This window comes from Dipodomys spectabilis, unplaced genomic scaffold, assembly GCF_019054845.1.
Source record: "Dipodomys spectabilis isolate Male_0828 unplaced genomic scaffold, ASM1905484v1 ptg000380l, whole genome shotgun sequence".
Taxonomy (NCBI): domain Eukaryota; kingdom Metazoa; phylum Chordata; class Mammalia; order Rodentia; family Heteromyidae; genus Dipodomys; species Dipodomys spectabilis.
The window spans coordinates 844500-987266 of NW_024871057.1; the positions used below are offsets into that span (position 1 = coordinate 844500).

The 142767-nt window shown below is 47.5% G+C and overlaps 1 protein-coding gene across 3 annotated transcripts; it reads left to right on the forward strand.

The window, feature by feature from the left end:
- The first annotated feature begins 26134 nt into the window (after positions 1–26134).
- Gfra2 (GDNF family receptor alpha 2) lies at positions 26135–101409 on the forward strand. Of its 3 annotated transcripts, none has more exons than XM_042667230.1 (10): positions 26135–26207; positions 26643–27259; positions 32331–32645; positions 38072–38155; positions 60886–61240; positions 92190–92299; positions 92989–93129; positions 95197–95369; positions 99108–99161; positions 99999–101409. In XM_042667230.1, exons 2-10 carry the CDS (start codon positions 27220–27222, stop codon positions 100119–100121), a joined length of 1395 nt encoding a protein of 464 aa, XP_042523164.1. In that variant the 5' UTR covers positions 26135–26207; positions 26643–27219; the 3' UTR covers positions 100122–101409. The 3 variants fall into 3 exon arrangements, with proteins under 3 accessions (XP_042523164.1, XP_042523165.1, XP_042523166.1); XM_042667231.1 differs by lacking the exon at positions 26135–26207 and adding an exon at positions 26474–26581 and having other exon boundaries at positions 26963–27259; XM_042667232.1 differs by lacking the exon at positions 26135–26207 and having other exon boundaries at positions 26474–27259; positions 32372–32645.
- Positions 101410–142767: the final 41358 nt, after the last annotated feature.

A 142767-nucleotide genomic window follows, 5' to 3' on the forward strand; every position in this document is an offset into this window, starting at 1 on the left:
CCTGGCTGGCTTCGAACAGTGATCCTCAGATCTCAGCCTCCTAAATAGCTAGGAGTACAAGTGTGAGCCACCAGTGCCCAGTTGCCGTGGTTTCATTGTGGCAGAGCTCATTGCCCCTCCCTCCACATGTTTCTATTGCTAGTGTCAACAAGCCTGCACTTTCAAAAGCTTGACACTTAAAATTATGTTCAGTATATAGTACCTTGATAATGAAAATAAATTACTGTTAGTGGTTTATGCATTTACTATGGTCTTTTTGGACATTTAGAGTGTACTCCTTATGGAAACGATTTACTGTAAAATAGTATGTCACATTCAGCTGGCATAGCTTATACAGCTCATATTCAGACTGCATCAGGAAGCCACAGGGAGAGACTGACATGTCTGGGCAGGGTTGTAGAAGCTCCTTCTAAGATGTTCTTACAGTGAGGAAATTACTGAACAACTCATCCCAGTGTGGGGAAATGACACATCTCTGTCATTACAAACTCTTCAAGATTCCCAACATCTTGACTCCAGGTGAGGATCCTGCCATGCTGAAGTCTGTAATAAATACAGGTGCCAAGAAAAGGTAGGGGTGGGCCACACCGCCTAGCCACTGTGTGTGTGTGTGTGTGTGTGTGTGTGTGTGTGTGTGTGATCAGACAGGGAGACGGCCTGTCCAGGAATCTATGCTGGACAGAGGGTTCCCATGGGATTGGAATCTGGCTTTCCATCCAGCCTCAAAGACTTTCTTGATCTTGAGTTCCAGAATGTAATGAAGGAAGTGCAGCACTGTTTGTCCCTCTGCCCTGGGAATTACACCGTGACCATGCTCTGAGGATTGAGGACCATCAACTTGACCTAGAAGAATGTTGCATTGGACTGGGTGCTGTTTTGGGGGAAGGGGGCGTGTCGATGGAGCACATTGCTCTCAACTTCCATGAGAAGGTAAATTTTTGTTTAAATAACACAAACATAATGGAACTGTCCAAACTACATGATTTCAGCAATGAAATTTGTGGAACCTAACTCATGGTTCTTTTAGTTTTATAACAGTGTAAAAATAATACATTTTTCATCAAGCTAGAAATAAAAACAATAATAAAAACCTAACATTTATTGTGTGTTGATTATGTGCCAGAAACTATACTAGGTACTTTGCATCTCATTTAATTCGCACAAACATCCTGTGCACTGCATCCTATTATCATCCTCATTTTGCCAAGAAAAACAATGAGAAAGTTGGTATAACTCAACTGGCAGAGATGCTCCGATTGTTTCTCCATGCGGAGAGAGCTTTGTTAGGCATCTGAGAAAGCAGTCGCCCTCTTCCTCAGAAACATGCCATTCCTAAGTCCATAAAGGCAAGCAAGATGGGGCTAGTGAATACAACTACTCCTGTATTTGTCAGCTTTTCATTACTATAATGAAATGTCTGAGGCAAGCCACTTAGGAAGAAGAGAGGTTTATTTAGTTCATAGTTTTGTAGGTTCAAAGTTCAAGATCTGGTTGTTCTGCTGTTTGGGCTTCCTGTAAGGTTGGTGGTTAGTGTCACAGAGTGGCTATATGAAGAGGCCAGATCTCATACCAGGAAGCAGGGAGAAGAGATGAGGTCAGGCCTTTCCTTTTTTTATAATCATCCTTTTTGACAACTTCCAAGGGGTCACATGAATCTACCTTTCAAGGATAAAGCCCCAATGGCCTAGGTCCTACCTCCCAATAGCATCACCCTGAGAACCAAGTCTTTAAGGCATAGGCCCTTGTGGCACACTCAAACTGTATCCAAACTGTAGCCAAACTGTCCTAACCCCATTCCCGAGTACTGCAGTAGTGAGTCTTTCCTGTTAGGACAGCTATTTTCTTTTCCATTCCCTTTGTCTCTGAAAAGGCCTCTCACCTTTTCAAGAACATGAGTAGGAATGTGATGTATGGAGCTGATGCTCAGGAGTGAAATAATTTGTCACGTCTTAGTCCATTTCCTTTTGTTTTCATGGACTCAAGGTGAAAAGAGGTCATTTTGGCTCACAGTTCTGGAGATTGGAAGTCCAAGAGATGACGTCCACATCTTTTCAGTTTTGATGGAGGTCTCATGTTGCTTCAACTCATGGTGGAAAGTAGGAGGGTGAGTGGTGTTCCTGATAAAAGAAGAGACTGAATGCCTGTGATATCTAGGCTACACTTGCATGAAAGGCACTAATCCATTCCTAAGGGCACCATCCATTTGACCTGAACACCTCCCTTTCAGTCCCAACTCAGAACACAGCACAAAGGAAATTAAATTTCAATATGTGTTTTGAGGGTACAAACTTCAACTATAGATAGGCTTACTCTGGGGTCTGAACATCCCCCCATTGTTCCAGGAGGTGAGAGGGAGATGGGGGAATGTGGAGGGCAGATATCTGAAAGCTAGATTGGGAGTCTGGGTTTCTTCTTCCTCATATACAGAGCCGTCAATACTCAAAGATGCCTTGTGGATCTTTCTACAGTCCTCCCTAAGATTCCATCAATCCCAAGATCCTGTCTGCTTGAAGCTCCCTTTCCAGAGGGGCACCCCCTGCCCCCACCAAGGTTCCATACTTCAGACTCCAGTCTCAGGTAGTTTTCCTTCTTATGTTTGCTGATTGTTGGCTACATGGGGTCTTTGCTATCAGGGTTATGTGGGGCGTGTTGAGTTGAATGTAATGTGTGGAGATTGGAAGTTGGGATACTGCAGGAGGTAGCTTTCACATGTTTACAAACCTACCCAGATTTGCCTGGCTTGGCCTTGTAGATAGAGAAAGAAGGGGAGGAGGGACCACTTCCCCATTCTATGAGCTTGGGAAAGTCATTCCATTTCTTTTACCCAAAGAGGAGACAATTGTGCTATAGAAAGTTGTTGTGGGGCTGGGAAGGTGGTTCAGTGGTAGAGCGCTTGCCTTGCATGCCTGAGGCCCTGGGTTCGATTCCTCTGCACCACATAAGCAAAAAGAAAAAAGCCGGAAGTGGCACTGTGGCTCAAGTGGTAGAGCGCTAGCCTTGGGCTGAAGAGCTGAGGGACAGCGTCCAGGCCCAGAGTTCAGGCCCCACAACCGGACACCCCCACCCCCCAAAAAAAAGACAGTTGTTGTGGAAATGAGACATGAGTCATGCAAAATACTTCCTTAGCTGGGAACATCTGGCAGAACTTGAGCCAGTTATTTCTTAGCGTGGGGCCTCAGTTTCCTCCCATGTAGAATTAGCAGACAGGTCTGATGGTATTTGAGTTGCTTCTAGTTTTCATATTGCTTTTGTCACCACAAGGCCTGGATTAAATGCTTTCCTTCCAAAAACCAACCCCGTAAGACTCAGCTTGAAATGCCAAGAGCTGGTTTTCCCAGGCGCCTATACGGCCAGGAGGCTGCACATGTGTGAATGGAGGGTAAGTCTTCGGCAGCTTAATGCAGGGTTAGGAGAGGCAGAAGGGAAAGAAAGAGGCAGCATACCTCAAGAGGTAGGTAGGGTGACCTTGAAGTTGGAGCCTGGTTGTCAGCCCAGAAATGATGGGTTAGGGAGGGGCTCTGGTTTGAGGCTCTTCTCAACTTTAATTACTATAATTCTGAGAAGACTCAAGTCTAAGTCTTTAGAATGCCTGCTTGAGGACTGTGTCTTTGCAGCAACTACAGACAAGGACATTAGCACACTGGCAGTCAATGCTCCGTCAACTCACCATGCCGGGAGTGCCATGCTGACAGATGGAGGTGTGTTTCCCACGTGGGTCAGAGCCTGCCCAAGCACCCTGCCCAGTCGGGTTCCTATTTCTCTGTGATCTTATGGTTGCTTAGCCACAGTGGCAATTACAGAGCTATGAAGATGTCTATTACTCTGGGCGTGGAGGAGGTGGGTGGTGGGAGAAAAGGTAGAGCAGTTCTGAAAGAGACAAAATGAAGGCCGGGTGGCGAAGATCTGAGACGTTGGCTTTGGGCATTTTTGTGCTAGATTACTTCAGTGTTAGATGTCCTCTGAAGTCTGTGTGTGTGTGTGTGTGTGTGTGTGTGTGTGTGTGTGTGTGTGTGTGTTTATAAAGGAAAGTGAGAGGGGGCAGGACCAGCTGGCAGGGCTTGGAGACACTTGGCTTCCACTTAAGGTGCTTATCCACACACCAGGCTCTAAGAGCTGGTCTCTTCCCTGACTTGGAATGATTATTCAGTAATTTCAATGTTGATTCTTGGCACAACTCCAAAACAGATGACTGAAACTGATGATTTGTGAGTTCTTGGAAAAGAAAGGTGATTGTGAAACCCAGCATGAGTTCACTTAGAACAAAGCAGATCAACCCAGGCCTTTTCCTCCTCTTGATACCCATTGATTGGCAAATCACTGTATCAGGAACTTCTGCTCTGCAGGGGCTGTTAGAGCACTTGTACATAAGACTTAGGGATCACAGGGTCGCCTTATGGAACATCCTACCCTTAGGTTTTTATTTTGGGCCTACGTGGGAGCAGAGAGGAAGACTAGGGAATGGGTCCCATCCTTACATTGTGTATTGTCTTGGATGGCTGTGGCTGAGATCTGTAGGCAGAGAGGAGCAATGTGCTCTGTGAGGAAGCCTCTAGGGTGAGAAGGGGAGTCAGCCCAGGACCAGGCCTCCAGGACCATTAATGAGGGCACTGCTGGAACCCACAGTAACCCAGGGCTAGCTTTGGGGAAAAGTGACACACTTCTGATTAGAGGTAAACTATGTGAGTCCTGGGAAGACTTAAAGTCCTCCTTCCTACCTTAGAGAGACCTCCCCTACCCCAAATTGAAGAGAAATATGTGGTAAGACCCATCAGCAAAGCTCACCTCTAGGTTTCTGCTTTCTTTGTAGCTAGCAGCCAGTCACCCTTAAGGAAAGCAGAGGTTTCAGTAAACATGTATGCCTTTAGGGATTCGTGAGAGTATATAGAGATAAGACAATTCTTGAGTGGGAACTCAAGATTTGGTTATGAGATGAAGTATGATACTTTTGTACTTCGAGGCTAGTGATTTGTTGTTGTTGTTGGTGTTGTGTGCTGGTGCTGGGGCTTAAACTCAGGGCCTCAGACTCTTGCATGGCTGTTTCATTCAGGGCTAGCTTTCTTTCACTTGAGCCACACCTCCACTCGTCAACATTGTGCTGGTTCATTAGAGATAGGAGTCTCATGGACTTTTCTGCCTAGCCTGGCTTTGAGCCAAAAAGATCAGATCTCAGCCTCCTGAGTAGTTAGGATTACAGGTGTGAGCCACCAGTACCTAGATGGCTGATGGTTCTTACCTAGCTATTTGAGTTGGTCCATCTGTGAGCAGGCTATGTGAAATTGCTCCTTGCAGCCATGTGAAAAAAAAAAGAAGTCCAGCTGGCTGCACACTTGTGTAGACAGAGAGCTGCTGAGTAATTTTCCCTAAAAAGGGATTGCTTGCACCTCAACTTGCAATCTGCTCCATCAAGAAGGACCCCTCTGCCCTAAACCATGGCCCTTGGTCAGTTCTAATCCTGTTCAGTTCAGTGATTTTGACTATGACGTGCATGAAGACACAGAGAGCCGGCTTATTAAATTTTTTAGATGACAGTTAGGAGGGATAATTGCAGTCCAGAGAGATGGTTGAGAGGTCTGATACATCCTGATAAGATGAAATGATGCCTGAAATAAACAAGAGGAAATTTAACAGAGACCAGTATTAAGCCTTATATTTAGGTAATAAAAATGAATGATGTAGGTACAATATGGAGGAAGAAAGACTTGGGAGAATTTCAAATTAAAACCCTACAGCCCAGTCATTTTGACTATAGACCTCCTGAAGGGGGCAGCAGAGAGTGCGCTGTAAATGACATGGAGTCTGAACAGGAGTCATCATCAGGCAGGCTCCAGATGGGTGAGTGGGGACGGGGTTGTGGCATACGTGTGCTAAGATGGCCCAGAACTACAGACACACGCTGTGCCATGTTATTTTCTGGTTTTTATACCACAGTATATTGCTACAAATGGTAATGGTTTGGGGAACCTGTTCAAAGGGTTTATGAGGTTGTGTTATACTATTTGTTACAACTTCCTGTGAATCTATATATTTTTAAAAGTTTGATAAAGAGCTGGGCGCTGGTGGTTCATGCCTGTAATCCTAGCTACTCAGGAGGCTGAGATCTGATGATCGAGGTTCAAAGCCAGCCCCAGGGGGGCTGGGAAGGTGGCTCAGTGGTAGCGTGCTTGCCTTGCATGCCTGAGGCCCTGGGTTAGATTCAGCATCACATAAGCAAAAAAGAAAAAGCCAGAAGTGGCACTGTGGCTCAAATGGTAGAGCGCTAGCCTTGAGCTGAAGAGCTGAGGGACAGCGCCCAGGCCCAGAGTTCAAGGCCCAGAGTTCAAGGCCCATGACCGACCAAAAAAAAAAGAAGTGAAAAATGATAAAGAAGTGAAAACTATTGATAAAGAAGTGAAACTATGCAACAGGTGCTGGGATGGTTGCAGAATTCTGTTAACTTCTTGGAAAAAAAAATCTACCTATAGGACAGCCTGGAGTTGAGGATGACATTTGTCTGCAGGAGGAGCCCAAGATCTGGAGCATTTGAATAGCTTGTGACAAGAGATCTAGGTCATTGGGAAAATGCAAGAGGGAGACAAGGGCTCTCTCCTAAACTGACCACAAATGTGGCAGATGGAGGAAGAACCCAGGGCCCTCTGTACTCTTGGGCTTGTGAATTGGTTAGTGGTTTCTAAGGAAAGGTGCTTTGGGATTGAAATGTGGGATTGATCCAGCTTGAAGAAAACCTTCTCAGAATTCTTTAAGTGCTGATAGAGCCAGTTTTAGGGTCTCCTGGCTCATGAATCCCAGTTATAGTCTTGGCCTCTGTGTGGCTAGGTGAGGGTCAGTCAGAAGAGAAAGTTGTTCATGCTTTTGATCTGGAGGAGGCAGGAGGTGGGAAATGAAGAGGGGCCCTGCCAGTCAAGCCTTCACTGGCCTCTAAACGGGAGGCTGTCCTAGCCTGCTGTGTTTTGGCCCAGCCAGATGTAGTCTGCTTTCTGAGAGATGTTCTCTTCTTTTCCTGGGCCCTGGAGGAATCCGCCATCAGACTATTTCTAAACCCAGTGCAATTGAAAAATGGATTTTTTTTCTTTTGGAGAAAAAAAGAAGTTTCAAGTTACATCCACAGGTGGTAGAGAAGTAGCCCTTCCCCAGATGTCCTGATGATGTCAAGGAGTCTTCCTCTTTTCTCAGCATCACTTGATTGCATAGGAAAGGGGCTACTTTTGGTTGCTCCAGCCCTGGGCTGAGGATCTGAGCCTCACTCACACCTCAGAGCACCTCTCATCTCCTTCCTGGAGCCTTCACTGACTGCTCATGCCACAGAGTCCCTAAGGCCCCAGGCTCTGCAGCTGACACCCCTTCCATGCCATTCATCTGTAACATGCCCTCAGTCTACTCCAGTGATGGCATTCTCTTCTGCCTGGGCTGCTGCCCCTCGGTCCTGCTAAGACTAGGTCTAAGTGACAGGGTCATTAACAAGTGTCTGTGGGTGGTTCTTTGTCACGACCACCTCGACCAGCAAGGAAGACGCAACACCGAGCTCTTCTCTCCGCAGTTTATTCAGGACCTTTTAACAATCTTCTGACCTCAGACCCTGGGGAGAATCCCCCACAGCCTTAAGTACTCGCTGGGTAGCCAACCCTGATACGCCACGTGAGAGCCATCAATAGGTCCAGGTGCGCGGAAGCAAGCACAGATTCTATGCCTTAGCCATATAAGGAGTTGTTTACCACAGAGAGCACTCGCCATCGGGAAGGCAGAGGGCGGAGGCCGGCGCCATCTTCCAGGTGCGGCTGCACGCAACTCTCTACAGTTCTTTCTTTCTTTTTTTTTTGTCCATCATGGGGCTTGAACTCTGGGCCTGGGCACTCTCCCTAAGCTCTTCAGTTCAAGGCAAGTGCTCTACCACTTGAGTCACAGCACCACTTCTGGTTTTCTGGTGGTTATTTGAAGATAAGAGTCTCACAGACTTTCCTGCCTGGGTTGGCTTTCAACCATGATTCTCAGATCTTAGCCCCCTGAGTAGCTAGGATTACAGGTGTGAGCCACAGGTGCCCGGCCTGTGGGTGGTTCTTCTACTGTGTGGATGGAAATTTATTCACAGGCAAAGGATGGCTTCTTCTGTGTCTGTAGTACCCATCTGTTTGGTAAGGCAAACAGAACCCAAAGTTTATAGTTCTCAACCTTGTAGACTAGAGACTTAAGGTTATGAAGGCAGAGATTTAAAGCCTTAGGTGTTCACTTCGAATCTTAGAGATCTGGTTGCCAGTGACTCAGTAGTCAGTGTCCAATAGAGTCTTGGCTCCCAACAGCAGCTAACGTTGGCATCAGCGTGTTGACTAGGCTTACAGCTCCTGATCTTTGGCTGTCAGGGCTTTTAGCACTTAACAGTAGCTGTTAGCTATTTGCTGTAGTTTTTGGGGTGGTTATAGGAGACCCATGGGTCCAAATACGTGATGACTCTTTGGAACTCTTCTAGTGACTGAAAGTCACAGTCTCCTGACCTTGCCTCCTTACTGCATTTGTCTTTGAAATCTGATGTCTTTTCTGTCTTGATGCCTTCTGGGTACTTCCACTGATCCTTGTCATTTTATATACCACAGTTTTTGTCCCTGGATGTTCTCCTGACATTGTCATCTGAACTTATCACTGCTGTCATGTCTGCTGGTGCTCTAATGCCACTACTACCTCTGCCACTGCCTCTGCCCTGAGTGTGCTTCTTTATTACCAGCTCAGCCTATGATAAAGATCACAAGTTCAAGACTACTCAAAAAAAAGCTTTTACTGGGGGAGTCTCATGCTACAATACCAAGGAGATCACACAGAAGAGAGTCTCCCAATAAATTCCAAAAGTGTATGAAGTGATGTGCTGATATAGTAAAAAAAAAAAAAAAAAAAAAAAAGGCGTGTCTTGCAAATAGGGATGATTGCAGTGAAAGCCAATCACAAGCTTTGTATGAGGCGCAATCACAATACAACTACTCATGTAAATTGAGGATCCAGGATCATAATCTGAACCGAAGACTACTATTGAATCAAGGGAAAATGGTCAACTCTTGGCTTGGGTGAAAAATAGATGCAAGGTCATCTGAAGCTTTTCTTGCTCAGAGTGCGCCTTTCCAAGGTTGGTATGGGCTGTCTGGAATAGTCGTGACTGGAGTATATCTTTAGATGTACCTGTAGTGATTGCAGCTGCAGATGAGTCCTCAAAGTGATGGTAAAATATCCAAAATAGCTGGGCTGCATGAGCATAGTCCAACCTGTTGCTGGTAAAGAATCTGCTTGGCTGAGAGTTTGCTGCCAAAGGCAGTTGGATGTAAGAAAAGAGTCGATCCAGTATCATGAAAAGGTCTGAATGGCTTGCTCCAGGAGGTTTTGCTCATTCACAGAAAAAGACATTCACAATAAGGTATTTACCAAAAAAAGACTCAAGGAAAGCCCAGTACAAAGCTAACATTCTCAACAGCTTTTTGTTATTGTTGTTGTTGTTGGTCATGGAGCTTGAACTCTGGTTCTGGATGCTGTCCCTGAGCTCTTTTGCTTTGAGCCACAGTGCCACTTCCTGTTTTCTGGTGGTTAATTAGAGATAGGAGTCTCACTGATTTTCCTGCCTGGGCTGGCTTTGAACCAGGATCCTTGGATCTCAGCCTCCTAAGTAGCTGGGATTACAACTACCAGTGCCTGGCTCACCATCTCTTAAAGTACTTAACAGCATTTAACAGTGTTGATTAGTATCTAGCCCTAGCCCCAGATAGAAAATTGGGTCCCTCTCTCTCTCTCCCTCCATAACTCCTGTGATAACTTCATTCCCCGCTCCCTCAATCCCAACTGGGACTTGCCATGTTCTTGCTGCCTGAAGACCCAATTATTTTACATCTTTATCACATCAAGGAACTGGAAGGTGAGTTATTGTTTATGATCCCTCCTGGTAGCAAATGCTCAGGAGTGTGTCAAGGCAGGGGGAAGAAAGACATTAGGGGATTATGTGGAGCTAAGCCGTTAATTGGGTGAAGAAGAGGGAAGGAAGCTGACCACATCCAAGCTTGACTACTGGTATGGAGGGAGTAGAGGTAGGCTGTGCATTGCAGGTCACATCGGTTCCCATAGTCCAGCAAGTGTATGGACGGTGTTGAAGGTATATTTAGGTTTGAAGTACCTGTGTTCAAGAAGAAGAAGAAGGTACGGTATTTTCATAATAAATTTTTTTTTAAAAAAACAAAAGAATAATAATAATAATAACAACAACAACAGACAAACAACAAAAGCAAGGCAGCGGTGATACAGATGTGGAGAGGGTGTTGCAGAAAATAGACTGGTAAGAAACCAAGTAACACTGGTAGAAGTAGGAGAACTTGGACCCAGATAAGTTCACAGTTGAAATTTTGGGCCGCGAGCAGAAGGGTTATAGGGCTTTCTTAGGGTCGTGCAGGGGGCAGGTGGCAAGGGCTGTGCTAGTTGCTGGTAGGTGGGTATATTGAGCTGGCACAGCGGGAACAAGGGTGTGATGCAGAAGTTTCTGGAGAGGGGAAGCTTGTTTACAAAAACAGAAACAGCTGGTTATCCTTCCTGTGTCTGGGCATGCTGACATGCTGACCTTGGCTTGTTTGGTGTAGTTTTTTCCTGTTCAAGGGTAGAAGCACAAATCCTCCCTGTTGAGCTGAGATGTTGAGAAACCATGGCTCATTTATTCTGCAGTTTATTTCTGGGGATGTGTCGGGGGCTGATTAAGCAGGGTTAACAAATGTAGTCCAGTTGTGCCAAGGAGTTAGGAACGGTAGCAGCTGTAGGCTCGTGGCACCAGACTCTACCTACTGGTGCAAGATGCTTCTGAAGGACTGGTGCTATGTATTGTTCTGTTGGCCCCCACTTCCCCTTCCCCATCCATCTCTGACATTGCTGGGCTTCTCAAGGAAGTCACTGCTGTGCTTCTGTTCTTAGGCCAAAAGGGTCCAAAACTCCAGAGCTATTAGTGGCCAGACAGACATATCAGCATGTAAATAACCAACCCAGGCATGAAGCAGGGGCCATGGTAAGGCTAGAAGGAACTGAAGTGCAGGCCTCAGCTGACATTATTTGGGAACAATTGTTCAAAAGCTTGGTGTCTGCTGACAGGACCTGTATTCCTCTCCTTCCTGACTTCAGAAGTGGTGTCTCAGGGTCCAGGTCCTCGGGAAGCCCCGTCTCTAATTCAAGGACAAAGAACCTAGAGAGCATCCAGCATCCCTGTGTCATGCTGGACGGTAGCTGACCTTTCTTGTTCTTCCTTCCTTCATCTGCTAAATGGGCCTAATGACACCCCTCTGCACTTTGGAAGCATCACCCTGAGGGTATGCTGTATTTTTAAAATTCATATCCTGCTTCATTCCACAATGCATTAGAAGTAGCTTCTAAAAATACTGGAGATAGAAAGAGATAAAAATAAATACTATATGAAATCATCTAGCAATTGTACTCTAAGCACGTTTTCCGTATCGCTACTCTCCTAAAGGTGTGGAAGTGATAATAGATAAATCTTCAAACTCATTTTCAATTTAACCTTGACCTTCTGGATCTGGTACAGGAAATTCAGACCCTGAAGGTGGCCATTTGTGGGACCCCCCCATCCTAGGACCCCTGTGGAGATTTGGGTGTGTGAATGAAAGTTAGTCCTGATGCTAGCTGCTCTGAAAAGCAATTGCCCTGATTGCTCAGACACAGAGGGGGGAAAAAATAAGTCCTGTGTCTTTTCTACAGGGCTCACAAGAAAGCTTGGGAGTGAAAGCCACATACCAGGATTAGCTTGACTTGAGAAAGTTGACTGATTCCTTTCTCCTTTGAATCTCTGTGAGATGGACATCAAGCCACTTCCTCCTTCTCTGCCACAGCAATGCTGGAGGGATCTGATAAGAAAAATCTCCAACACAAGAAATTGTCAGTGTTATACAGTGCTACTTGGAAGTAGTTTCAAAAACAATGTGGCCATTAGGACTTGGGAGCAATTACAAGCACGAAGGTTTGCCTTAAATATTCCAACAGAGTTTTCCCAGAATCTTGGCAGAACTGGGCCGCCAGCACCACAAATGAGCCCTTCCCATGGAGAATGCCCATCATGTTCAGAGCATGTAAGGCTTATGTGCCCAGCACTGAGGTTAGGATTGTGGCATGAGAGTTTATATGGGCTGAGTTATATACCTCATATTCACCTGTCAATCTCAGAACCTTAGAAATGTGGCTGATGATATTTGGAGATAACATCCTTAAAGAAGTGATGAAGTGAGAATGAAGCCAGTCAAGTGGGCCTTAATTCAATGTGACTGAAGTCCTTAAAACGACAAGGAATTTGAACACATGAAGAGACATGAATGCACATACACAGAAAAAAATGATCACGTGAAGGCATGGAAAAAGTGGTTCTCTCAGGAGAACCAACTACTCTATACCTTGAAAGTGGACTTCAGCTTCCCGACTGTGAGAACATACAGAAAGCTGTGAGTTATTCCTTTGCTCCTTTAAAACCTACTTAGAACCAGTTGCAGGGTTAGGTAGGGCCAGGAGAGTTGAGGATGAACGGGAAGGACATGGTTACTACTCTTAGTCCTGTTAACATCCAATGGGAGCAGCTGTCTTTGAGATGTGAAGATGGGATCAATACTCTAAAAAAAAAAATAGTACAGAACTTCAGATGTGTGGACAGGACACCAGATAACTGAATATTAAATTGAATAGCATTGACCTCAAGCGATACAAGCTTAGAGAAAATAAAATTAAGAGAAAGTGAAAGAAGCTGGCAGCTTTGGTGAGGAGGGGACTTAAAGGATCAGTGGATATTAAGATCTGGGGTGCAGGCATGTCAGGAGTCCTGAAAGAAGCGGCTTCATAGAATGTGCCCTCTCTAGGGACATAGTTGTGTGCCATAGGACCAGCCAAAACAGCCCTTCCCTCCTCCTAGCCCCAGGGACCTGCCACCCTTTTCCTCCTGTTCCATAGCTGCTGGGGCTTGTCTGGCCCTTCTGTGGTTATTTGCTGCTATTCCTCCAGGCAGATGGGGACTGCTGGCTGTTCATCAAGTTAGCAATTAACAAGTAATTCATTAGGCGCCTAATGAACAAATTATTAACCTGGCAAGCCATGTCCAGCCGCTGACTGGGGAGAGAAATGGCTATTAATAAGGTCTTGGAGTGGCATCTGTGGTTTAGTGGTTAAGGCACTGGGCAAGGCGACAAGAGATGTGAGTTCTGGACTCTTGGGCCAAGTCTCTTTCCCTCTCTAGGCCTTGCTTGACTGTTCATGTAGTGGGCATGGTAAAATACAATTAGTGGGCAAATTAAGTGCCAGAAACAGTCTATACGAATGCAGGGCATTGTATTATATGAGCTCTAGGGCCCTTTTGTTTTAACTTGCCATGACTATCTGTAAACTATTGTCAAGACCCTGTAAGATCTTCCTAGGGCCATCATCATAATCCCCTCATTGGGAAGTACAGTCTGGGTCAGTGTCTGAGTTTTCTGCACCTGTAGATCCAACCAACTTTGAGTTGGCTTTTGTTTTTTTTGTTTTTGTTGGTCATGGGGCTTGAACTTACAGCCCGGGTACTGTCCCTGAGCTCTTTTGCTCAAGGCTAGCACTTACCACTTTGAGCCACAGCACCATTTCTTGGTTTTCTGGTGGTTCACTGGAGAGAAGAGTCTCATGGACTTTCTTGCTGGGCTGGCTTTGAACCATGATCCTCAGACTTTGACCTTTTGAGTAGCTAGGATTACAGGCATAAACCACCAGTACCCAGCTGAAAATATTTTAAAAAATCTCTATGTCTGTACAGAACATGGGCAGGCTTTTCCTAAGCAACATACAATACAACGACCTTTTTCATAGCGTTTACACTGTATCAGTTACTATAAGTCAGCTAGAGATGATTTTGGTAAAGGAAGGTTGTGCACAGTATATATACCATTTTATACAAGGGACTTGAAAATCCTTGAATTTTTGGTATCTACAGGGGTCCTGGGCCCAATCCCTCACAGATATCAGGGGGCAATTAATTGTACTCACTTACTATGGGAATGTGCAGAGGGCTGCTGGGTGGTGAAAGGAAGATGTATAGAATGAGTCTCTTGCTCTCACGGAGCTCATAATTTGGTTGAGGCTATCAGATGTTTATGCACAGCAACCTAACTAGAGTATAAAGCAACTTATGATAGGAGTGAGAGGTACAGAATTTCACAGGAGAAAGAGAACTGTCAGCTGGGACAAAGGGGAGGGGTCGCACAGAAACACTAGCCTGACTCATTATGGGTTTTTTTTCTGATTATAAACATAACATGTACACTTTTCTCCAAATCTGCTAATAGAGGAAACTGGAAAGAAGAAGATAAGGATGATCTGTAATCTCATCGCCCTCAGATAACTGCTGTTGACTTTTTTCATGTGTGTCTGGGGAGGGTTTTGACAGGCAGAGACAGTGGTGGGCTGTTCTAAGCTATGAGGGAAGGCTCTGGATTGTCAGAAAGATAAGACAGCCAATGGATGCTTTGGGGGACAGACGTGTGGCCTGGGCAGGTTGGGTGGAACAGGAGAGAGACCTAGAACAGAACAAATTGGAGACTGACATAGAGGAGAAAGGGCAGAAATTGGGTGTAGAGATCAGACTGCAGGGATGAGAGATGGGGGAGAAGGGGAGAGACCCAAAGCCCAGCCAGCAAGCCAGATACTCTGCTTTCCAATCACACTTGTGATGTAACGGGACGTATTGATGTCACTGTCCCACTTTGGAGAAATAGTGCAAAAAAACCTCCTCAGAAAAACACAAGCAATTATGAGGTGGTGGCAGAGTTGCCAAAGAGAGCCTGGCAGCAAAGAAAGCCCGGAGGGCTTCTTGGTTGTCTCTAGGGACCATTTCAGGTACATTAGCATGACTCCTCAGAGGGCCATGGGTCTGTCTTGTTCTGGCTCTCAGCCAGCAGGTGTGACTTCCCTTTGGACCTTTGCCTCAGCCCTAGGGGACATCTGATCCGCAGCAATTTTTTGTCATGTCAGAGCAGATAATTTTCAGCTGACAAAACTCATTTATAGAGGATAATTAAAGGACAGCAAAAACATTCCTGTGGGTTCCTGCTTTAAAGATAAGGAAATGGAAGTCGATGGATGTGAAGTGAATGACTTGTCATATGGCTAGTGATAGAATCAGGATGTGAATCCTGATCTTGGGACTGCAGATTGTGTGACCCACTCTATGGCAGAAAGTAGTATAGCTTGGCAGTAAAGTGAAGGGTAGCCATGTATTGAATTTCTTGCTCTAGTATTTTTTTAGTTGAAGAGCATGAAGAACCTTACCTTGCTCTCTACAAACCCATATCACCTGTATCTAAGGCTCCATTAACCCAGCAGGATCCTGTTGGGTTATTGGAGGCTTAGATACAGGTGATATGGGTTCAGCACACAGCCAGTGTTCAAGTAATGTTAGCTATGCTTATTTTTGCATTCAGTGTGTGCTCCCTGGAGTGACAGAAAGAGCTTGAGTCCCAGAAATTGCTTGGCCCCAAGGAAGCCAGACTCAGTGTTCCTAAAGGACTCTCTGATTGGTTAAACCCTAAGTTTTGCAGAGTTTGCTTCTTTGGTCCTTCTGATAGAGACATCGGTGTCACCAGATATTCCACCCGCGTCCCCGTACTTACCAGTCTCAGTATCTAATGGACCTGCTACATGGTAGACCAACAGGCTGCAGGTAACAATGATGTATATCACTCCTGGCCAGCTTACTCTCTTCCTGTCTTGTTCTGGTCTCCCACTAGCAGGCATGAGGAGGCTCTTGTGCCAAGTTCAGCAGCAATAATGATGTTGTGTGAGTCATTCTGTATCTCTGAGTGACTATGTGCAGATGTGTGGCATGAAGAAGAAATGGCATCAAGTCTCTGAGACTTTGCAGCAGCAAACTGAACTTAACCTAGCTTAACTAATATAATACATTTTGATTGGCCCACATCTGATGGTTCACATGAATCCCTTTCACTGTATAGCTCTCCACAGCTTATGACTGAATAGGTTCATACCCCTTATCTCCGTCCATCTTCAGAACACTTACATATCTAGAAATGTTCTTCTGATAACAGAACTAAGCTTATCCCCCCCCCCAAGCTTATGTTTACAAATACCCACACTATTTCTACACCCGTCATTCAGTCAGCCTCTCTCCCACTACACCCTAATTCAGTCAACATAGCTTACAGACCTTGTTGCACTCATTTGCTTGGGTATTTGCCTCCTCCTTCCAAGCTGCGTCTCCTCCACCTTATCTTACCAAAGATAGAGACAATGTCTTGTATGGTTTCTGTTTTGTTTTGTTGTTATTTTCTGTTTTGGCCAGTTGTGGGACTTAAACTCAAGGCCTAGGTGCTGTACCTCAGCCTTTTTGCTCAAAGCTAGCACCCTACCACTTTGGGCTACATCTCCACATCCAGTTTTCCGGTTGTTAATTGGAGATAAAGAGTCTCACAAACTTTCCTGCCCAGGCTGGCTTTTAGCCACGATCCTTAGATCTCAGCCTCCTGAGTAGCTAGAATTACAGGTGTGAGCTATCAATGCCAGGCTGTCTTGTAGGGTTTTATCTTTCAGGGTCTATTTCAGTACCTGGAGTAATAATTATGGCAAATAATTTAATACACTGTTCCTTTGAATACATGAGAAGGGAAGGGCAGAGAAGTAGGGCAGGAAGCTTTGGCTTGAACTCTAAGGAGGCAGGCTGGAATAGGAGCAGCTGGGATGGGGTATGCATCCAGGCCTTCTTTCTGCCATACATCTGGCTGTGTGAATACCCAGCCCCACATGGTGGTGCTATTATGGGTCTCTGTGAAAATGGCTGCCAAGGAGATGATTATCATGCATGTGGCCCTGTAAGTGCTCCCAGCAAACATGACAGAGTGTGTCCCCTTACTGTCTACTCCTGTCTATTCCCTGGGGGGCCATGGGGAGACCCTGTCTCCTTCTCTGGGTCTGAGGCTATGGTGGGTGGAGCACCTGGTGCGGACCGTGTGACAAGAGCTGTGAGTGACAGTTTGTAATGAAAGCCGGGTCCCTTGGGGTTCACTGTGGGCCTTGTGTAGCAGGCATTTGTTTTGGTGAGTTGTCAGAGTCCAACAGGGCTGTTAAGTTTTTCTTGGCACAAGAGGGTCTTCCCACAGACCCCTTCTCTGTCCTCTCTAGGGAGGTGGGAAGGACTCTTATTTAAAGATCTCCAGAGACATCCCCCGGCACCTCTCACAGTGTGGATGGATGCCACACCAGCCAGCCCATTAAGGTGTCATTAGAGGGCTGCAGGGAACTGCTGTCCAGCCAGAGAGCACGGTCTTGGAGGGGAGTCAGGATCTGTGGGACCTGCACTTACATATGGATCAGGGGAACTTTTGTGCTCCCTCCAAGTACCTGGTGTGGCTGTGTGGAGCACTGCATTGGGAAGTCTGAGCTATGTGTGCTTGGAGAGTAGAGGGAGGGGCTGTGAGTGCTGAGGATTCTCCTCCAACCCTTTTCCCCTGGTGCCAGATTTCTCCACTAAGACAGCCATTACCTTGCAATAAGGCTGTGCCTCTCTGTCAACATTTCATCAGAATGCATGTGTCACAGAGGAGTAATAAGAAGGCATCAAAGAGTTCAATAATTGATGGAGATTGATTGCAACAAAGAGACCATGTTGTGCTGGTTCTGGAAGACACAAGGCGCTGGCAACACAAACTAAATAGATTATCACCTCACTTAGGATCTGTTTACCAGGCTGACTTCCAGAGCTGCAGCTGGCTGAGAAGAAGCCGAGTGGTCAGTTTGGTGCAAGGTGAGGGGCTGACTCCTGAGGATGGTTATAGTCCTATTCCATGGTTGGCTCTATTTCTTAAGAGAGTACTAGGACAGGACTCAGGTCTACAGGCTTGCTAAATAGGCATGCTATCACTTCAGCCAGCCCACAACCCTCTTTTTACATTGGTTATGTTTCTGTAGTCTTGTGCCCCAGCACAGGCAGTTATTGCTTGTGAGTCCCGGTGTTAGTGCTGGGGATGTTAGGTTTGTGCTACCATATCTATATCCATATCCATATCCAGCCATTGGTTGAGATGGAGTCTCTTGAACTTTTTGCCTAGGTTGGCCTAGAATAGTGACCCTCTGGTGTCTGCCTTCCAAATAGCTAGAATTACAAACTTTTGAGCTATGGTGCCTGGCTTAGAAACCTGAAGTGCTTAATCCCTGTCTCCACCTAAGTGGGGGCAAGTGCTCTGTCTTCAGGGAAGGGAGACTCTGTACTGGAGGAAGGTCTTGTATTCCCAGTGCTGTTGCTAGCCCTCTAGTGGCTGTCTGGGGGTGGGGGTGGGGGTGGGCAGAACTAAGATGGCTTCCCCACTTTTGCTTCCTTAGACTAAGACATTATTGGGGTCACTGGGCTGGAGTCCAGGTGTAAAGGATTACTTTGTTAACAAGTAAGAACGAGGTGGTCCTTTGTGTCAATCGGGAATTCTAATGAATCCAACTCCCATTAATGTGCTAAATCTTTATAGAATTAGACTTTAAAGTCAAGAGCATAAGCCAATCTAGCTTGAATTAAAAGAATTTAAATGGAGAAAAAATCCCCCAGTCAGATTTATCAATTTTTACTAAAGAAAACAGAACAGGAGAAAGTGAAACATTTACTATATGGGTCACTTAGCCCCCAGAGAATCCAGGAATAGAGGATGAACAGTTGACAGCAGGTCAGGGATCCTGAGCCTGAGTTCCTGTGTTAAAGTTATATGGGGTGAGGGACATCATTAGCGCGTTCATTCATTCATTCATTCATTCATCCAACACTTCCTGAAGACTGCCATAGCAACCTCTAAGGATATGGGCTATGGTGGTGTTGCAGATGTAGGCGTCTGTTTACACAGAGCTTTCAGTCCAGAGAGGGTTACAGACAAAGCCTTTCAACAGAATATGAGGAGTACCAGAGGACTGCTCACAGACGGACCAGGAGACCTCAATCTCCAGGCCTGTGAAAAGGGGATGTTTCACTTTTTCACAGCGCTCCAAGTCACTAGAATATTAGAAGCATGGTGAGATTCACGCTGAAGGCTGGTGTGCGGGATTCGCTGTAGAGTGTGGGCTGCCTAAGAAAACCATCACCATCACCTGCACCTGGATGGCTTCTCCTGGACTGCAAAGCACTGTCTTATGCAGTATCTCATTTGATCCTCCTGATCATTTGTGAGATGGGCAGAGTAGGGAGTTGCCATCCCAGAAGAGGGAGGTTCCCATGGGCCACTGCTGGCAGAGCAGGCAGTGGAACCCAGGCGTGGTACACTGCTGCTGGCTCGTTCTGTGGGATGAATTAGATGGAAGATAAGTCGAGAGATGGGATGGAGTCCAGACAGAATACAGAGATTCTACCATAGCCCCCCCCCCCCCACTGCCCTCTTTCTCTCCTTTCATCTCTCTCTGTGTTTCGATTGGGAAATCCTTTCCATCACTGGGCTGTGGGCACTGTCCTATCCCTCAACAGTACCAAACTCTTGGCAGCAAGCCCAGGACAAAACCAGAACTCAAATCCTAGTCTAGGCCATCTTCTAAAATGCCACACTTGCTGGATGGAGAGTTGTCTCAGAATCCAGGCAACAAGATGACAAGATGCATTTATCCCAATGTAGAGACTCGTTGCCAAGGGGCAGCCTGGAAGACAGCAGAATGCTGAGCTCCCACAGAAGGCACAGAGTCCAGTCTAGCTAGCTCCGGGACAAGCAGGTGCCTCTGGGAATGCTCTGGGGGCCTCCATGGTGAATTGGGCTGTGAGTCAGGGTGCGACGTAAGCACCTTGTATGAACCCAGCTGAAAGAAAGCAGTTATATACCATGTCGTTCCCCAAGTAGCAGGACATCCCAGAGGATCTACAATTGGAGGGACTTCTGGGACATTGTAGATTGCTATTCTTATTGTAAGGGCCAAGAGTATGAGGGCAGGGGCTGGGAAGGTGGCTCAGTGGTAGAGCGCTTACCTTGCATGCCTGAGGCCCTGCGTTCGATTCCTCAGCACCACATGAGCAAAAAGAAAAAAGCCAGAAGTGGTGCTGTGGCTCAAGTGGTAGAGCACTAGCCTTGAGCTGAAGAGCTGAGGGACAGCGCCCAGGCCCAGAGTTCAGGCCCCACGAATGGACCCAAAAAAAAAAAGAGTATGAGGGCAAGTGATAGTCAAAATTCTATAATTGGTGATTCTTTTGGATAAAGTATTTTGCTTCTCTAATCTGTGGAGCAGGAAAGCATGAGCATCTGGAGACAGTAGGGTAAGGAGTGAAAGTTCTGGATGATGGGAGAAGAAGTCTCCAGAATAAAAGGTCAGAGTTGAGAGAGTTGAACCTGGAGATTACAGTGGGCTTATTTGACAAAATTCCATCTTGGGCCCATCTAAGCACATTTGCTTTGAGAGAGATACTACGGCCCCATTTTCTGTCCAAAGTCCCTCCTGGCTCTGGAGATAGAACTGGGCCTTTGAGTGACAGACCATCTCAGACCTAGTGCTGATGCTCCACCTGCCTTGCTAGGCTTGGCTAAATAAAGACAGGGTCCCTGTGGGGAGTCAGTGGGATTGAAAGCTCTCGTAGGGGTGCCAGGCAGCCGGAGCCTCTCAGCGGTTTTGGTAAAAGTACTCACTGCCCCTCTCTCTTGATTCTGCCTTGACCTTGAGTAACCTGAAAGATGACTAGTGCCCAAGAATGGCTCTGGGGTTCCAGGCAGCTGAAGGCTGCCAAGCTGGCACCTGGACAAGGCTAGGTGTGGCCAGTATGGTGCCAATTACAGACAGAATAATATAGTTGGAGCAATTGTGTGGTGAGGCGTTGAGCTAGGGTTTTTGATTCCACAGGAGTTGAGTTAGGTAGGGTCTTAGATGCCATAGCTCACTTTGCCCCCTTGTTGGGCAGTCTGGGATGTCCAGAACAACACCCTTTTCCAGGTTCTCTCTCGTGTCCTTTATTGGAGGAGAAAATAGAGTGGTAGTCCAACTCTGCAAAAGGATATGAGTTTCCTTTTTGTTCTCCTTCTGGAGGGCAGTAGAAGTGCACAGGCCTAGCTATGCAGGGCCTGCTTTGCGGTGTTGACACCACCATTGGTGGTGTCATAGCCTTGGCCTTCTTTAAGTCTGAGCTGGACCATTTAGAAGGGAAGCTAGGTCAGCCACGCCTTCCTCCTGGAGGCCTGGATGTGGAAGGTGCTTTGTGCTTCTGTGAGGTGCCACGTTCCCTTCAGAGGGTATTGATGGCTTCTTAGATCAGCTTCCCATCTAACTTCTTCCTCCTCTTCCTTAAGGAAGTGTGGCAGAGCAGTTTCCTCCCCATCTAATGGGCTACCTTAGAGCTGGGGGGGGGGGCTCTTTTGGATGGGGGGGGAGCTATAGAGAGGTCCCTGGGGCTGAGGGAGAAGCTTAGCAGAGCTGTACTCCCCCCCACAGCACCCCCCCACCCCACCCCGCCTACCTCAAAAGGGGATGATGAAGCACAGAGAACATCGACTGAAATCAATTAGAGAAATCAATGCCCCTGAGTGCAGTGTGCATTTCTCCCTCCTAGCCTGGCCTCACCCACTCTGCTGCATAGTGCGCTGTTCACTCTTTGGGGATTTTAGATGGTTTAGTTAAATCCCCGCTGGTTTCTATTCCCAGACTGGCTCACTCCTTCCTTCTCGGCTAAAACCTGCTGTAAGGGAATGTTGGTGAGGGCTCAGCCTGCCATTAGAGGGAGACAGGATGCTGAAGAGCACCAGCAAGCTTAGGAAAAGATCCAGGGCAGAGCGCAAATCTGAGACCTGCTGCATCAAGCAAACAGAACCTTTTCTAGCCTCTAGACTCGAATTCTGAGGATAACACCAGGTGAGGCATAAAGTATACATAAAATAAGGAGTTTTGATTTTCATGATTTCCTCCCCTTCCTCTGCACTGTTGCTAGACGGGGCAGGGAGAGATGATCTTAGATATTCATAATACAGACATGAACATTTATAGGCCTGGAGAGCTGTTGTCACTTTACTTATATGGAGTCTAGAATGACTAATGTATACCTTGGATCCTGAGTGCCTGAGTTCAAGTCCTAGTTCTGCCTCTTCAAATAGGACCTTTGACAAGTTAAATCATGTTTCTCTCCTGTATTTTCACACTTGTGAAACAGGGCTAGCCCAAAAGGTTATTGTATAACTTCTTGTTGTATTAACTTACTGTATTCACGTCTATTTTGCCAAAGACTTGGTGACATATTTTCTCCAGCGGTAAAGCCTGAAAAGTTAGGACTGGTATATTTATTCTATCTGGTCATTCCTCCTGGAAGGCCATTTCCCTCCCTCTGCCCTGAGTTCAAGCCATCACCAGCATCCTGCTGCTTCCTCTTTACAAAGCAATGCTTCTGACAACCATCTCCTCCTGCCTATGATTGCTGCCATTTCCGTTTGGCCCTCTCAGAACCTCAGGTTGAGACTGTTAGAATCACTTCCCAACTGATCTTCAGTCTCCATCTTTCACACAGCTGTCATATCCATCTTGTTAAAATCATTCTCATCATGTCACTTGCCTGCTCAAATACCTTCAACGGCTCCTAGCAGCCCAAACTCTATGCTAGCGGTGCACGGTCCTTTACTGTGCACCCCAATTAGAACTCTGAACCTCCCTCTGGTCCCCATCCCACCTAGTCCCTTGGTTCCTCCAAACAGCTGGATATTCAAACCTTCCTCACCACCAGCCTTGTCTAGGCATTTTCCTTGCCTGGAAAGTCCTGCGCTCTGCTGAAATCTACTGATGCTTCCCTGTCTAGAGTGAATTCCCACTCTTCAACCTCAGGCAAATCTTCCCTCACATCTAGTACACTGGCCTTTTCTTCCTCATACTGCACCCAAATGTGCCTTTAGTTCCCTCTCTTTTGCTGGGGATGTGACTAACTCATCTATAAATGCTCTCTGCTAGGGACATGCCTGCCCTACTCCCCACAGCCTTTGGCACTGTGCTGGGGACAGAGAAAGCATTCAATTAAGTTTGTGCTGGTTGACTGGTGGTGGATGCCCTGGTTCAGGCTGTTGCCCTGTGGCCCAGGGCACCTTGGTCTGGTCAGCTCTGTGGCTCCCGGTATATCTTAGCTGGGTGGCGAGCTACCTTCTTTCCATTTCTGCTTGATTTTTTAGAAAATCTCTAGGGCAAGGAATCCCTCAGCCTCCTTTCCTCCACCGAAGGGAAGGAAAGGACACGGTCGATCTCTGAGCAGGTGATGATACTGTGCTTCTCTAGGCCTCCTGAGAATCCACTTCACAAGACAAGCGGGACCACAGAGAGGACAGAGAAGAAGGCGTTAAAGAGCTAAGTGTCCTCTTTGTTCGTGTCTCATGCCTGTGCCAACCCTAGTGTGTCTCCCCTTTTCTGTGCAAGGAGGGACTGGCCCTCTGTGTGGCTCATCAGCCCTGGACTACAGGAGCAGCTGCACGGTAATCTTAAAGGCTGGCACAATGATACAGGCACCCAAGGGAATGAGGAAGTGTCCTATAAGCCTAAGGGCTTCTGCTGCCATCTATGGAAAGTCAGTCTCTTCCTTCATGACTTCTCTGGTGGAATCTGCTCCTACCCTGTAGAGAAAGGTCTCTATTTCTCTTGAACATAGACTGTTTTTTCATCTTGGCTTCTAACTTGCCATCTAGGTAAATTCTTATGGCTCCTAGAGGGAAGAGATGAACGACGTTTTGTAAGCCAGGCCTTCCAGCTGCTTTGTGTATGGTATCTTGTATACTATATAAGGTTTTTTTTTTTTCTCTAAACCCTTTATAGATGAGAAAACTGAGGTTCAGAGAGATTAAACTGACCTCATCTAGTACCTCGCTTTCCTCTTCAGATCCTGCCAGCTTCAGAATCTTCACAGCTGGTGCTCAGGACATAATGGTGTCACACATGGAACAATGAATATGTAAACTCAGCTCAGGTGGAGGGCCAAGATTGGCAGGGTGGGAGAGCTTTGTAGCCACAGCAGGAAGAGAAGGTCCAAGGTCAGGGTGCCCCAGTCACAGTGAGCTGGTTTTCCCATGGTCCTTATGATGACTGGGTGGTCCTGAGTCCCTGGATGGTCTCAGCCACTCACCTCCCCTTACCAGAATTCACATTCCGGTCTCCGTGGGAACTCAGTGGGACCAGCCCTAGGTGTCCATGGCTGCTTCAGTGGTTGGGGTGGGGAAGGTGAAGTTTCTTTTTAGCTTTCTTTCTTTCTTTTTTTTTTTTGGGTCCGGTCATGGGGCCTGAACTCTGGGCTTGGGCACGGTCCCTCAGCTCAAGGCTAGCGCTCTACCACTTGAGCCACAGCGCCACTTCCGGCTTTTTTCTTTTTGCTTATGTGGTGCGGTGCTGAGGAATCGAACCCAGGGCCTCGAGCATGCAAGGCAAGCGCTCTACCACTGAGCCAGGAAGGTGAAGTTTCTATGCCTCAGCATTTTCCTTATCCCTAAAAGGAAATTATATATATTAATAACTACAATATATTGATATATTATGTACTATATAAAGAATAAACATAAACATAAATGTACACATATATACATATATATGGAGAAAGAGGGGAGAGGAGAGGGAAAAAGAAAGGGAGAGGGAGGGATGTGTTGAGCAACAATTTTAGAGTATGTAGGATGTCCTTCGTGGAGAATTCAAATGGAGGTAGGCAGTACTTGGACCATCAGAAAGCACCGGAAATAGGGGAGAGAGGGAGAAAGGGGTGTGTATGAGTGCGCCTAATGCCTCGGATTGTTGGTATTGCATTTCATTTTTTTTTAAACCTACATTTGCCTAAGGCCCATTCCTTAAGTTTCAGTTTTTGGAAAGACTTGTCGAAGGTATAGACTTTTCCTGGAGCAAATTCTCCACTCCAGGAGGGGAGGGGGAGGGGCGGGAGCCAAGGCCCCCAGGGCTCACCCCGGGCCAGGGGACAGGCACAGGTCCCTGGGGCCGGGAGAATCCGCCTTCCCGCCTAAATCCATAAGATGGAAGGTGCTCCCTCTAGCTGGCTTTCCCACTGGCGAACATGGCTGGGGTTGAGTGACCCCTCCCTTCAGGCTAAGTCGATTCCTAGCGTTTGCCCCACTCCAGAGATTTGTGATTTAAACACTCGTGTTAGAAGGCGCGCCCCACTACAACCTGGATGCAGCCCAGATGCGGTTTGGGGGCAGCTCCTAAAGTTTATGAGGCTCTGCGCCTGCCCCGCCCCGCACCTTGTGTGCGCGCGGAACTGCGGGCAAGGAATGTGTGCGTGAAAGGCGAGGAACGCGGCAGAGGGTGTGTCCGGAGCGAGTGTGGAATTGGGGTGCCCGGCGTGCGCGGGTGCGCCCCGGGGCTGCGACTCCACCCCTCTCCCCGGTCTTGTCTCGCCAGAACGTGTCAGCAACCTGGGTTCCCCTTCAACCTTTTCCCACCCAGACGCCCCCTTTTCGGTGCTTCCGGGCGTGCATGGTAAATTCCGTGACTGAACCGCACGCGGAGAGGCGGGCCCACCGACAGATGGAACCTTCGCCCCCTTCCCGGCTGGGGGAGGCGGTCCTAGAGCTGCCAGCTGCTAGGGACCATCTCCTCGGGGAGCTCGGCCCGCCTCTGTGCACGTGGGGAGGGGGAGGAGGGTGTGGGGTAACGCTGAACCCCACCCCTGGGTCGATCTTGGGGCGCTTCAGCCTGGATAGGGAGCGGGTACCCGCCCGATCCTCCCCGGACCATCCAGCAGGTTCTCTTGGGGCCTGGGGGAGGTCAGGTAGCCCACACAGCCGTGTTCTCAGGGGTCCCCGGGACGGGGAGACAATCGAGGAAGGGAATTCTCAAGGTCCGTGAGGCTGGGAGTGTGCGGGGCGCAAACGCCTCGCGGATGTGCAGGGAAAGTTCTGGAGCTCCGCGTGGGGAGCACGCGCGGGGCTGGACTGGGGCAGGCAGGCTGCGGGGCATCGGGGCGTCCATGGCACGAACCCGAGACTCTGCTTGGGCTAGCGGGCCGCGGGTGGAGCCCCCGTCCCCCCTCCTGGGCCCGGTCACCAGCTCAGGATTTTCCAAGCGCCCTACCGCCTTGTGCCACCGGATGGCTCTGGCTCCGGGGACCCCCCCACCCCCGCGCCCTCCAGCCTCACCCAGGCCTCCGAGACCCCACGGCTCGGGGACTGAGGCTGGGGGACTCGGAGGACGCACCCCCTCTCCTCGCGGGGAGCCCTGGGTTGGAGCCTCAGCTGGGGGAAGCCGGCCGGTTCTTGGGCAAAGCAGAGCAGGTCAGTCCCGAGAAGGGCAAGGCGGCTGAACCGAGGGAGCCAGGCGGCAGAGCCGTCCCCTTCCCGGCGTCGCCGACGCAGAGCGGCCGCTGCTCCGCCGCGCGCCCCGCCAGCCGCCGGGGGAGCCGCGCGCCGGGCCCGGGGCGGAGAGGAGAGGGGCGCGGGCGCCGAGCCGCGGAGGGGGAGCCGCGGAGGGGGAGGGGGCGGGCGGAGGGAGGAGCAGGGAGAGAGGGAGAAGGGCGGGAGAGAGGAGAGCTGGGGAGAGCGAGAGCAAAGAGCGAGGGAGAGAGAGCGAGGGAGGGAGAGAGCGAGGGAGAGGCTCGCAGAGACGCCGGGGCGCTGGAATTCCATCAGAAAAAGTGAGCGGAGCAAAGGTCAGCGGGGACAGGTGGCGGGTTATATATTTTGGAATCTCTTCTTCCTCTTGGTGTGAAGGAAACGACTCTCGTCTCCCGTCCTCGAGGCTCCCGGCTGGATTCTGCTCCTTGGCGCTCACACCCCACCCCCCTCCCCGTCGGTGGATTTTCTTTGCTATTTGCATTTATTCCGATCCCGCCCCCCCCCTTCCCCGGCCGCTTCCTCGCCGCCGCCACCTCCCCGGTCCCCCTGCCGGGCAGCGCCGGGGAGCCGGACCCGCGGGCACTCGCGCCTTGGCCGGCCTGATCGAGGGGCGGGGGAAGGGCTGACCCCAGGACCGGGCTGCTGGCTTTTCCCAGGCCGCCAGACACCTCGGGGACGCGCGCCTTTGGCTTCAGTGGGCTCGGCTGGCGTCGAGGGGCAGCCCACCGCCCGCCTCCCACCCCACCCCCTCCGCCGCCGGCGACGATCGCGGGACTCCGGAGCTTCACCGGGCGGACTGGCTGGCAGCGATCTCCGCATTGGATTTGGAGCTGATCGTCGCCGCTCGGCGAGATTGCGATTATATCTCTGCTTTCTGAACCTGAGGGAGAGAGACACATCTAGAAAAAAAAAAAAAGCAACCGCCACAAAACAAAACTGGGATTTATCTAACATGATCTTGGCAAACGCCTTCTGCCTCTTCTTCTTTTTAGGTGAGTACCTGCGGGCGGTAAGCCCGGGGGCTGCGCGGGGCCGCGCGTAACGGGGCGCCGGCGAGAAGCCGGGCACGCGGGGGGCTCCGCGGGAGACCACGGAGAGCGCGCGCCGCGGGGCGAGACGGGGGCCCGGGCGCCGGCGAAGCGAGCGGCTCCGGCAGCCCGGACGCGGGCAGAGGGAGTCGTGCCACGGCTGACTGGCTGCGCAGGGGAGCGGGGAGGAGACTGACAACATCCGATCCATCACTCGCTCCCCTGCACACACACACACACACACACACACACACACACACGCCCCTGCGAGACCCCTTAAAAATGGGCTCAATTTGCACCAACTTCAGAAAAATAAATCAGCTCTTGATCTGGAAGAGAGGGGAGATAAATCATGCCAGCCCCCCCCCCCCTCCTTTTCCGATCGGCTCCTTCCAGGAGTCAATCGCCAAGGAGCATCGGGCAGGAGCTTCTGGTTGGACATCTTCTAAGAGCCCTGGCAGCCGCTCCCCCCACCTGCCAATCAACCTCTGGACAATTGTACCCCGATCTCCCCACTCTCTGGAACACTTTGCAAGTTTCTCTCCATCCTTTGCGCTTCCTTCCACCGGATCCTAGGCAGATGGGTGGGCGGGGAAGTGCCAGGGCTGCGGGGGTGGGGGGCGGAAGTTTAAGGCCTCCCCTATCGCACCTTCTGAGGCGGGGGTGGGGGTGGAGGTGAGTAGCTTGGGGAAGGTGAGGGAAAGAGGCTCAAGTTTGCTTTTTTGGGTGAAAAGTGGGGGAGTAAGGCAGGCAGGAAAACAGATCTGAACAAAGACCACTGCTCATTCTGTAAGCCCCCTCCCTCCACGCTCCCGAACCCCTCATCAATTTATTTGCAAGTCCCCCTCCCCCCTTGCCTCCTCTGCGGTGTGAAATCTCAGCTGCTTGAGGGGCAGAGCTCTATAAAGGCAGCAATTTCCTGGTACAGGTGAGGAAAAGTAGGCGTTTGCTAGTCTGTGTGCTGACCAAGAGTTCCAGGCTAGGCTGGCTCCAGGGAGTAGGTGCTCAGAGGAGGGGGCTGGGGAACTGTGCGTATGAGTGAGTGTGTGTGCGTGTGAGTGTGTGTCTGTGTGTAGAGCAGTGCCAGTGCTGTTGCAGCCACTGTGGTTTGCTGGTAGCTAGGGGTGTGCCAAGCTGCCAGGCAGGTGGCACACGCACCCTTTCCTCAGCAGTCAGGCCCTGATGTGGAAGGCAGGGGCTGTCACAGATGTGTGGGGCCTAGAAAGCGGCCAGGTAGGGAATCTGAAGTCAGTGGGAGTCAGTGTTGGCTGCATCCAGGGCCCTTGGCCTGTCTGGCTGTCCTCCTGCCCCTCCCACTCCTGGGCATTCCATCCTAGAGGGTATGGCCCTGCCCTGGGGTGTGGCTTTCCCCACCTTGCCTCCCTCAACCGGTGGCAGCTTCTCTCTGGGGTGTGAGGGACAGAGCCAGGAGGTTGCAAGGGGCTCCGGGTCCTCTATGGAAATCCTGCAACCCCCTAGAAAGTGGCCTCTTATTCTGAAGGGATTGTTATAAAACCTGACCTTTTCTCCTGCTGCCAGTGTGAAAACACAGCTTTCTGGGGCTTAGAATGATCAGGGCCAAGCAGAAAAAGAAAATTGTATTCCAGGCAAAGCAGCCTGCAGCTGAGCTGCACCCTGCCACACAGCCGGGCAGGGCTTCTAGGTTGTGAGTGCTTTCTAGGGGCAGAGGCAGGGTGTGTGTGTGTGTGTGTGTGTGTGTGTGTGTGTGTGTGTGTGTGTGTGTGTGTATGTCTCCCTCTCAAGCCCAGACCCTCATGTTGCAGGCAAGATGTCCCTGGCTGCAGTGGCTGAGGAAGGAGCCAGTGGTCTCTTCTTTCCAAAAGTGGCACTGGGCTCTTGCCTGTGGTGGTTGTATGCGTAAGAGTGTGTGTCTCAGGTGGAAGCAGAGATGCCTACCATTATCTATGACCTGAGGGCTGAGTGGTGCAGGGGGAGGGTCAGTATTAGGAGAGAGGAGATGCTGGCGGCCTTTTGAGTCATACAACCTTTGGCTTCAGTTCCCTGGCCCCTAAGAACACTGGGCTGAGGGCTTAGCTGAGGATACTCAAAGATGCTAGAAGGATGGCACTGGATGGCGCGAAGGAAAGTTTAGCCCAGAGCCCTTTTCATGGCCAGGATCTTGTAGTGGGAATTGGTTGGAGGTGTCTCAGGAGCTCCGGACTTGATAGGTGATGTGGGCTGGACTGTGGTGAAGAGAAGAGTGCTTCCAGGGCAAGTGCCTTGGGATGCCCTTCCCAAGGTTCTGAGTGAAGGGGAGGCCTCTCAAAGACTTCTTTCAGGGAGGGAAAGCCTCTTTTTGTCCAGCTACCCTGACCTCCAGCGTTGGTTTACAGGAATGAGTGCTATGGGACCTGTGAGGTGGGTGGGGGTCTGGTTCCAGGGCCTCCTTCTCAGTGGGCATTCTAGCATGTATTCTGGCTCTTTTTGGGGATCTTGGGTATAAGAGGGTCATCTTCTCAGTCTCCTGTGTCTAGAAGCTGCTTCACCTGTCTGCCTTGGAGATCCAAGCTTCCTTTAATTCGGGGTTGGGAATACCTCTAAGATACCTTCTGACATTTTTTTCTCCCAGGATTCTTGGGAACAGGCTCTGGGTTGCCATGATTCCCCTTTCCTGGCTGGCTTTGACTCTGCACATTGTGAAATCTAATATGAGAACCAGGGAGAGGTGGTAAAAGGCAGGCTGAGTCCTTGGCAGCCGAAATCCCTGTCCCATCATGGGGGACATGTGGCAGGATGGGGAGAAAGCCCTTACTTTTGGCCCAGGGTTGTGTAAGACGATCCCCTGAGACTCTAGGTCCCACCTATATGCAGGACAGGCAGGGTGAATGTCTTCATGGCCCAGTATCCTCACTACAAAGGGCTGAGGATACAGGGGATTAGGCACAGACCCTGCTGGACAGTGCTGTCCTTAGCTCAGTCAGGTGGAATGAAAACCATCTCCTCAGGCCCTGGGACAAAGTCAGTGGAGAGCGCAGGGCTGGCTGGCTGGCTGGCTGGCTGGCTGCAAGGGACCAGCAGGTGCAAGCTGGGGTATGGGGGAGTGTTGGCTCAGCTGCTCTTGGGTAGCCCAGAGGCGCCCGGTCTGGTGCAGGGATGTGCGAATCTGCTGAAACTGGAAAAGAAAGATGCCACCTCAGCTTGTGTGGAGGACATGTCTCCAGCCAGCCAGCAGGTAGCTGGGTAGACTTGGCTGTCTCTGTAGGGATTTTGCTCTGGTCTGGACTTCGTGTGGCCACATCCTTCAGCTCTTCCTGTTCTAGGGAGGAGATGTGGCCAGTGGGAGAAAGACTTGTCTTTTGTCCTGTCCCTTCCTCTGCCTCTTTAAGCTTCAGCCAATTTCTTGCTCTTCTCTGCTGTGTCCTGATGGGGTAGACTTCTTGCCCTGGGTCCTCTGTGGGAGAGGTTTCTTTTCTCTAGGGGTTCTGGGGAGTGACAGACTGACTGTGCACTTCTCTGCCTCTAGGTGTCGCTGTCTCCTTGCTGTAGCTCCCCCCTGACCAGGGCCTCCTAGGGAGAAGGCCGAGATTGGTGGTTCTGGGCAGGTGTGTGTGTGTGTGTGTGTGTGTGTGTGTGTGTGTGTGTGTGTGTGTGTGTGTGTGTGTGTGTGTGTGTGTGTGTGTGTGTGTGTGTGTGTATCCTGCAGTATTCCAAGGAAGGGACCACTGGACTAGGATTTTTTAAAATCATGTTTTGGGGTGGGAGGACATCTCTCTAATCATTCTTGGAAAAGGCAGTTGTGGTTCTGACCATGGTATGAAGCTTTTTTTTGAGGCAGGTTCTGGAGTTAGGGGCTTCTGAAGGACAGGGAGACAGGAAGATGTCCACATCTGGAGGAAACCATTTTGGAAGCTTGACTTTGAGAGGGTCAGGCCAGCCTCTTCCTGTGCTTCACCTGCGAGTCCCCTTCCTGCTCCGTTCTGAGGACACTGGTGGGTGGGCTGATGGGTGTTTGTCCAACGTTTTGGAGCAGTGAGGTAGGGCCTGAAAGGGAAAAGCTCTTTGCCTTTTGTAATTGATTTAGTATTTGGCTTTTGAAAGAGAGACAGAGGGAGAGAGAATTTCAGGGGAGTGTGAGTGTGGGGGCAGAGGAAAGAAAAGGGGAATGAGGAGGGAAGAGAGGAGGAGGAGAGAGGGAGAGAGAGAGAGATCTGTTGAGAACATAGCCCTTGGGAGGCAGTAAGGGAGAGAAGCTGAGAGACAGAGACACCAAGATGGAGTTTCTCACCTGCTTCTCCTAATGTATTTTCTTTTCGAGGGGGTTGGGATAGAACTTGTCCTGGCTGGAGAGGCTTTAGGCCTTTGTCTTGTGTGAAATTGGACTAGCAAGTGTGAAGGATCTGGACCTCAAAGAGGCCTTTCCTCCCTCCTGAGAAGCCCTGGACCACAGACTTAGGCTAGTCTCAGATTGTCCCTTGGGAACATCTAGCTTAGCAGCTCAGAACAAGGAGACTAGGGGCTGGAGGGGATTTCCTGCCTCTGGTGCGACTCTGAGCCATCATCTCCCTTGCTTGGGCCTGGGTTTCCTAGGAGGTGATGTGGAAAGTAGACTCGAGGGTCTGTATAAGGGTCAGACGGGCTCTGAAAATCCAATGACTTTCTGGATTCCACAAAGCCAATAGAGGCTTTGGATGGTCCTCAAGCTAGTTCAGAAGTTGGTGGGTAGAGATCGAATCAAGATTCCTAGTCCCCCCCCGCCCCCCCCAGCTGCACCCACTAGCAGTCCTCCCCAGCTCTGTGCTGGATGGCTGGCGTCTTATCCAGGCTGTAGGCTCCAGCAAGGCCTTCTGGTGGGCATCATGGTGCTGTGTCCCTGGGCCCAGGGCTCGTGCTGGAGGAGGAACAGAGTGCCAAGCATGCAGCCTGAGTTGGCCTCGGGGGGCTGAGCTGTCTGTGCTGTGCCTTGGTGGACAGTGGGTGTGGCCTTTCCTGAAAGGCCCAAGTCCCAGGCCTGCATCTCGGGGGCAGCGACTGTGGTGGCCCTCATTCATGCTTGTCTTCCCTCCCCACCACCCAGACGAAACCCTCCGCTCTTTGGCCAGCCCTTCCTCCCCGCAGGGCCCCGAGCTCCACGGCTGGCGCCCCCCAGTGGACTGTGTCCGGGCCAATGAGCTGTGCGCCGCCGAATCCAACTGCAGTTCCCGCTACCGCACACTTCGACAGTGTCTGGCCGGCCGAGATCGCAACACCATGCTGGCCAACAAGGAGTGCCAGGCCGCCCTGGAGGTCTTGCAGGAGAGCCCGCTGTACGACTGCCGCTGCAAGCGAGGCATGAAGAAGGAGCTACAGTGTCTGCAGATCTACTGGAGTATCCACCTGGGGCTGACGGAGGGTAAGCCCAGGGGAGGGGCAGGTGAGGCGGCCAGGGGCTCAGGATGGAGAACTCCGTCGTGGGGTGACCTGGCCAGGTGCACACAGAGCTTGGATGCCCAGAGAAACCAGCCCCTGCCCCTCTACCAACCATGTCCTCTAGATTGAATGGGATCTGTTCTGCATGTGACTTCCAGATCCCTCTAGAAAGCCTAGGTACCTTCTCTAGACCTCCCGGCAGGATGTAGGCAGCAGATCCCATGTCCCCTGGCAAGCCTGTCTCAACCTGCCCAAACCAGAACCTGATTGCCCCTTTTCCAACAACACCCCTGTGTTCCCTTCCTACTCCAGACTTCTGGGTTTGGGGGATTTGCACGTCCAGCCATTTGGCTGGATGTCTATTTATTAATTCAATAGAGATTGAGAGTGTGCTGTCTGCCGACACAAGCTGGGGCAGCCTCCTCCTTCACAAAGCTATAGGCTTGGTGGGTGTTGCAGGTAAGAGTGGGGGGAGGATTCTGGCATTTGGCAGTGCCAGTGCTATGATTAGAAGGTGCAGGGTTCAAAGGTAGTACCTCAGAAGGGTCTCTAGACATTTGTTATGACATCTCTATGAAGGGGCTGGGGTTTGAACTTGGGGTATTGTGCTTGCTAAGCAGACGCTTACCCCTTGAGCTCTACTTCTAGCCCTTTTGGCTTTAGTTATTTTTCAGACAGAGCCGGCCTTGTGCTGCTATCCTCTGTCTTTATCTCCTTCCTAGCTGGAATTGAGATAGGGTCTTGCTGGGCTGGCCTCAAATCTTGATCCTTCTATCCTCACCTTCCAAGCTCATGAGACAACATCTAAAGGGCCTTACTGAGGAAGCAGCCTCTAGGTTGATACTGAAGGACGAGTCAGCGTTAGAAAAGATAAAAACTAGGGGGAAAGTGGGGAGGTAGAGGAAGGACACAGGTGGAGAGATGGACAGCAGGGAGCCCCCGAGAGTAAAGTGAGCTGGTTATAGTTGTCTTTAGAATGCTTGTGTGGTTCTAGTAGAGACTCATTTATGAGGATCATCCGGAAGCCATGAGTCAGAAGCCACCATTGGGATGAAGAACAGGAGTAATGGTGGCAGGAATGGAATACTGTCAGCAATGAGGAGGAGGGAACAGCACTTTCCAGAAGGTAGAGTCAACAGGTCTTGGTGGCAGGTGGCCTATAAGAGGGTAGGAGAGAGATGATGGAGGACCCCCAGCTTCCTGTCTTGGTATCTGGGTGGTGACGGGGCTGATCAGAAGCCACAATGAAGGCTGTAAGGAGAAGACTGACAGGTTTATTTGAGAGCTCATGTCAGTTACTGGCCAGGGTGGATTTCTGGTATGGGATGAGTGTAGAGAGAGACTTCAGTGTGGGTGTGTTTCAGGAATCACAGCTAAGGAGTGTCTGTGATCACACTGGGAGGGATAGAGACCCGGCTTGGGACCACGACCTGAGAGGATGGGCTGGGGGAAGGCATTCTGCAAGGGCGATGGAGAATGGGGTAAGTCAGGTGGACTAGGGCAATAGGTGTGCAGTGCATCCTTCTTGTGAATAGCTTGCATACTTCAGGTCCAGCAAGAGCAGGACCAGATGCTCAGATACTCTAGGGACGTAGGAACAGGAAGTGTGTATAGTTTGTTAGTAGTATTTCTCCCATCAATAACAGGAATTACTTTATGAAGCAGCCACTTTTCCCTAGCAACCTTGATTCCTGGAGCTCGAAGAGTCGAGGGGGAAAATACTGTCCTAAGGCATGTGTGTTTGGTTTAACACGAGATGAGGAGATGTTCCCTGAGAGCCTACTCCCATGTGCAAGTCCTCATAGCTCTGGCATTCTGAGCGAGACACTTCTGCTTCCTGCTTTCCTCTCCAGAGTCTGCAGGGTCAGTGCAGAGGACGGTGGGCAGCTGTTGTGGCCATGTATGGACAGACAAGGGGACAGAAGAACTGCTGCTGGATCTTTTAGCACAAGCAGCCCTGCTACCTCAGGCAGCTTCTATGGCATGACCAGATCAGCACAAAGGGACAGTGTTGGGAGTCTGGAGAGACAAGGTGCTCGCCATTTTGAGATAGTTGCAGTGATGATGCCTGTGTGCTTAATTGCACACTTAGTGATGGGTTCCAGAGCCCCTTGATGCCTGGGTACCTCTACAAGGTCTGTGGTTTTGAGCCTTGAGATGGCTGGTTTGTTAATTTACTCCTCATGTTAACTGAACACCTACTATGTGCTTGAGAGGAATGCAACCCTGCAGAAACCACAGTCCCCATGGTGGTCACACACAGGGTGAGAGGCATTCCCTTGATCTCTGACCAGATCAGCAGCCAGCTCATCCCCATCCCTTCTTCCCAGGGGCTCTACCTTCTCTTGGGTCTGGGGGGTCAGAGATCTGCCCAGCGTTGGCCGGGGGGTGGGGTGTGGGGGGGAAGCCAGGAGGCCCTTGAATGGCAGGCCCAGTTCTGTGAGTGGCAGGGCTACCTAAGAACTAATTATTACCACTGGGGTGGATTGGTCTCCCTGGAGAGGCTGTAGGTACCTCCTTCCTGCTTCTTAATGACTCATAATAGCCCAGCTGGGCTGGAGCGAGGGGAGGGCAGGACCTGCTGAGAGAGAGGGGGGAGATGTGTGTAGACTGGATTTTCCTTCCATTCTTTATTTCTGGGCTCCATAGGTGGGTGTGACTCACCCAGGCCTCGGCTTTGCCTTCCCCTCCCCTCTGAAGCTGATCCCTTCTGCCAGTGGACAGATCTGGAGTGGCAGGGGGGGAAGAGGTACCAGTGGTGGCAGCCATGTGTGGCCTTTGAAACAGTAGCTACTGATCTCTTGGAATTGGAACCACGAAGGAACTGGACATTGCTTGGGTCCACTCTCCAATTAGTGGGGAAGCCAAGGCGTAGAGAGTGTGCCCAGGACGCACAGCAAGCCAATGGCAGAACCCAGGCTCACGCTCAGGTTCCTGAAGCCGTGTGCTGGTCTCTTCCCACTGCCTTGGGGATGACCCTCTGGCCTGGGGCCTGTTTCCTTCTGTGATTACCCAAGCCCACATTTACAAGAGTGTGATGGCACTGGTGGCTGAGGTTATGGTGCCAGGTTGATATTTGAGGGGCTCTGATTGGTCAACCACAAAGAACAGTCTTGTGCAGTTCCCAAGAATCCTGACATCCTGGATGTAAGGTTTAAGTGGCTACAGAGAAAGCCCATGTAAATGAGTGGAGTTAGAGGGGGCTCCAGGTCCCTGCTTGAGGTTAGTCAGTCACACTCAGGTCTGTCTGTGGTTGTGCTCTATGCAGACCAGAAGGAAGAACCCTGCCCTGGGTATATTGTCCAGCACGCAACAGACCCCTGTCCTGTGGGAAGTGACAGACACCTGTGTTCACCAAAGATTGATAGAGTTTCAAGAATGGCCCTGATTTGGAGAGAGTGTTCTGGGCTCTGGAGAGACCTTCCTGGGTTGCTTCCAGGCCTGGCTTTGCCTGCTGCTCACCAACAGTGTGACATAAAACCAGCGAGGGCAAGTTCCAGGGCACGTTTCTGTGCCCTGGGCCGCTTGTCAGTGCATGGAGGATAATAGTGGAGAGGATGGAATGAGTTAATGTGCCTCAATCACATTCAGGAGTGTGGGCACACAGGGGGCACCATAGAGGTGATTCTTGGCCCCAAATGGCCGGGCCCCACCCTCAGGAATCTCCCAGGAGAGCCAAGTGCTGCTAGATAGAAGGGAGGTAGCTCTTTTAGACTTGGGAAGAAGGGACTGGGCAGAGGCCATGAAGATGAAGGAGGGTGGGTGAGGTCATCAGCCTTTGCAGCAGGCAACTCAAGGTGTGCCCTGGGTGTTGCCCGGCAGCGGGGGTCTCCTCTGAGCTGTAGTGCAAGCCAGAGGCCTTATCACCAGGAGGGGCTGTGCTTCTTTGGCCTTGTGAGTCTCTTCTTCCTGGGGTCTGCTTGGTGCTGCTGAATTGCTCCCTTCTTCTCTCCCTCCCCTCTTTGGGTACCAGTCCTGGGGCTTGAACTCAGTGCCTGAGTGCTGTCCCTGAGCTTTTGTGCTCAAGGGTAGCGCTCTACCACTTAAGCCACAGCTCTCCTTCCAGTTTTTTTGGTGCTTAATTGGAGATAAGTGTCTCCTGGACTTTCCTGCTTGGGCTGGCTTTGAACCATTATTCTCAGATCTCAGCCTCCTGAGTAGCTGGGATTAGAGGCGTGAACCACTGATGCCTGCCTTGGACTGCTTGCTTTCTGAACCAATATAGGTCTAGCTGCATCTCCAGACTTGGCTCTGGGTGGCCTTTTGGGCTGGCTGAAGGCATCTCCTGCTAAGGGCTTTCCTAAGTGCCTCCTGCAGGGGTGGGGGTGAGGGAGAGCAGGGAGGGGGGGCGGAGGGAGGTGCCTTCCTCTAGATGGCCCCATGGAAATTGCCTATGTGAGCTCCCCATGGGCAGGGTGCTTGGCAGCTGCGCAGGGCCCTAGTGGATGGGAAATCAATGTGGGAGGTTGTGGGTCACCCCTGTCTGCCCCACCCCCTCACCACACACACAGTCTGAGTGAGTGTGCATTGATTTCTCCTTCCTGGGCAGGACTCCTGAGGCTGTTTCCTGTCCTGAGAGGCATTGGCGAAGGTTGAGGGATTCCCCAGGAGGCCGTGGTGGTCTCCAGGGCAGCCTGTTGCCATTTATCTCCCATCATTTTCCTCGATTGTCCATTTGTGAACCTCCTAGGCATCCCCAGAGTCCTGGGGAAAGTCTGGGGAGGTGGAGGTGGTCAGGAGGAGAGGGGGGAGCCTGTGAAAGGGAATTGTGTAGAGGAAGCAGAGTTCAGGTCTCTCACTCAGTGACCTTCAGCGCCAGGTTCTTCTGGTGAGGCCATAGGAAACAGGGAATTCTGTCCTCCTGAGGGATTTGGGCAAAGCTCCCATAGGATGGGGACGAGGACACCAAAGTCTAGCTCCAGCTCTGCCATGGAAAGCTCTGTGACCCCTGACATGTGGCTTCTTCTGTCTGGGCCATCTCAGTCTTGTGCAATGAGGGAGTTGCATTGCATGATGGTTGGGGCTGGGGGCAGGGCAGGTGAGGAGGTGTCCTCTGACTTCAGATCCTTTGATTTGTACTTTGCCTTCTGTGGACTCTTGCTCTACCTTCCTGTCCTTTCCAGATACTTTTAGAAATCCTTCCTAGAGGGTTAGTCCTGCAGAAAGGTCACTTAGGAGAACAGGCCATTCTACCTGCTTTAGTTGGGAGAAAAGTAACTTATTTGTCCCTGTGAAATGTTGAACATTTCATCCCTAACTTATCTGTCCAGCACTTTGCACTCTGGGAAAGGCTATCTAGTCTCTTACTTCCTCTGGGGAAGGAACAGGAATGGAGCTTTCTCAGGCCTAGCAAGAGCTGGGAGTGCACTGCCCAAGGTAGCCCGTGTCTGATGCCCATCTCTTTTCCAGGTGAGGAGTTTTATGAAGCTTCACCTTACGAGCCAGTGACCTCACGCCTCTCTGACATCTTCAGGCTTGCCTCCATCTTCTCAGGTAAGTGGCCTTGGCTAGGACTTGCCCTATTCTCTGGTCCTTGTGTTGTGGCCCAGGCAGCTCTGGACTTGGATTCAAACATGGTGGGCATCTGTCGGCTCGGCCCCCCTTTAGCACTGTCCCTTACCATTTCTGAGCCTTGGTTCCCAGACTGTAGACATCTGGCTTTCTTTCCTTCCTTGGTGGACTGGAGTGATGCATTTGAGGATATTTGTCGCGGACAGGTTTTGAATCTGATGTCACTTCCCTCTTCCATCATCCATCTTGCCCTCATTCCACCTTCCTGTTTCCTTGTCTCTTTTGCTTTGGAGTGCTTGTCCTTGGTCAAGTTATTTAGCCTCTCAGCCCCTCAGTTTCCTCAGCTGTGAAATGGGAAGAGTCACAGTACCAACTTTGTTGGATGTTTGTCATGTGTACAAGAGTCAATGGATGGATAATCCAGGACTCTTGAGAGCATTGTGGAAATGAAAATCATTGTTGTTGGCATAGATTAAGCATCCTTTATCCAAAGAAACCCAAGCTAAAGTCCTGGAAAAGTGGCAGTTTCCCATCTGATCTCATGAGGTGGCCACATTACAATGTAGGTGTACTGAAAGTACTGGGGACAAGAGCTGCCCTGAGAATGGTGGGAAGGAATGAGCTCTTCCGGGAGCTGCCGTTTGCCGATGTCAGGACCACAGCCATGGATGTATGTGTGTCTGTACTGGGGTTTGAACTAGGGCCTTGAACTCTCACCCAGATTTTTCATTCATTATTAGCACTCTACCACTTGAGCCATGCTTCCAAATGTTGTCTTTTTGCTGGTTAGGTGAAGATGAGTTTTTTTGATATTTTCTGCCCAGGCTGGCCTCACACCTTAATCCTAGTCCTCCAATTTCAGCTTCCTAAGTACTAGGATTATAGGCTTGAGCCATTGGCACTTGGCTTCAGCCACAGATTTACAGGGTGGGCTGGGAATGTGGCTTAGTGGTAGAGTGCTTGCCTAGCATGCACGAAGCCCTGGGTTCAATTCCTTAGCACCACATAAACAGAAAAAGCTGGAAGTGGTGCGGTAGCTCAAGTGGCAGAGTTTTTAGCCTTGAGCAAAAGAAGCTCAGGGACAGTGCCCAGGCCCTGAGTTCAAGCCCGAGGACTGGCAGACAACAACAACAAATCACAAAAAAAACCAACAAAAAAACCCACCCCAAAACAGATTTACAGGGATTTTTTTTTTTTTATTTTTGGTGGTCAGCTTTGGAATCTTCTACGGCTTTAAACTAGACTATCTCAATAGCAGCAATGGACATGCTTTGGCCTGAGCAATTTTTCCTTGTGGGAAGAACCCACTGTGTCCTGAAGGATCTTTACCATCCTCTGTAGCCTGTACTCAGTAGATACTTAACATGTCCACAAGTCATGACCACCAAAATGTCTCCACACATTACCAAATGTCCCTGGGGTGGGTAGGGGAGCACATTATATATTGCTGGTTGATGGCCACTGTTCCAAACTGTGAACCAAGAAAGTTTCCAGTGAGACCCTAAACCCTTTCAGAGTGAAGAATTCCTCAGTATGATGTTTCTTGACTATTCTTGTTCTGTTAAGAAAGAACATTAACTCTCCCTCACTAGAGAAATTAAATACCAAAGAATAAAAATGTTGTTAATGAGGCTTGAGTTTTGGATTACAACAGACCTACTGTAATAACTCCCCCTCCCCATATGTTTTCAAGGACCTTACTACCCCATTTTGCTTTGCCAAGATGACAGAGATGAGAATGCCCAGTCAGGTGATCAAGGCTAGGGATGTGTGGAGATTAGAGACGGGGCGGTGCATGTGTCCTGGGAACTCCTGACCTCTATGAGAAGAGAGGCCCTGGCCAGTGTGTCATTCAGCTTTCTGTCTTTATAATACACACCTGCGATAATGAGCTCAGAGAGGAGAGGTTTGCTTTGATTCACAATTTTAGACCATGTTTCATCGATCTTGTTGCTTTGGGCCTGTGTGGCACATTACGGTGGGAATGAATGATGATGTGCAACTACTTATCTCAGGGCCAGGAAGTGAAGTAGAGGAAGAGGAAGGGATCTGGTTCCCACAGTCACAATCACCCAGTAATCTAAAGATGTCCCGCTGGGCTTTATCTCTTAAAGTTTCCACCATATCCTAATACTTTTCAAAATAGGTGTCTGCATTTGGCACATGAGCCTTTTGATATCTAAACCGTGGTAGACAGAAAGTAGCAATCTGGACACGGCCTTGGGCTGTGGTGAAAATTGGGGAATAGAATGGAGACACAGAGCCAGTCCGTTATGATGAATCCCCTGCCCTGGGACCTTCCCAGTGGGTGTCCTAGTAGCTACACTGGGCCCAGGGCAGATTTCTATCCTGAGTCTGATAAATCTTGCTCATCTGGTAAGACTAGGCTCGATGGTGGGTTGACATTTTTACATTTCTTGACTACTTTGGAATAAGCAAATTCACATTGGATTGGTAGATTTTAAGACAGTGCCTTGGGGTTCAGATGTAGGATAAGGACAGGGTTGACTCAGGCTTGCTGTGGTGAGGATTCCCTGGGCCCCCACAGATACCCAGGTTTCTTTTATCTTTTGCTCAGAAAGCAGGTGCTGACTACAGTGTGTGTACAGTGGCTGTTAGGTTTATTCTAGTAGATAAATACCTTTGCCTTGCTGTGTAAATGATGAGGCTCCAAGGTCCTGACATTAACTCAGGCCCCTGCTGCTTCCCGGACTCAATGCTTAAGTGTCTTTGTTGCAGAAAATCTTTACATAATGAACTTGACACTCTGTGGGACAAGGATGTTGACAAGACAAATGAGGAAATTACTGGACGTGGAAATCACTGCATCAGCTTCCCTTCCCCTGTGGTCTAGTGATAACTCTGTCATGAATATCTCTGCATCTGTGGGCTCTGGACTACTCCCATCATAAGGGCCAAGCTGCGGAGATGGTGACTGTCCCTCTCCTTGTCCCTGTTGACTCTGAGAGCCTTTCCTCTTCCGGGCCCACAGTCCCCAACTAGAACATCATGTAAGGAGGCTGTGGTACCTCTGAGGGGTCCTGGTACCTCTGCCACTTTGCCATCTGCTGTTTGAGATTTGAGGTCACATTATAAGGGGCCTCTAGGGCATGTGCTGTTCATCTCTCACCTCCTCTCTAGTTGAGGATCTTGGCAAGGCAAGCTTGTCACCTCTTTGCCATGATTCTTACACAGACCTGCTGGCCAGATGCTTGGGAGGGGGGGTGGAGAGGGTCTTTGCCTTCACTTCTCTCTTCCTAGTCCCACCCGAGAGGGTGGGTTCAGGGATGGGTCAGGTAGCTCTAGTCCAAGGCCAAGCAGGGTTAGTGTGGCTGTGTCCTGTGTGTCTCTGGTCCACAGAGACAGGACTCTTGGAAGCATTGGATGTCCTGTACCTAATATAGGAAGACATATCATGGAGAAATAGTGAGAATTGTTCTGTTTCTCGCAATTCTAACTGACCTTGAAAACATGGAGCTGAACATTTAAGGAAGCACCTGATATGTGGGAAGAGTATGGGCCTTGAGTCAGACAGCCCTGAGTTCAAATCCTAGGAGTATATGTTAATCAGATTTCCTGGTTAACAATATGCTGTGGCAATATACTTGACAGAAATAACTTACAAGGAGGAAAGGGTTCTTTTGGCTATGGTTACTTGACTCTGTTGCTTTTGGGCCTATGGCAAAGCAGTAAATCATGGTGGAAATATGTGGCCAAGGGGGACCAAAAGGAATAAGAGACATTATGTCCCCAAAGAGGACAAATCCAAGTCACCTGCTTTCTTCTTCCTAGGCCCTGTCTCCTAAGGATTCCACCACCTTCCAATAGGAGCCACTTTCTTCATCTCAGGGGTCATGACAGGGTGTGTGGTCTTGGGCTTCGCTGTGGCCCTTTTGACCTTGGAGTCAGTGTTCCTGGCTGTCCTCTGCCAGCTTTTTTTGGTGAAGAAGCTCGAGTGAGAATGGATGTCGGCAGTGTGCCTGCTGTACACGGGAGACCAGGTCAGGCTGGGCAGTTAGTTGTTGGCCTCTTGCTGCCTGGTACATGTAGTGGAGGCGGAAGGCCATCTAGGGAACATTCAGTGGCCTAGAAACTGAAGTCAGGTGGCCTACTAGGCCCAGACTTCCAGGATCCTATGCGTAAAGCTGAGGAAGTGGGAGAGGCTGGAATAAGGCATAAATACAGGAGAACTCTGAGCAGAGAGGTTGTCTCAGGATGAAGGATCAAGGAGTGTGGCTTTAGTGTAGGCCTCAGTGGAGACTTCAGGAAGGGGGTGGATATCAGTGTCAGAGTGAAAAGGACTGAGAGGGTGCATAGAGGGGCCTGCAGCACTGTGGCCATGCCTAAGGGACACGGAGATGGGACATGCAGATGGCCTTGGCTGTCATTAGGCCCTGCTTGTGTATTCTAGAGCCAGGGCCTCAGCACCTCCGGCAAGCATTGCATGGGGCACAAAGCAGATTTATACAGAGCTTCTTCTCTTCCCTGCAGGTGGAATTGTAAGCCCATCCCTTCACCTGACAGTAAAGGGAACTGAGACCCAGGGAGAAGGGACAGACCAAGACCTGACCCACCCGTCTTGGTGTCAGTCTGACTGTATATGCCTTAGACAAGTGCTTCATCTCTAAGCTCTAGTTTCCTCATGGGCTGTCAGAAGCACCCATCTTCAGGCTGGGTGTGGAGGCTGTTTGGGAGGTGGAGATCAAGGGATCTTGGTTTGAGGCCAGTCTGTCTGTAAGTTTATGAGATTCCATCTCAATCAGTGGCTTGGCTTAGTGGTGCACGTTGGTTATCCCAGCTACTGGGGCAGCGCCGTAGCTGGGTGCAGTGGTGCATTTGTAATCGCCAGTGATATGGGGAAGCACAAGTAGGAAGATTGCAGCCCAGTCTGTCCTGGGCATAAAAGTGAGAGCCTTTTGGGGTTGATTGTGATGCAGGGCTCACTGCATTTGATTCTGATGCCCTGCATCTTGTCTGTACATTTTTCTAATTTGGGGAGGGGAAGGGAAATAACAAAATGCTGAAATAAGGATATGGGTTGACCCATTGTAACAATGAGATGTACAAGACACTATGTTGAAAACGAACTCTAAAGCTTCAGAGTGGGGGGAGGGATGAGTTGGGGAGGGGGGAGGGAAGGGATGGTAGGGGAAAAACAAAGGAGGGGGTAATAATGTACTCGTTACCTTACTCATGTAACTGTAACTTCTCTGTACAGTATCTTTACAATAAAAAAATAAATTCAAAAAAAAGTAACCAGTGCAATGAGGGACAGGAGTGTGACTCAAGTGTATGGCACCTGCCTAGCAAAGCACATGGCCCTGAACACACACACACACACACACACACACACACACACACACACACACACACGCCCATACATACACAAAAGAAAGGAACATCTTATCTTTTAGAATTTTTGCAGAGTAAATGAAATAATGAGGTTAAGTGCTTGGCCTGGTGCCTGGCATATTGCATAAAAATACGGTAGCTCTTTAAAAATGATCGTGAATGATTTCTCCAAGGTCAGAATGGCAGATGGTGGCAGGGTTGGCCTAGTTGGCATGTGGTAAATGGTTGCATTCCTTTCTGTGACTTGGCAGTACCTTCCACCCTAGAATAATGCTTGAATGGAGTCGACCAGGTGATTCTGAGTGGACGTTGGGACCCTAGGATTTAGTGTGACTCTTAGGCAGTTCTGATCTTCCTGAGCACAGATGGAAGCTAGTGAGAAGCCTGGGCATGGTGGCCTTTTGTGACTTGGAGGTCAAAGATCGGCAGTGTTCAGTTTGTCTGGCCAGCAAGCTTCTGGCCATCTGAAATGGGCGGGCCATCTTGCTCTATCTGGATCCCAAGGAAGACTTGCGGTCCCAGTGGTCTCCTTTTAAGGGGCTACTAGAGAGGAGAGAGCCAACGCTCAAGCCCTACCTCTTGCCGAGCAGGCTGGCAGGTGGCTGCCAAGCACCCCTTCTACTCAGGCAGCTGTCCGGTGTTGGGGCCTGTGTGCACTGTGGTGCTGGTCTCTGGGGGGCTTGGTGTGTTTGTCCTCTGTCTTGTCTGCTTGGCATTGAACCTTGTGTCTATTTCACGTCCACAGAGGCGTCTCAAGTAGAGGACGAGATGTGGATTTTGAGACTGGCTTGGCTTCGTCTTGATCCTTGCTCTTGATTGACCGCAGAGCCTCTCCACTCCTCACAACCAAATCTGTCTCAGCTCTACATAGAGGAGTTACGTGTGCACTGGTGTTTCATGGGGCCGGGCACTCAGGACCACCATGGTTAGGGCTCAGAGACTAGATAGAGTAGATGCCTTGTCGGGGTGTTTGACCTGTTCAGGAAAAGATACCTGAGAAGTCAGGCACGTGCCTGAAGTGCTGTGTGAGCTGGGTGTAGGGATTGGGAGGTATGGAGAGGCAATAGACCATGCTGAGGTGCAGGAAGTACTGGCAGAAAGGATGGAGTTTGGGTTGGGCCTGGGCGGAATGCTGCCATTTTGCTCGTTGTGCTATGGTGACAGCATAGGTCATTATTCTACATTATGTATTATACACTATTACATATTACACAGCACAGGCTGTGTAATACCAGAGGTATATCCTTACTGTCAAGAGGGACACCAGATACCTGATGGCACACCCCCAAAATAGTTGCCAGTGTGGTATATACTCCAAGTGCTGTCCCAAGAGTTTAGGGGAGCAGAGTTTGGGCAAATCATGGAAGCCTTGGAAAAGGAAGAAGTAGGACCTGGGAATGATATTTCTGGTAGCATCTGCTGGTTATGATGAGGTGGTGCCATGTTTCTGAACCCAGTGAGCTCAGGGGACAGTGGATAGTGACTGTTGTGGTGGGTAGAAGGAGTAGCCTCTTTGGCCCAGGTCTTCTTTCTCTGGCTTCTGCTTAAGACTTCTCCATGTCATCTCTGGATGTGGACTGCCTGGTTAGGGGGTTGGGTACCTAGGAAGGAGCTGAGCTATCCTTGGGTAGAGGAGGGACTTATCCTTGGGAACAAGGGTCAGGCCAGCATGAAGACTACCTTGATCATGAAGGGGACTCTGGCTCCTATTTAGCTCTGCTGAGAGCCTCAAAAATCCCCTTTTATCCCTAGCCTGACCCCTCCAGTTCCATGACCACCGAGGCTGGTGTGGGGTTTTGCTCCTCTCCTCCCCATCTTGGCTGAGCAGAGGGATGGAGAGGCTGGGCTTTGCCAGTCCTGGACCTTTGTGAGGCTGCTCTCAGGATTGGGGATACCCTGGGAGATAGGGGAGGAGCAGGCAGCCTCTCTTCCTGCTCCCCTCCCCCTTCATGGTGGCTCAGCCGATAAACTGCTTATCCTCAGGTTGTCTCCCTGAGCTGAATGCAGAAATGTGTTATTTAAATTTCAAAATCACATTCTTCTAACAGCTGTCAGAGACTCTGAGTGTCAAGGAGAATTGGGCTTTAGCTGCAGCTTGTCACCCCTTTGACACCTCCACTCCTTTCAGGGTCTGTTGGCCAAGAGGAGGAGGGGTAGGGGAGAAGACCTTGGGTGTGTGTGTGTGTGTGTGTGTGTGTGTGTGTGTGTGTGTGTGTGTGTGTGTGTAGGGAAGGAAGGAGGGAGGGAACCAGCTTTCTACCAGAAGTGCAGAGCTGGAGAGATCTACATTTCCATTTTCTCTCTCCTGTAAGAGCCCAGGACCAGGGCTCCTGTGGGTAGGTAGAAGGATTTGCTGGCACTGAGGTGTGAGATGTTGGTGACTTCATCTTGGGTTATCTTTGTGCCCCAGGGAAACAACTTGCTATAAAGAAAAGGACCAGCAAGGGAAAGGAGGCAGATGAATGGAGAGAGAAAGGGTGGGAGAATATTATATTCAGTGTACATACAGGGACATGGCACTAGAAAATGGAAGGATGAGCAGAGTTAGGAGGGGTGGGGAGAATGGTGAGAGTCATTGCACTCATAAACTGACATGCTGAGCTGAAACTCTTTGAACACTACTTAAAAATAATAATAATAAAAAAGAACCAGTAGAACACAAACTTAACCCCCACCCCCAAAGAGTTTTCTAATGGTAGATTTTTGGGTGTTTTGGTTGGGATGAGATTTCTTTTCTTGGAGGGGAGTAAAGTTATTTTTGGATACTCTTTAAGTAGCATCATGTAAATGCCACCTGCTTGCTTTTCCTCCTGCATATGACCACGCTCTGCAAGAAGCTGGTACAGAAGGCCCTTCTTGGCTGCCCCTTTCTTGCCTTTACCACAGGATTCTGCATTTCTTCATAGGTTCCTGGCTTAGCCATTTAGCGGACCCACGCTGGTTTTTCCCCATAGAAAGCAAGCAGGGTGTGTGTGACATGAGTTCCTGCTATGCCTGTCCATGGGCTTCTGTAACCCCATGGTGTGTAGAGAAGGGCCCATGGATAAGAGAGGGGTCAGTGTAGTAAGTAGCAGGGGAAGGTTTATGGCTGTGTGTGTGTGTGTGTGTGTGTGTGTGTGTAGATTGGTGCACAGTTGGTGCATGTGCATATATGTGTGAGTATGTGTGCTAGGTATGTGTAGATAGACGGTGGTAAAGAGGCCAATATGTGTGCATGTGTTGTGTCAGTATGTAGGTGGAGTTATGTGTCAATGTGATTGTGAGGTAGTGTGTGTAGACTATTTTTCGTGTGTGGTGTGTCATGTGCATGGTATGAATGTAGCTATGTGGGTATCAGGGTACATGACATGGTGAGCTTCTGTATTGGGGCAGTGTGTTAGTAGTTTGTATTGGGTTAGCAGTGTGTTAGTATGAATGGAGTGAGTGGTATGTGTGATTAATGTGAGTGTAAATGTCTGGAGGGCTGGTGTGTGTGTATAGTGTGTGCTTCGTGTGTATATGTGTGGTGTGTGGGGAAGTGGCTGTGGGTTTGGGTGGCAGCTTTCTGCCTGCAGGTGGATAAAGAAGGAAAGGAAGGGATATGGCAGGAGAGGGTGCATGTGGGTGTCCTGGTGCTCCCTGATCAGAACAGAACCTAAGCCATCATCCCTCAGGGGACAAGCAGTCCCCACAGCTCCATCCTTGTCTTTTTGGGCAATTCTGAGAGAACTGTTAGGAGGTCCCTTTAGCCTGATTCACAAAAATACGGAGTGGAACTGAGCTCTGTGACATCCTGTGAACTCCAGACATCCAGGTCTGGAGGCTGTTTCTACGAGCTGTGGACTCTCAGTGGGAGAATTCCTGAGCACCCTTGTGCCATGCCCTGATGTAGGTGTTGAGAATGTGTTGATGACCAAAACAAAGGTGGCTTTGCTCTTAGGGGGCCAACACTCTTAGCTGGACATGGAGAAATAGAAAACAAGCCAAGCAACAAATTCACAAGAAAAAAAAAAGATTGTGATGAATACCAAGCAGCTACAAAAGTGGGATGATGGGCGAGGAGACTGGGAATGCCTAACTCTGACTCACGGGAGGGGTCTGCCATGAGAGATTCAGGGAATGGCAGAGCTGGAGAGACCCCAGGTAGGGAAAGACCCCAGGTAGAGGGACCCTATGTGGATGTGGGGCTTGGTGGAGGGCTGCTGGCTGTACCTGAGAAGGTGGAGGCTGTGCTATGGATGGGGGAGGGGAGCGTCGGGCAGAGGCAGGAGGGACCTGCTAATGAGCTACGTAGGTCCAGTTAGGAGTTGGGGTTTTACTGAAAAACCATTGGGGCAGCACAGTATGATGTGTGCATTTGAAGATACTCTTGTGCTGTGGGAGAACTGATGGCGGAGAGGTGGGGTGCATTGGCAAGGGTGGAGTAAGGGTAGCTACGAGGCTACTGAACGTGTCTAAGTAAGGAATAGTCAGAAGAGAGGAGGAGATAATGCATGAATTTAGGCTAGATCTTGTGGGTGAGTGGAGAGGAAATGGAGATAGGACTTCTATTTGCTCAGAGTGTGAGCTGGTGTGATGGAACCCTTCCCTTCTGGAAATATTAGGAGGTCTTTGAAAGGTGACTGAATTATGAGGGCAGAACCCTCCTGAACAGGAGTTGTGCCTTGCAGTTATTTCCAGGGAGCGGAGCTCTCCCTTGGCCATTCCTATGCGGACAAGTGAAAAGATGGCTGTCGTCAAACTAGAATGTGAGCCCTCACCAAACACGGCGTCCGTTGGCACCTTGATCTTAGGCTGCTGAGTCTCAGTGCTTTGAGAAATGGGACGTGCATTTCTTGTTTTTTTTTTTTTTTTGTTTTGTTTTATAGTTGTGTTCTAAGATCAGGACTTGAACTTAGTACCTAGTGTCTTTGCCTATTAGCCAGTGCTCTACCAGAGCCAGGACTCCAACCCAGAGAAATGAGTTTCTGTTGGTTATAAGCCACCCGATCGGTGGTATTTTGTTATAGCAGCATGAAACAATAAGACACAATGTAATCAGATTAGAACAAGGGGGTAGGGAGTGTAGAGAGACTGAGGCAGGAGAAAGTGGAAAATGGCCCTTATAAGATATTTGAGGTTTGAGGAGCCTTAGCTGTGCATGCATTTCCCAGTGACGGTTAGCTGCTGCTCAGGGTCAGGGTCAGGGTGGATGGGAGTATACCTTGGCTTTGAGTTGGTGGTTAGTGAGTGTGATGGAGGAAGAGAGGCTGAGCAGTCAGGAGTTTGCCTGGGGGATGGAGGTCGGGGGGTGGAGGGGGGAGGGCATGAGGATCAGGAGGATGGGAGGAAGGCAAGCGATTAGGGTCACAGTCTGGGGGTGCTTGAGAAATTGCTAGAGTAGGAATCCTTCCAGAGAGGAGGCAGAGAGGGGAGGAGAGGAGATGGTGGTCTGAGTTTGGGAGGTTTGACACAGATGCCATTCTATAAGCAGGTTACCTGTGGCCCTGACAGTGGGAACCCCAGGGGTACAAAGGAACCACAAGAGGCAGGAAGGTGGGTGAGCTGGAGGAAGAGAAGGGAGAAGCTTTCTCTGGGCCTGAAGGTTAGTGGTCCATGAGCTATTGAGTGGCCCTTCTTTCAAAATTAGTGTGGTAAGTGACCAAGTCATTGATTTTTACCAAATGCATTGATTTCCCCAGTTTCATTTCTGTGAAAAGTTTTTAGATTTTCACATTGAATGAGTTTTCATGGCTTCTGAAGATTTTTGTGAATGAACTTCAGAACTGTGTTTTAAAACGTGCTTCTTTTTTTTTTTTTTAAATTAAATGTAAGGGTCATGGGTTGAAGGAAACTTTGTATGGTGAGAAAAGTGTATTTCATAATCAAGAAACAAACTCAGTTTATGATTGATGCCTCCAATTTACACCCACTCACTACAAACAAAAAATGCCAAGAGAGACTTGAGTCAATCACGTCACATCAACATGAAATGCTTCAATTTTGGTTTTCAGTTGTTATAAATTCAAAATTAAAGCTGATATGCCATTGTGGGAATCGGTGTGGAATGGCAAAAATTTTAAGTATGAAACCTCTTTAAGTCCCCAAACTATATTTAAATGGAATTAAATGTGTTTGAAAAGGTCCCTTTACCTGGGAAAGGATGAAACTTAAAAATTTAAATGTTAGAATCACAAATTAAGACTAACTTGCTTTTTACAGAATTGGAAAAACAATTTCTGTGTTTAAAAACAGAAAACAAAAACCAAATTCATTCATTTTTTTGTTGTTGTTGATGTTCAGTAAATTTGCTGTTCCTCAGATGACTTTTTTTTGGCAGATTGGCCAGCTCCCCCAAGATCTACCTTCCCCCAGAGTGCTTGGGATGGTTGAGAGGTGAGGGGAAAACTGGAAGTCAAGTGGAGACTGTAAGGGCTTCCAGGGTGGGTCTGAAGAGAGCAGTGGTCTGGATACGCAGAGCGGTAGAGGATGAAGGTTCAAATCCCACCACCTCCCTGGACTTGATTGACAGCCCAAGAGGACTGGGAGGTGAGGTGGTGGGGAGTACTGATCTGGTCATCTCTTGGGGACACTGAGATAGTGGTTTGTACTGCTGCTATGGGGATTGCAGGGGTACAAGGCCCAGTGGTAACAAGGACCTGAGGCCCTGTCTCTTGGGTTTCCTGGATGGAGCACAAGAACCCTGAGACCTTGTTCCCTCTTGCTCATGGAGGAGGAGACAAGGACTTTCCTCTATGGGTCATAGTATGTATAGGCTGGGACACATAGGGTTTGGCCTCTTCCGCTATCAGGATGAGGTGAATGCAGCAGAAATAGAAGGGAGGAGGAGGCTCTGTCTAGCCAGGTAATACACTTTTTATTTTTACTTGTTTTTTAGCCAACCCTTATTGCATCCATGCTTTTGGCTGGAAACTCTGGGAGTCATTGTGTTACTCAGCTCTACATTACTGCCATGAAATGCCCAAGGCAGCTAACAGATAAAGAGAAAGGCTTGTATTTTTGGAAGTTTAAAGCTCAACATCTGTTTGGTTTCTGCTGAGAAGATGGCAGGACATGATGGTGTAAAGCCTGTGTAGGAGTAAACAGTCACATGTTGAATTTGAGCAGAGAGGTCAAACTCAGCCTCTCCTAACAATCCTGTGTGGAGAACTACCCGTGACCTAAAGGCCTAGCACTAGGCTCCGCCTCCTGAGGGTTCTGCCTCCTGAGTGTTCTGCCACTTCTCAGTAGTGCCGCCCTGGGGACCAAGCTCTTGGGCCACATGGGCCCTTGGAGGACATTTAAATGACCCCTAAACTATAGCAGACATTACTTCTCCAGTATCATGTTTCATCTTGATGGTGCCCAGTGTGTAGGCAGTGTGGGTGCTGTCTTCTCATTTTACAGATGAGGCAAACAAGGAGGCTACATAACAACCTGTGCATTCTTGTCCTGCTGGCCTGGGCTCAGCCCTGGGAGTCCTTCACCTCCCAAACCCATCTTCAGCAGGACGCAGAGTGAGCTTCGGGCGAAGGGGAAAATTCCTTATGTTTATTTGACTCTAGTTTCCCGTGTGAGCTCTGGACAGGGAGGAGCTGCTTGTTTGTCATCCTTGACCCCTGGTGGAAGGGAGTAAAAAGCAAAAAATGAGTCTGGAAGCCGGGCGCTGGTGGTTCACGGCTGTAATCCTAGCTACTCAGGAGGCTGAGATCTGAGGATCGCAGTTCAAAGCCAGCCTGGGCAGGAGAGACCATGAGACTCCTATCTCCAATAAACCACCAGAAAACCGGAAGTGGTGCTGTAGCTCAAGTGGTAGAGCGCTCGCCTTGAGCTGAAGAGCTGAGGGACAATGCCCAGGTCCAGAGTTCAAGCCCCACGACCGACAAAAAAAAAAAAAAAATGAGTCTGGGGGTTGTATGACTGTAAGGATGAAGGTGTGGAGGGGATTCTCTCTCTCTCTCTCTCTCTCTCTCACTTCTCTCTCTCCGTACATGTGTATGTGTTTCACCTACCATTTTTTTTTTTTTTTTTTTGTCAGTAGTGGGGGTTGAGCTCAGGGCCTGGGCACTGTCCCTAAACTATTTTGCTCAAGGCTAGCACGCTACCACTTTGAGCCACAGGTCTACTTCTGGTTTTTTGAGTGGTTAATGGAGGTAAGAGTCTCACAGAGACTTTCTGCCCTGGCTGGCTTTGAACTGCGATCTTCAGACCTCAGCCTCCTAAGTAACTAGGAGGAGTACAGGCATGAGCCACTGGCACCCTGCTCTGCCCATCATTTTGTGTCAACTGGTGCCACCATTCTGAGATACCATTCCTTCCCCATCATTCTCCTCTAAATCTCCTTCCTCTCTTCATCTCACTTATCAGTCCTATATATTAGGTTATTTACGCATCTATCACCAGAATTCTTTTCATTAGAATAAAAGAAATCTCTATCTTTCCTGTGTGCAGCTGGATTTGTAGGACCTTGGGACTAGTGTATGAAAATGTTTGTTGTTTTACTGCAATCTTTGATTGACTGCTAACTGCAGGGTTATGGTTGCTGTTTATGGAGTGCTGCCACCGCCTCCACCACTGCCCTTGTGTTTGTGTGTTGTGTTTGCATAGGACGCAAGCGGACTCCTTTGGGTCAGTTATTGGTTGACCTGTGTTTTCCATCATAGGACCAGAGCAGGGGAGGGCCTGCTTGACCTGAAGGCCTCTTGCCCTTCTGCAACTTGCCTTGATATATTGTTTGATGAATAGGTAGGAGAGTCACTGAGTGTAGGAGACAATTAGTTCATTTTTCATGTGAAGAAATGAGACCCAGAGAGGGACAGGAGTCTTACCTGAGGTCTTACATGGCTGGATAGACAGACATAGACTTAGCCAGGTTCTCTGCCTCTGCTGTAGTGACAGACCTGCATAGCCTGGCCCAGGGTACCAAGGTGAACAAGAGGCAGATCTACAGCTGTGTGTCTCGGGGAAGGAGGGAAGTTTCCTGGAAGGGCTTGGAAGTATTCTGGAAGGCTGAGCCTCATTTCCTTCCACAGGGAGATGCCTGTTTGTGGCTGGAAATTCTCTTGATGAGTGGGGGGAGGAGTAAGGGGTAAATGAAACCCTCGAGAAAACATGACAATAGAGGGTCTGCTGGGCGGGCCTGTATATTACGTGCTGTGTTGTGTTGTGCTGTGTTCTGAGTGTGAGTGTGTGTGTGTGTGTGTGTGTGAGTGATTATGGACTACTCAGCCTCAGCAGCTTGAGAATCACAAGGAACCTGTGAAATACAGATGCCTGGGCACCAGCCTCAGACCCTGGACTTGGGATGTCTGTCTGTCTGTCTGTCTGTCTGTCTGGGGGTCTGAGTCACACATGCCCTGAGTTTGAGCACCTCTGCTTTAAGACTGGGTGCATGTATATCGATGGCTTCCAGCATATTTTTGTATCAACTGCTGTGCACTTCTGTTAGTTTGTTTTTGGCATTTTCGTGGTTCTGGGGTTTTAACTCAGCCTTATGCTTGCTAGGCATCTGCTCTACCACTTGGGCCATGTCTCCTGTCCTTTTTGTTTTTGTTATGTTTTGATTAGGGCCTAGCTTTTTGCCTGGGTTGGCCTGGGTTATGATCCTTCTATCCACTCTTCCCATTTCCTAACCAGCTGGCATTACAGACATGTACCACTGTCCTCAGCTTTTCATTGGTTGTAATGATGTCTCTATAATTTTTTATCTGAGCTGGCCTTGAACCTTGAACCTTGATCCTCTTGATCTTGGCTGCTGGTAGTAGCTAGGATTATGGGCATGAGCCACTTTGCCCAGCTAGCAGCGCCTTTTAGTGAATTAGAAAGATTCAGGACTAATGAAGATGTCAAAATTCAGGCCACAACTAGGTAGGTATTGAAATACATAATATATATAAACTGTGAGTCAAACTTAAAAAATTTTCACTTAAGGGCTGGGAAGGTGGCTTAGTCATAGAGTGCTTGCCTTGTATGCATGAGGCCCTGGGTTTGATTCCTCAGCACCACATAAGCAGAAAAAGCCGGAAGTGGTGCTGTGGCTCAAGTGGTAGAGTGCTAGCCTTGAGCTGAAGAGCTGAGGGACAGCGCCCAGGCCCAGAGTTCAGGCTCCCCAACTGACCAAAAAAAAAAAAAAAAAAAACCAAAAAACAAAAAACAAATTAAGAGATTTCAAGGAAAAAAACTTAAATACTAGTACAGCTGGTACTATGAATAGGATCCAAATTACATGGCCATATTTGGGCAATTGAAGTTTACCAAACCCAGCTCTGCATAAATGTAGAACAAACAGGTAGCAAGGGAATATCGGTTGGAAGGGTGCTCACATGGCTGCTGAGCAAGGTGCCCCACTGCCAGAGGCAAAGGTTGGGGCTCGGGCTCGGTTGAGAGCCAGGGGTAAGGCAGATGTGCAAGGGGTGGTGTGGAGCCTGTGGTGCAGAGGCCCTCTTCCCTTCGGCATCTGGCTGCACTGGCCCTTGTGGAGTATGGAGGGGATAAAGAAGCCAAGATGTGTCCCCAGGGGCCGGGGCTGGCAGGCTGAATTTATTGAGCTTTTACAAAGTGCCAAAGCATTATTAAATCCTACCCCCTCTCCAATGGGCAGCTGTTTACCATTTACTCTTTGGCTCATTTCTGCTTCTCCTGCTACAGGCCTGGGGTACCCACCGAGGAAAGGGTTGGGTCCAGGCTTTTGTAGGTCAGCCAGACGCCACATGCATTTCCAGCTTCTAAGTTGTTGTCAGGTCCTGGGGTGGTCTCAGCTCCCTGAGTGGGGAGAGCTGGGGAGCTAAAGGAGTACCTCCTGTTCCAGAATCTTCTGCACATTTTGATCCAGGGGCACTGGTGGGTGAGGTTTGTGTGGAGAATAACCTACCTTTTCTTCCACCCTAGTGAGAACTTGCCTCATAGATGGGGGAGCTTTTGGTGGGTGGAAAGGCAATAGATGGGCTGGAAAGGAGTGTGCTGTGTGTCTGGCATGTGTTGCCCACCCATTGGGCTTGTGTGCACCTGGCTGGTCTCCAGCTGGACAGCCTGGAGCTTGATGAAGGCTGGAGGGGGTGACTCTTCTCTGTCATCCATTCTCAGTGGATAGCGTGAGGGAAGGCAGCTTTTCAGTAACGAGGCAGTTACTGTTTGGATCACAGCCTTTCTTGATTTCTTTTTTCTTGCTTTCTTTTTATTATTATTTTTTTTCTAGGAAATTTACCAAGTTCAGACCCAGGGGTTTACATGTCCCGCCCCTAGCAAACGCTTTCACTATTCAAGCTCCAAATGGAAGCCACTGGGGCTGTAATTACACTGGCATTAGCTCCGGAACATGCTGGGAGGAGGGGAACGGAGCACCTGGGGGACCTAGACACAGCCACAGGCCTAAATTAGCTGCTGTTCAGCTTGCAGTAGTGGCCTGCTCCTGCCTCTTCTCTCTCCTCCACCTTGGCCCCAGGCCCCTTGCTCTTCCCTCCCAGTAGCCAGGTGGCATTTGACAGGTGTGGAGACTGGCTGGTCAGGGGACCTGATCCTCCTCAGAGGCAGGACCTCCCTGGTAGCCTTTGTGTTCCCAGATGCCCTGGGTTCTTACACAGCCTGCAGTATAGTTTCATTGCAGCTTTGGAGAATTCCTCCAGTGGCCCCACGCTCCAGCACGGTCAGATTCCTTGTCTGGCTCTCCAGCCTCTTCTCTTGTTATTCTCTCCCTCTACTTCCATTTCCAGGCACAGTGAATGGCGTTCTGCTTATCTGCACCCTTTGTCTTTGCTGTTTCCTGTATCTGGGACTCTTTTTCCACTCTCTTGGCTTTCCCTGATGCTCCTTCATGAGTCGGAGATGTCACTGTGTCCCTGTCTCCTGACTTCCAGGAGGACCTTTCCTCTTCTGCATCACATCTTCCTTACAGGGTTTAGTTAGCACTGGCATGATAGCCAGCATAGACCGACTGCTTCAGCTGTGTCTCAGGCAGGGTTGCTGCCCTGCTGGGGAAGTGCCTGACACAGAGGCCTTCAGTCCAGATACAATTTACTACTGGGTGCTGGTGTCTCATGCCTTTAATCCTAACTACTCAGAAGACTTAACATCTCAAGATCCATGTTTGAAGCCAGGCCAAAGCAGAGTAGTCTGTGAGATTCTTAGCAATAAACAGGTAGAAATCTGGAAGTGAAGGTGTGATTTAAGTGGTATTGTGCCAGCCTTGAGCAAAAACGCTAAATGAGAATGAGAAACCTTGAGTTCAAGGCCCAATAATGCCCTCCCTCCCCCACATTTATTGGTAGATAAGGAAAAAAAAAAAAAAACCTTGACTTGCTTTGTGCTTTTTTTTTTTGTCAGTCATGGGGCCTGAACTCTGGGCCTGGGCGCCGACCCTGAGTTCTTCAGCTCAAGGCTGCACTCTACCACTGAGCCACCTTCCTGCTTTGTGCGTTAATTCTCCTGTTTCAGAGCACTTTTAGATTCCTAGGAAAATTGAGGCTCCTGTGTGCTCCCCTACCCCGTGTACAGCCTCCTCTCCATCAGTACTCCCAACATGGAAGGGTGTATTTGTTAGAACCAAGGCTCTGGCCACCAGAGCTCTGGCCTGCCTTCGCTGCCTGAGTCGCTAGTGACATCCTGGATTGCCTTTGCTCTTGTTCATTCAGTGGGTTAGGACATTTGTGTAATGATGGGCCTCTACCATGTAAGTGTCATGGAGAATAGCGCCACCGCCCTTAGCAAGCTCTGTGCTCCACCTACTCCCTCTGCCCTGCCCTGGCCTGCCAATTACAGACCTCTTCACTGTCTCTACTGTTTTCTCCAAAATGTCATGTAACTGGGATCTCATGTATAGTTTCTTTCATATGCAGTCCCTCCATGCCTTTTGACAGCTTGATGGCTCATTTCCATTTTAATCACAGAATGATATTCTCTTGTCTGAATGCATCCTTAGGCTTTTATTTTTACAACAAAGAGAGAGGGAACCTGAGCTGGGAATGATGGCTCAAATAATCCTAGGTACTTAGGAGGTAGAGATTGGGGAAAAGTTCTCAAGACTCCTTCTTAACCAGTAGATGTGCAACATGGCATGTGCCTGTCATGCCAGTGACAGAGGCAAGCCCAAATAGGAGGACTGTAGTCCAGCCTGGCCCCGCATAAAGCAAGAACCTATTGGAAATAACGGACACAAAAAGGGGCTGGTGGAGTACCTCAATTGTTAGAGCACCTACTTAGGAAGTTAGCAAATGTGAGGGCCTGAGCTTTAAACCCTTAGTACCAGGAGAGAGAAGAGAGCGGGAGGAGAGGGAGGGAGAGAGAAGTGGGAGGGAGAAAGGGGGTGGAGAAGTTTTCTCCTTCTCCTTCACAGGCTGGGTGTGGAACTAGCTGTTATGGCATTGGCTCTGTCCTCATTGATGGACCCTCAGCTCTCACTTCTGAGGACCTTCTGCCTGGGCCCTACCTTAATACTTGTTTGTTCCTGGTCTTGTTTTGACCCTCACTTAGTTTCCTTAATAGTACTAGTAACATTTTGGAATACTATTGTTCTAAGTACATGTATTCTTTCATTCATCTAATATTTGAATAGCAACTATGTATCAGACACTGAGCCCTTGGAAATTCAGGGGCTGTCCTGACCCTTTGCGGAACTTAGATTTGATACAAACAAACAAAGAGTTACTATGCACCATGGCTACCCTTATTATAGGAAAAATAGGTCCCAGTAGGGGTTAAATGGAGCAAAGGGACTGTTACTATGCCCAAAGTACTCAGGAAGGATTCATGGATAACATTTGCGTACAGACTTGAATCGAATGAAGAACTACAAAATCCCCAAGGCTATCATAAGGGTTAACATTGAAATTGAGTGGTCAGGAGGAAGGAGTATGGGGTAAAGCCACATACAGCAGTGCTGGCTCAAGGAAACATAACATATGCCATGGGTGTGGAATTCTACATGCACAGATGTGAGATAATAAATGCTTTGGTATTCACATCAAAAGCTGAAAATCCTTTGTAGAAGATAGAGATGAAAGGTCTATAGCTCAAGGTCAGATGGGGCAAAAAATGGAGACCCAATCCCCAAATAACCAAGCTGGGCGTGGAGATGCACAGCTATAATCCCAGTTAGGTGCAAGGCAGAGGTAGGAGGATGCCAGCCCAAAGCTTTTCCTGAGCAAAAGTGAGAGACTCCATCTGAACTAAAAGCACATGAGAGCAAGCAGGGCTGCCGTCAGTGGTAGGTGGCTTGCCTAGCCAGTACAAGGTCCTGACTTCAATCCCTAGTACAGCCATGAAGAAAGAGTTAAAAAATGTTGATGAATTTAATTTTGATACTTTAACACCATAGTCAAACTGTTTTCCCTTCAACATGTAGTCAAAGTAATAGATTTTCAGCTTCTTAAGTATTTGGACTCTGGTGTGTATTTCAAAATCTTGTATGTATTAAAATGTGCTAGCTGCATTTCAAGTTCAATGGCCACACGTGTCTGGTAGCTGCCATATTGGACAGCCATCAACACAGAGCCTGGCATGTCTTGTGAACACTCTGAGTGACACAGAGAAATGACACAGGATGCTTTGGGTCAGGAATGATCTCTGCCTTGGGTTCTAGAAGGTTCATTCCAGTTGCCTGATAGGGGCAGAGAGTGGAGCAGGGGCCCAGGCATAGAATGGTGTAGTTTGGACCAAGTGGTGGATTCTGCATGCATTTCAGGGGCAGAACCTCTGGACTTTCCCAAGGTGGAGTGGGGAAGAGAGGAGTTGAGGGCAACTAGAACTTTCGCTTGAGCTCCTAGGAGGGTGTAACTGTGATAGAATGAAGTAACTGTTGGCGGGGAGTGTAGCCTTTAGGGGTTAGGGTGTGAGATGTGAGTATTGAGGTTTCAGGCAGAGTTGGACAGATGAGACTGGGATTCAGAGGCAACATCTCAGCTGGGGAGGTGAACATTGATTGATGGTGTAGGAGAGCCGTAGGAGAGCCCCAGGGAGCAGGTGCATGGAAGGGAGGGCCAAGCCCTGGGCAGAAGACAGGAATCAGCTAAGCAGGCTGAGCAGAGAGGTGTCAGGGAGATCAGCAGAGAACAGAAGGCAAAGGAGCAGGGGGTTTAGGTAGGAGAGTGTCGTTCTCTGTGTCCTGATGATGGACTTGGGGGCCATGAGGCCCAAGGGCTTCTGACCATCCATGGGTGGTGAGGGGAGGAAGACATTAATCTGAAGCGGGCCGAAGAGAGAAAGCGAGGAGAGCAAACCACAGCTAGTATAAGCGGCAGAAAAAGGTGCAGAAAAATGGGTTGCTTAAGGGGGTGTATGTGATCATGAGAAAAACTCTTCTTTTTGGTGGTGCAGGAGTTTGAACTCGGGGCCTGCGTACTTGCTCTGCAGGTTCTTTACACTTGAGCCACTCCTCCAACCTTTTTGCTTGAGTTATTGTTGTTATTTTTTGTAATAGGGTCTCATGTTTGTGTGCCTGGGTCAAATGGGACTGATTTTCTTTCCTCCCTGTGTGTCTTGTGTAGCTGGGAATAGAAATGTACACCATCTGGGCTGGCCTTAAACTGCAGTCTTCCTGATCTCATCCTCCTGAGTAACTAGGATTACAGACATGAGCTTAGCCTTTTTTTTCTTTTCTTTTTCTGATGGGAAATGTAATAGCCAATGAAAGTGGTTTAGTGAGCAGATAATAGGTGAGCTCATTCATGCTTCGATCCTAACAGTAGCCACTGTCTTGCAGACAAGGAAACGGAGGAAGGTTTTAGTCATTTGCTCAAGGTAACACAGTGGATAAGTAGCTGTGCCAGAAGGTGAAGGTTGATGGCTTATTTCTTGAAGACCCAGTCCTAGCGACTGTGCAGTTGTGTTCCCTGGTTTCCTAGCCAGAGTGCTTGGCTTTTCCAGGCTTACTTGGCTCTGCAAGGCTTTGGCTTCCTCTGATCATGATGCACACATAGCATCTAGCAGAGATCTGTGTAGAGGTGGGGCTTGAGAGACCCTTTAACGATCAGGTGACCAGAATACCAGGAACTGCATGCTGCACATGCTCAGCCATCAGGCCTGCCATGAGGAGAGCATGGCCTTTATTGGCCTGTCCCATGTCTTCCTTACCCTGAACAGGAGCTTGCATGGAGGAAGGGGCTCCAGAAAGACCAAAAAGCTCTGGATGGATGGATAGAGATGAAAAGCAAGGCCCTGGCTTGTCCGCTCGCTGTCCCTGGCATACCTCTGTGCTGGGTGGTCAGGTTCTTGCTAGTGTGCTGGGTGACTGTGTGTGTGTGGAGTTCCCTTGCACACTTTCACCTCAGTTTCTTCATCTGTAATGTGAAGAGGCTTCTGCCTTGTCCACTGGTATTTCAGGGGTGTGTGTGTGTCAGCTTCCTCTGCCTGCCATGGGCCAGAGGAGAAACATGGCATAGGTGGGAATTGGCTGGTGGCGGTGGTCAGGTTGCCTCTGTGATGTGTGTCTTCCTGGAGCAGCTAGCCCTGACTGTGGGAAGTCACTGCACGGAAGCAGAGCCACTCCTGTGTTGTGCCCTTGACATTCTACTTGTTGGTTAGAGGCACAAGATTCCTAAGTTTAAATATATCTATCTGCCCATTAATGGGTTATATGGTTAGCTCTTAAGGTCCATGCTGGAGACAGCTCTGACCTGACAATTGCAAGTCTCCCAGCCCAGGGATTCCTATTTGGAGGGGTCCTCTCTGAACTGAAGTTCTGCTAGATGGGCTGTTGGAGGGAGGGAAGTCTCTGGGGCCCTGGTTTTGTGACCTTAAGTCAGTCATGTAATTTGCTGCATTTACTTTTCTTGTGAATGGTCGGAACTTGTGCTTGCTAGACAGGTGCTCTATTACTTAAGCTAGGCCTTTAACCAATTTTTTTTCGCTTCAATTATTTTTCTGGGAGGGTCTCTGTTTTTGCCTTGGGCTGGCCACAGACCACAATCCTCCTGCTTACACCTCCTCCCATGTAGTTGGGATCGTGGGTATGGAGGTATCTTGAACTCCTCTCTGTCTCTGTCTGTCTGTCTGTCTGTCTGTCTGTGTTTAAATCCTCGGTTGGCCTCTGACCATAATCCTCCCAATTTCTTTCCAAAGAGGTAGGGTGACTGGTTGGGCTACGGTGTCTAGCACTTATTTCCTGGATTTGTAAACAGGGCACACACTGGGTTGCATGCCTTTTAGCCTTGTGATGAGTGAACATTCACTATCTTAACTGCACACTGCTCACTCTGTGTCTGGCAGAGTCCTGAGGACTTTCTTGATGGACCTGTGTGTTGATTCCATAATTCTCACCCCAACCTCAGGAGCCAGGGTCCCAGGAAGCGAGCCCTGCTCCACAGACGGGAAACAGAGTCAAAGAGCAGTCATGTGGAAGCATACTGATCTCAGGCACCCGTGTCCCCTGCGCCTGGCTGGGCCTCTGACCTGCACTGTCCTTTCTCCTCTAGGGACAGGGGTAGACCCGGTGGTCAGTGCCAAGAGCAACCACTGCCTGGATGCCGCCAAGGCCTGCAACTTGAACGACAACTGCAAGAAACTGCGTTCGTCCTACATCTCCATCTGCAACCGAGAGATCGTGCCCACCGAGCGCTGCAACCGCCGCAAGTGCCACAAGGCCTTGCGCCAGTTCTTCGACCGGGTGCCCAGCGAGTACACCTACCGCATGCTCTTCTGCTCCTGCCAGGACCAGGCCTGTGCCGAGCGCCGCCGGCAGACCATCCTGCCCAGCTGCTCCTACGAGGACAAGGAGAAGCCCAACTGCCTGGACCTGCGCAGCCTCTGCCGCACTGACCACCTGTGCCGGTAAGAGGCTGCACCTGTGGGTGTGGTGTGGCTGGTTTTATCCCTTCTCCCGGTTCGCTGGAGCTCTCTGGATTATGTTGAGCCCAGCGCAGGTGCTACATCATTTGTCACTCATTCATTTCATTCCTTTATTTGTCCATCCATCTATCTCCATCTAATCATCTGTTTTTCTGCCCATTTATGAATTCATTCACCTTTCCTTCCCTTCTTCCCTCCATTCCTCCTTCCCCCCTTCTTACCTTCTCTCCTTCCCTCCTTCCTCTGTCCCTACTTGCGTTTATTGTTGGCTCATTCTACCCAGCGTTATGCCAAGTATCTCGCGGGAAGTCAAGACGAATCTCCGAGGAGCTTATAATTAAAAATCACTAACTCCTAGAGTCTTGGAAGAAGAGGGACTCTAGATAATTTGATATTCTTTCTAACGAAAGTCCTGCCTAACTTCCTTCAGAGAAAGAAGGTACTTTTTGTAGTGCCAAGAGCTAGCTTGCTGCAGACTGAGAACTGATCAGGCTAGTGTTGGCTGAGAATGGATTCTGGAGTCTGACAAGGCTTGTTTCAAATGCTGTATTTACAACTTATTCTAGCGATGTGACTTTGAACCAGTTTGAAAGGTTTCCTGAGCTTGTATCCGTCCTCCTGACATAGGAATACAAATACCCACATGGCAGGCTTATTGTGAGCATGTGTCCAGAGTTCAGCACAGAGCCTAGTGTATAGTAAATGCTTTGTAGATGCGTTGCCTAATTGTCAGAAAACATTTTGTTTTGTTGTTAGAGTGAATTGAAATTTGCCTCTTTATAATTCTTGTGTTGTCCTCTTGGTGCAAGTAAGATTTGGTCATTTGGAGATAAACCCCATGTTCTCCATAGAACACCCCCTACAGGAAGGAAATAGGGAGAGAAGAACTGGTTCCAGTCAGTGGGATGAGGTGAGGACACCAGGCTGAGGGGCATCGGCCTGAGCCTGTTGGTCCCAGGGAGGGAGCCTTGAGCCTCTGAGTCTAGGAAAATGAGAAAAAAAAAGACCAGGAAAGGCTAGATAGAGGCAGAGAGGCTGGGCTTGCAGGGTTCAATGTGGGGTGGGTGCGCTTAGTGAGAGTCTGGGCAGGGAGGCTCCTGGACAAATGAAGAGCACCATAGTTACAGGTGTTTACAGGTCGTCAGCTGGGTTCTGAGCATTGTTTAAAGCCTTCTTGTCTCATTGAATCCTACACCAAATCGATAAAGTCAGTATTATTATCTTTATCAAGTGAGGGGAATAGATTGAGAGTAACTTGCCAGGTCATACAGGGCACACATTTTGGAGTTGGGATTCAAGTGATACTGCTTTTTTCCCCCTCCCTTCTTCCCTCCCTCCCTCTCTTCCTTTCTTCTTTCCTTTATTTCTTTTGGTGCCAGTCCTGGGGCTTGAACTCAGAACCTGGGCACGGTCTCTGAGCTTTCTTGGCTCAAAGCTACTGCTACAGCTCCACTTTCATGTTTTTGGTATTTTCTTCCCTGGTTGGCTTTGAATTGTGATCCTCAGATCTGAGCTTCCCGAGCTAGGGTTACAGGTGTGATCCATGAGTGCCCAGCCTTCTTTTATTTATTTATTTTTGTGTGTGGCTACTATGGTATACTGCTCTCAGGTAACGTAGCAGCTGAGGAAGTGGGGGGAAGGGGATTGTTTCAGAGAAGAGTAGTAATGAGGCTTTGCTGGATGAGTGATTGGCTGAGGTTCCCTGGAGGCAAGAACCATTTGCATTTTGTTTACTCCACATCTCTTCTTGGACATGGAGCCTGGCCCATGGTGAGCACTCCATAGACAAGAGTTGAGTGAGTAGTGACCGCCATGTTTCCTAGTTAAGTGATTATGGGTGATGGAGCCTATAGTGGGAGATGGTGATGGACACATAGCATTTGAGGTAGCCGGGGAGGGGGACCATCGACGCCTCTTTGGCAGTATCTGGGGGCATTAACCTAGGAAGCTGAACTCAAGAGAAGCCGGAGAGAAAGGATGGATTTAGGGACATTTTGCTATCACTGGTGATTAAAGTCATCACAGTGTATGCTGTTGTAGGGAAGGTAGGTGGCACCCATGGTGGGGGCTAGGTTGGCAGTGCCTGCTGATTTGGGTGACGTCAGCAGTCAGGTGACTGTCACAATATGGGGGGCAAGGGCTGGACTCTGCTGGAATCATGAAGATTTCATAGGGATGGATGAGGGAAGTGGAACAGGTGGTCAGAAAGCTTGAGAGATTAGAAGACTGGCCAAGAAACCAGAAGAGAAGAGAATTCAGTGGAAGGGAGAAAGCAAAGCTGGAGAGAGAGAGAGAGAGAGAGAGTGTGTGTGTGTCTGTGTGTGTGTGTGTGTTGAAAGCTGATTTCTGTAGGCTGAGGCCTGTTGGGGAGGCAGAGGTAGAGGCACTGGGTTCAAACCACTGTCTTCAGAAGGAATCAGAGCTGGGGTCCGGGGCTGAAGAGGGATGTGGGATGGAGGCAGCGTCTTTTCAGCTGGGGAGAGCTGGGCCTGTGTGTACATAGAAAGGGAGGCTCTGTTTGTTTGGTTTGGAAAACAAGCTCTGCTGGAGTTCAGAGAAAGGACTGAGCACAGAGCTAGCTGCAGGGCTCAGGGAAAGCCCTGTGAAGACAGTGGGCTTTCTCTTTTGCTTACTTAAAAAAACACACCGTAGACACACACAGACTGAGGCGATTTGAAATAAACCCGTGCCTACAACAACAGGAGGGTTGGCCATAGGAACGGAGCGAGTGCATATTTCAGCTGTGCTGTCTGGCAGAGTAGTGAACTTGAACCCCAGCTTTCTAATGGCTGAGATGAACCAGGAGCTGGGAGGGACACATAATTCCTAAAGCACCGTAGAAGGGAGCCAGTGAATCTTAGCTGGATACTGCTTTCTCTCCTGGATTAAACGCTGAAATGAGTTTGGCCAGCCACCTTCTACATAGTGACCTAAGCGGACAGAACAGATGAAGAATTGGGCCTTCAGGAGGCTGGTAAAGGCTAGCACAAGGTGCAGTTCAGCCAGCCTTTACCACACCTCATGCCTACAGGTGGGCAAGGGGTACCCAGAAAGTAAGTAGGCTTCAGAAGAGCTGGGATGGATGTCTGAGACCTCAGACATCTAGGAGTTTTATAGAAGTGATAGGCCCCTGGCACTTGCTCACTTACTTACTTTGTCTTTCTCTTGGTGGTATTGAGGCTTGAACTTGGGACATTCTTGCTTAGTCAAGTGCTCTACCTCTTGAGCAGTGCCACTTTGAGGATGGATGGTTCCGTGTGTGGCTCCTGTGGATTGAGTGTCTTATGTGAGACTTTGAGCCAGGGGAAATTCAGTGGCTCAGTTTTGTGTCTGTTTGAAGAATCAGAAGGGCCTTTATTTATTTATTTATTTATTTTTCTGGAAATAGCCAGGAACAGGAGCATCGGTTGGCACATGTCCCTATGGAACCAGTGTTTAGAAAGCTTGAGATGGCGGAATCTTAGGAGCTGAGGAGCTGAGCTATGCAGATGAGCCCCTTGCCCTGGGTTGTGGATTTCAGTGCTGCATCAGGTTATTGAGTCAGGGACACAGCTGGCGTGGGAAGGTCTGGGGTTCTGAGTGGGAAATCTGGGTTTCCCATGTGAGCTTCTACCTTGGACCAGGCCTTATCTCTGCTGAGCTCCCATCCCAACCCCTGAACTCACCCATGTGCAAATATAAGATGTGGTCCTCTGAGAGGGAGGGCGGGGCCTAGACCTAGGGTGAACCTGGCAGGAGTCTTGGGGGCATTATAACACCTCTGCAAAGTTGAGGTTTGAGGTGTGCGATCAAGATGCAGAGATGAAAGGCAGGTGGAGGCTGGAGCGGGTCATCATGGCGTCCCTGGTTAGACACTTACATATGGGCTCTGGATGGGCCTTTTCACTCCCTGACCCATGGTTTTGTTACTGATCAAACAAGGATGCTTAGCACAGGCATCTGGAGAACTCGGGGGTATTCCAGGTTTGCGGTCTGGATTCTTTCCAGTGGCTTTGCAGGCTGCTTTCTGCTGCTCCTACCCCTGCCTCTTGGGCTTACATTCCTGGAGACATGAGCTCTTGCATAAGAACAGATGGGCTAATGCCTCACTGGGGTGGCAAGTGGAGGAGGGTGGGTTGGAAGGATCCTTCTCACAAGTCTGTACCCGGGGGCATCTGGAAGGGGAGGTACAGTGTTCAGCTTCTGCAGGCCTGACCTGTCTGCACAGGTATCTTTCTCTCCTGTGGCCCTGGCGATGTCCAGGTGCCCGTGGGTGCCACTGTAAGCATCAAGAGGTAACAGGTGACTCTAGAGGGCACCCAGGCTTGGCTCAGCATTGTGCCAGGAGAAAGGGGGTCCTGCCCCTCCTTCTTTTCTGAGTTGGATCCTTCAATGTAGGCACTTGAGGGAAAAGCTCCTGAAAATGGAAGATCCCCAAGTGGCGAGATTTGGAGCTGGAACCAAAGAACTCTCGCGTCCATGGATTCTTTCATGAACAAAGCTGATTTGTTGGGGGTCCAGGAGAGCCCTTCTATGGGGTGATTCTTTGGAAATGGGTCTCTTGTCCTTGGGCATCTCTGAGATTATTCCTTATGCATCAGGGCTACAGCGCTCAGGCTTGACTGGGACGGATCTGCTTGGCCACATGTTGCTCTTTGTGCTTAGGGAGTTGGTGCAGTTATGCCCATGTTTTTCACCGAGAGACTGAAGAGAGCAGACAGCCTATCTGGTACTGTAGGGAAGCCAGTCCCGTTATTTGCTGTTGATTCTCACCTAGTGGTGAGCATGGTGCAGCACCTATCTGGTGTGTCATTAATTAAATGTGTCGTCTTGCTACATGTTACTATTGAGAAAGTGTTGCAGGTTTCCTTTGAAGGAGCCTTGCTTGAACAAGGATATCTTCTTGCTGGGGGCCCTGAAGTACTTCTGTCCGTCCGTTCACTGCCCTGGGGTCCTTCTGTCCTCTCACGGCCCTTTGGAGCAGGGTCAGATGGAATATCTGGGAGTGGAAGCTTCTTGCTTTACCCACATCCAGCTGGCTGCAAGTCACATCCCAGGGGCCCAGGCTCTGTCTTTCTCTTTGGTCTGGTTCATGTCCCATGAGCCTCAGGGCTCTGGACTTAAGCTAACACAGGAAATCTAGAGAAGACTAGTGCTAGCATTTCCTTTAGAAAATTCTGAGGAGTCTGGAAACCCCAGAGGACTTGTTGGAATGAATCCATGGAATTGTACTGGATCATAGCTATGCAGTGGGTCATGATCTATCTACATTTTGAGAAACACAACTTTTTAGTTTTTAGTCTTCTCAGCTTGCATTCATTATGAGTGTGTGTGTGTGTGTGTGTGTGTGTGTGTGTGTGTGTGTGTGTGTGTAGTGGTGGCAGCTGAAGATTGTGGGGAGGATCATTCTCTTGTTCTGTAGAGCTTGTGTCCCTTCTAGGCTGTACTTGGAAGCAGTTCTCTGAAATGCCCTGCTCCTCATAGACTGCCAGGAGGATATAAATAACTCCTTGCTGGCCTGGTGCCAGCTGTGGGGCTGTAATCTAACCTCTGGGTGCTGCTAATATGTATAAATAGACTGTAGCCTGGGGCTACCCTGACAGCCCAGGCCCCTTTGTGCAGTGGACGCTGTCATTGGTGGCATGCAGGAGTTGGGCCCCTCCCTCCGGAAGTCCTCCAAGCCCTCCCTCTTGCTAGCTAGGGGAATATCTACTCCACTTAGGCATGGAGGATGAATAGGTCTGGGATTTGATTCTTGACACCTTGGCATCTGTCACTCAACTTCTCTTTAACTCTGTAAGATAGAGTTAATTCTTGGCCGGTATCTTTAGCAGATCATCTCTAAGTGATAATAAAAGATTGTTTGCCTAAGAGTAAGTGGGCTGGGGCCTCAAAATCTTCACTGTTTATAAAAAGTACATCCTTGAATATTTTGAAATTATATGGTAAGTGTATCTTCTAGGGAGACATTTATTATATCTCTTGTATTCCTCAAATATTCTTTGATCTCCCAGTCTTAAGAACCTTTGCTTTCTCTGGAAGACCAACTTCATCAACTCAGTGGAGAATGTGACTCTGTGATTTATTAGTGATGTCTGCCACAGGCGTTGAGGGAGGGTCTCGGGATAGATCCTAGCAGATAACACACCCAGTCATTCTTGGGAGTGGTAGGTTGCCTCTAGCAAGGGCAGTGGGAGGAAGGGACTTGCAACCCCTCCTCTGTTAGTTTCACCATGACTTGTTCATTCCTATAAGGCCTGGAACTGTGTTAGTGTTGGAGAGTTTTCTGAAGGAGCTGAAGGTCCTTCCCTCCACGCACTTGGAGTCTAGTGACAGTAAGAAGGGAGCCATGTTACAAATAGACTATCAGATCTTCACTTTGCTTCTCTGGCAATCCAGGTTCTTTTATGCTATCTCCTAGGACCATGAGGGAGGCATTGGAGAGGACCCCCTTCTTTGGGGAAAGATTGGTCACAAGCAGCTAAGTCCCTCACAGGCCTTCCTGGCCCTGAGCAGAGCGCAGAGACCAGTCACAGAGCAAAGCTGAACCCTGGAGTATTGGCTTTGCAGAGGGGCTTGGAGACAGGCCTGGGTGTGGTGGGAAACAGACAGGGGCTAGATCACATGAGGTCTGGGAGCCATGGCCAAGGGATTTGGGCTAACTGAGAACTGGACTTCTGAAGTCCAGTGGTGGCATAATTAAGACTGAAGTGTGAGAGCACTCTAGCTTCTGTGTGATGCTAAAGACAAACCATGTTGGTCCTGGATACAGGTGGAGGGTGTGTCTTTTTGGCCTCATGGAGGAGACATTTCTGCTGAGTTTGATGGAGGAGTGGGTCTGTATTAGGAAGTGACTCTTCTGTTCCTTGGCGGAGGGGGGGGGGGGAAGAGTGTGTTAGGGAACTAGAGGAAGGGGCAGGAAGGGCCCCTTCACAAATCTCTTGCACATTCTGTCAGTTTGATTTCCTCTGGAAGACAGTAGGGGCCATGGATCATGTTAAGTAGGAAGGTAACTGGTATTTTAGAAAGATTCCTTTGGCTGCTGTGCATGAAGGGGTTTGAGAAGTGCAGGCTGGGAATGCGGGTCCCGGGCAGAGTCTGCATTGTGATTTGCCTGAGATAAGGCCGAGGCAGAGAGAAAAGGACAAGGGACTGGTCTGAGGGATGAGACAGACTTTAGAACTCAGTTCTTGAAGATGTATTGGAGATGGACATTCAAGGGGAAGATAGCGGCCTGGAGGCTGGACGGCTGGCATTGTTGTCATCTGAGAGAGGGAGGAGGAGGAGAAGGGAGAAGAACAGAGCAGCAGGAAGACCTGAGAGAGGGAAGAGGAGTAGGAGGAGGGGGAAGAAGGAGGAGGGGGAAGGAGGAGGAGCCGGGGAGCTTGAGGATGGGGGAGGAGGATGCTTGGGCTCCGAAGCTGTTGTTTGAAAGTCTTTGTAATGTGCAAGTGGAAATGTCAGATACAAAGTGTACTTGCTATCTGGGAGTTCAGGGGAGAGGCAGGGGTTTGGGATAGAGATGATGGGATTAAGGGAAAGAATGCAGCAAAAGTAGGAGCAGCAGCCGGCTGCACAGCCACGTGGTAGACACGGGCTCTTTCAAAGAGCTTTAAGCTCATGTGGGGAGATGGGGCTCCCTCATGTGAACGCGTTACTATGAAGTGGAGGCCTTGCTTAATTCACTGTTTTGAGGATTAAACTCTCTGCTGCAGGTGAGGGGGGGAGGAGAGCAAGGGAGGACAGTGTGGAGACTGGCTCCATCCTACTGGTCTAGGAAGGAGGCGGATGCCCTGGGGCAGAGACTTCAGGGAGAAGGGGCAGAGGAGGCAGCAGGACTGGACTTGGGCTTTTCCTGCTGAGAGTGGAAGGTGCCAGCGGAAGCGGGAGAGTTTGTGTGAGGGCTGTGCGTTTGGGAGTGTGAGGCCAGAGCTTTCGGATGCCTGAAGAGACCCTGAGCAGATAGGGGCTTCACCTGCCCCCCTAGGCGTCTGTCTGTCAACCCCTAATGGCAGCAAGATCAGGGTTCTGGAAACTTGTTTTCTAATGAGAGGATGAAGTAGTCACATGGATCCTGGTGGAGGGGTCACAGGCAGTGCTAATGAACACATTGGCTCCTGTGAACCCGAAGGTTCCACATCCCTGGATCCAGTCAATCACAGACTGAAAATATCTGGGGAAAAACCCACAATGAAAATATGAATATGACAATAAAAGTAACACAAATAATAGTGCAGTCTTATAATTTACCTAGATGGTACATAGTGTTGGGTGTCAGAAGTAACTCAGAGCTGATGGACAGTGTACAGGAGGCCTGCGCAGGGTCTGTGTGAAATAAACACCATTTTGAACAAAGGACTTTGTGAATTCCTGGATTTTGGGTCTGCTGAGCCCACTCTCTAGGATTAAACCCACCAGTCCTGAGCATGACTGACTTGAGAGCCTGTGGATAACTAGACCGAGTGACCTCATTTGGTCAGAGTTCCAACCTCAGAGTTGGAAACAGGCAGAGTCCTTCAGAGAATGTCTTCTCTCAGAGACTTCCTCCCTCTTTCAGAGCCTTTTTCTTCCCTCCCTTCCTCCTTCCCTTCTTCCTTCCTTTCCTATGGTAGTACTGGGGTTTCAACTCAAGGCCTTGTGATTGCTAGCCTGGAGCTCTAACACTTGAATCATCCCTGTAGCCTGGCCTTTTGCTGGTTATTTGGGAGATGGAGTCTAGTGGACTCTGGGCCTAGGGTGACCTGGAATCATAGTCCTCTAGGGTCTCAGCCTTTTGGATCACAGGCAGGAGCCACCAATGCCCAATTTGGCCTTCTTTCTCTGCCCTTTCTAATTTTCAACATGAAATTTGCTTTTCTGTTTTTGCTAATTACCAAAGTGTTATGTGCTCATTGTAAGAAATAATTCAGACAAGACAGAAAATATTCCTAGAGAAGGTAGAAGGCATTCCCATGCATACCCTGGGAGGAATACCCACTCTTTAGACCTTTTTTTTTGTGGTACTCGAGTTTAAACTCAGGGTCTTGTGCATTTGAGGTAGGCACTCTGCCACTTGACCCGTATACCCCAAGACCATTTTTGCCTTTGTTCTTTCTCAATTGGATCTAGTATGCACGCCTAGGTGTCCTGGACTGGGATCTTTCTATTTATGCTTCCAGCATAGGTTGGATGACAGGTGTGTCCCACTGTGCCCAGATTTTTATTGTTGAAAAGGTGTGTCTCCAAGAGCTTTTTGCTTGAGTTGGCTTTGAACTGCAAATCTCTTGATCTCTGCCAGGTGGTAGGATTACAGGTGTGAATCACTGCACCTGGTTTCAGACTTGGTTTTTAATATGCATAGAAATAGATTTTTTCCCCCAACAAAATGGTGTCATGCAGTAATGCTATTTTGTAAGCTGTTTTTCCCTGAACATGTGGTCACTTTTTTTCCCATCTTAATATATACAAGTGTACTGGTTTTCATTTAGTCTGGTTCCTCTGTTGGGCTATGGCCCTGTAGGTGGCTTGCCGTGCTGGTCTTTGTCCACTTGTCATTCACTCTTGGGATGTTTTTTGATGGGTGATTGGCAGGATAGTGTGTACAGCTTCACTGAATCCAGGATGAGGATGGACTGTAATGAACTGGTGGATTTTAGGAAGATCTAGTGGCCTTGTGGCTGCCATCTTGAAACGTAAGGAGAGATGACGCTCTATGTGGAGGACCTGAGGAATGCCATCCTTAAATCATTAGCTGGCTGATGATGTCAGTGGGGGAGCGGCTGCCTACTTTTGAGCCAGATCAGGCCTCTTGAGTCTGGGGTGCTCTCTCTCCTCACTTTCCTTGTGATTTCATTTCTCTGGATGCATTTAAAATAAACCAAGCAACGATCATCACCTGCTACTTGCAAATTCTCCCCTAGTTCCCTAAGAAATCAACAAGTAGTACCTACCATAGGCAGCCTCTGAGTTCAGAGACTGGAGATTTGTCACAGCCCAGGAATTAAGCTGTGACCTTCCCTTGCCTGGCAAAGAGGTGGAAGAGGTGGGTGGTGGGAAGCAAGCTGGGACAGAAGAGCAGTTCTAAGTCCCCTCCACCTCCCTACCACTCTTGTTTTCTTGGCTGGTTTGCCCACAGGAGCCCAGGGAGGAATAGGCCCTTTGGGCGATGCTTCTGTCTTTGCAGGTGCATTGTGTTTTTGTGCCTCTAAAGAGGTTGGGCCCATGGTGGGCCTCAGAGTAGCAATGGGAGCCCCTGTAGTGGTGGGTAAGGGGGTCTCCACTCACCTGCTATCTGTCCCCTGACAGCCTCACCCACTGACTTGAGCATATGCTCTGTCCCCTGTGCTGTCAGTGGCTGAAGGAGAATGGTTTGGAGGAGAGACCTCGGAGGGCTGGAGTATGGCACGGAGGACCAGGGATGGCTTGGTGTCTGTGTCTTCAGTGTGCTGCAGTCTTACTCATTCAGGGCTGACAGTATGTTCAGTATGAAAAGGTATGACGACAGTGCTGCTGAGGAGGATACTGCATCAAAATGTGGCTGATAAGAATTGAGAAAGACCATCCCAACAAAAGTTTGTTTTCTAGATGAGGAAACTGAAGTCCAGAGAGGTAAAGTTCTTTGCTCAAGTCACACAGCTGAGGAATAGCAGGAGCCAATCAGTCAGGTTTCATCACCCTGGGCAGTAGTCTACTCTGGCATGGTAGAGGGTAAAATAAAGGACTTCAAAAGCCTGGGAGGTGTCAAAGGACTTGAGGAATGTCACATCTCTTGAGTCTGATATATATATATATACATATACATATATATATATATATATATATATATACACACACACACACTAAAGGTACTATATATAGTAAAGGTACAGGTAATGAGTATATTTCCTATCAAACATTGTTACCCCCTCCTTTATCTGTTTTGTCCACCTCGTGGGGTGGTAGATAATGCAGATAGCTAGCCGGGCACCAGTGGCTCATGCCTGTAATCCTAGCTACTCAGGAGGCTGAGATCTGAGGATCGCAGTCTGAAGCCAGCCTGAGTAGAAAAGTCCTTGTGAGACTCTTATCTCCAATTAACGACTCAAAACTGGGAAGTGATGCTGTGGCTCAAGTGGTACTGTTCTAGCCTTGAGCACAAAAAGGCTGAGAGACAATGTTTAGGCCCAGAGTTCAAGCCCCACAACCAAAAAAAAAATGCAGATAGCTATGAGTATATAGATTATGTATTTGTTATCTAAATTGTTTTGGACCAGAAAAGCTTTGTGATTTTTTTTTGGTTGGATTTTGGAATATTTGTACATATACATAGTGAAGTACATTGGAGATGAGACCAATGTCTAAACATGAAATTCATGTGTGCTTCATAACCTGAAATTAATTTCAACCATCACACAATTGATTACATGCACAACCTGAAATTTTCTACATTATTTTGGATAATTTTGGGCATGAAGCACAGTTTCATGATATGGAATTTTCCCCTTGTGGTGTTGTAGCTTCTATCCGAAATGCCCCTCTAAAAGGCTCCTGTGTTAATGTCTTGCTCCTCGGTGCAGTTTTCAGAGGTGGGGATTTTTGGAAGTGACTGGAACCTTATCTGACCAATCGGTAGATCAATCCATTGATGGATTCATAATTGAATGGACTGTTGGAGGTGGTACGAACTACAAAAAGTGGAGCCTGTTTGGAGGACGTGGGTCTCTGGAGGCGTTCCTTTGCCTCTTCCTCTTTGTTTCTCTCTGTTTCCTGGCCACCATGAGGTCAGTAGCATCTCTGCCACAGGCTCATGCTCCCATGATGCTCTGCTTCACCATGGCAATGGGGCCAGTGGACTGAAACTTTTGAAATTATGAGCCAAAAATAAGTCTTTCCTTCATTAGGTGGGTTTCTCAGGTACTTTGTCACAACTGTGGAAACTGCCTCACTGTCATGTTGATGCTCAAGAAATTTAAATGTAAGAAAATTTGACATATTTCAGATTTTGGATCCAAGTACAAGGGTTGCTCAATTGTACTTGGAGTGCTGCAAAGTTTAAGAATATGGTGTTCTTTGGCCCCTGTGCTGGTCTGTAGAAGCTGGCTTCATGCTGGTGGGTGCAAGGGAAGGCAGCAGTAGGGCTGATGGCAGACATCCCCTACAAGGAGGCAGAGGCAGAAGGGTAGGCAATACTTGGGGCTTGGACGTAGGCAGAGCCATCGATGGCTTTTGGCTTCTGGCTACTGCCAGAAGGTCTGAAATCAGCTGGACCTGGGACAGCCTGGGCCTGGCTAGGGGGTTTCAGCTTCCTTCCCTGTCCTTTGCTCTGTTCCATCCTGAGTCCCCATCCTTCTGTCAGAATCCATAAGGCACTGGAGGCTTGGCAGGGAGCTGGTGTGCATGGGAGAGGGTATTCAGGGGTCTTTGAGTTGGGGTCCTCGACCCTTAGCACCTCTTTTTCTCCATGAGGGTTTGGCTTGTCTTGTTCTTCTCCCCCTTACCTGTCTTCCCTTTGGATCAACCTCCCAGAGGTCAGTGGCAGAAAGGAGGGGGGTAGAAACAGAAATGATGATGACTTTGATTTTTTTTCCCTTTGTTGGAGCTTGGGGAGGGTGGTTGTTTTGCTTCCTGGACCTCAGTGGAGAATTCTCTGCCAGACAATCATCTCGGAGCTTTCATTGCTTTCTGATGCTCCTCTAACTGCACAGGGTCGGCTATTAAATGGTCATCAAACCTCAGCCTCTATCCCATCAATAGTCATAAAGTTGGGGAGATAAAAGCCATCAGTTTTCCATTATAGCTGAAAGCAATACTGTAGATAGCTATTTTCTGAATGCTGCAGATAGATGTATTTTAACCAGAGCAGGGTTTTCAGTGGCCCCAGCTCAGCCGTGGGCCCTGCTGGGTCTGGAATAACTTGCCAAGTGGTTAAAATGGAGGTGTGGCTAGGGCTTTTTTCCCCTAGTCCCCTCTCTCCAAGGAGAACTGAGTAGTCAGAACCTTAGGTGTGTGGAGCTGGGAACTGATCTTGGTAGCTGCACTGTGGGCTTTGACCTCCATGCTGTTTGGATATTGTGGATGCATGTGAGGAGTCCTGGTCACTTCATTCTGATGGGAAATGGCTCTCTACCTGATCCTGTTTTTTTCTGAGAGGCCATGGGCAAGGCCTAGTATAGCACCTGCTGATCTATAGGGCATCGGAAATGGGGATGTGGGAGGTCAGGATCTGCAGCCGAGCTCTTGTGGACCGGGAGAATCCCAGCCCAAGGAAGCTGGCACCTGGGATGCAGAATGCTGAGTTAGCCCAGGAGCAAGCACTGCTGCTTCTGATATACTGGGCCCACAGTGTCTCACAAATGAGCAGACCATTTGGAAATGGATTTTGCAATCAAATAGCCTAGCAGCCAGCCGTCTTCAGATAAGTCCTCAGAATGAACTCTTCAAAGCACTCCAATTCCAGGGCTCTCCTGACACTGCCTCCAGAAGGCTCTGAGTCTCGCCCAGCCTCAGCCTCCGTGTCTGTCACTGCCTCCTGGCCTCCCTCACTGGGCAGTTTGCCCTTGCTTCTGCTTCTGAGCGCTTGAGGGACAGGTACCCTGTCTGGATGTCTTCTTCACTGATGGAAGGGTCCGGTGTCCTTGGAAGGTCTTCATGGCCACTGTCTTTATGTCGCATTTGCCTTTTCTAGGAAGTCACCTTCTTCTGTGTCCTATATATGTGGACATCTGTGTTCCAGATTATTCTGTTTTGTTCCATTCTATCCCATTCTAGTCCATTCTATTGTATTCTGTTCTTAGACGGCATCACAGTTGTTGGCTGTGTAGACTTTGCTGCATGATCCTCTGGGGTCAGTTTGTGTTTCCTGCCTTTCTAGCTGGGCTGTAGCTGTCCCCAACCCAGTAATGGTGTGTGAGCAGCTGATTGGGCCCTGCAGGGGTCTCACGGGCTGAGGCCATCTTCAGTTTGTGCCTTTGTTCTTCCTGCCAGCCTCACAGGTTTCACTCAGCATCTGCTGGCACTCTGCCCTAATAATGGTCTCCTGTGTCCCCATGACTTTGAAGTCCATTGGCTCCAGACTTGCCCCCAGATAAGCCCCTTTGACCCCAATGCTCACTACCTGAAGGCCATGGGGGCCCCTGTACTACAACTTGAGGCCCTCCTCAGGGTCTCAGGACAGTGGGGCCTTCAGGGTCAAGGGTCTCTTTTCCTTTTCGTTGGCTCCACCACTCAGTGTGTCTCGGGCACTTCCAGCTCTCTCCACGTCTGAAAATGACACCTCTTAGTGTCAAGAACACCAGGCTTTCAAATCCTGCCTATCCCCTAGAAAGGCACATGCAGTGGGAGGGAGGGAAAACACTTCCTATTACTTTCTCTCTTCCTCTATCTACGTCACCCTCTGGAAGGTATGAGCCAGCTGTCTTCTCCAATGCATGTGCCACCCCCCTCCCCAGCCCTCTTTGTGGTGTCTCTGTGAGTTCCAGGCCCAGTGGTTCATTCATTCACCTGTGTGTCCGACCCAGATTCCCACACAATATGATGAAGTGGTGCAGTGAATACTTGTGGAATTCTTTTTTTTTCCTTTTTCTTCCTGTAGTGCTGGAGCCGGAACCTAGGACTTTGTACATGCTAGGCAAGTACTGACCTACATCCCCAGCCTACATGTAGAGTTCTTGAGAACCTCTGTCTCCTAAACCAGAGATTGTAGCCAGTGCCCTAACCTTTTCTTGGTGACACCAGGCTATATCTAATGACCAAGTAAAATGCACAAAGGGTGAATGGCGTGCTTCCAGGTGCCACTGACTTCTCTCGAATTGTTTGCCCTCTACTAATTAGCCCTAGACACTAGGGCTTGCGAGTCATTAGTATTTTGCTTTTCTGGTGTTTCTGTCTCCTTCACTGTTTTCTTGCTGAAGGTTCTGTGGGCCTTTCTTGCTTCCTCCTGAGCAGGAGGAACCTAGTTTCTCCAGAACAGCGAAGTAGGTAACTGAGGGCGTTAGAATTACGTATGCGCTAGGAGCTCTAAGGCTTTCAGCAGAAAGCGAGGGAACGGATTTTCTTAGGAGTGAAAGATCTGTTTTAGAGTACAAACTTTAATACTGCCTATACGGGCAAGCTCCTCATTCTTGGCAGGCTGCCAGAGGAGTGACCTACAAATGTGCTGTTATGGCAGAGCCCTTTTAGATTAAAAAAATTATATTTTAAGATGACTTTGGAAAAGGGACAAGAGAACACAAGAAGGCCTTTTGGAAGCAGACTTGGCTATTGGGATGGATCAGGATTGGGGACCCTCTGGATTCCTCTCTGTTTCTCGACAAAATAACCAAATCCTTATTGTCTGTCCTCAGAGCCCCCCCCCCCCCCCCCCATGACTTGTCTCAACCTAATTTCACCTGTTGTTCTGTCATAAGCTGTGGGTGTAGGGATTGGATGGGGATGGTTTTAGGCCCAGTGGGTGGGGTTGTGTCTCCAGCCTAAGGAAAGTGACTCTCAGTCTGAGACGGTTATGAAAGGGGCTTGTGTCTACTTCGCTGGAGGACAGCGTGCAAGTTGATGATGATGACAACAATGCCCATTTTTGCTCATAAGCAATGGGCACTGCTGGACCCCTGACACAGCTGAGGCTCGGATGTGTGAAAGCTCAGTGAAATGGAATGAGCAGTGTAGTACTCCTGACAGCCTTGAAGTCGGTGCTCTCACTATTTAGATAAGAAAACTGAGGATCAGAGATGTTTTTGAGATCTGCTTAAGGTATCACGGCTAATAAAGTGGAGTAGTAAGCTGGATCGGCGAAGGTTGTGTTTTCATTGCATCGTGTACCGTCTTTCCAGATGTGGTCTATAGAGCCCACATCTCAGTTAGCTCTGGTGCTTCATAAAAAATGATCATGTCTGGTTCTCTCTTGGGAAGCTGTGGAATCCTGTGGAGTGAAAATGTCCGGTTTCCTCCTGGATTCCTGGGTAATCTTAGGGAAGAAGGTGGGGCCATGGCAGGCAGACAATGCCATCCAGACTATGGCATCAGCACTGTAAGGTGGTCTGGAGGGCAGCTCTTGAGACAGAAAGCCTGACAAGCCTGCTTACATCTCACGGTCTGCTTGTGATGAGTTTATTCGCTAATGTCTGGCAGAATCTAGAACTCTGCCAGTGGTAGATGGAGTGTGCTTGGATTGAAGAATGCCCAGTTTTACCTGTCATTTACCTGCATGCAGCATCTATAAACTTGTTCTATGATCCGGCCAGGATTTTTACTATTAAAATAACCCTCTGTTTATTTATTCTTGGAAAAAGGATCAAAGTATTTTCCATGAGATGGTTGGAAATGGGATGCCATTACAACTGATAATTGTGACATGAACAGAGCAGACATTTGGCCTTAGCCTCAAAGTCTGAGAAAGATAGAGACCAGAGGCTGTCATCTGTGGCCAGCCAGGCATTAGCAACACTTCCCCGCAGTGCTGGCTGAATACCGTAGAGAGTTGGCTTCCTCATGCAGTGTTAGCCTGTGTGGCCTCTAACCATGAGGCTGAACATACCTGGCCCAGAGAAGGGAGGATGGGAGTCTGGGAACAAGGTTGCTTCAAGCCTGAGTGGATGTAGTAAGATCAAGTGCCATCTGGGTGGCAGTGGCTCACACCTGTACTGTAATCCAGTTACTCAGGAAGCTGAGATTTGAGGATCATGGTTCAAAGCCAGTCTGGGCAGGAAAGTCTGTGAGATTCTTATCTCCAGTAAACTACCAGAAAACTGGAAGTGGAGTGCTAGCCTTGAGTGAAAAAGCTCAGGGACAGTGCCCAGGCCTTGAGTTCAAGCCTTATGTCTGACAAAAAAAAAGGAGATCAAGTGCTTGCTAGGATCAGGAGGGGATTGATGAAGGTAGCATGTTGGGTAATAACTTCCCAAAATTCATGTCTACCCAGAATGTGGGTAGAATGTGGCTCTGTTTGGAAATTGGGTCTTAGTAGATGAGAACAGTAAAGATGAGATCATACTGCATTAAGAGATCCTTTAAATCCACTGACTGGTCTCCTTATAAGAAGGATGTTCACAGAGGCACACATTGAAGAAGGCTTTGTGACAATGCACATAGAGATTGGGATGAGGCCATTAGCACCACCAGAAGCAGGAACTTGTTAGTATGTCTTAGGCCAATCACTTACTCTCCTTTAGGGGTGCTACCAGACAGAGAGGACTGTTTTATCACTGTGCCCTCTTCCAGGGCAGTGGAACCTGGAAAATTATAACAATGAATACGGCTCTGAGCAGTGCTGGGAGGGGCTTAGATAGAACTGGTACTGAGGAAATCTGAAGTTGTCTCAGAAGGGCTTTCTGAGGATGAGGTACTGGGCAGAGGAAGAGCTGGAGAAAGCACACAGTTTTGAGGGATGAGACTTAACTGAAGGTAGGTCACTCAGCTTTCCTCATGGCTACAAAGGCTCAGCACCCACGTGATGGAGCCTACATGTATTCTCAAGGGGAGAGCCCCAGCAGCATTCAAAGTCAGGCAGCCCTGGACTCCACTCTTGTGATCATCACTCCTTCCCTCTTGGTGTTTCCCCTTTGAATTCTGCCTCCATTCGGCAATGCTTGACACACAGGTAAATGTGTAACAGGTTTAAGCCCACTTAAACCTTTTGAGAGCACTAGAAGCCTTGGCCTCGATCCACTGTTCAAATCCAGCCCCAGCACTTCCGAGCTGTGCCACAAGCCATTTAGTGTCTCTTAAGTCTTGGCTTCCTTTTTTTGTAAACTGGGGAGTTTTGCGTTACCTGTCTGTTTCAGGGTGTTCAGGAGGATTAAATGCGTTCGTGCTTTTAGGTGTGCTTAGCAGACACATAGTAAACACTCAAAATTGTTAGCTATGATTATTTATTATTAGTTTTGTAGGTCTCTCAGTAAAATGCAAAAGCAGGACTAAAAGGAAATAATTATGGAAAACACAAATAGCATACAAACACCAGTTTGTAAAGTACAGGTTTTACTGTGCATGTTGGGGCTGGCTCAGCATTCTGGTTATTCCCCCTGCCTGGCAGTGGGCACTGGGCCTCAGTGAAGGGCTTGTGCCTCTCTCCCACTTGAAGCCACTCGGCCCTGTCACTCCCTTGCTGTTGAACACAGCAGGGTGTTGGTTTCTGGTAGAAACTGATCTTCAGATTTTATTCTTGGTGCGAGGCTGTGCTTGGGGAGTGGGTGCTTGAGGGGCAGACTTTCCTCTATGTTGCCACCTACCTCTCCCTTTCAGAAGAGGATCAGTAGGGAGGGATGGATATCGACAAGTTCTAAGGCACAAGAATGAGAACTAGTTCTAGGATGGAAACGTCAGCATCCTGTGATCATGCTTGGGTCATCCCTTCATTGCAGTGGCCAGTGAAGCCTAGTGAAGGCATCAGATATGTCCTAGAGGGCTCCCATGAGGATGAACTCTCTGTTAGGATGCCAGTGTGTGTTCACTTGAATTTTAGTCTTGGAAGGCAGTCAATGAGGGAGTGTAACCTAAAAGAGACTGAGCAATGCAAACTCACTCAAATCTTGAATGCCTCTGGAATAAGACTGTTCGTGATTTCCTTTCTGTTCTGTTCTATGTACATGGATTTACCTCTGACAGGGTTCTTCAGTTCAACACCAGATTGATTCCTTGCAGATCCTCTGATGTTGAATTGCCATTGCCAGTTTGCCTACTAGTTGAAAAAGGTTCTAGTTAAGCCTTCTAACAGTATTTTTTAACTCAACTTATTGTATGAAGATACACTTCTACAGAGATGTGTATCAATGAATATATCAACCAATATCAGAAGAATAGCCCTCCTACCAGCCATACAACTGGTCTACCTTCCCCACTGCTGCAGATCCACATAGAACTCATATCAGAATTCACACCATGCTACAGCAATGAACAATGGAATCTACTCTTTGTTTCCAACACTCCTACCTTCTCCTTGGTTGTCCTCATACGCACCAGTGGTCAGTTTCACTGTATCAGAGCTTTCTGGATGGTAAAAGTCTAAGCCGGTGGGGCCTAATGATCAGCTGCTTTTCTGGTCTCATTGGTTTTCTGTGTCTTTTTGGTTTAAATTCAGCTCAGTCTGCATGGGGAGGCCTGTAGCTGCCTATAGTCAGAGCTGCGTGCACACCCCATGGTGGAGAGTCTGGTTCCTGGACCACCCTTTTGGTATCCAGTTAGGGGGATGAAGAATTTTAACCTGAAAGAGATGTAGCTTGTGTACGTGTATGTCTGTTGGGGTGGCAGGTCTCCCAGGGTGTAGCTTGGGTATGTGTATGTCTGTTGGGGTGGCAGGTCTCCCAGGGTGTGCACGTGGGGCATGTATGACAGAGCTTCCTGTGTACAGGTGAGATGAAGGGTTCAGGCTCTCTTCCTCTCTGGATGTCTGACCTTATGCTGACAGGTCAGAACCCCCCAGTTTATAGATTTTATTCTTTTAAATACTTTATTTTTTTGGTAAAACACTAACCTCAGCGAAGGGGAAGAAGGGAGAAAAAGAAAATAAGCTGAGTTCAGCAGCTGCAGTTCGCTGTATTTTTCATCTTGCATCAGCAAGTTGGTACCACAAATAATCTGGTCTTCCATGCTCCAGTGCTGCCACCACCTAAGACTTTGCCCTCCCTAGAGGCAGCACATTTCTAGGAGCGGGTTTGCTCTCAGGCCCGCTTGCCTTCCCAGGCTCCTGGCTCAGGGGCTCGGAGGTGGGTGGAAGGTGGGCAGGGGGAGGAAGAGCACCAAGGGAGAAAAAGCACTGGCCAACAAGGGGGTGGGTAATTAATTTCTGAATGGTTTCTGGAATCAGCTAAACATTTCCTTTTAACCAGTCTCCCCAGCCTCACATCCTTTGTTAGTTCAGGAAAAATGTCATTTATAATGGATGTTGCCTTGATAAATTGCTCCTGAGAAGCACAGTGTTCTCATTAGTCTATATAATGAGAAAGGCTCCTAGTGGTGGCATAGCTGCCCAGATATTTGCCTGATAAGAAAAATATTTATCTACCTTCAAGTCCTGGAATGGAGGAAGAGAGGAGGGGGCGGAAGGCCCAAAGTCTCATGTGCTTTCTCAGAGAAGCATCCCAATGACACCCGGTCCTCTCAGCTCTCTGATAGGTCCAGGCTGCCGAGTGCAGACTGATCCTGTACTCTGCCAACACCTGTCCTCCTTTGTCTGGCTGCTGCATTGGGATCGTCTATGTTTCATCAGATGAAGCAGAGAATGAAGATGCAACTGAACTTCAGTGTTCTCTTTTTCAATTTCTATGAAGAAAAATAAACACATACACACATATATAGTACACACATAATAAACAGACATAGAGTACATCAAGGCATGTATGGCCGCATTTAATCTGCTGAGTACTCTTCAGTGTGAGTCATAGCCAGTCTAAGCAGTGTGAGGTGTGGTGCTCTGCGCAGGGCTTAGGGTTTGTAAACGGCAGGTGCCTTGGCCCCTCAGTCCCCATCACTGTCTCACTTTGCCCGCTGCTTGTTGGAGAATGGACACTTTAACCAGTCTTTTCCACAGGGACACATTGGCTTCTTCTCTGTAGGTCTCCAAAGTACTTCTTCATGTTAAGAGTGGTGCTTAAGGATGTGTGTTAATTTTTGCAGGCCACTGGGGCCTCCTTTAGTGATTGGCAATTACCGGGAATGGCAGATATCTACCAGGCAGAATCCGAGGAAGGCAGGAGACTTATCAGAGGTGATTTTTTTGAGGGGGTGGTGGTGGAGGGGCTGAGTTATCTTTGTTCCTAAGTAAATACAACAGTGACATAATTACTGTGATGACAGTTTGGGGACTCTGCCTGTGGCTTTATTCATCAAAGGGTGGCCCCTTGTTGTATAGAGAAAGTCCTCTGTGCTTGCAGATGCAATCCTCATTTACCCATCCCATCTATCCATCTACCCACCCACCCACCTACCCACCCATCTAACCACTCACCCATTTATCTATCCTTTCTTCCCTCTTCCCAGAAATCTGGTACTACTGCATTCCTGTTATATGTTGGGCATTTCTTTGGGTACTGATAAGTCAAACATGAATAAGATGTTTCTTTTCCAAAAGAACTGTTTAGTAGGGAAAAGATAGGAGAACATAAATGGATTTTGTGATACCTGCTTAGATCTGGGGTAAAGTCTTTTGGGAAGGTTTTTTTTTTTTTTTTTTGGGTCTGGTCGTGGGGCCTGAACTCTGGGCCTGAGCGCTGTCCCTCAGCTCTTCAGCTCAAGGCTAGCGCTCTACCACTTGAGCCACAGCGCCACTTCCGGCTTTTTTCTTTTTGCTTATGTGGTGCTGAGGAATCGAACCCAGGGCCTCGAGCATGCAAGGCAAGTGCTCTACCACTGAGCCACCTTCCCAGCCCCCCCCCCTTTTTTTTTTTTTTTAAGAGATAGTACCTGACTTGGTTTAGAAAGTACGGGACTGGGACTGGAAGAGGTCTTGATGAGGATGTGGTTGGGGAAGGTTGTTTTGGCACGAGGAACAACACTGGAGCAAGATACGTGAAACATTGGTGGTATGCGTTGTCATTGTTATATGGGCTTGAGGTGGGAAAGAGGAAGAGGTGTTGAGAGATAACATCACAGAGAACATCTCAATTGTGGGTAGAGGTCCAGGGACAGATGACAGAGAAGCCCAGGGAGTTGTTCTTCAGGGGATCAGTCCAGGTACACAGAGGGCCTCTCATGAAAGCTAGGGCTAGCATACCAGGCATAGTCCCAGGTATGCTATGGAAACTCCCCTTAATCATCTTAGAATCTAATGGTGTCTTTCCACGGATGAGGATGCAGGACCATCAGAGGCTGAGTTGTCCAAATATATATTCTGTGATTGCCAGAGCTGGGATTTGAACCCCAGTGACTCTGTGCCTGGGATTTGGTCCTTACTATGTTGTTTTGCCTCTCCTGCAGTTGATGCAAAGCATCCACTTCTAGATTTTTCTCTTCATGTTATATTTCAGGATACGTGATTTGGTGTAAGAACCTGAATCTTTATACCTCTGTAACAATATGTCATGGAATAATAGGGTTTAGGTGGATTGCAAAGACTGAATAGTCTGTGGAGGTTGAAGGGAGGGGAGATGCTGAGAATAATGAGGCTAGGTAAAGATGTGGGGCTTTGAGTAGGAGGTCCTAGGACTCAGAAAAGAGGAGACTAAAGACTGGAACAGCACACATTAAAGAACAGAGGAACTAACCTGACGAGATGTCAGATGTTAGGTGTGTAGGACAAATTACCAGCCTCTCATGATCTTTGTGAGGTCAACCATACAGAGTCACCTTTGTCCTTGTCCCCAAAGGGTGGTGGACCTGGAGCATTTTCTCTGCAGCGAGGTCGACAGGCATAGGCAGGAGGAAGAAGAAAGAACACCTAACTTCAACACCACCAGCAAGAAACATATCAGCATTCAGAGAAAGTTGAAAGAAATCTTTCAGCTGGCTGGCTACCTAGCTCAAGGCTAACCACACTCTTAACACAATAATAAGTCAATCCTCACTGAATAATTAAATAGAGAGCCTTCATAAGTATTGACTTAATGTGACAGCAAGTCTATAGTGACTTGGGGTTTGCTTATGTAAACACAATCTCTTGTTCAGCTTACTTAGCAGTTCAATGAAATAGAACAGTCCTTCAATTAAAATCAAATGATGCATACATTTAATTCTTTTCTCCTCTTACCGGATAATAATAGGATTGGAACATAGGTGAAGGGATGAGGGAGAAGTGGACAAAACAGGATCTGTTTTTGGACAATGACGAGTATGTTCAATGTCTGTCTCTTGTTGAACAAAATGGTCTTGGCTATGATCCCTGGGTCCTGTGGGGAGACTGAAATGAGCTTAGGTTGACTTCCGCCCATCTAGGCCCCCTGATCCTCTCCCTGAGAGAAATGGAATATTGGTCTCTTGGTAGTAGGCTGTGTCTGATTGATTGTGTTTGGTCAGCTGAGGTCCAGTGGCTCTAACCACCGTGTCTTCCAGGTTATTATTTGCCACGAATATCTTCATATTTCACCTGGAGAAGAGATGAGGTACTGTGTGAGCTATACACTGGATGAGCCATTGAGAAAGCACCCAGTCATTTCCTGGGATGGTTGTAGAAAAGAAACAAACCTTCCCAATCCCTTGGCTTCAGAGTCCTAGGAGAAGTCCAGAGAGTAGTAGGCTAGGAGAAGTGGGGAGGCTGAGGATATCATGTTGGAAGGGAAAACCCATTCATTGGCTTTGGAGTTGGGCCAGGTCCCTGGCCTCGTTACTGTGATATTCGACTAGTGAGACTGTCTGTGCCTCACTTTCCTTATCGTTAGGCTAGGGATAATCATCGCATTGCTGCGATACAGTGTGGTGTTCATGAAAGTACTTTGTGTGGTTCAGTACTACCACAGAAGTGCTTGTTCATAAGTCAGGGATATTTCAGTCCTTTTCCCCGAAGGGCCGGGAATACTGCATGGCACAGAGTTTCTCACGCTAAGGCATGGTTAGTGGGGCCCCTAATATTGATCATGACAACCGTGAGTACGTACTGTGCCAGACACTGTGTCAGGCACTGTCTAGACACTGCCTACATTGCTAGTTGGGTAGCTCCTTCTGCCTTCATGAGGACCCATGTGGGCTAAGTCCTGTATTACTTCCATTTTGTACCTGAGAAAATTTGAGACCTCATTTAATGCTAAAGGCTATACAGCTAGTGAGTAGCGGAGCCAAGGTCCAAACACAGTATGCAGTCACAACAGAAACTGGACATCATACACCTAGGTGAGCTTCTGTGGAGGGGTTATGAAGGAAGTCAGATTTTGAACATGGCCCCTGTGGTAGGAGATCAAACTCTATATCACACTTGGAGCAATGCCTGAACATGAAGGGTTGGAGGACAGTTTCCAGGGCAGTATCAGGCCCATCTCCATCTGCCCACTCCCAGGAACTGGGGCTGCTCAAGAATGAGGAGCTAGCCCTGGAGTTGAGGGCTTTTTCTTTTCTACCTCTGCTTCAAGGCAGTCAGCTGAATTGGCTGATGTCCCCAGAACATCTCTACTGGAGCTTCAGAGAAATCGTTGTTTATAATAACACAGGATTTCAGAAGTCTGCTTCAGCAAAACCTCAAGACATAATTACAATCGTCAAGCGACTTTATTAAAGGAGAACATAATGAACGGTGTCTTCTGTTAGTACCTTTTACTTGTTAGTGTCTTCCGCTCACAGCTTCACATTTTTCCTTGTTTATAACCAGGGGGCATAAACTTTATCAGCTCCTTTTAAATCTCTTAACATGATTTCATGTTTAAATTTTCATATATTGACACAGTCTGTGTCCTTGTCATGTTCAATAGCAATGCAACTTTCTCTGATGTTGACACCCTATGAACTGCTCCCGCCCTTCAGCTAGAGCCAGTCTCCAGCAAGGAGTATCTTCCACAGAGCTGTGGGAATGTGGTCAGCATTTGTTTCCAAACTTATTTTTGTTGAACTGTTTGTGTTGTCTTAGCTTTTTGCATGTGTTATAGATCTCTGTGGATTTGATGTTTAGCCTCTGATGATGATGATGATGATGATGATTCTTTATTATTATTATTATTATTTTGGTGCTAGGAATTGAAAAGAGAGCCTTTATATTTTAGGCAAGAAATGTACCACTAAATTATATTCCCAGCTGATGTGGATTTCTTTTTTTAAGTGTGCTTTTTTTTTTTTTTATCACTTCAAACATGGACAGAGAAGGTCATGTAATCTCAGGGAATGAAGTTAGTAGTAGTCAATTTTTTTTTAAATGACAGAGACTCAACTAGGTTAAGAAAGATATCAAATAATTGATTGGCTTGCATAATCAAATAAAGAAAGGGCAGGAGAGTTATTCAAGTACAAAGAGGACTCTCCCTCTCTCCTTGTTTTCTTTCTTTCTGCAGGTTGCTGTGTGTGTGTGTGTGTTCTTATTGAGACCTCCAGGGCCGAACTATAGTCCTGATATATTTGTGCTCAGACTAGGTGTCTCACAACTAGAAGAGTGAGTTCTCTTATTTATCACATTAGAGACTTGAGGCAAGGATCATGCTTGTGTTACTTCCTTATTTCTAGATCATAGTGACCAGGAGAAAGGGGTTCCAGGCATTGGTCCAGCTTGGGTCATTTGTCCATCTGGGCCTAGAAGATGATGTGTAGTCTTTTAGGATGAAGTTCTTTTTTCCCCCAGCTCACACTCCAGGGGAGCTACCATTCTGAGTAGAAATAATAAGTCTCCAATGTATAATTAATTATGCAATAAACATGAGGGAGAGAAGCCAGGTTGCTCCCTGGTTTCAATCAACCCATGGTAGCAGTGGGCATGAAAGCAGGAGGAGGCTGGGAAGATCAGGAGGGAGGATGAGGTTGTCTACTCTGAGCCCCGAGTGTCAGAAAGGAGGCATGTAGGTGCAATCCATGTTCCACTCTCTCAGTGTTGCATCACGTTGAACCCATTTAACTGAGCCTTCTACCACTCAGAAAGACTTTAGAAATCTAGTCCAGAGGTTCTTCAGTCTATTAAAACCATTTCCTTTGCCTTCCCATGCATGCAGTCTTTCACAGGTAATTGACACTTCTTCAAGCCCCCTTTCCCCTCCATGAAACATTCAAGTGCCCCAATCATTTTTTTTCTGTAGAGAGAGTACTGGTCTACTCCATTCTTTTGGACAAGCATTTGACCAGCATGTGCTACTTTTAGGGCAGCTGGGCCATCTAGCCTTTCTGAGCTACCATGTCCTTACTGTGAAACGTGTCTGCTTTGTGAGATTGTTTAGAAGTAGTAAATGAGATGACAGCATTATACACGGAGTAGGTCCTCCATAAATGTTGGGTCTCTTTCCTCCTCTAAACTCACTGCTAGGACTGAGAGCAGCCCTTTGCTTTCCTTGGCAACCCTGTAGCAGGGCCAGTCCATTATGTGGGAACTCTGGGAAGGTGACTAGAACTTCAGACCCCGTGCGGAGGCCCCCCCCCCCCCATTAGAATGTTCTGGGAATTCTGTGGGAGTAATTCTAGAACAGACAGATTTGGGGACACTCTTGGACAGTGTTTACCACCTGGCCAGGAGAGGGCTTCACTGATAATAGGTGCTATTATTCCTTTGCTTGGCTCAGACCAAAGTCTAACATGGAGTAGGGTGTGTCTCTGTAGGATCAGTAGGGGTGTGTGTGTGTGTGTGTGTGTGTGTGACACTAATATGTAGTCTTTTGATGTAACCACAAACTCCTTGGTACCTTTCTGAAAAGTACCTACCAGTCAAGCTTTGAAACATGTGCAGATGGCTGCCCCCCAGTCTGGAGCTCTCTTCTACATCATCTGGGGGAGACTTGCTACAGAGGATTGCTGGCCCTGCGGCTACAATTTCACGTTGTGTATCTTTGGGTTGGAGCCTAGAGAATTTGCATTTCTAACAGGTTCCCAGTTGATGCCGATGCGGTTGGTTTATTCATCACACTTTGAGAACCGCTTTGAGAAGTCTCTTCTTCAAATCCGGGCGATTGCTGCATGTGCGGGCTGATCTCTGCACATCCAGCCCTGCTTTGCTCCCTTCTTGGTGGACATCTGTGCTTGTCAAATAGGGTGTGGGATCTAACTAGTCTAGCTAGTTAAGTTGAAGCCCAGAACCAGAAAACTGGAATGAGTATGTGTGAGGTATATACTTAAATCATTTTCTTCCTCTCTTTTTTTAATCTGAAATGCAAATGAACTGGATATTCTGCATTTAATATGGCAACTTTTTCATCAAATTAGGGGGCAAGTGTCTCTCCTGCTGTTTCCCTGTGATTGAATAGGCTGCAGCTGCTAATGAAGCCGACCCAAAGAGGGTTTTTGTGTTTTTCGGACAATCCACCTGCTGCCCTCCGCTCAGTTGGCTGTCTTCTCTCCATCACAGCAGAGATGCACTTGGCTTGTGTGCATTTTGGTTTTCTTGCTGGCTTTCTGCCTTCTCTCACTACTTGTCAGTTTGTCTCTTTCTCTATAGCTTCCTTTATGCCATCTCTTTTCCGGGGCCTCTCATAAAGGCAGAAATCTGTCGAAGCAATGGTCTGATCCAGGGAAGGTCTGTTCCTGGCAATAGGAATGGAGTTAAGAGATCAGTGCCCTCCCGGTGAACAGGAGAAGAAGTGACATTTGGCCTAGAGATGAGGCAGACATCACCAGCTGGCTTGTCATGTATTATGAAAGGGTAACATTTGCCTTGGAGAGTGTTGCCTACCAGGAATGGGCTAGAGTGCTCAGGCAGCCAGTTCTCATCGTGGTTGGAGTTGGAGTGTATCAGGCGACTGAAGGAAATTGACACCACTTGGTCTCCCACTCTGACAGAGGGAGCTTACTACCGTGGATTTATTGTGCACTAAGAGGCTGTGAGAAACTTGAGCAATCAAAGGCCTCCTGGAGACTTGGACATGGTAACCTCTTAAATGGCTCCATTTGTCACTTTTGCTTGCCAAGACTGCCTTAGTGCTGAGAATGGAGAAGTGGGCAACAGAAGGCCTAACTGCTTCTTTTCCTTTCCCCCTGCTGTCTGCTGGTCCAAGCCCATATCCTTTCCTCCCTTTACTCTGTCCAGATTCCTCTCTGAGCCCTGGACTGACCATGCTATGAGTGAAGTAGGCCATAGCCCCAGAGGAGTGAGATTGTGTTTGCCCTCTAGTTCACTCCGGGGTCTGCTTGAGGGATTCTGTGCCATTACCTGGCTTCCAAGGCCCTTGCTACCCTTCTAGGTGGCTAGGTGAAGAGAGCTTTCTGGAGGAGGGCCTGGAGGAGGCTTTGGAGAGGCAGGAAATGGCAGGCTGACCCTGTGCAGGACTACGGGCTTTGGAATGGGCTTCTGTGTTTCAGCCAAATGCTGTTTAGATACATTTTTGACCTAAAGATGATAACTAGAGACTTCGCCTGTGCCCTGTGCTGCAGCTGCCCTGCTCCTGCTCTATAGGATCTAAGTTTTGGCTTTATTTTCTCTGTTGTATGTAGTCCCACTCAGTGATGGTGCCTGACTTGATCCTTTTAGCTCTCTGGATAGGGATTCGAACAAAGCAAATGAAGAAGTATTCGAAAGGGTTGTAGTGTTTCCTAGGCTGCTATAACAAAACACCAGAAGATGGGACTTAAAAACAAATGTGTTCTAGCTACTTAGAAGGTGGAGATGGGGAGGATTGTGTTTGGAGGCCAGGCTGTCGAGACCATATACCTCAATCAACAAGGCAGGTATAATTGGAACATTTGCATCCCAGTTACGAAGGAACCATAGACAGAAGGATTGAAGTTCAAGGCCAGCCTGAGCAAAAAATGAGTAACCCAGCTGAAAAAAGATTACTAGTGCCCCAAAGAGCTGACATTGTGGCTGAAATGTTAGAGGGCTTGTACAGCAAGCAGAAGGCCCTGAATTTGAAGTCAAGGTGCCAGCAGACCATGTTCTCTCTGAGAGCTCAAAGAACAATCTTCCGGTGGTGCTGGCAATCCTTGGCTTGGAGACCCATTCACTCTAGTCTCTGTCTCTGTTGTGTCCTAGTCTTTGCTTTGTGTGTCTGTCTCTTCTCTTTCTCTAAGAATGTGCATCATTGGATTTAGGGCTCACTTGAATTTGCTGTGACCTGATCTTAACTTGGTTATAGCTTCAATCCCTATTTCTAAGCAAGGGAACATTCACAGATGTTCTTAGACATTAGGACTTCAGCCTATTTTTGGCCAGGACACAACTCAACCCACATCAGGTTTTCTTCTCTTTTGTTGCTTTCCAAATCCCATTAAGAGTCTCTGTCTCCCTCAGCCCACTCCTCAGGTCTCTGGAGATCCAGGACGAGGACAGAGATGATCCCTCCTTCTCCTGTCTTTTGGTCTCCCCTCAGTTGCTGGGTAGCAGAGAGGGGAAGATACTGGTTTTGAAGTTCAAGGCCAAATCTTATCCTACAATTGGTGAGGGTGAGACTGGAGATGCTACATTTCCTGTTGGTAATAGGAGAGAGGCTGATACAACCAAAAGATTTCCTTCTCTTCTGTGGAGGATCGCATTGCTTTCCCAGAGGCACAGAAGGAGGCCTCTGGGAGGAGCCAGGATGGAAGGACCCCTTCCCTTCTAGGAGCAGCGGAGCCTGTCTGAAAGGGCATCTGCCTGCTCTTGGAGATTTGGATTGGAGTCCTGACTCCACTGCTCAGTAGCTCTGTGATCTTAGGCTAATTTCATTTCTCTGAGGCTCAGCTTTGTTGTCTGTCAATTGGGATAATAATAGCTGCTTGTCAGACTTCACAGGGTTTTTGTGAGGATTAAATGATAAAAGATGGATGTTAAGGCCCTATTTAAAAAATCATCATGGCAAAATAACATCAATTCAGCATTCTAACCATTTTGAAATCTACAACTCAGGGGCACTAAGTACATTTACAGTGTTGTACAACCTCCCCCATCCATCTCCAGAACCTTTTCATCATGTTAAACAGTGAATGTACTGTATATACTATAAACAAGCACTTTTTATTTATTTGATCAGTAAGGAAACTGAGTCCCTGAGAAGCAAGGCCGTTGCTCATGGTTGCCCACTGAGCTAGGGCACTGTTGCACGGAGAATTCCCATTCCTGACTTTTAGTTTGATGTTAATGATCTTCACTGGCTCCAGGGGTCTGGGATGTATGCCCTTTTTTTGGGGTCAGATCTTTCTAGAGGGCCTTTTCTCTGTAAATCACAGCCCACCATGGAGTGAATCTCAAGTGGGGTACTTCAGCTACCTTCTAATGGCCTAGGGCCTAAATGGCGAGGTTAGGGTCTACTCAGCAGGCTCTGAGTACCTTCACGACAAGCCTGTGCTCTCTGCTTTCAGCGTGTATCCCTGAAACCTCTCATCTCCTTTTACCTCTATCTACTCCTTTCTCAAATGGGACACAGTACAAGGGGGAGGGCTAGGAGAGCTGAATCTTTGGATGGCTTTGTGAAGTCCTTTAATGTATGCCAACGATGCGGGTGAGGGAATTCTGGCTCTCCTAGCAGCTGGTTCATTTAGTGGAGTCACTAGGGACTGTATATATGGCTATTGTGGTTCTGTTTTGTGTTCATCACTGGGAAGATGCCAGTGAGTGAAGCCTCATCACCAGTTCTTGGAGCTACTGTGACTCAGCTGCTGTGATACTTGAGGCCACACGGCCAAAGACATCCACCTGTAGGAGTTGATGATTCCTGGGATGGTTACCACATTTGTTTGACTTAGATACCTTGTACTCTGTGTAACCTTCCATACCCAGCTCTGAGGCTGGAGGCTGGGGACACACTCAGTCTGACAGCATCTGCTCATGGTGGAAAGTGGCACAGTGCTATATTTGAGTGGTCACGATGTGGTGTCAGGTGGCCATAGAGAAGAGTGGGTGCTGGCATGCTGCAGTATCAGAGGGAGAAAAGGCTGGGGCTTCCTGGTGGGGTTGGGGAACTCTGGAAGGGGCAACAGGATGGACTTTGCTTGAGGTGATGCAGAAGAGCCCAGGCAGGAATGCTGGTTGAATGGTCTTACCCTAAAGACAGTTTCCTTCCACCCTCCTGGGTACCAACTCTTTTCAGCCTCAGACAGCGTAAGGTGTGTTATGCAGTTATTAGTGGACCCCTTTTACCCGAGGAACAATATGTGGCAGGATTTGGTTATCCCTGAGTGTGGCCAACAGTGAGAGCCTGGCTCTCTGGCCCTGGTCCCAGGGCCCTTCCTGGAGCTTTTGAATTCTCTGGATGACAAGAGAAGTTTGGAGCCACTCTTGTGGCTCATTTTTGAGCCCTCTTTGCCAGACCGACTCTGTACTTTCCCTAAGCTACACTGTGCCCCTGCCTCTCCAGGAAGTCTGTCCTAAAGTTACTCACAGCTTGAAATCTCCAAGCCTTAGGTTCCCCCATTTTTCCCTCTTCCTGACTTCCTTTAGTTGGGAGAAGCCTCTGAGCAGCTCTGCCCTGCACACAGGTGAGGCAGAGGAAGTAATCAGGCCACTAAGCTCAACTCCTGTTTCCTTCTTTGGGCCTTTCCCTGACACCAGGTCCCGACTGGCAGACTTCCATGCCAACTGTCGAGCCTCCTACCGAACACTGACCGGCTGCCCTGAGGACAACTACCAGGCGTGTCTGGGATCCTATGCTGGCATGATCGGTAAGTTCTCCTCGTGCTGTTGGAGCTCATAGTGACTTCTTGCTGCCTCACCCCATGGGCTTAGGGGCTGCAGCTCAGCTCAGGGCTGGTGATGGAGATAGCCTGCTCTTGGCCTTCTCTGTGGTGAATTCAGATAGAACTTCGAGGAGCAAGCGGGGGCGATCAGTTCTTTATGGAGGAAGGAGCTTAGCTATTTATTACTGGGGAGAGGATGGCCCCAGGGGCCTTACCAGAAGTAAGAAATGACCTTTTAGATACTGCGTTTCCATGGACTGTCTTACTGGATTCTAGCCAGCATGAGCAGATGAAGAAACTGAGACTTACAGAAAATGAATACCTTGACCAGGCTCATCTGACTAGTCAATGTTGACATCAGGATCAGATCCGTGAGCCTTCGTTGCTTTGGTTTTTAGAAGACATTCTCTTTTCATGGTGGAGAAGGAGAATACAGAGGCCTGCGGACTGGGGCAGAGCTCCTGGGGTCCTTTCTGGTGACAAGGGGCTCCATGTCGTCTGTATTTTTGGCCCCTCTGTCCCTCTATCCTAGCTGATCGTGTGCTCCCTAGGATGCTCAGAATGAGCATTGGAAGTGGGGGTGCAGGTGCATCTGGCAGGGCAGACACCCACCTGGGGGTCAAAGGGAAGCCCCCTACAGCTCTTCTTCTTTCCCGCTCTTCCTCCATGCATAGGGTTTGATATGACTCCCAACTATGTGGACTCGAGCCCTACCAGCATCGTGGTGTCCCCTTGGTGCAGTTGTCGGGGCAGCGGAAACATGGAGGAGGAGTGTGAGAAGTTCCTAAGGGATTTCACTGAGAATCCGTGCCTCCGTAAGTCTGGGCATGCTCTCTCTCTCTCCCCAGGGGCCCCTCATGCCCCACCCCAACCCTACTGCATGGGAGGGAGCCTGCAGCTGACCATTCATTCCTTTTACCATTGGGAGGGCTGGCAATATGCATGGGCATCTATACCATGGGACTCTGGGATTTGTACTCGTGGAGATTTGCACCAGAACACTCAAGTCCATGTCAAATCAAGGCTAAGGGCTTCTGATCTGCTGTTCTGACTGCTCCAGCCAGGTTCCTTGAGAGACTGAGCTGTCTCACAAGGCTCTCAGGTATCTGTCCTTTCTTCCCTTAGAGAGTTTCACCTGGGAATGGGTGACTTTCTCTTCTAGTCATCCAACTCCTAATCGAATAGTTGCAGAGAGCGGGAACCCCCAGCTTGCTCTCCCCCCATCTTGGGACTTGGACACCTCCTGCTGAGCATGCCACCCCAACACCTCTTCCCTCCTTTCTTTTTTTCCATCCATTTGTCCATATATCTTTTTCCTTTTCTTTCTATGTGACCCTGGGAGTTCGGATACAGATTTTAGTGTTTATCATTGAATGTAAAACTGGATAGAGATAAACAGAAGCTGTCTGTGATCCCAGTACAAAATGAACAGTCCCTAGGGTTCTTTTCTTCCATTAAAAGGAGTTCTTTTCTTCCATTAAAAAAACCATTTTAATTTTGAATTAGCAGGCATTTGTAGTATGAGAGTATCACTGTGATTTTTATCATTGTTGATTATGTGGCTTGAGCTCAGGGCCTGGGCACTGTCCCTGAGCTCTTTGTGCTCAAGGCTAGCACTCTGCCACTTTGAGCCACAACATCATTTCTAGTTATCTCAGGGATTTTCCTGCCCAAGTTGGCTTTGACCCATGATCCTCAGATCTCAGCCTTCTGCGTAGCTAGGATTATAGGCGGGAACCACTGGTACCCACCTATCACTGTGATTTTTTTTTTTCCCTCACACATACACAAAGCACTTCAGACAGATTTACCTGCTTCACCAGATTCTTACCTTTGTCTTTCTCCTTAATTGTGCAGGGTTCTTTAGAGCCTGGGGTAAGGGTGCCCAAGTCAGCAGGAGTGAGGAGGCCCTGAGGCTTCTGTGAGACCCTTGATAACCAGCAGGCCCTCAGTCATTTGAAGAGGCAGGGTGCACTTATTGATCAACCTATTTCAGGAAACAGTAGTTGTGGGGAGCCTGCCCAGCACTGAGCCTTGCTACCATAGCCTCTTAGATGACCTGGTGACAGTTGTCTGGACAGGTAGACCTCCTTATGGGGGTTATTGGGATTCAAGGTATGAGTGATGGTTGTCCCAATGTGGAAGGACCCATAGGAAGGCTGTTGTAGGTGTCCACAGGAGAGGAGAGTCATGACTGGTACCCGGAGCAGGAGGGGAGGCGGTGGTGACAGGAGATGGGCTGAGGAGATCATTCAGTCGTGGGCGCAGGTGACTGCCAGTGAGTGTTTAGGGTGAACCCATAGGTTTCAGGTAAATAGAGATGGCTTTTTCAAGACTGGTGACAAGGGGAAGAGAAGCACTGACAATGGCAGGAAGAGATGCCCAACTCAGGTGTGGACATGAGGACTTCAAAGTGCATTGAGGACCTGGGTACACATTTTTCTAGACAGTTGGGTGTAGGGGTGAGTATTAGGGATAGAGCTTTGTCTAAGACGTCCCGTTAGTTATCCTCATTGATAGCGTGGATGGGGAGGCTGCCGTGGGGAAGCATAGGGTGTGGAGAGGGAGGAGGACTGGTTGGAATCTGAGATGGTAGAGGAGGAAGAAGAGCCTATGGCTGGGGAGGTTCACAGGAGGGGTTTGTGGCATAGATTGTTGAGAAGATGCTCTTGCCACTCTTGCTACCCCCTCTCTTTAGACTCCAATGATTGCCACTTCTTCTTTACTTCCTTTCCTCTGCTACAGTCTTCACTATGTGCATTGCCTTGGCCTCATCATCTACTAGGCTAATCCAAGGACAGCAGTGGTCACGGTGGGAGCTGGGCAGCAGTGATGGATGTGGGTCCTGACTTTTCTGCATTTATCTGTCCTCTTCCACCCAGGGAATGCCATCCAGGCCTTTGGCAATGGCACAGATGTGAATGTGTCCCCCAAGAGCCCCTCATCACAGGCCACCCAGACCCCTCGGGTGGAGAAGACTCCTTCTTTGCCAGATGACCTCAGTGACAGCACCAGCCTGGGGACCAGTGTCATCACCACTTGCACATCTGTCCAGGTGAGGGTTTGTGGTTCTGGAGCGTGAGATGTGGAAAGGTACCATGAAACGGTGTGAAGAACCGTAAACCAGGACTCCAGAGGGAGTACTGTTGGTCCTTCTGTTAGCTAAGGATCTCAAGAGGCAGGGAGGAGCTCGTGGAGGTTGCTTCTAACCTGTTCATCCATCTTCCGAGTATGAAGCACCTGTTACCCTGCAATGATGTTCTAGCTACTTGGAGTGGGGCACGAGAGAAGTGTAGTGATTGTCATTTCTCAGCTATCTACCAACTAGCAGGATGCATGTCAATAGATTCTTGACCATCAAACTGAACTCTCACATAATGCACTTTCATTCGGAAACTGACCCAGGGGGCTTGCTTGACACACCCAATATCACAGAGCTGATTGGTGGGAGATATAATTTCAATCCTATGTTTAGCTCTAATGTTACTAATGTTCATTTGTCTTTTACTTCCGCCCTTCCCTCTTACTTTTCCTTTCTCCCTCTTGCCCTCCTTCCCTTCTCCTTCCTTCCCTGTTTCTCTCCCTTCTGTCATCTATTCTTCCACTGTGGGTTAGAAACCCAGTGCCAGGTCTTATGTGAGATGTGAAGAGTACATTGGTGACTGAGGTCCTTGGTTTTATGGTCCTTATTATCTTGTTGAGGGTCAAATGGTGAAATAAGCATCAGATATGGACTGCTGTACGCAGGTGCAGGAAAGATTTTGGCATTAGATGATATCATAAGGCTTGGAAAGGGGCCTTAGAGTGGCTGTTGTGGCAGGTTCACCACACTTTCCCTGCCTGCCCTGTGTTTTGTTTTGTTTTCTTTTGTCGGTCATGGGGCTTGAACACTGGGCTTGGATACTGTCCCTCAGCTCTTCAGCTCAAAGTGAGTGCTCTACCGCTTGAGCCACAGCACCGCTTCTGGTTTTCTAGTGGTTTATTGGAGATAAGGGTCTCACTGTCTTTCCTGCCTGGGCTGGCTTTGAATGGTGATCCTCAGATCTTGCTTCCTGAGTAGCTAGAATGACAGGCATGAGCCACCAGCGCCCGGCTTGCCCTGTGTTTTCTAGAAGTTGGGGGGGGGGTGGTTTCCCGAGTCCTTTCTTCTGGGCCATTATCTGCTTGCAAAGGCCAGAGGAGTCCAGGGAGGGAGCAGGAAGCTGCTCTAAGCTCAGGTACCACTTTCAGGCCCTGGGCTGCTGGCTCACCTGGGTGGCATCTTATTAACAGCCAGCTGCACAGAGGCACTGCTTGGGGTGTGGAGCTATCTATCCCTGGTGCAGATTTGTGCTTTTTGCAATGAACAGGGAATGCTTAGGTAGGCGGGTACTTTGCTGGGCCAGCATCTCAGGGAGCAGGCTCAATAGATGTGTTCTGGGCCATTGGCAGAATTGGGCTCAGGCCTCTGGTCTCTTAAGACCCTAAGCTTCTTGTTCTATTCAGGGGTTACTTTGACCCAAGGAGCTGTCTTTTGGACACCAGAGGATATAGGACTCTGTGGTCTAGAAATGGAAGTTTGGGCTGGGTCTGTGCAGCCAGAATCTATAACCAAATCTTCAGCACTTGTGGGAAACTCTTCCAGGCAGAGTGAGGATGGCTAGTGCATTCCAGCAGTGAGGCTGCTCAGCCCTGGGGCCTGCTGGTGCCAGTGTTCTCAGATTCAAAACTCTTCCGCTTGTGTGTTCCATGTAATGTTTGCACATATCTTTCTTTTCTCCTGCATTGAGAGGAACCTGTTGGGTTCCTGTTCACTCTGGGGAAGAAATCCAGGCCTGGGTCAGGTCCTCTGATAGCATCAGTATTCAGATATGATTTTCACACACATTAGCTGAGCTGAGAAAAGAGCAGGGCTGTGGGCGTTGGCCAGATCCTCTGGGTAGGCACACCCCGGGGTAGAACTCCACTGCGCCATCCATGTCTAGGTCCGTTGAGGGGTTCAGGGTTGCCTAGGAACTGGCATCCACAATCCTAGGTGTTGTAATGCCCTACCTCAGAGGTCAGTTGGATTTGTTGTTTTCTTAAAATATTATTATTATTACTGTTGTTGTTATTGTCTGCCAGTCCTGGGGCTTGAGCACAGGGCCTGGGCACTGTCTCTGAGCTTCTTTTTGTTCAAGGATAGCACTCTACCACTTGGAGCCACAGCACTATTTCTGGCTTCTGTTTATGTGGTCCTGAGGAATCGAAAACCAGGGCTTCATGTATGCTAGGCAAGCACGCTACCACTAAGCCACATTCCCAGCCCTGAAATCTTACTTTTTAAAAGCAGATTAGTAAAAAAATAATTTCATGCACAGCTCCAATATATAAAAATGAACAAAAACAGAATGGCTTTGAGTGGAGTAAGGACTTCAGATCCCATAGTGCTATCTTGCCTGTATGATTCCACACAGACTTGTACTTAGCAGTCACCATGGAGGTGAGGATCGGCCCCAAGGAGCCTGACAGCTAGAGTAGAAAGTGATACCACATGTGAGTGACTGAGGACTGACGAAGGGGCAGGAAAGGGCAGGTAGAAAGAGTGACCATCGCAAGGCCTCCACAGTGGTGTGGGTATGTTCTGTTCCCTGCAGTGGTCTCCCACAGCTGATGAGAGCAGTGACACATCTGAGAAGTAGAATTTAGTACACAGAAGCAGTTGGTGGGTTGCCTGGGTCATATCTTGGCATCTGGGAGATACTGGTACTGTGTTGGTAAATAGTGTCCTCCTGGGTCTGGCCTGGTTCCATTCCTACTATCTTAATAATCAGCACAATCTTATCTCTGCTATTGGCAGGGACTCTACTCTTGGCCAAGGTCTCTGGGTGACAGCTGGGCCTTGTTTAGCTGACCAGATGCCCTGGGTGGTAGATTGCCTATGGTATCCAAGGGATTATTGATACCTCTGGCTAAGATCTGTGAGTTAGACATAATTTCTTGGGCTTCCCAGTTGTTTCTGATGGCCAGAGCTACCCAACGAATGCTTTGGGAACTAACCATTTGCATCTAGGATGGAAGCATCATGTCCTTATTGGTTCTCATAGGAGTTAATTGAATGCATACCCTATGGTCCTGCCTCCAAATGGTTATGCCAGGGCAGAGAATCCTGAATGATCACCCAGGCAGCCTTTCTTTTTCACTCCTCATCTTGTTGACAGAGTGCTTGAGTACTGTACATCTGTTTGTGATGAAAATGGCCAGGTGCACTTGCTAGATGTCCACCTGACATGCGCCAGTGGCAGACATCACTAATCAATCACCTCCAGCCTCCTAAGCTCAAATGAGGTCTCATGATCTTTTCCTGCATATCTTTCCAGAAGCGATGGCAAATAATGAGCTGGCATTTGGAAGCTGTTTCTGATTCATGGCATTCATTCATTTACTCGTTCTTGCATGCATGCATCTAGTAAAACATTAATTGAGTTGCTGTTATGAGCCAAACACTGTTCAGTGCAAGGCAAAGAAGACATGGTTCTTGCCTCTGAAGAACTCTGAGTGGTAGACAGCTATGTGGATGAATGGTGACTACAGAATGCTGCAAACTCAGGAGCAGAGTTGAAAACTTGGTTCTCCATGAGCCCAGAGAGGCCAGAATCTAATCACACAGAGGGTTTCAGAAGGGACAGGGGTGTACATTGCTGCAAGGGACTCTCACATAGTCTGTGTGTAACAGTGCCAGCAGAGGTTGGCAGGGTCTTACCTGAGTCACCGGAACAAAGCCTGGCTCCCAAACGGCTGGTGATCTAGCCTCACACATGCCTTCTCTCCACAGGAGCAAGGGCTGAAGGTCAACAACTCCAAAGAGTTGAGCATGTGCTTCACAGAGGTGAGTAGGGGCAGATCAGGGGGTGGGTGCAGGAGACTTGCCCACAGGGAGCTTTGAATCTCATTGCACAGGTTGGGCCAGCTGCGCTTTCAGAGTGGACACCCTCTCTTCTGCAGTAGGCATGGGGGAGTGTAAAGGCTGCAGCCAGAATCCGTGGTTGTCTCATGCGGGACAGAAGTGGCTGCTCTGATCAGAGACCCTCCTCCACTTTCCTTAGTCTCTCAGACAAACATAGTGAGCACCTGCTTTAGTGTGATTTTTACATGATGTTTTTTCCCCTCCCTGTGGGAAAAAAACAGTCCCTGCACAGGAAATGTGTGTGTGACTTACAGGCCCAACATGGTAAGTTAGGTGACAGGAAAAAGCAGTATAAGATTCTTCAGGAGAGACAATCGTATTCAGATGTGTAGGAGGAGACCCCAGCAACATTAGAGAGAAGGAGGATGTGGCTTCTTCAATTCCCATCTCAAGGAGTTTGAGGACCTTGGGGCTTCCTTCCTCTCCTTAATACCTTCTACCATCTCCCTGCTCATTGGACGATACACCCTCAGCCCTGATTCAGGGAGGAGCAGCCTGTGTGATGGAGACAAATGCCAGAAAAACAAAACAATCCCCAAACCCAAGAGCATCACCTTTGCTCTTGCCCTGCCCAGAACTTTGGAAGCCTGACTGTACCCTCAGGAGGCAAAGGAGGAAAGATCTTTGGGCGATCAGAGGTAGTGAGGGTAGAGATGGGTTCCTTGTCCTTTTCTTTGCCTGAACACAGCCCTGCTGACAGCTTTTTTCCCCCCCGTTGTTGTTATTCTCTGTCTGTCTGTCCTTCTGCCGTGGACTCAGCTCACGACAAACATCATGCCGGGGAGTAAAAAGGTGGTCAAACCTAACTCAGGCCCCAGCAGAGCCAGACCATCGGCTGCCTTGACTGCACTCCTCCTCCTGATGCTGACATTGGCCTTGTAGGCCGTGGGAACTACGGCACAAGATTTCTACACTCTCCACAGACGAGAACTCCCGCCTAACAACATGGAAACAAACCCACACCTCCCCACACAACCCCCTTTGCAAAAAAAAAAAAAAAAAAAAGAAAAAAGAAAAAAAGGAAAAAAAAAAGGTTCTTTTCCCCACCTTGTCTCTGAATCTGTCTCCTCCCAGCTTTCTTCTCTGGAGAAGTTTTTCTAAACCAAACAGACAAGATGGTGGGCAGCCTGAGAACCAGCCCTGAGGTCCCCTGGCCAGGGACACCCAGTGCTGAGAGCACAAGGCTGTGGAAATTCCCTTCATGTCGTCTGGTTCTTTTTTCTCTCTGGACCCTTCTGATATAAGAGGCCCAGACCAGCCCCCTGCTGGGGTGGGACTTGCACTGTGCCCAGTGTAGGCTGGGTATGGGAAAACCGCAGCTGCCGTGGAGCTGCCCACTCTCAGGGCCTGTTGGGGGTCTAGCAGAGGGCATTGATCACCTTGGAAGCAGGGCCAGCCAGGCCATGCCAGCCTTTCCTCTTGGCTTCAAAGACGATAATTTAGCCTCCCCTCTGCCCTCAGGTGTCCGGGTGGGCCTGTGTTTGGTGTGGGAAATCCCACACCTGGGCTGGGCCCCTGGACCAGACTGTAGGGTGATGGGGGCTGGGATAGCTCCAGGAGGAGCCCATCTGGGAGAATTCCTACAGGGAGGATGCAAGCCTTGGATGCTGTGTGTCTCTCTTCCTGATGGCAGGAATTTTGAAGTCAAAGAGAAATGATGATCTGTGGGCTTTTCTTTTGTTTATTGTGGGTCCATTTGGCGGGTCTCCCTTTGGGCAGAAGGGACTGTTGAAGGGGTGGAGGAGACCACAGTTGGATGTGTGGCAACGACCTTCTCTGATCTCGCAGAGCTCAGTTCTCTCTCCTCTCCTTTCTTCATCTTCACTTTCTCTTTCCTCATTTCCAAGACAATGTCAACTGTCTGTCTGTACATACGGAACTCCTTTCTCAATGTATGTGTATATACACATCCATATACATATATCCTGTGCTTTTCTCTTTCCTTTTTTTAAGAAACAAAACTATGGAAATAATACCCTACAGATGAGCGGAGATGTATTATTGTAAAGTTTATTTTTTTTAATAACGTTGTCTATAATGGGAACAAAGGAAACGGACTCCCATGAGCCCTGCACCGGTTGGGATGACAGCTGTGGCCAAGGACTGATCCACAGTCACACTTAACCAGGCTCGAATAAACGTACTAGGAAGAGACTTGCCTTTTGCCTCACTCTCGTGTACCTTTCTTTTTTGTTTGTGTGTGTGTATTGGTTGTGGTGCTTGAACTCGGCCTGGGCGCTGTCCAGCTCTTCAGCTTAAGGACAGTGCTCTACCACTCGAGCCACAGCACCACTTCTGGTTTTCTGGTAGTCTCACAGACTTTCCTGCTTGGGCTGGCTTTGAACTGCAATCTTCAGATCTCAGCCTCGTGAGTAGCTAGGATTACAGGTGTGAGCCACTGACACGCAGCTTCATGTGCCTTTGCTGGGTTTGTTCACGACACCTTTTGGGTGCTTATCTGGAGCTTCTGTTTTTAGCTTCTATATGCACACTGTGTGTGTGGTGTGTACACGTGTGCGTGCACATGTGTCTTGCTCCTATGTCCCAGTGTGTGTGTGATGATTGTAGCTCCCTCCTGTAGAAGATGTACTGACTGATATATGCCTGTTGGTTGGAGATTGGAAGAAAATGAAGGTGCAGATGGTGGTTGGTATGGAAGGGTAGAGGGAGAGACAGCCTGGCATCTTGGGTATGGTTTTGTTCTTGGCCTGGGATGCCCTGCTCATCTGACATACAGAGCGGGTGGGTGGCCCTGTGAGATCTAGGTCTACATGACGTGTGATTAGAAAGGCGCCTCAGAAGGAAGACGACTGTGACCACTTGGGGTTTGGAGACCAAAGGAGCAAGCATTATTTGTCTCTCCACTCTTGTCTCCCATCTTTCTCATGTGCCACGCAGCCCTCACTCAGGTGCTGGGCCCCCCAGCATAGACTCTCCGTGGGGTGGCTAGAGGCAGAGTGTGCGTGCGTGCGTTGAACTATGTGAATGTGTCTGTTCATGTCTTTGCATGGATGTGTGCAGGCGGCAAGAGGGAGAAGAGAGGGCTGGCCCATGCTCCCAGAGCTGCATGTCATCCTATCCTGTCTCCATCAGATGACCAGAGGTCATTTCCAGCCTCTTGATCATGGTTCTGCTCAGATGGCTCTGGTTTCCTGGTGGTGACACTGGTGTGCTGTGTTCGACCTTTGCCTGTGGGGGGGGGGGGGGAAGTCAAGGAGCCAACCATCTTTCCTCCAGCTACTGTTGCTTTATTGTAAGCAGAGACAGGTGTGGCATCTGCTGTGCAAACAGCAAAGACTGGTTAGGTTAGACATGACTTACTGAAAAGCTCTGGGAGAAGGTATCTTCAGAATTGGTAGGAGGACTGGGGAGACAGGGACAGGAAGCAGAGGACAGACGAAGGGCAGGAAGCAGAGGGTTGAAAGCATTGTGCTGCTGCCGCAGTGGCAAATTGCTACCAACTGTTGCCCAGTTGGCTCAGCTGGGCCTTGTGCCTCTGTCATCCTTAGGTGGGAGAGAAGGAGGTCATGCCATTATTGGTATTCCTAGTGAGAAGTAAGTCCTTGGGATACAGATGAAGGGAGATAAGATGTCACATAAGGAAACTGAGGCAACCTTTTGAAAGTGGAATGAGTTCTGGGTAGCTTTACTTCTTGTTCATACGAGCACATGGTTATCTATATGCCTGACATTTTACCATTAAGTATTCATTCCTTTGGATGAGATAATCCCTGTCCTCTGTGTTCCTCTCAAAGTTTATGAAGCTGAGAAGAGTTAAATGTTAATGTCAGTTGCTAAAGCGATGTGAATGACTTAGTAACATTAGGATGTTTGGATATAGTTATTGAGATTGAGACTGGGCGGCAGACAAGGGCAGAGAAACGGGGAAGGACTCAGGAGCAGATGGAGAGAGGTTCTGAGTTGAAGTTATTTGGGGAAAGTGCAGCCACATGCAATATAGGTCCCTGTGCACTTGTCTCGCTCAGGCACGTGTGTGGAGTTAGCTTTCTTTGCCGTGAGCCCCAGGACACTTCCAATCTGGAGCACATACCTGTGTGCAAGGTAGTTTCAGCCCAAGGCCTCAGCTGCAGGACCTTGGTAGATCTGAGACCAACCAGCAGTATTTCTGCTCTTGTTGGGGGAGCTTTTGGCTTGTGTGGAGATGCTCAGCTGACAGACCAGACATCGACTTTCCACCTGATTGTTGCCTTTACAGCCATCTCCCCCCCATGTAGAGAGGGCCGTCTGGGGTAGGGCAAATGTCTAGAGGAGGCCTGCAGTGGGGCATGTCAGGTGGTCCCTCAAGAGCTCTGTGTGCTGGACATTAAATGAGCAAAGTTGCTGGTCCCATGCTGAACTGGCAGTGGTCCTGGTAGCCAGTTCTCTGCCTAATGTGACCAGCCAGAAGAGCATCAGCTTAGTTCCCAGAGCCCCACCTTGTAACACATGTGGCAACACAGGTTTCCCAATTCTGGGAAACTGGGGCCATTTCTGAGCTGTTACTTGGTCCTTCCAGGAAATAAGTCCTGCTTGGGATACACGCGTGCTAGCTGAGCCCTGCTCTCCCCATCAGACCTGGATGCTAGCCAGCCGGGAGCCTGCCAGGGTGGCCGCTTTGCCCTCCCTAGATTCCCATCATGCCTCCACTGCTCACTGAGATACCTACCCAGGAGCCCTGCTTCTGCTGTCCAGTTCTGGGCCTGCTGGGCCCTGGAATTCAGGATCTGATTGTCTACCTGCTGCGCCTTGACTCCATGCTGAAGGGTCTTTTGAGTGTGTGAGGAGAAGGTAAGGTCATGCTTACTTGCATACGTCTCTAGTTTCTAGCCTTGGATCCCAGGTGCTTGCATAAGACTGCCTCCTTTACTGACAGAGGAACAAAGCTTTGGGGTTGCTTGCTATCTGGAGAAATCCTTAGCCAGCATTTTCTAATCTGTAAAATGAGTTTAAATCAGCAATCCCTGATCCCAAGTGGGATGCCAGGGGACAAAACCGGTCATATATTCCCTGTTAATACAAGTGGATCTATTCTGACTTTGTGGCCCATTCTTTTTTCTAAAGAGTCTCTGTTGGGATTGCTTATAATCTTAAAAATGGGCAAAATTTCTTTGGGAAAGCCAAAGGCATTCAGAAACTCTGTGTGTGTGTGTGTGTGTGTGTGTGTGTGTGTGTGTGTGTGTGTGTGTGTGTGTGTGTGTGTGTGTGTGTGTGTGTGTGTGTGTGTGTGTGTGTGTGTGAAATCAGTGGGTAACACTCTTTGAGGATGGTCTTAAGTGACAGAAAGACTGGTGACTGGCTTCTCATTGTGGATGGGAAATTTGGTCCTCTTGTTCAAACTTGGTAGCCTCATTTCCAAAGATATACTAGCTGATGATTGAAGTCTTGCTCAACAAGCTATGGAAGAGGGGAGAGAGACAAACGGGCAGAGAATGACACAGGTCAACCCTGAGACGGATGCTAAGCTGTCATTTCCTACTTAGCCTGCTTGTTGTCTCTCAAGACCACCTCTCTTGGACAGCAAGAGCATGCCCACTATCCAGGGAACACTTTGAATTTTTAAGTTCTGATATGTTTTCTAAAACCCCAGACGTCCCACTTCCCTGTATATCTCCTATGTCCAAAAAGTGAATAATCGGTTTGAAATTCTCACAAAGATGTGAATTAAACCTGGACCCCACAGAGCATTGTTTGCCAGCCCTACTTTTAGTATGAAGTGGGTTTCTTTTTGTGCCATATCTTCCATGGCAGGAAAATGGACTCAAACATTTTGGAAGGATTCAATACCATTACCGAAAATAAAACCTAAGCCATATATATATATATATATATTTATATATTATATTATATTAATCCTCACTATGTACCAGAGGGCTGTTCTGAAATAGTGTGAATTTTAACTCGTTGAATCTCCTCTGGGACTCTGATGCTCTATTCCAATTCTATGGACAAGCAGACCGAGGCAGAGAAGATCCTGTTTTGTCTAATACTTCAGAGGGTCAGGACAAATGCTATATGCAAGTGTGCGACACAAGGATCTATGCTTTAACTGTCCTGCCAGGATTTCTGAACCAAGCTGCCAAATGGGTACCCTGCCATGCTAGTCTATGGCAGCTCAGATGGAGGTAGCCCCTTCCCTGGAATCTAGCTCATGACCACTCCCTGCCCTTCCTTTCCATCATCCTCAGGATGTGTATGGTCCAGGGTAACAGACCATCAATAGGCGTAGGACTGAGTGTACTCGTGGGAGCCTGCAGGGCAATGGAGATGGAGTCCTATAAAGGACCTCATAAAATCAAGGACTTACAAGTGAGAGAAGGGGAATTCTGGAGGATGCTGCTCAACGACATGAGCTCTCAGCAACTAGCCTTCTTGGTGGGCAGGGGAGGATGGAGGTGGGCATTCACTTCAGTGATAAGGACTTTGTTGGAAAATGGCTTTGGCTGAAAAATAGATCCTCTAGGGAAGAGATGGACAAGCTGGGATACTTCTCACTTGACTTTGGACTGCTCTTGCCTTTGAGTCCCGCCTCCACTTCCCCACCCCATGGTTAAGAGACAAGAGAATGAAACTGGGACCTGATTTGAATTCCAGATAGTCCACCGGCCAACCGGGAGACCAAGTCTAGACGAATCTCCAGTTTTCTCATGTGTAAAATGACACTGTCAGTCCTGCCTTGTAGAAATAATGTCAGGATTGTGTGGGATGTTGTGCATGCCCAGCATGCAGTGGTTTCTTGGCTGTGCACTCACTCCCTTGATGAACAGACTACTACCCCAGGCCTCCACCAGCTGGACTCCTCCTACTCTTGGGTTCATCCTTCTCCTTTGTGCCTCCTGAGAAGCTTTTATGGACTCCTTGGTGCAGACAAGAGCATGATCGTCATCAGACCCCTGGCAAATGGAGCTGGAAACGCAGGCCAAGTGGGGAGAGGGAAAGGCCAACGTCCTTGTTTTATTTGTAAATCAGAGTCGATTGGATCAGCGAGCCACCAGGGATGGTGGGCTACAGAACATCCAAATGTCATGCTCTCTGGAGACCCTGGGATTGGCTGCCCCCTCTCCATGCATGAAGGCAGAGCATGTCCCACCAGATCAAGCACAGCAGCTCGACGCTGAGCATTGATTAGTCATGGAGCTGAGTTGTGGAATGTCAGTGCCTGTGGGAGGTGGAATGGAATTCGGTTCCCGATTAGGCCCACAGCAAGAGCAGAGATGGCTTTGCTGCCATAGGCATCTCAGGAGCTTCTTGAAGGGAGGAATCCCTGGGCCCATATTTGGAGGAGTTGTTGAGTTATTCATGCTTTCTGAGCAGCAATATCTCTCCTCTTTGTGCTTTTCTCCATAGAAAACTCTGACAAGGGGGCAAGTGTCTGAAGACATAACAAAGATACCTTCTTTCCTTAAGGAATCTGTGATATTCGAGAAGGAGTCAGGAGCCAAGGTCAAATCTTGGCCCTGCCATTCACTCACTAGTGATATTCACTAAGTTGCAGAATTTCTCTAAACCCCAGAGAGGTTGCTTGAAGTCAGGGATCTAAATGAAGGGCCAGAAAGGAAATACAACAGGTTCTATAAACCATTCCATCTCAGTTGTAACTACCAGCTCTGCCATTGTTTCCCAAAACACATCACAGGCAATATATTAAGGACGTGTCCAGGTGGTATGCCAATAAAACTTTATTTACAAAGATAGGCACAGGCTCAACGTGGCCCATTGGCTGTAGTTTGCCAGTTCCTGCTCTAAATGCAGAGTGTAAGCTGTCAATCCCAAGCCATTGAAGGGTTGTGTGATGGCTGATGGGGCTGAAATGGGTCTAAAGGTGGAGGAAGGAAGAGGGAGGGAAGGTTCCGTCATCATGAAAAGGACTACGAACTCAATGTTGAACTGGTGGTAGAGAAAGCTGGGAGGGGAGGCTCTGTGTTGAGACAGGGTGCAGGGACAGGTCACCCGTGGGCCAGACCCACCCAGATGCAGGCTAACATGTTGGGACTGCAGGACAAACAGGTTCTGAGATGCAACCACACTCTATCATCTGTGCACCTGCCCAGGGCCTCCGCCTTGAGGAGGGCATCATTCCCAATTTGTATAGAGAGCCGTGTGTGTGCTGGCAGAGTGCCAGCCTGTGGCTAGCAGCACATGGAGCTGCCACTCAGGCTGGAGGGGAGCAGGGTTATGAACACAGAGAAGGCAGGGCATGACTTCCAGGCAGAAAGCGAGTAATTGGCCTCCAACATCTCTGCAGGTGGGATTTTGCACAGCCACCACGGTGAGTGTGACTCAGGGCGGTGGAGCTCATGCTTCTAAGAAAAACACTCCCTGCTTTGTGCTAGGCGTTCCTTCCTAGCAGCACCCCAAGAACCCCATATGGCTGTCAGCGTGCCACGTGCCCCCAGTGGGCTCCATCTTCCTGGTCTGGGGAGGGAGAGGGCCGAGGGCCAGTTTGCTCTCCAGGATTCTGCACCAAGACTCTGAGTCTGCGCCACTCGCTCTTTCTGAACTCACTGCTCTGGTACAAAATGATTTTCAAGGAGACAAAATTCATCTCTCTTTTAGCAAATACTGCCACCCCGCTTGGTTGCTTCAATTTTTCTCTTCATGTCTTGTGCAGAGCTCTGGGCAGCTGCCATGGTGTTGCCTCCAGGTATGGCTGACGAGTGTGCACCTTACTCTCTGATTTGGTCTTCCTCCTTCAAGATAGCGTACTGGAGGAAGCCATCCCTGGGGTTACCTGGGGTCATGACCGCTCTAGCTTGGCATCTCTTCCTGGGGGAGAACTCATTTAAGTCTCTCTCTTGCCCTGGTAACCATCCAGTAGTCAGAGGTCATAGATGAGTGTCTGCACAATGCCCACCCAGGCAGAAAACTAATTTGCCTCCAACAGCTCTGCCGAGGGAGTTCGTATAACCTCCAAGATGGGTGTGACTCAGGATGTGAGAGATCTTGCAGCCAGAAGGAAGCTTCCTTTGATTAGACCCACGTAGAGACAATACCCCTCACTTTTTCCTTTCCCACTAAACACAGGAGGCTGACAAAGCCAAAGGCTTTCCCTTAATCCATTTGAAAACCCGAGTTTACCCTGGTTGGCCAAACAGATGTCTGTGGGATGATGCCCCTTGAGTGAGCCCATCCTTGGCTTTTGTCCCCTGTATTTTGGTCCCAGTGTTGGAGCTTGAACTCAGGATCTCATGCTTTTCCTTGGCTCATGGCTGAAGCTCCACTTGAGTCACACCTCCACTTTTGACTTTTTGCTGGAGATAAAAGTCTTGGGGGTGTGTTTTCCTGTGATGGATGCAAACCTCGATTCTTAGACCTCAGGCTCCTAAGTAGCGAGGATTACAGGTGTGAGCCTCCGACACAGGCTTTGGGAAGGGATCTTTTCGAGGCTCCAGTCACCTGACATTACTCTTAATTCCCCTTTTGTTAGAAAGCTGATGGAGAGTGGAATCAGTATTCAATGCCTGAAGGTAATGGAGGCTGCTGAACCAACTTTAATCAGACGTGGTTCAGGTGATGATGCTAACTCAATCCTTCTGTATCTCACTGTGTAATCCCAGGGCAGCTGTGAGAGAATGGGTCTGGAGAGACCCAGGGTAAGTCTGAGGAGTGTTTGTGCATGTAAACAAACTGTTGGGGGCCCTGATGTGGGTGTCAGTCTGGGGCTGAGTTAGTGTAGTGAGTCTCATGCTTCCTTAGGCTTCAGTTTACGTGTACCAGGCCCTGGTCGAGAGCAGCCCTAGCCTCTTCTGAATGCCTCCTGAAGAGCTCACCTTGTGCCCAGGGCTTGAGCCATTTCCATGTGGACTCTGACACCTGTGACTTCAGAAGAGCTTTCAGGTGTGGGGCGGGGCGGGATCGTGGGAGCAGTACTAAGGTTCTGAATTCAGAGCCTCACTCTTGCTAGACAAGTGCTTTACCACTTGAGCCATGCCCCTCAACACTTGTTTTGCTGTAGTCATTTTCAGATGAGGTCTCACTTTTACTCCGAGCCAGCCTCATGCCCCAATAACCCTACCCTGTGAGTGGAATCACTGCGCGCATCACCATGTCCAGCTCCTTTGTTGAAATGGGAATCTCACTGTTTTCTTTCTTTCTTTTTTGTTTTCTTTTTTCCTCTTTTGCTTGAACTGGCTTCAAAACTGTGATCTTCTGGATGTCTTCCTGAATAGCTAGGATTACAGGTGTGAGCCACTGGGAGTGGTCTAGAATGGGTTAAATAGAGGTAGGACACAAGGGGTGGGAGAGCTGCCTTCTCTGCCATCAGCATGATTGACTGACCCGATTCTGGCAGCTTCTAGGGATGGCCTGAACAGGACTCTCTCCCAGGGCCCCCTCAGGCTCTGTTTATCCTCTGCTGGAAATCTCACTCCCATCCCAGGATCCCTCTCCTTGCTCCTGTCTGTACCAAAATGACTGTTTGACAACAGATATCAAATGGATAGAAGCCTAGTGTGGGACTTGGAGTGCTGCATGTCTGCAGATCAGGTCACCCCTAGCTCCTGGTAGCAATTCATCTTGCACAGACTTGCTATCCAATTGCTGTCTTCCTGGAATTCCCGCTTCCATGTTTCTCCTTTAGATCCTTCTTGGTCTGGTTGCTTTCCTGCCTTCCACCTTCGGGTGTAGGTTGTGCTGTCTTCTTAGGCCCTAGAGGAGGAGGAATTCTTCTTTTCAAGTCTCTGTTTCAGGTCAGGATTGTTCTTCCTCTCAGCTGGCTGGGAGGTCAGACACTCCAAGCCCCTGACTAAGCTGCTTTGGGCCCTCTGGTCAGTCCAGCCCCTTGTGAGGGCCTTTTACCTCTAACTGGGAATGGAGCCCAGTGCAGAGACCTACCAGGCACACATGAGCATGACAACCAGCTCACTCCCCCTGTGTCAGACATTTGCCCCACATTGCTGTGTTTCTCCCTAGTATTGAACCTCTTTAAGCTCTATTGTACAATTTCTATACCTCTCTATCAATCTGGGGCAAAACTCCCCTCAGTTGAATTAATTGAGAAGATTTAAGGGAGGCTCATCTGAATGAATAAAAATAGCCAAATTATACAATTTTGCTTAAGCAAAGAAATGTAGCATAATCTCTTTGAAGTGAGACCCAGCCTCCCCCGCCCCTCCTGCCTGCCCCCCCCAATGGTCTCTGAGGTTCCCTGAGATCTGGCCCTCTCGACCTTTCTGACCTTTTCTCCTTGCTCCAGCCAAGGTGGCCCCCTGCTGGTCCCTGTGTACCCGAGGACACTCACCTCCTGGCCTTAGTGGCTGTGCTGTCAGGACAGTCTTCTACTCTTTCTTGCAGCAAATCCTCTTCTTTCCTGCAGGCCCCCCACTTAATATCAGCCTCTTAAAGAGCCCTTCCCTGTGTGACCTGCTGCATTTGACTCTTATTTAGGACTTTATATTCCTAATACTTTTCTGCCTTTTCACAGACCATGTTTACACACACACACACACACACACACACACACACACACACACACACACACACATTCATGTGTAGTCATAGGTTGCTTAGTGATGGGACATGTTCTGAGAAGTGCATTGTTAGGCCATTTTATCATTGTGCAAATGTCATAGAGTACTCACACAAACCTACATGGTCCAGATCTCTCCATGTGGATTTTTTTTTGGGGGGGGGGGGGAGGTACTAGCACTGGGACTTGAACTCAGGGTTTCATAGTGTCACCTGGATAATTTGCTCACTGTTGCCACTCTGCCACTTGACTTACAACTCCATTTCTGGCTTTTGCTGGTTAATTAGAGATAAGAGTCTTTTGGGTATGTCTGCCTGGGATGGCATTGAACCATAATCCTCAGATCTCAATCTCCTGAGTACCTAGTATTACAGGGGTGAGCCACCAGCATCTGATTTTGGCTGCATCCTTGACCATCCGTTTAAACAAGCTCCACTGAATGCTTCTGCAGGCAGTCCGCCTTAACCATCTAGCTATCAGCTCAATCTCTCCTCTCCTGTCACAAACAACTGCTTGTCTGGCTTTACCCAGCCTCTCCTCCTACTTAAAAAGTAATGTGACAGCTCCAAACACCGTGCATCTACAGACCTCTCTGAATTCACCCTGGGAATGTGGGTTTGCTTTATGCTGAGGCCACTTGTCTTGGTAAATAAACTGGAAAGTTAGTCAGGGGAAAATCTGCCCAGTGCTCGGCCTATACTTGACAACATTAAGTAGGGCCTTGGAGAGAGGGGAGCAGGTGGGTTTTACTTACTAAAATGGAGCTAATGATAACAGAAGGAGAGCATCAAGTCTCACTTGTTCAGGTATATGATTGCGAAAGACCATCAGCAGAGGGATAGGAAACTTGTTAGAAATCACCAGGCCATTATAACCGAGATCAAAAGCTGCCTCTCCAAATAGGGAGGAAATGGATATCGTCTCAGGAGGACAATCAAATCAAAAGATTCCAATGTGCCCGGCAAACAAACATAACTTCATAGAAAGCTGCTTTTATGAGAATGGCCTCCCCTCCCAACCATTTGTGATGGGCAGTAGGACTTCAATGAGGGCCCAGGCATCAGGGGTCGGAGGCAGGAGAAACAGAATGGCTGAAGGAAATTTCAGACTTCACTGTCTTTGTTGAAAGACAAAGGAGAAGAAAGGAAGGGTCTGAAGTGTTCTAAATCTACTGATAATCATGTCCTTAACAATGCTAGTGTATGCTCTGACACTGCTATGCTCTCCCCGAGGATGGGGTTGTTTAAAGGCCCTGCAGATGGTTCTGACTTCTGTAGTATAAAAGGCCATTCCTGCTGGGTGGAGGGGTCCCCAGAGCTTTCTCATGCCTATGCACCAATCCTGCAGTGAGAGGACAGTGGATATGAATATTCACACACCTAGAAGTTTCTTAGTGGCAAAGCGTGGAGGTTACTGAAATCCACTCCTTTACGATTCTCCGAACCCACACTTCCTTAGAGGAAAGCTGGTTAATAGATCAAAAAGAAGAGGCCCCCTCCAGCTGGCCCTGCCTCCACTGGCTGCTTCTGGCCTGAGGTAACCACGGGAGCCTCAGCTGGAGCTGTGGAAGGGTTGAGAAGAAGCCTACCCTGCAGAGGGGTGCTGTGACCTGCCCATCTGCCCTCCTGTTTCAGGTCTAGCTGAGAACCATCTCCCTCCATGGCCCTGCAATGTTCTTCCTGGGATGCTTTGCAACTAATGGAGAATTCCCCTAAGCCTCTCATTGGGCTCTAAACAATGTCCTTAATTACTAACACATGAACTCAGGGAGCAAGTGAAGGAGGAGTGGACAGAGAGAAAGAAGTATCCACAAAGGCAGCTGGGCAGGGGGGAGCGGGGAAGATTTCCCGTGACCTTCTTTATCTTCCCAGCTCATTGCAGACATAATCACACATGGACAGGAATTCAGCCATTATCTCCCTTCAGACAGGTCCTGAAAACCCATCTGGATGCTATGTCCATTGTAGAAAAGGTCCCATAAACACAGATACATATTCTGCAGACATTAGCACAAGTCATTATCCTTGATGTTAGATCACTGTGGAACACATAGTATTTCCCTTTTGTGTTTTGATGTCTGGAAACTTGGTTATGTTTTATACTCTGGAGCTATAGTTTGCACCAAGCAGCCTCTCTTCATATATCATTCCAGGCTGCCACAGTGCTCCTGAATGACCCAGGCTTGACCCAATCAGAACACCATCCATTTATCAACACACTGAGCAGGCCAGCACACATGCACAAATAGATACAAACACACACAACTCTAACTTTCTTGAATCCAGGATACCCAGCATCTAGCACTTAGTATTTGAAATTTAAGACAGGCTTACGCAAGGCTTATTGCATCAAGAGACGTGTGAATAATCCAATGGTTAACAAAAGCATTTGAGTTCAGGTGTCACATGTCTTTTTCCTTTTCTTTCTGTTCTTGGGGCTTTGATCTTTTACAATGAATGTATGCCTTTTTAAAATTATGAACACAACTTTTAAAGCTTTGGGGAATGATGACAGAGTGAAGGGTAAGTAAAGAAAGAAAGAACTACATATCTCTACCACAAAACCTTCTTTGCAAACCTCAATCCATTAGCTCAAGAATGTGGATTTTGGGTATATGTCTTTTCCCTGCTTGGTTGCTCAACAGCTGTGAGAACCTGGGCAGGTCCTTCACCTTCCTGACTCTCCATGGCCTTGCTTGTAAAACACAGTAATGCTATTTTCATCTGACAGTGGACGATTACGTAGGAGCATGTAAATAAAATGGCAAGCGGAGTGATTGGCCCACAATATGGTCATGGAAAGTCCCAGCACAGCCCCGGGAGTCTTGGTGTTCTGACATGAACAGAAGCTCCTGGAAGACTTGCTTAATATTCCTCTTACTCCTCTTACACAATCTTGACTGGGTGCTGGGCACGTTGATTCTCAAATCTCAGAATGAACATCTGGATGCTATTGTAGAGAAGGCCCAGACAAGCTGTCTGGTGGTTTGACTCCTTGACCAGGTGGCTTGACTCCCTATTGTACAGTAGAAATTGGGATCTAGGAAGATGTGGCAGCGAACCATTGGCCTAGAACTTGTGCCTCTGGCCTCAGGCAAGAAGGATTTCTTTCCCTTGGTGTTGCTAAGCTTGGCTATCTGCAGAGGCACTCTTCAGGAACGTGGTTGCTGGCCCAGCATGTCAGCCCTTCCAGAAATGGCCTGCCTGTCCCACCTGAGGACAGCATCAGCCATGGCGACAGCCACGCTTGGCGGGCACTGGCTGTAGTGATGGCTGCCCTGTATATGAGGAGCGCTTTGCTTTCAAAGAACCTGCTAGCCATGATATCCTCACAGGAATGACTCAAAAGAGGCAAGGCAGGAGACTGCATCTAGATTCTATGTGAGAAGTTTGAGGGCCAGAGAGGTTAAGGGATGGGAGGAAGCCTGCTCAGCTGGTCAGAGGCAGAGCTGAGACCACTACAGGCTGGGGTCCCTAGGTCACCGCTCTCTGCCTTGTGTCTTGTGGGGATGTCGGGAGGCACTGCATGGGACAGACGCACCATCTCTGAAGTTCGTGCTAAAGAAGTTTAGTGTTTGACTCCAGCCTGTCCAGTGTATGGGAGCTGAGGGATCCTGGCCTTTGGTGGGACTACTTTTGCCCTTGGCTGACACAGTCCCATGGTATTAGGGGAAGAGTAGGGCCAACTTTGAAGGCTTGAGTTTATTTCCAGGGCTGGGTTCAAAGTCAAAGGCTCTAACAGGCAGCGTGGCAAAGATGTTATTAGTGACACAGTGAGGGGGACAGGGAGCGTGTGGTGAGCATGGACTCTAAAGTCAGCCTCTGAAGCAGTTCACACGTGCACCTCCCTTCCGGGCGAGCATCGGACTCCTGCTCTGATGGCATTCAGCAACTTCCAAATGGGAATTCCTGTATAAAATGAAAGCCCCATTGCAGGGATTTAAAAGCACAGCCTACTTATTCAGCAGCTCTTTATGAAGCTCTCTCTATTTTATAATCCAGGCAGTAAGTTGCCCACTCCACATAGCAGCTCCCTCTTGGCTAGAAGGGACGCTTCTTCTTGCCTAGACAGAGGGACCCCCCCCCCTGGTCCAATGTGATAAAAAAGCCTGGGAGATGCTCTTGAGTCCAAGAAGCAAGTAGGCGTGTGGTGTGAGAGGATGACCTGCCTTCTTACCTGAGCATTTTATCCAGACCTTTTGATGTATTGACCCCCGGAGATCCCAAGCTGAAGCTCCCTTAAAAGTTCTTGGCTAGGTTGAGCCCGCTGCTTGGGGTCTCCCTCACTGTGAGGGGTGATTTGACCGCAAATCTTCCCACAGCATTCTCCTTTCAGCTTCCCAGGGGGTGAAGAAGCACTGGGCAGCCTCTCTCCGGGAAGATCCTCAAACCCCAGCCCATTGCTTTTCCTCCAGGTTGTTCTGTGAATCCTTTACATTTAAGTAAAAATCCATCTCCTGATTCTTGGGCAAATGCAAGCAAGTCTGCTGTTATTCCTTTCTGGAGAATAACCCAGGCCTGAGGGGGTGTCTCTTCCACTTCTGCTGGGGAGCATTTGTGCTAATTATTTGCTGCCTCTGTTACATAAGTCGGCCTTTGTCAGCGGTTTTCCAGTGAGACCTTAGGTGAAGTTGGGGTTTGCTGTTCAGCAAGCATTTCTGATGAATTCTCTGGAAAGTTTGTGGTGCTGTGATTGTACTTCTGCCCCACGGGGCTGTGTGCTGCCTGGGTGCTAACCACACTGCAGAACCTTTGTGTTGGGCTCAGGCGCTTTCTGTTACACAGGAAGTTTCACTACTGCTAAGGACAAGGCACCCCCAGAAACCCTGGGAGTCATCTGCAGAGGCAAAGCTGAGCACATCTGTCTGGGGCTATAGCTGGAGGAGGGATGATTTATTGGAAAGGGATACCAGGAAAAGCCACTAGAAAATGCCCCTGTCACCTGACTTCAGCCTGGGACCCTTTCATTCAACATAAATCTTGAGATCCCATTACCTAAGCTAAAATCTTATTAGTGGCAAAGATATTAGCTACAATTAATTGAATGCATTTTAGCCATCAGATACTGGGTTGAGGCACTTAACAATAGTTATATTAAATTTAATAATATTTAATCTTATTAACAATACTCTGGGGGAGGTGTCATTCTTCTCTCCATTCTACAAGCCAAGAAACTGAGGCTGAGTGAGTTCAATGATCTTGTGCAAAGTCACCAAGGACATTTAGTGTTAGTTATGGTAGCAGTGGGCAGGGATTTGCATCCACAGTCCCTGCTTATTGATTTGATTGCTGTTCATTTTTACAAACACATATAGGATGTCTTTTCCATGTCTAGCACTGGAATACAAATGAAATCTTTCCTTTGAAGAAGCTTAGTGTCTAATAGGGGAGTCTTTCTTTGATGCAGACAACATGAGTATAATGTAAGGAGATGTACACAGCACACAACACTGAAGCATTTCACAAAGTGGTATATTAGGGTTCCCCAGAAAAACAATAGAATATACATATATACATACATATATACATATAGAATTTGATTTATTATTATAGAAACTGAGAAACCTGTCTACTATCTGCTTTCTCAACAAAAAGGAAATCCAATGGCGAAAATCCTAGCTCAGGTCTGAAGACCTGACAACCAGGAACACTGAAATTAAGGAAATCCAATGGTGTAAATCCTAGCTCAGGTCTGAAGGCCTGACAACCAGGAACACTGAAATTAAAGTACCCATTTATGAGCAGAAGCTGATATCTCAGCTCTGGCAGTCTAATAGAGAGGGGAGAGAGTGAGAGAAAGAGGGAAAAAGAGAGAGAGAGGGAGGGATAGAGGGAAGGAAGGAGAGAGATGGAGGGAGGGAGGGATGGAAGGAGGAAGGGAAAGATAGAAAGAGAACATTCAACCTCTCTCTTCTATTCTTTTTGAGCCTTCAATAGCTTGGTAGATTTTCTTTATTTAGCCTACTGATTTGATGCTAAGTTTTTTTTGGAAACATGCTCCTGACATGAGAATAATGCTTAACCAGATATCTGGGCACTCCTTAGCCCAGTCAAGTTGAGACATTGTAATGATCATAGCAGCTGACTGTTGGTGACTGTGGGAGTAAGGAAGGACTCAGGCGATGGCGTGCTAGGGATGAGACTGGGAGAAAGGGCGTGAGATGCTACCCAGAAGGAGAGAGGGCATTCCAGTCAAAGGAACCTCACTCCCAAGCTCATTTTGGTGAGGGGGACTGCTGCTTTTGGAAATCTTGAGTTGTTTGGTGCAGTTGGAATAGAATAGACTGAAGCCAACAGGAGGCTCATATGTCTTGCAGAGGATGGGAAGGGTGTGGGGGGCGGTGTAGTAGATAAAGGGGAGGTCTGCAGTGCAAATACAAGGGGAAATTTAGTTCAGGGGTCTCAGTGTTGTGTGCTGAAGCTCATCTCTGCCGATCACAAATACTTCTAAAACCCAAGATTCATTTTGATGTCATGACCCCTTTGTTGTCAGTGTCATGTGGTTCCACTCCCTGAGTGAAGTTCCGCATATATGTATCCTTCAAATTTCATGTGACATCAACCCCCATGCTTATGATTTTAAATGGTGGGGATTTTAGAAGTGATTAATTCACGAGTGATGAGATTAATGCTCTTATGCATAGGACTTGACCAAGTGAGGGCACACAGAGAGCACTATAATGAGGTACAGACCAGATTCTCAGTCTGCTGACTCCTTCCTCTTGTGACTCTTCAGCCTCTAGAACTGCTAGCAACACATTGCTCTTATTGCTTATCAGTTATTCAGTCTGTGGCATTTTGTTATAGTAGCTGAATAGGCTATAACACAGGTCTTAGTCTGCGCTGTGCTGATGTAATAGAATACTACAGATTGGGTAACGTAAATAACCAAAGTAGTTCCGACTCATTGGTTCTCTCCTCTCTGGAGCCAAATTATTTTAACATTTAAATAGTAAAGCAAGAAACCTGAGAGATTAGAGACAAGAAAGAGAAGAGTGAATCTAAAGGGAGTAGCACTATGAGATAATATGGAAACATTGTGTAGTCTCAGTAGCCGACAGTATGACACTGGCAAAGACAGACCAGTGGGACAAAGATCCACCAGATTCTATGTAAGAAATGAGCAAGTGACACAGATGGCATTTTAAATTGACATGGCAAATGTGCTCTTTTAATAGAGGCTATTGGGACAACAGAGAAGCCATATTAGTCACAAGATACATTTGGCTCCACACTTTATTCCTTGCATTGAGAAAAACCTCCCAACAGAGTCAAGATTCAATTGTTAATAACAAAAGTGCTCCAAGGAAACATGAGGGTCACCTTGGGTGGTGGATGGTTTCTGATGATTCATAATCTAGAAGCCATGAAAGAAAAGACAGATAAATTCCGCTATACATATTAAAAAATTCTGCATGACTAAATCACCATATGCAAAGTCAAAAGGCAAATGACAAGCTGAGAAAAAAAGAATTTATGATTCATATCACAAAGAGAATAATCCTTCTAATATAAAAAGACTTAGAAATTGAGACGACCCATAACCCATTGGAAAAATGGACAAAGGATATGAACATAGAATTCACAAAAAAGAAATGCAAATGGTCCTGTGCTGAGTGAGTAGATAAGCACCCCTTTCAAAAGGGGAGGAATGTAAATCTAAGCCACACCAGGAGATCCCACTTCTTACCTCTCCAACAGGGTGAAAACCCCAAATCTTGACAGAATGCAATGCTGGCAAAGTTGTGGGAAAGCACGTGGTGGCTGGACGAGTGTCAAGTGGAAGAACTCTGCAGAAGGATTGCTGGCAATGTCTGCCAACATCACAAACGTACCTGCCCTGTGATTCAGTGATCCTCCTGCTGAGAATCTATGGGATAGAGTCACCTGTAGTGTGTGAAACCACGTGTGCACACGTTGTTCCTTACAGCACAGTGTGTCATGGCAGGAGGCTGGAAATGACCCAGGACCTGTCAAAAGAGAAAGATGAATGTGTGTATTCTGGAACATAACCTATTAGGAAACTCAGTGGGTCTAAGATAAGAAGATGAGACTCTCCTTGTATGAATATGTAGAGATATCCAGGGTATTTTGTTAGCTGAAAGAAGCAAGAATAGAACATATAAAGATCACCATGTCTTTTGTAGACTCAGTGGGTCTAAGATAAGAAGATGAGACTTTCCTTGTACGAATATGTAGAGATATCCAGGGTATTTTGTTAGCTGAAAGAAGCAAGAACAGAACATAGAAAGATCACCATGTCTTTTGTAGAAGAAAGGTAAGGATTATGAATATATGCCACTATGTTGGAAATGATCTGTACTATGTCTGGGGGTGGGAAGGGAGGTCGCGAGGGGAAAAATGGGGGAAAATGAGGGAGGGAGTAACACTGTTCAAAAAAGAAATATAAATTAAATTTAAAAAGAATACATGGACTCATTTGTGTTTATGAAACACTGGAAAGATGAGCAAGAAACGGATAAAAGGGTTTTGCTGGGATCAAAGAGGAGGAGAAGGAAGGGAAAGACAGAGGCAAGGCTTCTCTAGGAGTGTTTTAGTGTGAGCTGGGCCTATTGGTGACTGCAGGTGTCATAACCTGAGTTTCCTTGCAAGCCCGTGTGTCCTGATTGGGCCCAATCAGAGGACTCACCGAGTTACTTGTTAACATGTATCCAGAGCCCTAGGACCCCTTTGTCATTGGTCCAAGAGCATACACTTCTCCAAGGACATCAAATGATCAGGGGGTGAGGAGGTGTAGGGAATTGCTGGTTCATTTTTTTGAGCCCCCCTGAAGCCACAAGGAACCAGTCAGAAGAGAGCCTGTCAGTGTCACGGTGTCTTTAAGCTTGTACCTCATTTCCGAGTTTGACTTCTATGAACATCTGTGTTACCGAGCTTTCTGCTACCATGGCTAAATACCTGAGAAAATCAACTTATAAAATGGGAAGAGTAGCTTTTGTGGGACTTCTACCATGGCTGCTCTAGATGGGTTGCTCTGGATTAGTTACTGCAAAAGGCAGGGCTAGGGCAAGGCAGGAAGCAAACCCAGAGGAGCCCTGCTGTCCTAAGCCAAGGACAGCATATAGCACACAGGCCACTTCACTGGGCCTGCCTGGCCTTTCTGCGGGGTTTTGCTCCCAGAGCACTCAGGGAGCATAAATAACTTTCAGCCTCGTGTGGAAACAGACTTTTCCCATCCTCTGTTTTCCGCAGGTTTGCAGGAGTCCAGGCTCATTTTCTGCTGCTCCTATCTTCTCTTGGCTGTGCTCTCAGGTTCCTGAGCTGGAGGAAGGAGGAAGATCCTGGCTGACATGTGGAGTGTTCACCCTTCTGGAGGTCCTAGGGGGCCAGCAAGGCTCTGTTCCTTCTTCCTTTGCTTCCTCTCTGTCTCCTACAGCATGATCTTGGGAGGAGGGGTGCTGTTTCAGAGGAGTCTTCCAGAGAGGCTGAAGCTGTTAGGATGATTCTCATGTTTATATGTGCCAGAAGCACTCTGGGGACAAATGATTGAGTCAGGATACCTGGAAGGCTTTTGGTAAATACTTCATACAGTGGAAGGTGTCACAGACAGTCAGTGATATATTTGGAAACTTTTCTCTCAGTGTCTCTCAGCCTTTTAGGGTCTCCCTCTCTTTCACCCCCAATGTTACCTCTCTCACTTCTTAGCCTAGCCTTGTTTCCTGAGGTCACCATCCCAGATTTCTAACTCCCAACTGACAGGTGACTTTCACTTCCTTGAGAAACTATTATGTGCCAAGGAACACTGTGGAGAGAGCAGCAAGGAGCTCCAGCTTTGTCTGCCAGGGGCTGTGGTCTAGTGCAGGAAAGAGAGTCAGTGTACAGTGACACTGGTGTGATTAATGTTGCAGCGTCTACATAGCCCAGGGAGCTCAGCAAAGGCTTTGGAAGGAAGAGAGAAATTCTTCCTCTTTCTTTTTTTCTGAAGCTGATCTTCCCACAGAATCCAGATATTTGGAGGAGAACATTATGACAGGGAAAGAAAAATCACTGACATGAGAATATCTCAGATTGGTCCAGATTTTGTGTGTGTGTGTGTGTGTGTGTGTGTGTGTGTGTGTGTGTGTGTGTGTGTGTATAGTACTGGGAATTGGCCTTAGTAATACTTGAGACATACACCTGTAATAGTCATTTATTTATTTTGAGATAAGATCTCACTAATTTTGTCCTGGATGGCCACAAACCAGTAGCTGGGATTAGAGGCATGAACCACTATGCATAGGAAGAAGCTTGTTAACCTACTTTGAAGACCACATGACCTGGAGAGAGGAACACTTATGCCTTTGATTGCTGAGGTTCTTCCATAATTCCCACCCACACTTAGCTTCTGACAAGCTAGCAAGTTCTCATATATATATACATATATGTATATATATACATATATATGTATATATACATATATACACACACACACACATATATATGAGAGCAACATATGGTGTGTGTGTAAACACTATTTTTGGAAGGAGGTCAGTACTGGGAGTCCAGAAACCTAGATTAATCAGCTTTGTGAGCTGGGGCTGGTCATTGCTCCTCTCAGCGTCCTGATTCCTTCATGGAAGAATAAAATGCTCTAGGAGAGGTTGTCTCTTCACTGTGCCAATGCCCAGAAAGTTCTCCCTGGAGGTCAGGGATCACCATATTTGTCCTCAACTGCTTGGTTTGCTCTGTTTGGTAGGCAAAAACAACTAATTATGCACTGGCTTCCTTCAACTAACAGTCCTCAGAACCCCCTCTCTCATTTGGTTGTAGGAAGCTATCGCTTAGAACATCTGCCTCTGTGGAGTGCAGCTTTGGGGTGGGAGGCTGGAGCTACTTCCTCTGAACCCGGAAGTAGAAGAGAGTGAAACCCTATAGCCCAGCAAGATGTCCCTGGTGTACAACTGCTGTTCAGAGCTCTCCTTGGAATCATGCTTCAGTGGCTTAGCTGGGAACCCCCTTTCTTTAGCTACTCTCCACCTCTATCATGGGTCTCCCTTTTCCCTACAGCTTCTCTGGGAGCACTTCCTTAACAAGTCGTCAGCTGGGAGGCCTGGCCTGAGAATACCAGCCTCTGCTTTTGGGGAGACTGGCCACAGAGGAAAACTTTTTGGAAACAATGATTTATTTTAACAAGACAAATGTAAAAAAAATAAGGAGTTCAACTATTATTAAGTGCCTCTACTGTCTGTGTGATTAAAAAAAAAAGCATGCTGTGATTTAAAAAAATCTGTATGATTGCTATACTTCCAGCTTGACAGAGGCAGAAACTGAGGCTCTACATACTTTAGCCAAGTAGAGAGGTGAGTTTGAACTCAGGTAACATATCTTCCTGTTTCAGTCCATTGCCTCCTTGCTATGCCATGGGTTTGGTCTGATGCTGGCTTGGGGGGCACCTGTGGAGGAGACACCTCTTTAGTGTACCTATTGTCCCTGCTGATCATATCCTTGAACATGAGGTCAACCTTTGGTGCCTTTGTCTATCCTCCGGGGGTCTATGTGTATGTGAAGAGGATGGGCAAGAGTGCACCCTCACCCGTCACTCTAGTAATGAGCCTTAATTAGCAGCTGCCTTTCAAGGCCTTTGAAGACCATCATGTAGCTAGAGAAGTGTTATTTATCTTAATCTATCACAAAATGTCCTACCGAAAATCCAGCATCTCATCCTCTTCTGTATCTGTTCACGGGAAGTTCTTCTCCCCATCAATGGCTGAACCAGCTGCCAATCCTAGCAGCTGGAGGGAGAGAGACCATACAGGAAAGCCCATACAGACATTCTCCTGGGGGTGGAAATACGTCATCAACAAAAGGCTAGATTATGACTCACTTTCTGTTTTCTGAGTCTCATTTTCCCCATCTATAAAACAGAGAAGGCCATCCTTGTGTGGTCTTCATGGGGTTACTAGAGGGTAGGATGGGAGAGCAGATAGGTTCTGCAGAGACTGTGGCCAGGTGACCCCATAGGAAGGGTTATCTAGAGAGTCATCTACCCTGTAATTCACAAGGCCTTCCCCAGAGTTGCATTGGGATTGGGCCGCGAGCTCAGGAGCTGGTGCTGTAGGCGGTTGATGCCTTCTAGGGCAGACCCCCTGGCTGATGTGTGTGCTGGCTCACAGCTCAAGTTTCCCCTTTTCACATCTCCCCACACAGCCCTGTAAATTGCCTATGCTGAATTCTGTACACACCTCAGTGGAAGGGGAATTATTCGCCAGATATACGATGTCTGCGAGAAGGACCTCTTATGAGTCAGTGTTCAAATATGTTACAGGCTCAATAGACAGAGGTGGTTTGTTGTAAATTAAGGGAAGGAAGCGAGGTGCCTGCAACAGCGCTTGTTCACCTACTGCTTCCCATTAGTGGCACTTCCCCCTAAGTAGTGCATAATTCCCTGGAAACCACTGGCCAGGTGGCTCGGAACGGGGAATGCAATTACACTGCAGTTCTTACACAGTTAGAGCCACACGGTTTAGGTCAAGAGATTGTCAGGCAGCCCTGGGGGATGTGGAGGGGATATAGGCTGCCCCATGGGAGGGCAGTGGAGGTGGTGACAGCAAGAACACTTTGGCTAGAGGCAGGGGCAGATCTGAAAGACATGGCCCAGTCTTTCATCAAAAGGATGAACCGAAGTGGCTGGGCTCATGGTCTTGGTGAGAGTGCTCCGTGGGTCAGTTGACAATGTATTGGCAAGGTGTGACTGTGTTCTGGCAGAGTTCCTGCATTGGCCCTGGGCTTCCAGGACACAGGGGTCAACTAAAATGAGCGGAACTGTGGTGAAAGTTGGGAAGGGTCTGAAGTGAGGAAGGTTGTGGACTTTATAGAGCTGATGTGAAAATCCAACCATCAGGTAGGTGCTGGCTGGAGAGTCTCACTCCTAGGAAGCAATTTCTAGCACTTTGCACTCTCTAGTGCTTTTCAAGCAGGTCCTATAGGTCCCAACTTCACCTGTGCCCCCACCTTGCTCGATCAAGTCCTTCTGACTCATAGTTTCTTCTGTAGCTCATTCTGACATTATGCTTCCCAGGTAGCCAGTGAGGTGTTATATTGAATTGTAGGGTGTGGGATTGGGGAGGGTCATGCCCAGCTGGTGAATGTGTGTGTGTGTGTGCGTGTGTGTGTGTGTGTGTGTGTGTGTGTGTGTGCGTGTGTGTGTGTGTGTGTGTGTGTCTCAACTCTAGGGAATTTTGCTTAGAAGAATGTCTTTGAGCCCTTCAGGTCCTTCAGTGTACAAGCTTTTGACACACCAAAGTCAGACAAAACTTTGGGCTTGCTTAGTGCCCTTCCTCTGAAATGGTTAAGAAAAGGCTGAGCTGCTTGATAGGGTCAGAGAGGGAGAAAAGGGTGGAAGAAAGAGGAGAAGAATGTATATTCTGTACCCCTCCCCCCACAGAGCATATTGGAATTGCCAGGGATCTTGGATAGCATCCAGTTTACTTCTTTTTATTCATGGGTAGGGATTGGAGGCCCAGAGAAATCCTTTATCTTTGCAGAAGAGTTTACAAGCGACACATTAGAAAGTACCTGGGACATGGAAGGTACTCAATATAATTTTAGTTGAGTGAATGAATGAATGAATGAGTGTCTGTCTCTGTCCCTATGACTAATCTATAGATCAACACCATGTTGACAGTGTGCCTATTCTAGTTCTCCAAAAATATCACTGACTTTTGTTCTCCACTCTCTTGTACTAGTGCCCACTCCATATAATGAAAGGCAAGGACATTAGCATCCTGGTTTGAATTCTTGCTCCGTGGTGCTGCTTTGGGCAACTAAGTATGCATATGTGTGTGTGTGTGTGTGTGTGTGTGTGTGTGTGTGTGTGTGTGTGTGTGTGTGTGTGTGTGTGTGTGTGTATCAAATTTAAGATATATAAATATGTGCTTCATAGGACAACACATCTCTCGAAGCAACATTCTAAGTCCCTGTTCAACATTGGTTTTGAGTAGTCAGTCAGACCCTGGGATCCACACGTTCTAGTTACTGTTGAGCTAGCTCATCAAAAGGACCAGTTTACAGAAGACTCAACCTTACCTTTTTTATGAGGAACCCTTGTGGAGATGCAGGCTAGGTAGGTCTAATACTTTAACACTCGTTTGCACCTTTTCCTCATTTGACACTTATCACAGGTGCTACTGAATACCTGCTACAAGTCCAGGGACTTTGAAAACACAGGAATACATTTGTTCAAGCTGACTGAGAAGATGCCAAAATGGGATCAGACTTCCTGGGGAAGGACCAGAGACTGGTGGGAGAGCCTGGGAAGGTAATGTAGGTCTGAGGCCTGCTGAGGAAGGGAGAGAGGGAGGGGCTTAAGACAGAAAGGGCCTCCGGCTGAAGCGTGATTCTAGGAATGGTCTGGCCAGGAGTTCTGGAACCAAAATCATCTCTAGGGCAACCTTGCATTTTGCCAAAATGGGCTTGCCTTGATAATCCTGCTGTGCCCAGCTACAAGCTGGGAAAGTCCATGTGGACTCAGCAGGAATATGGTGGTCAGTCCCAAAGGACAGAGCTGACACAGGCAGTCCATTACACTTTTCACAGCTGACATAATACGTTTTTGTGGCTACTTTAACAGATGGAAGTTCATGTGGAGTGAGAAGAGACAGCACTCAGGGTAAAGAGATAAGTCAAAGGATAAATTAAAAACATAATGGAAGTTGGTAAGTACTGCGAAAAATATGGGGTGCTCAGTGAGGGACCAAGAGAGTGAGTGAGGGGGTGGCCATAAAGTAAGTAAGGCAAGGAAAGCCTCATTGAGAAGGCACATTTGAGCCAAACCCTGGAGAAAGAGGCCACGGAATTAGCTACTGTGTCTGGAGGAAGAGTTCTAGGAGCACAAAGGCCCCAGGTGATGGGGATGGGGGGGCCAAGGGAGATGGTGAAGAGGGGCAGTTGGGAGATGAAACTGGAGGTCGTTGTGCAGATTCAGCTTTGCACTGAGTATCTCAAGCAGACAGTAGAGGGTTTGAGCAGAGTAGAGGTGCTATTTCTCCATGCTTTCTGGGTTTGTGTTAAACCACCGGTTCTCAGCAGCTAGGATGGAAGACAAGGGACTGGTTGGGAATTGATGACATCAATTCAGGTGATGGTATTAGTACAGGTGAGGAGGAGGAAGAGGTCAAATTTTGGATGTGTTTTGAAGGTAGAGATAATAGAATATCTTGGGGAGAGAAAAAGGGAGAAGGGGATAGATAGATGGAGAAGGAGAGAAACAAGAATAGTAGGAGAGGGAGAGAAAAAAGGTGAGAGAGAAAGAGAAAGGAGAGGGAGAGAGGGAAGGAGAATGAGAGAGAAAAGGAGGAGATGGATAAAGAGAGAGAGAGAGAGAGGAGAGAAGTTGACATTTTTGGCCTGAAAAACTAGAATAAGTATCATATAAAAGAATGTAAAGTCTTCAAATCAGCGGAGGAAAAATTTTATCTATCTAGTGAAAAGAAGAAAAGAAGGAAAAAAGAATATGGGAAATGTGGCAGATAGCAAACAGCTATAATATCAATTTGCAATAATATAAATGGATTAAACTCATAATTCAAAACATAGAGACTTTTAACTTGGATTAACAACATAAAATTTAGAAACACATTTCTACGAGAAACATAACAAAGGGATTGGCAATAAAGGGAGCCAAGCAGAGATAGCAAGCAAGTGTGCACCTAGAGGAAATTTATAAGGAACAAAAGGAGGAACACTACATTCCAGTCAAAGGAATAAAAGATCACAAAACTATAAAAATCATGAAAAATATATATACACACCTAGAATGTAGACTCAAATATATGTGTGTGCATATTTATATACGCACAGGCACATATAAAAAGCAGCTGTGGAAATGTAGAGAGAAATAAATCAACCATTTTATTTGAATATTTTTAACATACTCCTCTCATACATTTATAGAACAAGCAGACAAAAATTTACTAGGCATATAGAAGGCTTGCACAACTTGTTTAATAAGCTTAAATATAAGTGTATTGTTACACACAAATATATAAATTTATACATCACAGAAAATATGCATTCATTTGCCTATATGCATGTTCACAGAAATGATCGTAAATTAAAGCAAGAAAGCAACCTCAACAAATTCCAGAGGATCAACAGCGGGCAATATGTTTTGATCAAAATGCAATGAAACTACAATCGCCAGAGAAGAGGACTTTGAATATTTTCATTACAGAGAAATGATAAGTGTTTGAGGTGATGGATAATCTAGGTATCCTGAGTTGATCAGTATACAATGTAGAAATGTACTGATATATTATACTATACCTCATAAAAATGTGTATTCATTCTCTGTCAAAAATGCCAAAACAGCCGGGCGCTGGTGGTTCACACTTGTCATCCTAGCTACTCAGGAGGCTGAGATCTGAGGATCACAGTTCAAAGCCAGCCCAGGCAGGAAAGTCCGTGAGACTCTTAACTCCCAACAAACCACTAGAAAACAGGAAGTGGCACTGTGGCTCAAGCAGTAGAACGCTGAAGAGCGCAGGGACAGCGCCTGGGACCCGAGTTCAAGCCCCATGACTGAAAAAAAAAAAAGCCAGTAAGAAACAGGGCTTGAGGTATGGCTCAAATGGTAGATATCCAGCCTAGCAGTGCAAAGCTATGAGTTCAAACCCTATTATCACCACAACTTCCTCCCCACACCACAAAAAAGGACCTGTGCTTGGAAAGCAAAAAACTCCAACAATATAGGTCAAATAGCCCTTATCTAAATAGTTAAAATCCCAAAGGCGTTTTCTGGAGTTTGAATTTTTGGGTTTGAAATATTTGCCTATATGTAATGAAATATTATAATATGATAGAGATGAGGTCCAAGTTTAAACATACACATACACACTCACACCCCTTATGCATATGAAAATATGAAAACTATATATGAGAATATAGTTTAGTGTATCTGTCTTTTGACTGTGACCCATTCTATGAGGTCACTGTTGAATTTTCCACTTGTGGTATCATGCTGCCTCAAAAAAATCTGGAGTATGGAGCATTTTGGATTTTGAGTTAGGGTTGCTCAATCTGTACTAAAAAGAAATAATACACAATTACAAAAATATAGAATCTGGTGAGTGAATAAGCCATGCTGTAAAATTTGTAGGATACAAATAAAATGGCATTTAGGAGAAAGAGTACAGCCTGAACTGTATTTATTTAGAAGACACAAAATATTGAAGATAAATAAGCCAAGGACTGATGTCCGGAAGCTGGGAAATATCAACAGAATATGCTCAGAGAAAAAAGAGAGAAATAGTAGAAAGACACAAATGAATCACAAAGTACAACAAAAAATAGAATTTAACAAAGCAGAATGGGCCTTTTGAAAAGATTAATAAATAAACCACTGTCAAGACAGAACAAAATGATGTAATAAAACAAAAATGAATAAAAAAGGAAAATGATAGATACAACAGAACTGAAAAAACCAAAAAATATTGGGCAACACCAATAAACTTGAAAAATTAATGATTTACAGAGCTCTTTAGGAAAAAGAGAAAGACTGAAGGATAAATAAACAAGGGATTTGGAGAGGACCCAACTATACTGGCAATGAGTAAAGAAGTTGCTATCCTAGTCAGTCCTTCCTTTGAAGACCCAGGTCTTATAATTGGATTCCACAAAATGCAAAGGAAAAATCACCTCCATCTTGGGGAGAAACTTCTAGAAATGAGAAAAAGAAAGGAAAAATTATCTGATTCATTTATTAGAGCTATTTTAGACTAGACAAAGGCAGGAGGAAAAACTTAGAGGGCCATTTCATTTCAGAACTAGATGTAAAAAATAAATCCTAAATTAAGACATTCGCTAACCAGTTCCAGCAGGGTATAAAAACCAATGGCCAAAATAGTGTTGATGGGTTTATATGAAGAACAAGGTAGTGGTTTAACTTCAGAAACTTGGCAATGCACTACCTTCATGGGCCGAAGAAGAAGAAAAACCCACAAGAGTATATCAAGAATTACAGAAACAATGCTGAGTGAAGCTCAGTATCTACTTATTGAGCATCATCATAACAAACAACATAAAGGTGAATATGTAGTGATCAACCATCATCATCATCATCATCCATTTCTCAAGAAACCAGGAATAGAAGGGGACTGTCCCTGACTCTGCCTACCCTCAACTGTCAGTGAACCTCACTAGGCAGGACATTCCTCTTGCTTTCACTAGTTTTTCCTTTCAAAATCCTGGACCCATAAAACGTGGGCGTTGTAAGGCAATTGTGTGCACAGGACAAGAAAATCTCCCATGCTTAATTTGAGGGACCAAAAGAGACTGGCTGGTGTCTCTTCCACCCAAGTTCTAGTTCTTCTAAGAGTTCCTAGGGCCTTGATCTGGATCAGGCCTCCACCCAGGTTCATTCAATGCAGGGGTAGTTGAGGGGGGCGGGGCAGGGTTACTTCACAAACATGGCTCCAGGGGACCACATGGCAAAGAGGTTGGCCAGCTTCTCCAAGAGCACTCCATATCTACCTTCCAGGGTGACACGACTGTAGGAAAGGCTTCCCAGGACAGGTGCAGCCGTTGTACACCTGGAGATGTCTCAGAACATAGAGCTTGTTCAAATCAGGAAGAAGAAAAATAAAAAAGAATTCTTAACAGCTTGACTCCCTCTGGGCTGGACCCAGAGATTTTATTTTTACTTGTTCAGGGAGAAGACACGTCATTACCGATTCCAAATTTACTTCTTTCCAGAGGACTTGTGAAAAATGACCTCAAGTGTAAAATATTGTCTACTAAAGAATTAACTTAATAGATAATTTGGATTCAATTATTGGCTCAATACTAAAATTTGCTGGGAAAAGCACAGACAATATTTTATGGCTGTCACATGATGCAGCGATTGTGAAATTAGTTATTAATGACTTAGGAGAGAGACACTTAAAAAAAAGTCAACTGGGGGAAAAATCTATTACTTAGGCTCTTCTAGGGCAGCCTGAGATGCCGATGCGGCCTCTTCTACTTCTCGTGTGAGTCCAATTTTGCTGACTGACCCTCTTACCTCGGCTCTGTCTCTCTTCTCTCTCCCCATGTGTGTGATTTGGGGGAGAGTCATACGTGAGTTCTTTGGGAGCAATTAGAAGCTGAAGGTTGCCACCATCCATCACGGCAACGTGGATGCCATATCTGCCTTTCCCGAGAGCCGGATGTTGACCCCTCACCTCAGCTCTAGGCCATCGATAATCTCTGGCTAATGTCGTGTGTGAGCACTGAATGAACTTTTAAAACCAGAATGAATTGCTTGTAGTTTATGACCATTACTGTCCACCTGCAACCTGCTTGCTAGTCAAAGGGGGAATTTTGCTGAAGTCCCTAGGCTGTCTTTGAGGGTGAGGAAGAGACACCTTCATTAATGCCTTTAAAGTTCTGAGGAAGCTACCTTCTAAATTCAATGCAAATGACATTTATTCATTCATTGTACGTATTAGGCTTTAACTCAGCCCTAAGTTAGAGCCTGTGGGGAGGGAAGAGATGCATAAGATGTGCTATCTGCTCACAGAGAGCCTTGCACCCCAGGGGTGACCCACCAAGCACTTGTCAGAACAGGGAATGGTTGACTCAGGGCATGACTGATCCACCATGTGGCCCACAAGATGGTTTATGGGGACAGGGGCTCCCTAACCCAAGAGCAGCATGAAGGTGCAGATCATTCATCCAGCAAGTACTAAGTCAGGAGTAGCAGATGTAAGAAGAAAGCCATGAACCTCTACACACAAAGACATAAAACAAACCAATGCTTTGTGCAGTTGGTGTGTGTGTGTGTGTGTGCGTGTGTGTGTGTGTGTGTGTGTGTGTGTGCATGCATGTTTACAAGGTAAATATGTTCCAAGCCAGAAGGAAGTCAGTGCTATTAAAGAAATGCAGTGGGGTAAGGATCCTGGAGACATGGACAGTGGTGGGGTTGTGAAGGAGGTAGGAAATGGGACTCCTGCATATGGGTTCCTGAGGAGAGGTTGTTTGTTTTTGTTTTTTTGCAGATAGAGCAGAGGCCACAGCAGAGGCCAGAAGGAAAGAACATGTTCTTGCTAGATAATTTCTATTTATTCTGTTTCTCTCACACCTCTCCTGAACAATCATAAATTATCTGCCCAAGTATCTTCATCTCAGTCTTCATTGTAAGGAGCTTGAATGAAGATGTTTAACCTTCACACTGTGTGACCACCGCCCCCACCCCAGGTCCAATGATGAGAGAGAACACAATCAGCCCTTAGTAGTCCACTCAAGCCCTTCTCAAAGGTTTTCATTAATCTGTATGAAAATACCAATACAGCAGCTTTGTCTGCCTTGAAGCTTAAGAGGAATGCAGTCATATGCTACATAGTTTATTTAATTAATTTTTTTTTGTTGTGAGGCTTGAACTTGGGGCCTGGGTGCTGTCCCTGAGCAATTTTGCTCCAGGCTAGAGTTTTATATTTTTGAGGCACAGTGCCACTTCTGGTTTTCTGGTGATTAATTAGTGAAAGGGACTTTCCTGCCCAGGCTGGCTTTGAACCATGATTCTCAGATCTCAGCCTCCAGAGTAGCTAGGATTATAGGTATGAGCCACCCAGATGCATATTCTTTTTTTTGGGGGGGGGCAGTGTCTGGCTCTTTTTGTTAGAAATTATTCCATTCATATTGTTGCAAGCATCAGAATTTCATTTTTCCCTCTTTCATTTTTTTGTAGTTTTACATTATGTGAAAGCTGATGGGCATTTTAGACTGCTTCTATGGTTATTACAAATAACAATCATATAAATGTTCTGTGTTTTCTTTGTTACACTCATGTGGGCTTCTCATAATGTTTGTTCCATTATTCTTTCAACAACATGTTTGAGCATTCCAGTAGCTCTAGGTACTTGTTAACCTTTCATATTGTCTTAAAATTTTATTTTTTATTCTCTGAATAGAAGGTGACGTACAGAGGGGTTACTGTTGTGTAAGTCAGGTCATGAGTATGTTTCTTTTTGTTTTTGTTCTTCTCTCTTGGTCAGTCATGGGACTTGAACTTTTGGGCCTGGGCACTGTCCCTCAGCTCTTCAGCTCAAGGCTAGTGTTCTACCACTTGAGCCACAGCCCTACTTCTGGTTTTCTGGTGGTTAACTGGAGATAAGAGTCTCATGGACTTTCCTGCCTGGGGTTGGCAATCCTCAGATGTCAGCCTCCTGGGTAGCTAGGATTAGAGGCATGAGCCATGGGTGCCCGGCCCCATATATTTCTTTTTGGACAATGTCCCCTTTTCCTTCGCTCCCATCCAGTTTTCCCCTTCTATCCTTGTCCTCAAGTTGTATAGTTCATTTTCCACTGTGTCTAGTGAGTACCACTGATGCATTTGTTTACCCTTTACACCTTCATTTCTATGTCCTTCCTCCACCCCACCTTCCCCAAATTCAGGTAAATGAACAAACAAGACAAAAAGAAAAAATAACCTCTTATTTCCGTTTCCTGTCATTCCTTTAGATAAGTATATTTTATATGATCAGAAGTACACAGTTCTTTTAGTTATTTTTTTTTTCCATTTCAGACATCCAGGTGGGTTCACAGCATTGTTTCCTTATAGTTTTAATGAACATTTTTCTGATGACCAAAATAGATGGTACAGGTTTTTTAAAATGGATTTTGACCATTTTGTAAAAAATGCTTGTTCATGTCTTTTGCCTATTAAAAATATTGGGTTGCTTCTCTTTCTTATCAGGTTCTAGGATTTCCTTGTGCATTCTGGGCATCGCTTCTTGGGAAATTATCTCTATTTAGGGATTATATGTAATGGAAAATATAATTTCCCATTTGCATATCATTTCCTTTTTTTCACATTTTAAAAATTGTCTTTAAGTTGTTGTGCAAAAGAGTGTCTATTTAACAAAGCAGCTTATGCATAAAATGCATCCAGAGCAGTGTCACCTCTTTCAACATCTTATTCCTCCCCATCCCATCCACCGCTTCCCTTACTCTTCTTAATTTTGTAGGTTATATATTGAATTCTTTAAAAAAATATCTTTAAGTAGTTGTACAAAGGCCTTGTCATATAACCCTTTCTATTTCTTAATAGTATTTTTTGATGAAATGTAATGATTACATTTTGCATCCTGCTTAAGAAATCATTGCCTAATGCAAATTCTTGCAAATGTTGAACTATATTTTCTTATAGAAAACTATGTTTACGGCTCTGACTGGACATGGTGGCACACATCTGTCATCTCAGTTGCTCAGGAGGTAGAGAAGAGAGGATGGTAGTAAGAGGCCAGCTTGTGCCAAGGCTTATCTGAAACATCCAAACTAAGAACAAAAGGAATGAGGGTTTGACTTAAGTGATAGAGCTTGCTTGCTTTGCAAGCTCGAGGCCTTGAGTTTAATCTCCAGTACTGGGGGAAAAAGACATAGCTCTATTTTTTTTTATTTGAGCAACTGTAATGGGAAGTCTGAAGTAATGGTTTCAGAGAGGGGTTGGGGAACATGGGGTGACATGTTAAATTTGACTAAGTATTAACCATTCAAGTAAAATTCCACACAGACAGTTGGGTATGCAAGGTGAGAGTTCAGGAGTTAGGTAACCATAAAGACAGAAAGCTCTATTAGAGGAAAGCAAAACATGAAGCCCTAAGTTACTACTATATTAAGAGTTCAGAATGAGGAGGGCCAGGAAAGGAGACTGGAGGAGGGCCAGCAGGTGGAAGGGAGACTAAGACTACGTATGAGGGAGGATGTTGCTGACGTGTCACATAAAGTGAGAACTTTGGACTTGAACCTTGGATTCAGCAATGTCGATGAAGACAGTTTCGGAGGTGGTGGGGATGAAAGGCTGACTAGAGGTGACTCAGGAGGAATGCCCGAGCCATGAAAGGGTAGCCGGGACACAGAGAGAATTCAGAATCCAGCACCTGGGAGCAGCAGACAGAGGAATGAGAAGAAGAACCCTGCCAGCTCCTCAAATTGTTTCCAAAGGGCCAGTCAAATGAAGGAAAAAAGAAAGAGCCAGACAAGTGAAGAGCTGCAGGGCAGTCCGAAGCCTGGACAGAGGGTGCACAGCTTTGTGGAGCTGCACTGCTGTGCCCAGATCTTTAGTTTAGTGTACAGTGCTCTTTATAATTTGATTTCCCTCTTTTCTTCCCTTCCCAGTCTTCCTGTTTCTTCTGTGTGGAATGAACTGCTGCTGTCCAATGAATGACTGGCCCAGTGGTCTTAGTAGGGGGTGGGAGAAGTGCAGGTAGGATGGGATGAGCAGTGGCGAGGGGGGGGCAGGGAGAGAGAGAGGGAGGGAGGGAGAGAGAGAGAGAGAGAGAGAGAGAGAGAGAGAGAGAGAGAGAGAGAGCACAGGCTCAGGGGTTCTGGCCTTAAGTGAGAGGCAGCAGGTGGACATGCATGGCATGCCCATGGGCAGTTGAGAAGAACAGTTCTAGGTGTGGAATCAAGGTAATTTACATGGATACGTGTAACCAGTGAGGCTTGGCTTGCCAGATCAGATTTATGGAGAGCAGGAGGATTGCTGGCAGGGATCTCCCCTCAGGTGAGTGAGTGACAGTGTGGCCACTGGTGTAAATAATCCTACTGTCAGCCTGCTCACAGCCTCAGCTACCCTGTGAGAGCCTGAGGAGCGGAAGCCACGCTGTTTCCGCAGCGTTAGTTAGCCTGCCTCTCCTGCTTCTTCAACTCTTTTCTCTGTCCTGGAACACTGGAGGTTTCATCTTTTATAAATAATCTTGATTGCTTCTAATTCTAATTAGGGACATGAAATATGCTCAACATAGAGCAGGAAAGCTACAGAATGCTATAAAGACCACAATTCAAATAACTTCCATCCTACTGCCCCAGGGTAGCTGTTATTTAGCATTTTGAAGAATTCCTCCCAGTGTTTCTTTCTGGACATAAGTGCATTTTTGTAAAAACAGAATTCTTGCCAGGAAACCGTAGCTCATGCCTTAACCCTAGCTACTCAGGATGCTGAAATGTGAGGATGCAGGTTCAAGGCCAGCCTAGGTGGGACTCAAGTTGTAGAGAGCCAGCTGTGAGTGAAAAAGCTGACAATGAATGTAAGGCCCTGAGTTCAAGGCCCCATTCGGAAACAATTCCTTTCTAACTACATTTCCAGTCTATGTTCCGTTTTAACTTTTTAAAATTTAAAGTCATACTTTAAAATGCTTTCCCAGAATATGTGGGTGGGTGTGGATTTTGTTGTTGTTAATATTGTTTTAATCAACTTCTACTCCTGAAAGCAATGATTTGAAATAATTGTTTAATGATACTGGGTATTATTGTTAAAATGTAATGGCCATTTTTATTTTTATGTAGTAATCTATACCTGTGGCCTATTTTTAATTGCTATGTTTTTTTCTTTTATTGTCAACTATCAGCTCCCTTTGTTCTGTAAAAATGATTTTCCATCATACCCTTATTTTATTCCAATGGTCATTTGCCTATCTGTTTATAGTGGAGTTTTTTTGACATACATAGACCATAATTTTGCAAATTAAAAAAAGTGTAGCAAATTCTTACAGTTCTTTTTATAGTTATTGTCAAATACTTTTTTGGGGTGTACTGGCATTTGAATTCAGGACCTTTGCTCACTGGGTAGACACTCTACCACTCGAGTCACACTTCTAGGTCTTTTTGGTATATATTACTTTTTGGATAGGAACTTGTGCTTTTCAGTGTAAGGTCACCTCGACTTTGATTCTCCTATCTAGCCACTATGCCCAGCTTGTTGGTTAAGGTGAGCTCTCACTATTTACCTAGGATGGCCTTGGACTGTGATCCTCTTGTTTAATTCTCCCAAATAGCTGAGACTATAGGCATGAGCCACCATGCCTGGCTTGTTGGTTAAGACGGGCTTTCCATTCACTGTTTGCCTGAGATGACCTTGAACCATGATTCTCCTGACCTCTCCCTATCAAGCTGCTGAGATTATAGGTGTGCTCTGGCTCTTAGTCTTTTCTACCATAAGATAAATATGTTATTCATCTATATTTCTTCTACTTATCTTATGATTTCCTATGATTTGAAATTCACAAGTTCAAATTCATCCATTTGGGATTATTTTGATGTAAATTATTATTTTTTATAATTGTTAACCAAATAGTGAAATGTCCCAAATAATCTTCCAATTGTTTAGCGATCACATCTATTTTAAAAATCAACTCTTTGTGTGAGCATTTATTTACGCACTTGAATTTGCTGTGAACAATGTGTTAATTTTTCCATCAGTTCCATGCCATTTGATTGCTGTAGTTATAGTCAGTTTTAATACTTGTCACAGCACGTTCTTCTTATTTCTCTTATTTTCTATAATGATTTTCGGGAAGTATTGCATCTTCATTTTTACAGATAATCATTAGAATCTCTCAATTAAGCGTTAAGAAAAAATTCTCTTAGAATTGTAATTGAAGTTCCACTAAGTTTAAAAATTGGTATTTGAGGAATTAAATCCTTGGACTGCTGTTGGAGATATGGCTCGAGTGAGCAAGTACCTGCCCAGCAAGTGCACGGTTCTGAGTTCAAACCCTAATGCCACAAATAAAAGAGAATAATGAACTTCTTTATAACATTCAGCTTTCCCATTGGCAGATGCCCAGTACTGAAGTTTTCTTCAATAGAGTTGCTGTTTTATTTTTTATGTAAATAATATTATTTCATTATGCTCTTTTATTTATATGGGATTAGTGTGGCCCAGCTAGTTCACCTGGAAGATAACAGTGGTGTATGGGACTCAGTGAGAAACTGGATGCAGTGGTTTGCCACTTACTCCTGGTTTTGAACCTCCATTTCTCCCTAGGGAGCTCTCCATGGGAGAGTCCTTAGTAGCAGGCCCTGGCTGTGGCCTGTGCCTGATCTGAAAGACTAGGGTGAGCATTGGCTCAGTTTCTAGATCTTTTTATTTTGGGAGGTTCATCTCTATGTCCACTCTGTATCTTTGATTATGAATATGGCTTTGGTTTCCAGTTTTGTGTAACTCTGCATGGATGGATCCTGGTGTCGGCGGACAGTACTGCAGGTGCAAGACTCAATTGGGTCCTCTTCTTATGGGAGGAAGATGATGGAAACAAAGTCTTGTTGCCCATCTAGAATGTCTTGGCTCCTGGGACCCCTAATAAACCATGGAAATAAAAAATAAAACTTAGTCTTTGTCCTTGGCCACTCCTGTTATTTAAACTTTTGGGCTATCTTCTTAGTTTCCCTATAGCAAGATAAAACCAGAGCTATACTTCTGTGTGTGTGTGTGTGTGTGTGTGTGTGTGTGTGTGTGTGTATGTTCAGAAGATCCTGGCTTGAGACCCTGAGGCTCTGAGCCTCTCTCTCCTCTGGGTTCTACCCTCTATAGCCAGCACCACTGAGCCCCCTCATCTCCTTCTCTATGAGTTGTTCTGGAGTCATTGAAACTGAAGGTTTTGTATTGGAGTGGAGGAGCAGTAAGTTGGACAGGTTGGGTGTGGGGTTCTTCTGGTTCTGGACCTTCAGGGCCTTCAAGCCTCAGAGCTGTCTTGAAGTTCCAGATTGACAAGCACCTGACTTGTCAGTGTGGTTAGACCCCAACACCAAACTGTCTCTGGTGAATGTTTGTATGTCCTAATCTAGACTTAGGAGATATTTCCAGGGACTCTCTTTGGGATAGAAAGATATGCCCTCACTCCACTGCTAGCTCCACTCTCATCTCGGGTCTTAGTGCCACCCTCTCCCTACTCCCACCTTAACCCAGCTCCTTGGAGCCTGGTGGCCTTCGGCTGGTAGTTGACATGCCTGTGTATGGGTAGACACTTTCTTCAGCTCTCTGGAGGAAAGATCTGGAGGAAGTGGTCTGGACCAGCTTCACTGAGAGTCATTATTTTTTTTTTTTATCACCCCAAAGAAAGCTTCTCTGGTCTCTTTTAGTTTTACATTAAAAAAAATTGATGGTGCTATGGATTGGAACCCAGGGCCTGGGTGAATGCTAAGCAACCTCTCCTTACTGAGCTACATGCCCAGCCTTTGAGAAGTAGAAAAGGAACTATGTCAGTGTAGTGGGAAAGTGTGTGTGTGTGTGTGTGTGTGTGTGTGTGGTGGCTGGGGAGGGGGATAGGGATGGAAGAGGTCACTGCTACTACTTTCCTTTCTTATCTAGAAGCTAAACTTTTGGCTGTGATGTGGCAACTTCCTTGGTCTTCACAGCTTTTATCCCTGCCTCACCTCCTGCCACGCCCTCCCTCCATACCTGAGTGGGACCTCACCTCTCTCCTCCCAAGAGTTGGTCTCCATGTCAAAGTCATGCAAAATTGTCTAATTATAACAGATTAATCCATTAGGATTTATGCCTTTCTATTTATTGGCTGGAACTATCCATTTCACAGCTGTGGCTCCCACATCTAACCAGCTAGCAGGCAATTTAAATATAGAAAGCAATTTAACCTAGTTGGATACCGAGACATCTCAGTTAATGTACTGCATAAATTTTGGAGCTCTTTGCTCTCAGACCTCCAAAGGGCAGCCAGCAGTTTCATGTCCCGAAAAGATTTGGCTTTTTTCAGGGAATTTACATCTCAGGAAGGGATCGTGGGGATTGGGTAAAAGAAAGGAGTCTTTTCAAATGAGGTCAGGGGGTTGATTTCAGGTCAGTTCAGTGTTTCATGTGCTTCTCCCTTTGGGGAGAATCATCTTCTTAACTGAACTTTCGGGGAGTCTGACGCTGATGGCAGTGTGCTTGTTTTTCTCTCTTTCTTTTTAACTTTCATTGACTTCCATTTGGATAAAATGCTTCTTCCACAAGGTACCAATGGTTGGGGTCAGACTGCCTGAGTGGAACTTGCAGTATAAATTATACTACACCTTATTCTTCTTGATCTTTCCAGACTCAGGCACAGTCCCCATCAAGGGGCATTATGCACCACTCTTGGGCATTTATCCAAAAGATACAGTATACAGTAAAGGCATCTGCACCCTCACGTTCACTGCTGCAGTATTCACGATGGTCAGGTTATGGAAACAGCTCACATACCCTACAATGGATGCATGCATTAGAAAATGTGGCATACATGCATGTGTGCACACATACATACATACATATATACATACACACAGAAATAATTTTATTCATTGATTTGGCAGGGCCAAATGCATATCTATATGATCAAACTGACTAAATGTATGCTATACGCCAGGGTTGACTCCCATGTTGTTACCCCTCTGAACAATTACCATACAGTTTAACACAATAAATAGCACAAAACCAAAACATGCTTTGCCTGAGGGAGTTGGGACCTGGGGGGAGGGGTGGATAAATGGAGAGCGGAATGGTGGGCAAACATAGTCATAATGCTCAATATACATATGTGCAAATGCAGCTAGAAATGGGAGGAGATGGGATCGCTGAGAGGAAGGGAAAAGTAAAATAAGTGCACCATGGCCTGGAAAGAAGGAGGACGGGGATCATGAGACCTGGAAACTCAAACCAGAAATAATTTCCAACTGAAATAAACAGCAATGAAGACTCACAGACCAAGAAAAAAAAGCCTTCCAGTGTGTACAGGTGTATGAGTGTGTGTGTGTGCATGTGTGCATGCATGCATGTGCATGTGTGTGTATATGTGTGTGAACCCTCATCTATGTTCCCTTTAGGGAAGTTCCAGCTAGATGGAAATGCATTTTCTAGGCAAGAGAAGACTAGAAAGGATGTGGCAAAAGTTAGGTGCCTCTTGATTTGCCAAGAACACAGACAATTGGATTTCCCCCTTTTCTTTTCTGCAGGGCCACAGAGAATAGGGATAATAGAGTGAGGGATAGATGTTATAGGAAGAAGGAGTTGGATTTGATTTCTTAATAGAACAACCTTTCCAGTGGCCAAAATTAGTGTTCACAAGTGGAACCAGACATAACAAACTTCCTGCCACTACTTACGCTTAAGTGGAAGCCAGAGAGTCAGGAGCAGGAGGCAGCCATAGCTGTAGACCCAGATAGAGTGGGCAGAGCTTGAACATCTGGGGCATCTGCGCATCCGAGCCTCTCTATACCTGTATCCAGGAACTGAGGGCTGGAAATACTGGCTGCTTTATCTGCTCCTTCCTGCAGACTGGGAGGTGATGCTGGATGCTGGGTGGTGCTTGCTTAGCTCACAGACTCTAAAGAGTGAGTAAGTGTAGCCTCCCTTGGACCTCCCCTTGGGTAGGTTTAGTTCTGCCCGGGAGAAGGTGGTGATCACACGGTGGGTCTGGGGCTCTGTATTCATTTCCTGTGGATACTGTAACAATGCATCACAAACATGAGGCTAATACAACAGGAATGTATTGTCCCCTTTTGTGGAGATGAGAGTCTAAGATCAAGCTCTGAGCAGAGCTGTCCCTTTAAGGGTACTTGAGAAGGATCTGTTCTCCATCTCTTTCCAGCTAGCTTTTTGGCTTATGGAAGCATTGCTCCTGTCTTCACATGCATGCTCCCTTTGTGTGTGTGTGTGTGTGTGTGTGTGTGTGTATCTGTCTGTCTATTTTTCTGCTTTTTAAAAGGACACCCAACACATTGGATTGGGATTTCATCCTATTTTACTCTGACCTCCCCTTAACTAATTACTCAAGGGATGTCATATTCTGGGGTACTGGACACTTGAACTTCAACACAGGAGTTGTGGAACATAATTCAAGCCACAACAGAGTGAGAAAGGATGGGCAAAGGAATGGTTGGTTTTGTTGTAGGACCCATCGAGGCTTTTGATGGTTGTGTGATAGGTGTGAAATAACTTAAGTGTTCCAGGCAGAAGATCTTCCTAAACAGATCAGTCTGTGCTTTAAAGCCCCATCAGGTGTTTCTGCATTTTGGAATTCTTCAAGTGTTCTGTGTAGACTTCAATCCCTAATTGGGTCCTTTTATTCTTTGGTCCTATAAAGAACTCTTACTGAGCATCTCATAGGTAAATAGGAATCGTGCAATACCTATATGTATATAAATGTGTAAATACAGATAAATAGTACACATAGGTATTATCTATAATATCTCAGTCATGACTACATGAAATGGATAGTATGAAGCTTATTCTGTGGGACGGAATTTGATGTTGGAAGGATGTTTGGTAATTAATTCAGGGCCACACAGCAGGGAGCTGACCTGGGGTCTGAATGCTCACTGTCCAGCTCTCATGTTCATTTTCTCTCTATGCTTACTCATAAGCTTTTTCAGTGAGCAGACTTCTGCATTCTCACTACCAGACTGATTAGAATTCATCATACATACACCTTTCTGTTCCTCATGGTGAAGTGCTAGGTTTTCCTCCACAATCTTTAAGCTCCCTTTAGCTCTAATGCTTCATGGTGAATGAGCTCCTGTTTGACTAATGGGTTAGTTCAACCTGAATCAGGAATTTTGATGACTATTGACCAAGTCTGAATGTGCTCAGAGTGGCTACAGAGTAGTCTTTGGTAGCCATGACACAGTGCTGGGCGGTGCGGTGGGAACTTTGGTTCTAGGTTGGTCCTCTGCTTTGAGGCCAGATGTACCATTTCTCCAGGGGCCTCCCCTCCCCTTCCCTCTCCTCCCTTCCCTTCCCTTCCCTTCCCTTCCTTCCTTCCTTCCTTCCTTCCTTCCTTCCTTCCTTCCTTCCTTCCTTCCTTCCTTCCTTCCTTCCTTCTCTTTTCCTCTCCTCCCCTCCCTTCCCCTCCCTTCCCCTCCCTTCCTCTCTTCTCTTTTCCTCTCCTTCCATCTCCTCCACTCCTCTTTCCTTTCCCTCCTCTCCTCTCCCCTCCTCTCTTTTTGTCTCCTCTCCCCTCTCCTTCCCTTCTCTCTCCCTAACCCTCTCCCTCTTTCCTCAATCCCTCCTGCCCTCTCCCTCCCTTCTTCCATCCCTCCTTCCCTTTCTTCCTTTCAAGGAAGAATTACGTATAATTATTTTCTTACAAAGTGTCAAGTATACAGTGCAGTCACACTGCTATACATTAGATCGTTAATTCTTACACATTTTGTATGACTGAAATGTACTTTTTCACCAAAGTCTTCCCACTTGCCTGCCTCTGGAGGGCACTGTTTTACCCTGTGCTGCTATGAGTTCGATTTTTAAAAAAAGATTCCATGGATTTGTGAGACCGTGTAGAGTTTGCCTCTTGGTGTCTTGCTTATTTCACTTGGCATAATGTCCTGCATGTAGATCCATGTCTTCACAATTAATTGTATTTATTTTTTTTCTGGTACCATGTTTTGAATGCAAGGCCCTGCACTTCCTTTCTCAACTGGTACTGTACTACTTGAACCATGCCTCCCTCCTGACTTTTTGCTGGAGATGAAATCTCATGGACTTTTTTTTTTTTTTGCTCAGGATTGGCTTTGAACCACAGTCTTTTAGATCTCAGCAGCTAGGATTATAGGTGTGAGCCACCAGTAGATGGCTAGTGGAAAAATTTTAAAGGCCAAATATTCTATTCTCTATGTAAGCACACACACATGCGCACATGCACATGCATGCACGCATGTATTCATGTACACATTTCCCTTTCTATTCATCTATACTGATGGGGAAATTACACTATTTCCATAACACAGCTACAGAGATGATACTACAGTGAACACAGTGTGCAGCTCTCTCTTCAACATACTGATTTCATGTGTTTCAGATATGTACCAGAAATGGGATTGCTGGGTCATATAAAACGATTTTTAGTTTGTGAGGTGTCACTATACTGATTTCCAAAATGATTGTGCTAATGTACATTTCCATCTACAGTGAACAATGTTCCCTCTTCTGCACATCCTCACCAATGCTATCTTTTGTCTTGTATTTTTTAATGTAATATCTATGCTGAAACAGGTATGAGGTGATAGATACCTCATCGTGGCTTTGGCTGGCATTTCCCCAATGATCAGTGATGTTGAACATTTCCCCGTAGGTTTGTTGATCATTTGTATTCTTTCTTTTGAGAAATATTTTCAAGCCCTTGCTCATTTTAAAATTGGGTTATTTTTTAAAAATCTTTTGGTACTGAGTTCTGTGAGCTTCTTATATATATTTTGAATAATATTTCCAATCCTTCTGTCTTCAGTTCTGCCTACTGGGCAGATCAGGAAGCAGGTCAGGACTTCTTTGATTGAAATGCCCGCACTCGGTGGTGATTTGTATGTGACATGCAGCCCCAAAGGCTCGTATATTAAAGTC

Bases quoted from the DNA above. Each gene is read 5' to 3' on its own strand.
- Gfra2 (XM_042667230.1), top strand. From the start codon at position 27,220: ATGATCTTGGCAAACGCCTTCTGCCTCTTCTTCTTTTTAG. The intron at 27,260-32,330 runs GTGAGTACCTGC...CCCACCACCCAG, and splicing joins CTGCCTCTTCTTCTTTTTAG to ACGAAACCCTCCGCTCTTTG. The intron at 32,646-38,071 runs GTAAGCCCAGGG...TCTCTTTTCCAG, and splicing joins CCACCTGGGGCTGACGGAGG to GTGAGGAGTTTTATGAAGCT.